Source organism: Trichosurus vulpecula, chromosome 5 (assembly GCF_011100635.1).
Source record: "Trichosurus vulpecula isolate mTriVul1 chromosome 5, mTriVul1.pri, whole genome shotgun sequence".
Taxonomy (NCBI): Eukaryota; Metazoa; Chordata; class Mammalia; order Diprotodontia; family Phalangeridae; genus Trichosurus; species Trichosurus vulpecula.
Genome location: NC_050577.1, coordinates 295,645,347 through 295,789,109, shown reverse-complemented (window position 1 = coordinate 295,789,109; position 143,763 = coordinate 295,645,347). Strand labels below are relative to the sequence as shown.

Sequence of the window (143,763 nt, the reverse complement as noted above, 5' to 3'; positions counted from 1 at the left end):
GGCCAGGTAGGAAGAAAGCTGCTATAGCTCTTGTCCTTTGGTGCTCACAGTGACCCAAGCTGGGACCTAGCACCTAGAGGGAATTATTATTCCCAGGAGCTCCTGAGGATGAGCATTCCCATCCTTTCTCCAATACATATGGACTCCTGGAAGAGTGGGAATCTCTCTCCAAGGACAGGATCAGGAGAGAAAGGTTCCTTTTGCCTTATAAAAAGATAATGAAAGTTGCTAAACACATCATGGTCCATGAGTGTAATGCAATATCATTATGTTATTAAGGAAGGATGAATACAAGGAAACCAAAGAAGCATAGAAAACCTCTATGGACTGATGCACAAATAGGCAAACAACATACACAATGACCATGACCATGTCAATGGAAAAAAAAAACAAGAAAAAATACTCAGAAACTGAAGAGAATCTAATCATAATGACCAAGCTTGGCCTCAAGAAGAACTCTCATCTTGCAGAAATCTCCAAGAAAATTTCCTTTGAGAAAATATTCTTGTCCTTGGAACAGGACAGTAACATAAACTTCATTCCATGAAGACCTACTAGGCACAAGAATGCAAAATAACTACTAAGAGTTACAGTAATATTAAATTTTGACTATACCATGAGCTGAGAAAAGGCATCTCCCTCCCTTCTCTGAAGAAGTGGGGGACTGTGGGTAGGAAATGTTGCATATATAGTCAGACTAGGTTGATTGTTTTATTGAACTGCTTTTATTTAAAATAGGGGTAGCTCTATGGGGTATGCATAGATGTTCTGGACACAGTTCCAGTCTCTCAAGGAGCTTCCAATCCAGTTGAGGAAGCAAGACATTCATAATTATCTCTGATATAAGGCAGGATGTGATCAGGGCTATAAAAAGTGTCTCAAAATGATTAGTAGCTATGTAGACTATTAAAACACGTACCCTGTGTATGGATATTCATATATACATATATATATATACACATATTATATACTGCTTAAAGCTGCACTAAGACTTTTGCAACACTCTGCATAGACACATGCATACATACAAATATACGTACACACATACATACATGTACATGCATCTCAATGCATTAGAGAATTCCAGCATATTCTACTTACAGGGTTTAGGGGTACATGTGCTTCCCAGGGGTAGTAGCCCCTGAACTAACCTCTGAAGGATGAGGAGGACTTTCCTAGACATAGAGGAAAGGGAGGGGAGAGGGAATATTCCAGGTGGGGAGCATGTTGTGAGCCAAGGGGTGGAAGGAGGAAAACACCAGTCATGTTTCAGGATTGGGGCATTTTCTGAACATAGGATTTATGAAGGGAGATCATGAGACCTAGCAGTAGAGAGGTAAGTCGGGGCCAGAATGGAAGCCAGACTGAAAATCCTGTTCAGTAGAAAGTGGGAATCACTGAGGGTGTTTGAACACGGATCAGAGTTGAGATAACGCCTCTCAAGCACATGACACATTATACTTTTCCAAATGCTCTCATAGACACTTTCTCACCATATGTTCTCACACCACATCTTGGAGGTAGGCAAGGTGATCACTTGGCTCCAATCCAACAGACAGGGAAATGATGGTAACTCCCGTGTCTCGAGCATTTTAAAGTTTTCAGAACATTTTTCTCACAAAAACCCCATGAGGTAGGTAAGGCATATTTTATTAACCCCATTTCATGTTTGAGAAAACTGAGTCTGAGAAGTTAAGCGACTCTAGTAGTTACACAGCTAGAAAGTGCTGGAGCTGGGACTCCATCCAGTTGTCCTGATTCCAAATCCAGAGCTCTTTTCACAAAACCATGATTTCCTTATCCCTTTGAAGCTGGTAATGCAATAATCGGTGTCTCCATTTTGACAGATAAGGAAACTGAGGAACAGGGAGTGGATGAGTTGCCTTAAGTCCCACACTGATCAGCGGGGCTCAAACCTAACTCTATAGTATCCTGATCTGATACCTTTCTCGCTAGACTTAGCATAAATGGAGGAACCAAGCACCCGAAGTTAGTCAGAGCTGGCCATGGGGAGGTATGCCTACACCCAGGCTCCCTTGGGTGGAAGGCTGCAGCTGCTGCAGCAGTAGCAGTACCCTGGAGAATCTGGGATGCTTGGGCAGTCAGGGGAGAATAGATCTCATCTAATACTCCCCTGCAGGGCTGTTGCACTAATGGACATTAAAAGTGTCAGCTTCAAGATGGATGGGTATGGTATAACTCTGTGGTGCCAAGTGATGCTGGAGTTCCCAGTCCTGAGGACTGAGCCATCCTCTCTGCCTACCTCCTTCAGCTTCCCACTCTGCTTTAGTTCCTCAAATGAAGTGGACAGGAATCATCTTCCTCTTATCTACCCATAGATCAGAGAGGAGGTGATGGGTGGCACAGGGAGCTAGAAATACAGGTGGAAGCTGAAAGTCCCTTCTGCATGCCCATCCCCACTGGAGTGGAGCAATATACTGAAGGAATGTCAGGGAGAGAGAATGAAGCAGACTTTGCCTGAAAAGAGCTCATAATTCAAAGGGAAGAGCAAGAGGAACAAGTAAGAATTACCTAAAGACTAAGAAATGTTATAGAATCCAGTGCTTGGCTCTCCTGACTTGAGGGAGTGCAAAGGAGGGTAGGGAGATAGAAAGATCATTGAGCCTGGAATCAAGGGACCTGGACACTAGTCCTGACATTGCTATAAGCTTACACATGTGACTTTTAGCAATTCAGTTAAGGTCACTTCAATTCAACTTAATGACACTTACTAGCTTCGTGACCTTGAGTAAATCTATTACTGCCACAAAAAGAAGCCATTGGGTTACATAATCTCTAACCTCCCTCCAAACTCTAAAAATCTTGGGTTCATAACATAAATGTGAGCTATTCTTTAAATTCCATTCAATATTTATTAAGAAGCTTTAGAAATTTCCTCCATGCCAATAACTTTCAAATTTTTAGAACTAGCCCTGACCTCTCTCTTGAGTTCTAGATGGCTCTAACTGCTCACAGGACTTCCTTTTCTGGATCATAATAACATAGTTTTAGATCTGAGATTTCACATCATCGAACTCCTTCATTTTACAGATGACAGCCTGAGGTCTAATGAGAGTAAGTGACTTGTCCAAGGTCTTTCAGGATTTAAGTAGAAGAGTTAAGCTTCAAACTCACGTCTTTTGACATTGAATCCAGTATTGTTTCCACTCTGCCATGCTGAGCCTCCTAGCACCTTCATCTCAATATATCTCAACCAGGCGAGGGTGAGGTATTGAGGAAAGAACAAGGACAGGGAGGCTGGAGACCTGAGGAGCCAGCCTTGCCACTCCCCAGCTCTGTGACATTGAGCAAGCAATTGAATCTTTCTGCACCTCAGTCTCCTCAACTGTAAAGTGAAGAGGTTGCACCATTGGCTTCCAAGATCTTTCCTGCTCTGGATCCCATCAGCTCATAAGCATCTGATGTGGGTGTGATGTTGTGCTTAGCACAGGGGATGCAAAGACAGATGCAACATGTACCCTCCTCTTCAGGGACTTAGAGAAGAGTAGAGGGCAAAGTCAAGTACACTGATAATGAGACAGGGGGAGACAGGGAGAAAGAGAGCAAGAGAGATAAAGATAGAGCAAGAGTGAGAAAGAAAGAGAAAAAGAGAAGATAGAAAGGGAGGGGAGAGATGGGGAGAGAGAGAGAGAGAGAGAGAGAGAGAGAGAGAGAGAGAGAGAGAGAGAGAGGGAGAGGGAGAGAGAGAGAATTCTATAATTCTGCAAGCTCCAGACAGGTGGTGCAGTAGATAGAGTAGATAGAGCTCTAGTCTTGGAGTCAGAAAGATCTGAGTTCAGCTCCTGCCTCAGATATTTAGTAGCTGCATGATCCTGGGAAAGTCCCTTAGCCTGTCAGTCTCAGTATCTTCATTTGTAAATTAGAGATAATAATAACACATCCCTCACAGTGAAATCAACAAGCGCTTATTAAGCCAGGCAGGCTCTGGGGATACAGAGAAAAGCAAAAACAGTCCCTGCCCTCGAGGAACTTACTCTTCCAGGGTTGTTGTGAGGATCAGATGATGGGAAATGCAAAGCTTTGAGAACAGCTGTTGTTATTGTTCTTATTAATAATCAGAAGCCACAGCAATCTGGGAAGGCTTCATGGAGTAAGTGATACCTGAGCTGGGCTCTGAAGGATGGAGAAGACTTGGCACCTCTTCAAGAAAAGTCTCTTTTGACTTGGTTGCCAAGGGCCCCTGTCTCCCTCCTCTCCCTCCTCTCCAGCCTTTCCTCATTGTCACGCCTGGAAATTGCTTTGTTCCTGTTCCCCCAGACCCTCCTTGGAGGTAAGGGTTGCCCATAGCTGATCATCCACAGATATTGGGAGTCAGAGGTTCTCTCCTAAGGCTCTTTGTCCCCCATGGGTGGAAATAAGACTTAGTGGAGAGGGTAGATTTCCTTTCTGCGCTTGGCAAGATCTTGGCCATGAATATCCTATAAACATGTTGGCCAGCTGAGTTAAGTTCTAGAAAATTAGTATCTGTTCTTCTGGGGAGGGGCTGCTCTGTTGAGTGTTGGTCTTTTCAACATTTTCTAAGCAGCCCAGTATGGGTAGAGGCTGAATATTGAGTAAAGAGAAGTTTGAGCTTATTGGCTCTATTCTTTACGTAAGGAGACAGAAATCCCAGAGGCCTCAGTTTCAGGGAATCCCCTTAATTCCATACTCAGAACTAACTCCCTCTCTTCTTCTTCTTCTTCTTCTTCTTCTTCTTCTTCTTCTTCTTCTTCTTCTTGTTCTTCTTCTTCTTCTTCTTCTTGTTCTTCTTCCTCTTGTTCTTGTTCTTCTTTTTCTTCTCTCTCTCTCTCTCTCTCCCCCTCCTTCCTCCCTCTCCCCCCCTCTCTTTCTCTTTTTCTCTTCTCTCTTCCTCCCTCTCTAGCTCTCTCTTTCTCTCCCTCCTTCCCTCTCTTCCTCCTTCTCTCTCTCTCTTTCTCCTCCCTCCCCCCCTCTCTCTCCCTCCCTCCCCCCTCTCTTCCTCCTCCCCCCTCCCTCTACCTCTCTCCCTCCATCTCTCTCTGATCTCTCTCTGTCATCATGGAATGTCAGAGTCAGAAGGGACCTTAGGGACCACTTGTTTAACCCTCTGGTTTTAGAGATGGTGAAACTGAGAAGACCCAGAGAGGGGAAGTTAGTCTAGATTATTCTGTCCTTCTGCCAAACTGGACTACTGAATATTCCTGAGACTCAAGATGACATCTCCTGCCTAGTGCATTCATACAAAGCTGCACTCTATCAGTCAATCGTCAATCAATCAGCAAGCATTTATTAAGTGCCATTACGTGCTAAGTGCTAGGATACAAATAGAAGAAATAGTCCTGGTCCTCAAAGAGCTTACATTTTAACAGGAAGACAAAATAAACATATGTAAAAGTATATTCAGAGTATGTATGGAATGAATAAAAGATAGTATGGGGAGGGAGGACACCAATAGCTGGGGGTGGAAAGAGCAGTCATTGGGAAAGACTTCATATCCAAGGTGTCCTTGGTCTGACTCTTTCAGAAGACCAGGGATTCCAAGAGGCACAAGTAAGGAAGAAGGATGTTTCAGTCATGTGGGATGGGATATCATCCATGTGGAACAGTGAATAGGCCAGTGTGTCTGGATCCTAGAGTCTAGGGAAGGACATAATTTGTAAGAAGACTGCAAAGGTTGGAAAGGGCCAGGTTGTGAATAGATTCTAGTGTGAGAAGAGCTTACATTTGATCCTAGGGGCTAGCCTAAGGCAGCTAGGTGGCTCAGTGGACAGAGGGCTGGGCTTGGATAAGAAAGACCTGAGTTGAAATTTAGCCTCAGATACTTAGGAGCTGTGTGACCCTGGGCAAGTCACTTAACCTCTGTTTGCCTTAATCCACTGGAGAAGGAAATAGAAAACCACTCCAGTGTCTTTGCCAAGAAAACCCTGTGTACAGAGCTGACATCCTATGGCCCACAGGGTAACCAAGACTCAGACATGACTGACCAACAACGAGACAATCATCAACTCTGCCTTTCGAAATTTTCTTCCTTCAAGTTTCAGTTCAGTTAGTCAATCAACAAACATTAATTAAGTGTTTACTCTGGGCCAGACACTGGGCTAAGGCTGGAGGTACAAAGTAAAGACCCTTAAGGGGGTTAAATTTTAGTAAGGAAGAAGACATACACACATATACATGCACATGTGCATACACACATACATATGTGTGAATATATACTATACACATATGTGAATATTCGTGTAAATATACATATATGTGTACATATATTGATATGACATCTGAGACACTCCCTTTCAACTTGGAGATCCTAGGTTCTATGATTATAATTGAGATCTTGGGCTCAGAATTGTCAGCCAGTGGAACCAGGTGAGTTAGCTAAAGCTGAGGTCTTCCCTTCCTACGAGGGGATGGAAGGAGTGGGGGCCAATGTGTTGCTCATGGGCCCAGAACTCGAACAGACTTGATGCCTGGAAGGAACTCTATGGCCAAAGCTGAGATCAGATCAGACCAGACAAACAAAAGATGTGGCGAAACCTAGTAGTTCAAAAAGACAGTTGATAAAAGTGCTAGTTGTATATTGAGCTTGTGGGCAAAGAAGTCCAAAGGCATTGGGGCTACCCAAATCAAGGATCTGGAACATTTGATCTTTGAGGCACAAAGGTAATAGCTGCTGCCATAAGCCCTAAAGAGGGTATTCCAGTCTCTTCTCTTGAGGCTTCTTACAGGCAGCAGAGAAAAGTAAGGCTAGATCAGGTCTCAGGACTGATGTTGCCCTATTGTACTGTATGGGAAGGAGGGAAAGCACAAGAGCCTTGTGATGTCAGAGCAACAAAGTCCTGGGAAGTTTAGTTTATCTAGGCGGCTCTGCCTTTGTGTTTGTGACCCCAGGGATATCCTTATGTATTGGGCTGGGCTGTAAGCTACTTGAGGTTTTAAGTAGAGAAGATACCAAAGGATTGGGGAATGATAGCTTGCTATCACAGCCAATGCTGTGATTGGGTCCTTGATATCTTCTGAGAGTTTCCCTATTCTCTCTGCATCTGAGGTCAAGGAACCCTGATGGTGGAGTAGGGATCTAGTTACAGGGGGAAGAATATTTCTGTGCCAAGGAAATTTCCCAGAAATGGGACTTAGGAAGTAATCAGCGATGCACAGTTTGCCTGATCCAAGGAATCTGTGTTGTGGTAGCAGCTGGCTACTTCTGACTCCATCTTACTCAGCTATAGTCTGGCAGCTGGAAGTCTAGCTTTCACTACTAAGAAATTATTTGTGATTTTAAAACAACAACAAACTGGACATTGAACCATAAATATGACTTTGTAAATAATCCTAACGGTAGCTTATCTCAATAAAAGTAATTTACAAAGTAATATAGGTACTTTGGTCTGGGTTGAGGTGGTGGAGGTGGGAGGGTGATGGCCCAGAGTCTAGCCAACATGACTGCTCAATAATATACAGGCTCAATCCCCAGCACCTCCCCAGAAAAGGCAGATGGGAGTCAGTTTTTTTTTTTGTTTTTCTTTTTAATCTTTTTCTTTTTAATCTATTTTTAAATTTTTATTAAAATTTTTTCTATCAATTAATTTATTTTTAGTTTTCAACATTCACTTCCACAAGATTTTGAGTTCCAAATTTTCTCCCCATCTCTCCCCTCTCCCTACTCCGATGGCATGCATTCTGATTACCCCTTTCCCCAATCTGCCCTCCCTTCTATCACCCCTCCTTTTCTTATCCCCTTCCCCTTTGTTTTCTTGTAGGCAAGATAGATTTCTATACCCCATTGACTGTAGAGCTTATTTAGATGGGAGTCAGTTTGTTATAGGAGAAAGGCCATGGGCCCTGATGTCACGAAAGACCTGAGTTTAAATCCCACCTCCAACTAGCTTATACGACAATGATCAAGTAAGTTAACCTCTCTGAGCCTCAATTTCCTCATCTTTGGCATGGGTAAATATCATAAATAATACCTGTGTCCCAGGGTTGTTGCGAAGTAAAGCACTTTTGTAAACTTTGAATGTCAGATGGGATTGGTATTAAAATATTTAACTTTGGCTAATGGAGACCCTGCTGCGGGATTCCTAGGGAGTACTGATCAATAGAATAGATCTAGCTGAGAGAGGTTTGGGCCAGAGTGGGGTGGGGGAGACACTAGGCACTGGACCGTCCCTATGGAGTCCTGTTCTTCTCCCACGGAGCAGCTCTTGGGTTTCTGCCAAGAACTGGATGGTCGCTGATTGGAGGGCTGGTTACTATGGCAACCAACGGGATTGTGGAGCTGGAGGGACCAAAGGGAAGTCAGCAGTGTGAAACTCTGGGGGCACAAGTGAGAAAACAGAGGTGGGTGAAAGTTCATTACCACGCTCTTGAATCTTTAAGGCAAGCCTGAGTGACACCTGTCCCAAGGCTTTCTTCCCCTCTGTAGGTTTTATCTGTTTTCAGTCCCTAAGCTCCTTCCTTCAGCAGAATCCCATGGAAGGGTGAAACTTCAAATAAACTTAAGTCTTTAACAAGCTTTCTGTGCTCAATGGGGATAAGAGCCTTTGCTCTGACATTCACTAGATGTGTGTAACTCTGGGAGAGTCCATTCTCTCCTCTGAGCCTCAGCTTTCCCAACCTGGGAAATAGGTGTCCTAATAATGGTATTGCCCACTTCATAGGACTTATCTTTAGACAAAATGCTTTGTAAACCTTAAAAGTACTTACAGAAACACTGGGAATTGTGTTGGGAGGGGTTGCATGGCCTTTACCTCCAAAGGCAGCCCATTGCACTTTTGCCTTGCTTTAATTGTTAAGAAAATGTGTCCTTACCTTGAACCTAAACCTTCTTCTTTGAAACTTCCTCCCTCTGTTCCTAGTGGTATCCTTGGAGGCCAAGGAGAACAAAATCTCACCTCTAACACTTACTCCTTGTGTGACTTTGGGCAAGGGCCTCCATGTTCTCATCTGTAAGTGAGGGGCTGGTTAAGGACCAAACTAAATGGCATTTGAAATCTATTTGAGTCACATTCTGATAAATGCTCCTTTAGGTCAAATCAAATCCTTCTTATCCTTGAAATACTCAAAATTACTTAAATATTTAATTACTTGCAATACTTAAAATATTCACATCTCCTTAAGTCTTCTTTTCCCCAGGCTAAACATTTCCAGTTCCTTCAACTGACCCCTCATATAGCATGGTGCCCAGTCTCTGCCATCTGGGCCATTTTCTTCTTGACAGTCTCCAGCTTGTCAGCATCCTTACTAAAATATGGCACCCAACTGAACAAAATGCTTCTGATATGATCTGGCTAGGGCAGAGGACAGTAGAGCTATCACCTCCTTGGTTCTGGAAAGTCTGACACTCCTAATGCAGTCCAAGTTCATGTTTGTTATTTTGGAGGCCATACCTCCAAAATGGACTTATTTTGAGTTTCTAGTTTACTAAAACTTCTAGACTTTTAGACTGAAAAAAACCCTAGCCATTGTCTATCCTTACTTCTCCCATCTTGTATCTCTGAAATTGATTTTTTGAACCCAACTGTAGGACTTTATATTTATTTCTATCAAACTCCATCCTTAGATTTGGCCCAATGTTCTAGACCATTGAGATCTTTTTGGTCCTGACTGTGTTACCTAGCATGTTTATTTTTGCTTCTAGTTCATGTCATCTGCAAATCTGATAAGTTTATCTTCACCTAAGTCATGAGTAATAATGATACTGAATGGCAAAGGACCAAGAAGAGATCCCTGCTGCATTCCACTAGAGACCTTCCTCCAAGTTAACAATGACATTTCCACCCTTTATATTCAAGACACTCCACAGGGAAAGAAAGCTTTGGGATAGGAGTCACCCAGGCTTGTCTTAAAGATTCAAGGGTTTGAAACCCAACCCACCTCAAAAAACCCCACCAGTTAATTTCACTATCAGAGAAAGTAGAGTATAAGTTCATTGAGTTTGGAGACTGTCTTATTTTTGCCTTTTATTCCCAGTGCCTGGCACATGGTAGGTGCTTCACAAATCCTTGTTCAATTGAAGTAAGTCACCAGTAAGTACCCTGTGGATTCCACATACTAAGTAAGGCACAGTGCTTTTTCATCATTAAAATATGGCTGGGCATGTATGGGTTGTGCTGAAATCTTCCTTCTAGGAGGAGGCAGCCTAGTTTAGCAAGATTTGCACTGGACTGGGACACAGAGAACCTGGGCTTTTATCCTTGTTCAGACACTTGCCATCTGAGGAGCAGTGTGTGGGTAGTGGAGAGAATACTGCATTTGGAATCAGAGGACTTGGGTTCAAATCCTGGTTGTCACTTTGCATCCTGGAGCAAGTTCCTTCCCCTCTCTGGGCTTTGGTTACTCCCCTGTAAAATAAGTGGGTTAGACTGAATGACCTCTAGGAACACTTTGAGCACTAGAACTATAGTGCTGTGGACCTAAGAATGTGCTTAGGCAAGATCCTACGTTGACCATAGATAAGAGAGAGGCTACCATTGGCTTCCATAGCAGGAACAAGCATGTGGGTGAAAACAGGGAACCTGGAAGTGTCAAGTGTTATCATTACTCCCAGACTGATTTTTTTTAAAAGGCCACCATCCAAAAGTCATGACCTTGGAAAGAGAGCTCTGAGTCACCTTTGTCATCTGGCCACAGAGTCCTTGATCAGGGGTGCCCTCGGCCTATGGGATCATCTGCCTAGAACCGTGATTTCCCCTCCTGAAGTAGACAGCTTCTGTTTTTCCCTAAGTGATTCACCTTTCAATGTTAAGTCATAGCTGTTTAGCAAAGATCATGGGGGGAGTCATCATGATCACACGAAAATCGCACGCCTGGGACACCTGGGATTGGGCATGGGGGAGGGGTCAGTGTTCATAACATCTTCTCTGCCAAGCCTCCTCCTCCTCCTTTTCTTGGCCCCAGGAGAGGATGAGGCAATGAGGGCTGAGAGCAGACGAGGGGGAGGGGGAGAGGGAAGGCACGCTGGCCTAATCAGAATAAATATTCACTTGTCTGATTAGACTTAATTACAGCTGAGCTCTCCTTCTCAACTGAAGTCGGTGGGGGGAGGAAGGTTTGGAGGGGAACACAGAGGTAAGAGAGGCCAGGAGAATCATGGGCTTACAGATCTTGAAGGAATCCCAGAAGCCATTTAGTCCAATTCCCTCCCTTTACAAAGGAGGAAACAGTCCCAAGTAGGTACAGTGACCTGTCCAAGGTCATATAGGTAGCAAATCGTAGGAACATAGATCTAGAGATGAAAGGAACCTCAGAAGACATCAAGTCCTATCTCCCTACTTTAAAGATGAGGAAACTGAGATCTGGGGAGGACCTGCCAGGGTCATTTATAGATAGGAAATGTGGGATTTGAACCCAGGTTCTCTGATTTGGAACGGCAGTCCGTCCACTGTGACTTGCTACCTCCCCATGTGAGAAGAGAATGAGGGCATCCTTGTTCTCCAATATCCTTTCAAAGTCCTCCTGAGCCCCTCCCTGAATCCTAGTTCATAGTGAGATATCTCTATTTCAGAAGGTTTTGGGGGGTGGGTGGGAGGTGGTTTGGATTGGATCGCTAACAGGGCTGCCCTCATGGAGAGCTGTCCCTGCTCCTGTCCAATGTTCCCTCTCTTCTTTAGCTCTGGACATGTCCTCCATCATCAGATGCCCTCCTGATGCCATCCTCCCCTCATCTAGCCCCCTCACAGCATCCAGAAATTTCCTTGTCTCCATAGTCCTTTCTCACAGGGTCAAGTTCTCCATATATTCTAAGGTGACAGCTGTGGGACCAGGTCAACAGGTGGCATAAAACATCTTAGAGGAGTGGTGGGTTTGGAATCAGAAGCCCTTGGGTTCAAATCCCAGATCTGCTACTGACTATCTACGTGACCTTGGGCAAACTATTTCAAACCTCTCAGGATGCTGGCCAAGATGATCTCTGAGGTTGATTTAAGCTCTAGGTCTATGATGCTATGTCAGCCTCCTGGAGACAATGCCTCTGTTTTTGTTGACTAGAGGAGTAGTCTTCAGGTGGAGGTTTCAGGTCAGAAAGGAGGACAGAAGAAGTACAGTGTGTTTGTGTGTGTGTGTGTGTGTGTGTGTGTGTGTGTGTGTGTCCTGGATCTTGGCACTGTGTTCAAGGAAGGAGCTGTCCAGGGAGCTGTTATGGATAGCTTCCCAGCTCCCCCTGGTGGCCTTTGGGCCAACTCTTGCCCTTCCTAAAACTGTCAAATCTTGAATCAAATGCAGTACTCAGGATGTGGTCTGAAGACGGCAGAGTATAGTGGGACTATTGCCTTCTTTTTCCTGGGCACTGTGCCTCTCTTAAGACAGTCCAAGATTCCATTAATTTTTTTTGATTACCACATTAGCATGCTGACTCATACTGAACTTGCAGTTTACTAAAACTCCCAAATCTTTGTCAGTCAGCAAGGCAAAAGCCATTTATTAGGCACTTACTGTATTCCAGACACTGTCCTAATTTTCTGGAAGTACAAGGAAAGGGAAAAAAAAACATGTTCCCTATCCTTCAAGAGCTCACAATATAGTGGTCAGAAAAATGGCTCCCTCATTTCAGACTTATGAATTTGATTTTTTGAACCCCTGGTTAACCTTTACATTTATCCTGGTTGAATTTCATCTCATTAGATCTGTCTCATGGCTTAAAGCTCCCTGGGTATTTTTGAATCCTGACAGCGATGCACTATGTCAATTTTCCCTTCCAGAATTTTGTTATCTGCAAATTTGACAAGCATTCCATTTATGCCTTTATCAAAGTTATTGATAAAAAATGTTAAACAGCATAGAGCCAACCATAGATCCCTGAGGCACTTCACTGGAGACCTGCCAAGTTGATATGGAATTCTTAATGACTACTCTTGGGATCCAGCTATTTAGATAATGCTGAATCCATCAATGTGCTGTTTATCTGGTTTATATATTTCCATATTTTTAGAATAATAACATTAAATACTTTATAAAACTCTTTGCTAAAATAAGGCAAACTGTATCTATAGAAGTCTCCTGGTTTAACAGTTTAGAAACTGGAAAAAGGAGATAAAGTTAACCTGGAATGATTTTATCTTGCTGTAGCCATGTTGGTTCCTTATAATCACCTCTTTCTTTTCACTCACCACCTATTTAATGATTAGGCCTAGAATTTCCCCAGGAATCCAGGTCAAGCTCACTAACCTGTAGTTTCAATTCTAATTTTTGGCCCCCTCTTCCATCTAAACCTGTCCCTATCCCTGACACTACAAGCTCCCATTCTCCATGATCTTCCAGACATTGACATTGACAGTGATTTAGCCATCCCAACGAGCACATCTTTTCCTAATCCTCATCCTTCTTGATCTATTGGCAGTATCTAGCACTGTTGGACATTCTCTCCTTCTGGTCACTCTTTCCTCATTGGGTTTTTATGATGTTAGTCTTTCCAGGTTCTCCTCCCACTTGTCCAACCACCCCTCAGTCCTCTTTGCTGGTTCATCTTCTATATTGTGCCCCCTAACTGGGTGTTCTCCATGGTCCTGTCCTAGGCCTGCTTCTCTTCTCTCTCTACTCTTTCTCTTAGTAACCTCATCAGTCTGTGAGTTTAATTATCATATCCATGCAGATGACTGATATATCTGTATATCCAGCCCTAGTAAGTCTCTCTTCTGAGCTTTAGTCTTGTATCACCACTTGCTTATTGGACTTTTCAAACTGGATTTCTGAGAGTCATCAAAAACTTATTAGATCCCAAACTGAACTTTATTATTTCCCACCCCACCCCAGCCTTCTCTTCCAAGCTTCCCTATTTCTGTCAAAGAAATTTCCATCAAATCTGTCTTTCCAGTTTCCTAGCTTTGCAACCTAGGCATTTTCTCCTCTCCTCACCCTCTCTCACTCCATTATCTAAGTGATTGCCAAATCTTACCAATTGTACCTCCACAACATCTTTCCCACTGAACTCCTCTTCACTCACACAGCCACCACCTTAGTTCATGTCCTCATTGCCTGTGCCCTAAATTATTGCAATAGCCTCCCATTTTGGTGCCCTGCTTCAATTTTCTTCCCATTCCATCCCATCCTGTAGGCTATGGTCAAAGAGAATTTCCTTTAAGTGTAGATCTGACCATGTCACTCCCCTCCTCAGTCAACAGCAGTGGGTTCCTATTACTTCTAATACAAAACATAAACTCCTCTGTTTAGCTTTTAAAATCCTTCACAACTTGGCCCCAATCTATGTGTCCAGTCTTGTTGGAAATGATTTTCCCACCCCCACTCTTCAATCCAGCCAAATTGACTTTCTGTCTGTTCCTCACTCATGATACTCTGTCTCCCATCTATGTGTTTTTTCCTAGCTATCCCTAGCACTCCCTCCCTCTCTCCACCTTATTGAATGTTTTTCTTCCTTTGAAATATAGCTCAAGCATCACCTTCTATCTACCTGAAGCATTCACTGATCTGCCTCAAACTAGCTTGTATCTTGTATACTTTGTGTTTATGTTTATATCCATAAATTTGTGTATACCTAATAAACTCATGTATACATCCATAAATTTATGAATATGTCCATAACTTTATGTATACATCCACACATACAAAGTAGGTAAATACAAGATAGTTTGGGGGAAAGGTACTAGCAATCACAGGGATCAGGAAAGATTTCAGGTAGATAGGTAATGTTTGAGCTGTGTATGCATTTATGTATGTATTGCATTTATTTTCTTTATATCTGTTCTAAATCTGCTTAATATAACTTGTCTCCCCTTTAGAATGTGAGCTCCTTGTGAATACGAATTATTTCATTCTTTGTATTTGTAGTCTCAGAACTTAGTACGAAACCGAGAATACACTAGGCACTTCATAAATGCTTGCTGGTGGATTAATTGCTTGGTTTCACTACTCAAGGTTGTACTTAATTTGGGCCAGGTGTCTTGAATCCATCCACTGTAACTAAATGGATTATTGCCTTTATCACAGTATCCAATCTCTGTTAGTACCTCTTGTTCTGGGCAGTTAGGTGGATGTAGTACATGGAGTGCTGATCCTGGAAGTCAGGAATACTCATCTTCCTGAGTTCAAATCTGGCCTCAGAAAACTGCTTAGCTATATGACCCTGAGCAAGTCACTTAACCCTATTTGCTTCAGTTGCCTCATCTGTAAAATGAGCTGGAGAAGGCAACAGCATACTGCTCCAGTATCTTTGTCAAGAAAACCCCAAATGGAGTCATGAAGAGTCAGACATGATTCAACAACAATTTTTACTCAGGTCTTCCCAGTACTAGTCATTCTCCTCAGAAGAGGATAAAATATGAAAAATAAAAACTAAATGTATATTTCCTCTCTATTGATAGTTACAGCCCCATCCCCTCCTAGAAGCAAGTCTCCCCCAATAAAACTAAAACAAACAAACAGACAAACCCAAACCCAAACCTCCCGCAATGCCTTTAACTTTCTTTCCTTGCCAACCTCAGGGCTCTATCATGTTTTTATATTCATCTTCTGTTACCTGCCCTTGCTTCTATATTCTGTACTGAGACTTAAAAATAAAATCTCAGGTGGTGAGCACACTGTGTATCCACATCAGTCTCTTCAGATGACACCCAATTTTCCTTATCAAAATTGTTTCTCCTTGGGTCTTCAAAAGATTTTCATTCTTCAAAGTTTTCCTAGTGAGGTAACAAACTCAAGGTGTAGATTGAGACATATATTAGGACATGGCCAATGGTGGTGACTTGCTTTCCTTGCTTATGCATATTTGATATAAAGGTTTTGGTTTTTTTCTTTCTGTTTGGTGGTGAAGGGAGAATTAAGGGAGAAAAGGTGATAGCGTTGGCAAAAAGAAAAAGAGAAAGAAAAAAGTGAGGAGAGAGGGTCACTAAAGCACTAGAAAAATGTACAGAAGGGAACCAGAGGAAGGTCGGTAGGAAACAAACAGAACCACTTTGAAATGATATTAAATTTCTTGTATTTTTTGGAAACAGAAACAAGCTGCACGAGGCACAGATTTGCAGCTGTGTATTCAATCCGCTCTGCTTTGTACACGGAAATGTTTTTCTTATTTGATGTTTGCTAAATTCAGAATAAAAAAATTAAAAAGAAAGTTTCTCATCACTCCTGGACTGACTCACCCTGTATAATTTTAGACCAAGATATCCTATGTAGCCTTTCTCTTAATGCTTTGAAATCTGCTCTCTTCACATCTAGGGGCATACCATACTATACCCAGCTTTCCTCTCCTCTGTCATAGTCTCTAAGGGGGGTGGTCACTTTCCTTTGAAGTTAGCATCATTTATACTCCAGTGTCTAGTTGTTCCCAATAGAGTCAGATCCAGAATAGAATTTTCCATTAATCCTTCCACCTTTCGCAGGCTCAAATGATCACTCAGGCAGATCACAAAACAATCTGATGTTCTGCTTTGGGACAGAAGTGCATTCCAGAAGAAATATGGATAATCTAAATCCCTCATCACTGTAATATGATGCTTCTGTCCCAGGCTATTTCCCAAACTCCTCTTCTATTTTCTCTTCATGTCCTGGTGATCTGTAGTGTACTCGGATAACAAAACTGCTTCTGTTTCTCTCTCTATTGATTTCCCTCCACATGTTCTATGCCAGGTTTCTCTCCCTTGGTTCCTGGATGTACTTACATGAGTTGGCATGTTTTCCAAATGTGCAGATAAAGCAAAGCTGAGAGGAAGAATGAACACATTGCAAGGCAGAGTTGAGATCCAAAAAGATCTTTACAGGATAGAACATTGGGTTGAATTTGGTGATGAAATGAAACTCAATAGGGAAAATGTAAAGTCTTACTCTTGGGTCCAAAAAATGACCATCACAAGTTCAAGATGGGAGACGTATGGTTAAACAGATGCATTTAACCAGAGTAATTTTTAAAGAGCTTTAGTAGTATTTTCTCATACCCATTATAAAATAAACATCTACTTCTCCTACATCTTCTGAAGATAGCCTGCCTATAGTAAGACTACCATTTCATTACATAGATAAGTGCTTTATAAACCTTAAAGTACTACATAAAAGGGTTATTGTGAATTGACAATGGTGTATTGCTGAAGAAATTGATCAGCTAACGAGGGTTTCCTCTTATTCATTTCCCCTGTTTCTCATTCTCCCCTAAAATAATAGATTATTAGAGCTGAAAGGGCCCTGAGTGATCATAGTTGACCCCTCTCATTTGACAAAAAGGATAAAAAGTTCCAGAGAAGGGAAATTAATTTCTCAGGGTTCAGTGAAGTGGATCTGGGCCTTTTCCTCAGGTCTCTTGACTCCTGATCTAGTGCTTTTATCATGGAATTACCAGCAACCACCTGATGGTTACTTCCCCTCCCCCCCAACCACTCTCCCACCCCACTGATATCCTTTTAAGAGAACAGAGAAAGAAGGTGCAAACGAGAGAGTCAGTGGAGGGACTGCCACAGCTTCCCTCCCTCATCACTGATGCACAGATAAGTTTCCATTCATTGTCTGCAGAGGGAAAGGCATGAATTGAAAGTTGCAGGATCAGATCAGGTTGCAGCATATTTCTGTCAGACCACATGATGGCCCTGTCGAGTGGCTGCCCATTGATGACTCACACAGGAAGGGATGGTCCTAGAACACTATGGAATGGGCAGTCCACCACAGGAGTCTATGGCTCCCAACCAGAAAATGGACTAATGCTGTAGACCCCTCTTGGAGACATGATGAGATCTGTTTCCTGAGGTGCTGTCCCCTTGAAGGGCTACTCAGCCTCATTCAATCAGGCTACTCAATGTGTAATGATCCTGCCTCTCCATTTCTCTGCCTCTCTCTCTGTCTCTCTCCCTCCCTCCCTCTCTCTCCCTTCTCCCCTTTTTCTGTTTTTTGTTTTCTTTTTCAATCTTTGAGTGTCCCTCTGTCTGAGCCCATCTTTCACTGCCTTGGTATCTGTCTCTGTTTCAAGCCCTCAAACCTTCTCTTAGTCTCTTGGGTTCAGGGCAGCATAGTTGAAAGAGACCTAGAGTTGGGACCTGGGTTTCAGTCCTGTCCTTAATTAGCCCCCTGTTCACTCCTCCTTCCTGGATCTCAGTTTTATCATCTGTAATATGGATATAATAATCTTTGCACTCCCTACTCCATAGGACTGTTGCAAAGAGTGTGTTTAGCAAACCTTAAAGGCTATATACTAAAAAAATGAACTATTTAGCCTTCCTCTTTTCTCTCCTCCCTATGAACTGTGACTGTCTCTTGCTCTTTTCCACTGTCTGTTGCCTTTTTTTTTCCTCTGACTCCCTCTCTGTTTCCCAGTCTGTATCACTATTATGATCTAGCCCTTTGCTTCCTTGGCTACTCCTCCTTCCCAAAATGAATATGGGTCCTGGCCCCTCTCTCAGCTCCATCTTCTTCCATCACAATGTATTTCTCAAAAGCCTTTCAAAATGGTTTATGTTCTCAAAGAGCAGCCTCTGGTAGGGCAGGGGAGGTTTGGGTAGAGAGTGGGAGGGAGTTTGGGAGGGAGGAAGGAGACAAAGGGAGGGGACAAGGGAAGGAAGGATGAGAAGGGAAGGGGAAAAGGATGGTGAAAAGGGAGGATAAGGAGGAAAGGGTGGGGATAAGGCGAGGGGAAAGGAGAGGAGGGAGAGAAGGGAGAAAGGGAGAAAGGAGAGGAGACGGCATGGAAGTAGGGAAAAGGAGAAAGGGAGGATATCAAAGAAGCGAGGATGGGAAGGACGGGCGAGAAATAGGGCTTGGGCTTGAGGAGGGGCAGGAAGAAGGGGAGAGGGAGGAAGGACGGGAGGGGGATTTGGAGAGGAGAGAGAAGAGAGGAGGGGAAGGCGGGCTGCGGCAGGGAGTGAGCGCTGCAGGTTTCCCGGGACGGGCAGGCAGCAGCGGCTGCTCCCCCTACCCTTTTTATGAAGATATATGGCTGTTTATTATGGAGATCAGTCCCCAGCGGTGCGCAGGAGTCCTTGATTGGGGGAGGGGTGGAGGGATGAAGTAAATACACTCGTGAGCCTCCTTGGGTCGCTGGCCTAACTGCATGTGGGGCCCATGCTGCTGCTGCTGCGTGCGTGCGTGCGTGTGTCTGTGTGTCTGTGTGTCTGTGCGCGCGCTGGAGTGTGTGTCGAGGAGGGCGCAGTGTTTGGGTGCAGGGGCGCACTGGCGCTCCGCCCGCCGACGGCTCATCAGTCACGCCCGCGTTCTGAGACTGGGTGAGTCTGCACTGCCGCGGAGCCCAGAGCTGGGAGGTAGCAGCTGGAGGAGTCAAAACGTCACCTTCTCCCTCCCCACCCCTCCTTCTTGGCCAAGAGCTTGGAGCCCCGGGGAGAGGAGGGAGCTGGGTGGGGGTAGGCAGAGCAGGAGCCCAAGGGATGGAGAACAGCTGTTCCAGGCAGGGACCTTGGGGTGGGGAGCTGCAGCCGGAAGGATAGGAGACTCAGGAGCAAGAGGGTGGTGAGATGCTGGGATGGAATTCTTTAGGGGTGGAAGTAAAGGGTCATTCTCCACCACAAAGGAATTTCCACATAAAGGGGGCGGGGCATTGGAGATTGCCAAGTGGGGGGAAGAGATCTGCCTGACCTGGGAGCTAGGAGACTGGATTTGATTCATCATATGGCCTTGGGCAAATGACTTCCACTCTCTAGATCTCAGCTTATTCACCTGCATATTGGGAATGATAATCATGGAATCCTTGATTTTGTGCTTAAAGGGACCTTGGAAGCTGCTACTCCCACCATCTCATTTACAAAGGCTTCGACCCAGGACACACAGGTAGTTCCAGGGGCAAGACTGAATCCCAAGCTTCTAGAGCTGAAAGGGACATTAGTGATGACCTCACCAGAGAATTTTACAGAAAAAAACCCTAAAACCGGAGGCCCAGGGAGTAGCAGAGCTGACTGCAATTTATAAGCCAGGTCCCCAGAGTCTAAATCCAACACTCTCTCTCCCACTTACCTCACTAGGCTCTTGTGAGGCTCCAGTGAGATAACGGATGTGAAAGCCTCGTGCTACACACATGTCAACAGTGCTTATTATCTTTTCCTGGTGAAGTGGAAAGAAGGCTCTCGTTGGAGTCAGGGGACCTGAGTTCAAAATCTGACTCAGCCCCCGTGCTAGCTGGGGAATCATGGCCTCCAGGCCCCAGGACCTTCCTCAGTAACAAAAACAAGCTGTCATTTGTATGGCACTTTATGGTTTACAAAGAGCCTAACACATTTTATCCCACTTGGTTCTCATAGAAGTTTAAATTATTTACAGATATTGTTCTGGAGGCAGCTAGGTGGCGCTGCAGTGGATAGAGCTTGGAGTCAGGAAGACTCTTCTTCCTGAGTTCAAATCTGCCCTCTGACACTTATTAGCTGTGTGACCCTGGGCAAGTCACTTCAGGCTGCTTGCCTCAGTTTCCTCATCTGTAAAATGAACTGGAGAAGGAAATGGCAAACTCCTCCAGGATCTTTGCCAAGAAAACCCCAAATGGGATCATGGAGAGTTGGACACAATTGAACAACAATTACAGGTATTGTTTATCTCCATTTTACAGATAAGGAATCGGAGCCTTAGGGAAGTATCATGACATGCTCCAAATCAGACATCAAGTAAATGATGGTGCCCAGCATCAAACTTAGATCTTATTACTCTCAATTCATTGCATTTCCCACAGCACTACAGCTACCTGGTAAGATAGAACTCTGTTCTCTCAGGAGAGAGGACCAAGCTTGAAATGAAGGCCATTTGGAAATTCAAGATGGTAGGTCCTAAACTCTAGCCTGGTTCAAGGCCTAGTTTTAGTCCATGTCTAGAGCTCAAAGGGGCCTTAGAGATCACATTTTCTTAGGATCATAAGATCACAGATTAGAGAGAGAAGGAACCTCAGAGAGTTCATTTTAGAGAGAAGGAAACTAAGGCCTAGGGATGTTAAATGGCTAAGAATAATAGATTGAGAGCTGGGAGGGCCCTCAGTGACCATCCATGCCACCCCATAACTGAAAAGGAAACTTCACTAGGACATCCCAGAGAAGTAGTCACTCAGTTCTGCTCTCTGAGGCCAAGCAAAAGTAGACAGATGTCTCTCCATGTGAAAGTTCTCCAAATATTCAAGATAACCAAGTCTTCTGTGCTGCAAGGTAAAAATGGCCAGTTCTTCATCCTCCAAAAGCATGGACTCAAAGTCCTTCACATTATCCTGGTTGCCCCCCTTCCAGGCACTCTCTAGTTAATCAATGACTTTTAAAAATTGTGGTGCCCAGAACTGAACACAGTGCTCTGGATATGGTATGTTTAGGGCAGAGTACTGTCAGACCACAGCCTTACTATTGCTGGAAGTTATGCCCCTCAAAGACAACCCAAAGCCCAATTAGCATGCTCTCTCTCTGTGTGTCTGTCTCTGTGTCTGTGTCTGTCTCTGTGTCTCTGTGTCTGTCTCTCTGTCTCTCTCTCTCTCTGCCACACCAGACTGTTGAAATATTGAGCCAACAGTCCACTAAAACCCCAAGATATTTTTTTCAGTCAAACTACTGTCTAGACAGGTCTCCTCCCTTGTCTTTACCTCCGTCTACTTTTCTAGTGAGGTTGATTTTTTGAATCCAAACTGAAGACTTTGCATTTATCCCTATTGAGTTTTACTTTATTAGCTTTGTCCCAATGTTTCTGACATGTTGCGATCTTTAAAAATCCTGACTCTGTCATTCATACTGTGATAATCTCTTCCAGGTTTGTATCATCTTCATGTTTGATAAGTATGCTGTCTAGCCCTTTGTCCAAGCCAAAGATAAAAATATTGACAGTCCAGGGCTAAGCCCAGGTCCCTGGGGTGCTCTATTGGAAATCTCCTTTGAAGCTGACATCAAACCGTTGACAAGTACCTTTTGGGTCTAGCCAATTAACCAAGTCTGAATTCACTTGCGTGTACATTCTTTTAGACCAAATCTTTTTACTTTTTACAAAAAATAGCACAAAGATGAAGGAATGGAAGCTAAGAAAGGGGAAGGAACATGCCAGCGGGCACATTTTGAATTAGTGGCTGATCTCCTGACTCTTGAGTTCTGTGTTCTGGGCCAAAGCTGGGGCTAGGAATTTTTAATCAAATCAACCAATAAGCATTTATTAGGTGCCTCCTATGTGGCAGACACTGTGCTAGGTGCTAGGGATATGGAGAAAAAGAGGAAACAGTCTCTGCCCTCAATTGAGAAGCTTACATTCTATGGGGGAGACAATAGGCACACACACATAAGTACTTGCATCTAGACAAGCTAATTTGGAGGGTAGGCACTAGCTGCTGCTGGTAAGGGTTGGGGTGGGGAGGCCCAGGAAAGGTGGTACTTGACCTGAGCTTTTAAAAAAGCTAGGGATTCCAAGAGGTAAAGGTGAAGAGGGAGTGTACCTTCCAGGAATGGGGAGCAAAAGCACGGAGACCGGAGATAGAGTTCTGTGTTGGAGGAACAGCAAGGCCAGGTTTGCTGGATTGTAGAGTGTGAAGAGGGGAATAATATATAATAGTAGTGGAAAGATTGGTTGGGGTCAAGTTGTGAAGGGCTTTAAATGCCAAACAGAAGATCACTTTGCATCTGCTGCCCTGCCTAATTTCAGCTCCTCAGAACAAAATGCCTTCCCCAGAAGAAGCTCATTACCTCTAAATTCACCACCATGTTTCTGCTAACTCAAATCTTGATGGACCCCACCTCCCTCAGCATCCTCTCCTGTCTGATTGGAGGGCTGCAGGGCCAAGGACCAAACTCCTTCCAATGCCTTCCTTCATAGAGGGTAGCAATTGGCCTCCTCATTTCACTGTGCTTCTGTTGCCCTGCCTGGTTTCAACTCCACAGAACTGGTCTCCGATTCCCTGCCACAGCCTTTTTTGCCTTCTTTTGTATGTGTTCTCCCCCTTTAGGTACTAAACTTGTTGAGAGCAAGGACTGTCTTTCTTGTTATTTTTTGTATCTCCAATCCTTAGCGCAGTGCCTGGCACATAGTAGGCACTTAATAAACATTTATTAGATTAGATTAGATTGCAAACAGAAAAGTTTGCATTTGATCCTAGAGGCAATAGAGAGTGTCTGGAGTTTATGGCGGATGGGGTGAGACAGGACATTGTCAGAGGTGTGCTTCAGGAAAATGTAGAAAGTCTGATAGTAGAACAAATTCAGTTAAGTTGGGGTGGTGGTGCAGAGTAGGGTGATCTAAGATGTGACTATTCCTGTACATGGCTGAGGTAGAATGGTAGCAGAGGTCTTGGGAACTGGGGAGGCTGAAAAACTGGGAAGCCAGAAGGTTTGAAAAGGGTATGTGTTTAGGTGATGCAAAAGATTATGAGTCAGGTACTGAAGTGATGAGAGCGAGACAGAGATAGATACACACAGAGAGACAGACAGACACACTGAGAGACACCCCCCCTCACCCCACAGAAACACAGACAGACACACAGAAACACAGAGACAGAAACAGAGAGATAGGCAGAGAGGTACACAAAGACACAGACACACACAGACAGAGACAGGCAGAGAAAGGCAGACACAGACTTGGAAGTATGTAGCAAAAAGATTTGAATGAGATGTCCAAAATTCTACATATCACTTTCAAAACTGTCCAACTTGTCTGGGATTCTTCCAAAAATTTCTTCTATTCTCTATGCATTAAAAAAGGTTACAGTTGGCTGATCCTTTCTGGAGAAGCAGCTTATCACTGAGGTGGGGGTAGGGAGATACATAGACTTGCTCTATTCATATTAAACTAAACTAAAGAACTAATGTTCTTTAGTAAAGGGTTGAAACACCTTTCCCATCCATCACAGGATCAAAACACCTCCTCTAATGGATCAACTTGATTGCATCTACTTCAAAACTCCAAAGGTCTGCAATTTCATTGGCATGGAGGCTTTTTCCATTGCCACAGACTTCAGTGCATTCTCCATCCCTCTGCTCCTGTCCTTATGAGGAAGTCTGGATGAGTCATTGGGTTCCAAAAAATTTCAAAAATGAGCTTCTGGACACTTAGCTGGTTTCAAGAAGAGCAAACCTTCATCCAAGGTCTTCAACACATAGAGCAGAATTGAGCAGTGATCCTGAGATGGGTCATTCCAGCCTAGGAGGCACCTCATGCATTCAAGAGGTCCTGGATCCTTCAGCTGGTGCCAATGACACTTAAAGTGCTTCTCCCTGCCACCATTACAAGGCTTCTTGGAGGAGATGACCACTGCCAAGCATCATTCCCTGACTTTCCAGAAGAGAGTGACCTTGGAGGAGCCACTTAGACAGACTGGAGACAAGGTGAAGGTCAAACTAGCTGTTCAGCAGCCCAAGGAAATGTTTCCTCTTTTGATGTTTTAGTTATCAACTTCTTGGAAGAGAATCATTGGTGTTATGGATTACTGCTTCACATTTAAATCTGTGGATGAATCTTTTGTGTTTTAGTCATTTCTTTTGTGAGGAGGAAAAAAATAACTGCCCTATTACCTGATCTACTTCAGGAAAAACAGCAATGAATTTGGGGACAGAAGATCTGGCTTTCAATCCCAACTCTGCCACACCTTTGTGACTGAGGTCAAGGCACTTTACTTTTCTAATCTTCAATTTCCTCAACTGTACCAATAGGGAGTGTGGACCTCCAAGGTCTCTTCCAGCTCAAAATCTACAGTTTTATAATACTTTGGGGGATACCCTAGACATGAGTCAAACCGAAACTTTACTTAAGTGATTTTCTTCATGCTTGGAAAGTGAAGAGCCAGGGAAAATGAGAAAGAATTTGGTTAGTCTCTGACAGGGCTAAACTTAATACCTGAATGAGTCCAAAGATAAGGGACCTCGTAGTGGGAGAAGGCAGCCACAGCTTCATGGGCTAGCAAGTCTTTTCTACAAATGATCTGGCAGCCTGTGCAGGATGAGTTGGAGCTGGAGAGAATGGAAACTTTTAATAATCCTGGGGAGGGGGCCAGGAGGGTTCCTCTCTAAATTGACTTTCCCAGCTTATTTGAACTGATGCTGAGTGAAATGAGCAGAACCAGTACATTGTACACAGTAACAGCCACATTGTGCAATGAATTGATAGACTTAGCTCTTCTCAGCAATGCAAGGATCTAAGACAAGACCAAAAGACTGATGACAGAAAATGCCATCCATATCCAGAGAAATAACTTTGGAGTCTGAATGTAGATCAAAACAGACTCTTTGCTCTCCTTTTCTTTTGTTGTTTTGTTTAGTTTCTTCTTTCTCCTGCTTCCTCCCATTAGTTTTAATTCTTCTTTATATCATGACTAATGTGAAAATCTGTTTAATATGAATATATAAATAGAACCTATATCAGACCACACACTGTCTTGGAGAGGGCAGAGCAGAGGGAGGGGGAGAAAATCTAAAACTTGAAATCTTATGGAAGTGAATGCTGAAAACTAAAAATAAATTAATTATATAAAAAATTAAATTTCGGGGGCAGCTAGGTGGTGCATTGAGTAGACCATTGGACCTGGAGTCAGGAGGACCTGAGTTCAAATCCAGCCTCAGACACTTGACACGTGTACTAGCTGTGTGACCTTGGGCAAATCACTTAACCCCAATTGCCCTGCCAAAAAAACCCCAAAATTGACTTTCCCAATGGCCAGGGTGGTATTTGTGGTGGAATGGTGGCATGGATAGAGTCACGGATTCAGAGTCAATATGTGGGTTTGAATCCTGACTCTGAGATTTATAAGCTGTATGACTCTAAGTGAGACACTTTGCCTCTGTGGGCCTGCCTCAGTTTCTTGATTTGTAAAGTGAAGGGGTCAAAGTCAATGATCTCTATGGTTCCTTCCTGCTCTGTAAGCATTTTTATAGGGTAATTCTTGGTCTTCAAGTAGAAGAAGGGAACCTTTGCCTCTCTATTCTCACCTAGGTGGGAAACCTATTCTATGTTCAATTTCTTAGAAATGAATGGAAAGCTGAGGGGGTCCCCAGCCATGGGCCTTTCTTCCATTTCTTTCTCTTTTTTTAAAATTTATTTATTTAACATATTTAGTTTTCAGCATTGATTTTCACAAGAGTTTGAATGACAGATTTTCTCCCCATTTCTACCCTCCCTGCCCACTCCAAGATGGCGTATATTCTGGTTGCCCTGTTCCCCAGTCAGCCCTCCCTTCTGTCACCCCACTCCCCTCCCATCCCCTTTTCCCTTCCTTTCCTTTAGGGCAAGATAAATTTCTACGCCCCATTGCCTGTGTATCTTATTTTCTAGTTGCATGCAAAAACTTTTTTTTTGTTTTTGAACATCTGTTTTTAAAGCTTTGAGTTCCAAATTCTCTCCCCTCTTCCCTTTCCACCCACCCTCCCTAAGAAGTCAAGCAATTCAACATAGGCCACATGTGTATCATTATTACTCTTGCACAATACTCATGTTGTGAAAGACTAACTATATCTTGCTTCTTCCCAACTCATCCCTCTTTATTGAATTTTCTCCCTTGACCCTGTCCCCTTTCAAAAATGTTTGTTTTTTATTACCTCCACCGCCATCTGTCCTCCCCTCCATCATCCCCCCCTTTTTTTATCTTCTTCCCTTTTCTTTCCTGTGTGGTAAGATACCCAATTGAGTATGTATGGTATTCCCTCCTCAGGTCAAATCTGATGAGAGCAAGATTCACTCATTCCCCCCTCACATGCCCTCTCCCCTCCTCCCACGAAACTGCTTCCTCTTGCCACCTTTATGCGAGATAATCCACCCCATTCTATCTCTCCCTATCTCCCTCTCAATATATTCCTCTCTCATCCCTTAATTTGATTTTATTTCTTTTAGATATCTTCCCTTCATCTTCAACTCACCCTGTGCCTGCTCTCTCTCTCTCTCTCTCTCTCTCTCTCTCTCTCTCTCTCTCTCTCTCTGTATATATATATATATATATATATATACACACACATACATATATACATACATACACATTCACTTATATATATACATAAACATATATATATACACACACACACACACACACACACATATATATATATATATATACATATATACACACACATACACACACACACACACACACACGCATATTCCCTTCAGCTACCCTAATACTGAGGTCTCATGAATCATACACGTCATCTTTCCATGCAGGAATGTAAACAAAACAGTTCAACTTTAGTAAGTCCCTTGCAATTTCTTTTTCTTGTTCTTTTTCTTGATTACCTTTTCATGCTTCTCTTGATTCTTATGTTTGAAAGTCAAATTTTCTATTCAGCTCTGGTCTTTCCACTGAGAAAGCTTGAAAGTCCTCTATTTTATTGAAAGCCCATATTTTGCCTTGGAGCATGATACTCAGTTTTGCTGGGCAGGTGATTCTAGGTTTTAATCCTAGCTCCATTGACCTCTGGAATATCGTATTCCAAGCCCTTCAATGTCTTAATGTAGAAGCTGCCAGATCTTGGATTATTCTGATTATGTTTCCACAATACTCAAATTGTTTCTTTCTGGCTGCTTGCAGTATTTTCTCCTTGATCTGGGAGCTCTGGAACTTGGCGACAATATTCCTAGGAGATTTCTTTTTGGGATCTATTTGAGGAGGTGATCAGTGGATTCCTTCAATTTCTATTTTGCCCTGTGGCTCTAGAATATCAGGGCAATTCTCCTTGATAATTTCTTGAAAGATGATATCTAGGCTCTTTTTTTGATCATGGCTTTCAGGTAGTCTAATAATTTTTAAATTATCTCTCCTGGATCTATTTTCCAGGTCAGTGGTTTATCCAATGAGATATTTCACATTGTCTTCCATTTTTTCATTCCTTTGGTTCTGCTTTATAATATCTTGATTTCTCATAAAGTCACTAGCTTCCACTTGCTCCAATCTAATTTTTATGGTAGTATTTTCTTCAGTGGTCTGTTGGACCTCCTTTTCCATTTGGCTAATTCTGCCTTTCAAGGCATTCTTCTCTTCATTGGCTTTTTGGAGCTCTTTTGCCATTTGAGTTAGTCTATTTTTTAAGGTGTTGTTTTCTTCAGTGTATTTTTCAGTATTTTTTTGGGTCTCCTTTAGCAAGTCATTGACTTGTTTTTCATGGTTTTCTTGCATCCTTCTCATTTCTCTTCCCAATTTTTCCTCTACTTCTCTAACTTGCTTTTCCAAATCCTTTTTGAGTTCTTCTATGGCCTGGGACCAGTTCATGTTTTTCTTGGAGGCTTTTGTTGTAGGCTCTTTGACTTTGTTAACTTCTTCGGTCTGTATGTTTTGGTCTTCTTTGTCACCAAAGAAAGAATCCAAAGTCTGAGACTGAATCTGGGTGCATTTTTGTTGCCTGACCATGTTCCCAACCAACTAACTTGGCCCTTGAGTTTTTCAGCGGGGTATGACTGCTTGTACACTAAAGAGTTCTATGTTCCACGTTTGGGGGGGATGCGCCAGCTCTGCCGCACCAGCACTCCTCCTTCCCCAAGAACCCCCAACCCGGACTGGGCTTAGATCTTCAGCAGGCTGTGCACTCCTGCTCTGGTCCACCACTTAATTCCTCCCACCAGGTGGGCCTGGGGCTGGAAGCAACTGCAGCTGTAGCTGCCCCACCTCCACTGCCCCAGGGGTGGTGGACAAACCTCGAACTCCTTCCACTCCCACAGCTTTTCCCACTAACCTCTGCTGTCTTTGGTGTTTGTGGGTTGAGAAGTCTGGTAACTGCCGCAGCTCACTGATTCAGGGCACTAGGGCACGCTTTGCCCGGCTCCTGGTCTGGTTGGTCTGCGCCACTCATGCTGGGCTCTGCTCCGCTCTGCTCCACTCCCAGCTCCCAGCTCCCAGCTCCGTGTGGGATAGACCTCACCCAGAGACCATCCAGGCTGTCCTGGGCTGGAGCCCTGCTTCTCTCTGCTGTTTTGTGGGTTCTGCAGTTCTAGAACTGGTTCAGAGCCATTTTTATAGGTTTCTGGAGGGACTCAGTGGGGAGCTCACGCTAGTCCCTGCTTTCCAGCCGCCATCTTGGCTCTGCCCCCTAACCTTTCTCTTCCATTTCTAAGAGAGAAAATTTCAGGCTCAACTTGGGAAGCTGAGAGCAAGATGGTCCATCCATTTTCCCTATGTAGAGTTCCTCAGTCACCCCCGGGCCAAATCACATGTGTTAGCTCCTTTACTTTACTTTACTTTACTGTAACAAATCATTTTCTCCAAGCCCTTCCTCATTCCTTTGATTTTTCCCTACAGAGAGGGTAAGAGGTCCAGCTCCTTCCCTTCCAATCCTCTTGGCTGAGGTCTCTTAACTTCACCCCACTCCACCTCTCTCTATCCCCACCCCTAAAGAACCATACTTCAAAATATTCATAGCTGGTCTTCAGAGCCATATCCTTCCTTTCTTGGTGGAAAGAGCACCAAACTGGACGTCAGAACATCTGAGTTCAAATCCTAGTTTCTGACAACTTCTCCAGCTGGGCAAATTGCTTAACTTGTCTGGGCCACAGTTCCTTCATCTGTAAAATGAATATACATCCATACACACACAGACATACACACACACGTGTGTGTGTGTGTATATATATGTATGTATGTATGTATGTATGTATGTATGTATAGGAAAGGGGTTAAACCTATAACTTCACTATTTAGAGAACCCCATGGGAAGAAGCTCCTACCAACATAGGTATAACTTATCATCTTGGAGTAACATAGGGTTCAGAGGGGTTTGTTACTTATGCAGGGTCACACAACCAACAGTATTAGGACTGAGAATTGGACCAAAGTTTTCTAAGGTGAGTTGCCAAGCTGCCTCTCTTAATATAGTACTTTGAGGTTTCCAAAGCCCTTCAATACATTATCTCATTTGATCCTCATAATGACCTTGTGAGGTAGGTGTGTGCTGCTCCCAGGCTGTCAGGGAAGAATGCATCTTCTGCTTCCAGTCACATTTAGTGCCAAGCACATCCCTTTTCCTTCCCATGTCCTGTCTTCCAGTGATCTTGGAAAGGGTGATGCCTACTCAAAAGAATGAATCTCTAATGGTGGATTTTCAGATCACAGTACTATTAGTGGGCTTTTCCATCCCTATTGACATGATATGAAATCCATCAATGATGGAGGAGGTCCACTAAGCATTTATTAAGTGCCACTCGCATATAGGAGAGCACCACTCATTATCGTTAATCCATTCCCTCAAAAGGTAGCCATACATGAAAAAGTGTTACATTAGCAGTTACCAAGACAGGAACAAAGTTTATGCTCACTCATTAAGAGATAGAGCGGTTAAACAGGATTCCCCTGCATTTGAAATCATAGGACCCCATCGGCCCTGCGGAGAGCCAGTCATCTGGAGTCTAACCTTTATCATCCATACCTGAAGCAGAAATTACCTCTATAATGTCCCTTAGAAGGGGTTGTCCAGCCTTCACTGTAAGACCTACATTGGGGGGAAGCCATCACCCGCAGAGACAGCTTTGGTATAGCCCTCATTCCCAGGAATTTTTTCTTGATATTGATTTAAACTAGAACTCCCTGCAATTTCTCCTCCCCACCCCCTTCTAATGCTTTCCTCCAGGCAGGCAGAATGAGTCTAATCCCTTTTCCACATGACAGATTGTAGTGGACCGTCTGATTTGCTTCTCTGGGAATTGGATGAATTATTTTATAGCTAGATTGGTGCTGGATTTGGTTATAATGTATTAATGACCAGATTGCAAAACAATGATGACCAGGGTCCTTAGAGATATGTAGCCCAGTCCTAGAAAGCCAGAGAGTCAAAAGAAATAGAACATGGCGGCCCATCCTGGAGCAGCAAACATACTGGAAATGGGGATGGGACACGGAGTATCTATGGCTTTAACACAAGAATTGTAGTACTCTAGAGCCAGAAGGGCTCTTAGAATAGAGTGTCAGATTACAGAATGAAAGATGTGGGGAAAGTGGGGACATTAGAGGTCATCTAGTCCAACCCCTTCATTTTACCGAGGAGGAAACTATGTCTCAGAGATGGAGAGTAACATGCCATTGGTCACACAGCTAAGAAGTGTCAGGTGAAATTCGAACCCATGTCTCCGGGAAGCCATGTCCAGCACTATCTGCTATACCAAACTCCCTGTCAGAGTTGGAAAGGATTTTAGAACATAGACTGTTGGAGCTGGATAGGACCAGAGAGTGAACAGAGAATTTCAGAGTTGGGAGAGATCTTAGAAATGCAATGTTAGAGCTTATAGAAGACTTTAAAAATAATCTAGATTGGCACGTTCATTTACAGATGGGAAAATTCAGCCTGAACAGGTTAAGGGATTTTCCTGAAAAGCTAGTAAGTGTTGGAATTGTGACTCTCAGGTCTCTGCTCTCCAGGACCAGCACTCCTTCCATTATGCCAAACTGGCTTCCAAAACATGGCTTACAAGGTATTGTAGCCCTGGGCAGATAACAAGAGTCCAGCCAGCAGCTGTCAATAAGTGAGCTCATCTCTGGTCCCATAAATATTGTTCCACCTTTGGATACTGATAGAACTTGATGGGACTGCTGAATTTCTATTAGTAATCTTTGATAAATCCTAGAGAGGAAAAGAAGGTGGGTGACGTCAACAAAAGGCCAGTGAGCTTAATTTCTAGCACTGGCAAATTTCTTCAATCGACTAGGAAACCAATAAATAGGCTGCATTTTGAAAAAGCAAATGGTAATCACCAGGTGTCAGCATGAAGTCATTATGATGCACCTTTAATCAAAAAGCATTTATTAAATGCCTTTCAGGGCAGCGAGGTGGCACAGTGGATAGAATGCTCGGCCTGGAGTCAGGAAGACTCATCTTCCTGAGTTCAAATCCAGCCTCAGACACTTACTAGCTGTATGACCCCGGGCGAGTCACTGAACCTTGCTTGCCTCAGTTTCCTCATCTGTCAAATGAGCTGAAGAAGGAAATGGCAAAGCACTCCAGAACCTTGGCCAAGAAAACCCCAAATGGGGTCAAAAAGAGCCAGACAAAAGGGAAATAACTTAACAACAACAAATGCCTATTATGTGTTCGGACCTGGGTGTATAAAGACAGAAAAATAAAAGGAGAAAACCGAAAACCTCACCGGCGGCTCAGTTATGTCACAGAGTCTCTTATTCACAGCTGAGAGGGGCCTTAGAGGCGATTTAGGCAAATTCTCCGGTCACAAAGAGCTCATATTCTATCAGTGGAGACAGTATGTATGCATATGAGTATATTAAAAATCCATATAGGATAAACAAATAATAAATACAAGGTGGTTTGGGAAGGAGAGAACTAGCACGGGGGGGGGGGGATTATCAAAGGCTTCATGTAGGAGGCAATGTTCAGGCTGAGTCTGGGAGTAACATGGAGGAGGAGGGGGGAGGGGGAGGGATAGAAAGGAAGAGGGAGAGGGGGAGGGGGAGAGAAGAAGAAGAAGAAGAGGAGGAGGAGGAGGAGGGGGAGGGATAGATAGGAAGAGGGAGAGGGGGAGGGGGAGGAGGAGGAGGAGGGGGGAGGGATAGATAGGAAGAGGGAGAGGGGGAGGGGGAGGGATAGATAGGAAGAGGGAGAGGGGGAGGGGGAGAGAAGAAGAAGAGGAGGAGGAGGAGGAGGGGGAGGGGGAGGGATAGATAGGAAGAGGAGAGGGGGAGGGGGGAGGGGGAGGGATAGAAAGGAAGAGGAGAGGGGGAGGGGGAGAGGAGGAGGAGGGGGAGGGGGAGGGATAGATAGGAAGAGGAGAGGGGGAGGGGGAGAGAAGAAGAAGAAGAAGAAGAAGAAGAAGAAGAAGAAGAAGAAGAAGAAGAAGAAGAAGAAGAAGAAGAAGAAGAAGAAGAAGAAGAAGAAGGAGGAGGAGGAGGAGGAGGAGGAGGAGGAGGAGGAGGAGGAGGAGGAGGAGGAGGAGGAGGAGGAGGAGGAGGAGGAGGAGGAGGAGGAGAGAGAGAGATGGAGAGAGAGAGAGTAGTGGCTGGTGCAAAGACCCAGCCAGACCAACCATATCACACTTGGGTTTTGTTAAGACATTTGACACAGTCTTCCATACTGTCCTTATGGACAAAATGGAAAGATGGGCATGTGATGACACTTATGTCATAGCTAGAAGGTACCTCACAAGCCATCTAGTCAAACCTTTTCACCATTCCAATGAGGACACTGATGCCTGGAGAGATTAAGCTGAAAGTTGTTCTCTTAAAGATCGTCTAATCCCACCCCTTCATTTTTACAGATGAGAGAATTAAAGCCTGAAGAGCCTAAGTGACTTGCCCAGGGTCACACAGATGGTAACCAAAATTTGAACCAAATCTCTCTGGTTTTAAATCCAGCACTCTTCCATATCACCACTGCATCCACAGGAGGTGGAGTGGTATGGTAAAAAGAACACTAGATTTACTACAGCTACCATTTCTATATAGTACCCCTACTATATGCCAGAGGCTATGCTAAGCACTTTACCATTATTATCTCATTTGGGATTCACAATAACTCTGAGAAGGAGGTGTTATCACCCTCATTTTACACATGAGGAAACTGAGGTTAAGCCACTTGCCCAGGGTCACACAGCTAGTAACTATCTGAGGTTGGATTTGAACTCAGGTCTTCCTGAATCCAGGCCCAGGGCTCTTTTCATTGCACCACCTAAGCCTGCCTATTTTTGGATCAGAATTGATGGTGAATCCTGCTGCTGGCACTTATGAGTTGTAGGACCTTGGGCAAGTCACTTAACCTCCCTGTACTTCAGTTTCCCCATTTGTAAAATGAAGGTGTAAGCTTGGATGTCCTCCAAATCCTCTTCTAGCTCCAGAGCTATAATTCTATGATCCTAAGTCATCTCACTTCTTAGGGATTTAGTTGCCTCATTTGTAAAATGGGGGAGTTGGACCAGATGACCTCTGGGTTCCTTTCCAGCTCTGACCACATGATTCTATGATCGTAAATCACTCAATATCTCTGGGCAGCATTTTCCTAAATTATCAAACGAGCAGGTTGGGCCATGACCTCAGAGTCCCCTTCTGGCTCAATTTCTATGATCCTAATAATAATAAATTAAAAATGCATGTATTCCTTTAATGTTTGCAAAATGCTTTGCATATATTGTCTCATGTGATCTTCAGAATAGCTCTATTAAGTAGGTTGGTGTTGGTGTTGTTGTTGTCATTATACCGACTCACAGATTAAGAAACTGAGGCTGAAAGGTGTCAAATGATTTTTTCCAGAGATACACAACTAGTAAGTGTCTGAGGCAATATTTGAGCCCAGATGTTCTTGATTTCATGTCTAGTGCCCTATTTGTTAGTTGTCATATGGGGGGAGACTAATAAATATTTGAAATGGCATTTGAACCTAGGTCTTTTTGACTTCAAGTCAACTTTATCTTATCATCTTTCTTATGCCAAGCTTCCTTCCACTATATGTCTCAGGGCCCCAGTTTTCTTATCTATAAGACAAACAACTGGGTTATATGATTTCTAGGAGAATCTCTCCCAGCTCTAAATTTTATGAAACTGTAATCTGAAGTGGAGATCTCTAGCATGCAGTCCCCTCCCTAGACCTGTCCACGGTCCTGATCTGTTTAATGTCTTCATCAGAGAGTTGGATGCAGACCTAGTTATCAAATTTGCATTGACACAAAGCAGAGAGAGATGAGCTGACACATTGGATGATAGGATCAGGATTCGAAAAGGTCTGTACAAGCTGTAAAGATGGGCCAAGTCTAACAAGATCTAATTCAATAGGGAGAAACATAAAGTTCTGCACTTTTGTGACTAAAAAAACCACGATGGAGCTGGGAAGAGGGAGTGGAAGTGGGCCGGGCATCCCTTTGTGTGCCAAAGATCTGAGGGGTTTTATGGACTTCAGGCTCATTGCTAATGTGGTTTTGGTCTAAATGAAGAGATTAGAGAGGTCGTATGCCTGCCATCTTCTGCCCAGGTCAGAGCATGTCTAGATGCCTGTGGTACACTTTGGGAGCGGCACTGTAGCTAGAACTTTGACAGAGTGGAGAGAGTTCAGAGGAGGGCAATGAAGATGGTGCAGGCAAGGGAGACCAAGCCCTTTGGGGACCATTTGAAGGAACAGGGGGTGTTTATGATCAAAAAGAGAGGACAGAGAGCTATTTTCAAGGAGCACAAAGGCTGATATATAGAAGCATTTATATAGCACATACTATATGCCAGGAACTTTCCAAATATTACCTCATTTGGTCCTCACAACAACCCCACAAGGTAGATGCTGTTAATAACCCAATTTTTTAGTTGAGGAAAGTGAGGCAATCTAGAGGTTAAGTGATTTGCTCAGTCACACAGCCAAGAAGCGTCAGAGGCTGGATTTGAACTCAGGTCTTCCTGACTCCAGGCCCAGTGCTCCATCCACTGTGCCACTTAGCTGCCTCATGGAGAGGGATTAGGATGATTCAGCTGGGCCTTAGGAAAATGGGCAGGGGTTAGAATGGGAAGATTTGGGCTTGATGAGGATTGTGAAACCCTGCATTTGGGTTTCAAATTAGTCTGGATTCAAAGTGCCTCTGACACTTCCTCTGTGACCTTGGGAGGGCTAAGGAAAAGAATTCCCCCTAATCCTAGCACTATCCTAGCAATGTGCAAGATAGTGAGCTCCCTGGCACTAGGAGTATTCAAGTGGAGTCTGGATCCCTGTCCCCATACCTCCATCAGCTATGTTATGGAGTCTACCCCTCTAGGTGGGTAGCGGGGGTAGATGACCCTCGAAGAGTCATTCCACTTCCAGGATTTTTAGCATTCTGAGTCTGGAGGTGGTGGAGACATTCACAGGCCGTCTGGTCCAACTCCTTCATTTTATAATGAAGGAACTGAGGGCCAGAGAGGAAGACACTTGCCCAAAGTCACACAGATACCAAGTAGAAGGATTTAAACTTGGGTCTTCTCATCGCATATCTAGCTCTTTCCACTACACTACCCTGCCTTTCTGACATCCGTGCTGTTTATTTTTCCTTAGGTATTTTCTTGACTATTCTCCATGTGAGCAAGTTCTATTTCCCCATTATACCTGGACTTTCCAAGGCAGTGGCTTCATTAGGGAGAGTCCCCCTCTGGTGCCTAGGATGCACCAAACAATTCTCAGTGCTTGGGTTACTCAGAACCTTATATTTGCTTGTGGTTGGAGCCCCCTGCAGGCCAGAGAAAGGAATGTAGAGAAACAGGCAAGGGTGGGAGAGAAGGCTGCCTGAGAGAGAGGGAAGGTGATGGAGGGAGGTCAGAGGGAGCCAGGAAAGGCCTGAGAGCAGGGACGGATGTGGAGGGGGGAGCTGAGGGAATCTCCTTAGCCCTCTGGCTCTTGCTCCCTCCTAGTCTCAGCTTATCTCACCTGTAGGATTTTCCCTGGAGCAGCCGGGGCATTGGGACTAAATTTCCCCTTTCCAGGATCCTGGGGAGAGAGGTCAGGGATGATGTTTCCAGATGGGAGTGACTCTTGAGCTAAATCCTGTAAACAAAGTCAACTGTGAGTCTTCAGAGGACCACCCCATCTGGGCTCCCCTTTCTTCTCTGGGCACCAGCTTCTTTGTGGATAAAATATGACAAACAGGGTGTCTGCTGGCTCAGAGCCTATGGTGAGCACAGGGAGACAGACGGCAAACCCAGAAAGACAGTGGGACATGGCAAAGGCAGGGCATCAGGCCAAGGGCAAGTAGTAACTGTCTGTTACTGGTTCAGGGCACAGACCACTCCTGAAACTCTCTGTAGGGCTGCTGCCCAGTACCAGAGATACCAGAGAGATCACAGACACAGGAGCAGAACCCTGCAGTGACCACATTAACAGGTTGGAGATAGGCTTAGTCCCCAATGGGGAAGGGAAGAAGTACACAATAATAATGGCAGACTTGGGAGTCAGGAAGTTCTGGGTTCAAATCTAGTCCCTGACACATAAAGGCTCAGTGACTGGGCAAGTCACTTAAACTTCCTAGTGTCCCAGGCAATTTGAGTAGGCATCTGGGGGAAGGAGTTTCCTCACCTGGAGATCCTTCTATAGATGAACTCATGGATCTAGTTCATCTGCTCTCACCCCTGCCCTGCCCCCAATTCATAAAAGACTTAGATGAAGACATTTCCAACTTGGGAAGCCCATGGAAGGCCTCCTAGAGGAGGTAATGTTCAGGTTGGGTTTTAGGAATTAAATAAAGCTGTAACAAAGACATGGTGACTGGGGCTTTATCCTGGGGCTTCAAATTTAGAGGGTGCTGATGACACTTGTTGGAGTGTGTTTCTTCTATGACCCATTCGATCCTCACAATTTTCTCTATCCCATGAAATCTTCACCAACAGCCCAGTGTCTCTGCTTCCTCTCCATGGTGTAGTGTGCTGGCTTTGCTCCACAGCCAGCCTATGGTACCTTTTCTGCTGCTTTCTGCTGGAGCAAAAATTCCAAATGACTGCTCTGGAATTCAAAAGGAAAGAGTGGAAGAGAGGGCACCCCATGACTAGAGGACAGCCTGAGCAAAGGCACGGCGGCAGGAAATAAATTGTAGTAGGCCTAGTAAGGTTCCCCCCCCCACACTGATGGTGTGACCTTACTTGAGTCACTGTACCAAATGGATGTCAGTTTCATCATCTGTAAGATGGAAGAGATGATACTTGTCCTGCCTGCTTCACAGTGGAGCAAAGGAAGTAATGTATTAAAACAACTGATGAATATATAAATATATTCTTCCTTATAATTTCTGTTACGTGTAAGTGGCCATGATAATGATTCCTTTCCCTGCGGCTTCCAGCTTCCAGAGAGTCCCCTGTCATCTTTCTCCTGCCGCCCCCGCCTCACCCAGCTCAGCTGGCCTCCTGAGGGAGGCCCCTAACCGAAGGAGGGCCCTGGAGGAGTCTCCCTGGAGCTGACTCCACTAGACCCCTGGGAGGGGAGGGAACGTTCTTTTGATTAGCTTTTGGGGATCTTGATTCTCTCAAACACCGCTTTCTCGCACTTAAAAAGACCTCCCTAGTCCCTGTTCATCCGTGGGATTCCTAGTCATCCTTTTCGCCACCTCCTCCATGGAACCTTCACTGTCACCTTCCCATCTCCACCCCTCCCCCCATCCATAAAGGCCTTTCCCATCTTGGACCTCACAGAACACCTTTTGAAGACACTTATAGGATCATATACTTAAAACTGAAAGGAACCAGAGACTACTTAGTCCAACTCCCTCCTTTTACCTCAGGGAAACAGAGGCTCAAAGTGGTTACATGATTTGTCAAAGGTCACACGGGTAGTAAGGCAGCAGCTTTATATGCACCCATATAGGTGTTTGGTCCATGTGCATATTATCTCTCCCGTTAGAACGTGAATTGCTAGAGGGGAGGAAAAGTTGCTGATCTTGTCTTTGTCTCCTCCAGTACCTGGCTCGAAGCAGGAGTTGCTGAATACTTAATCATATTTATGCAGCCTTCCCCAACAGTATGAAGACACCTTGGAGGGAAGAAGAGTTCCATTCCTGTATTTGCGTGCAGTGCCTGGCACATAGTAGGTGCTTACTAAATGGTTGTTGTTTGATTTGAACCTGGGGACTTTGACTAAGTCCGTTGCTTCTCCCACTGTACAATGCTGCCTTTTAAAATTATTAACTTATTGACATTACATCTCATGGGATGTAATTATGTGTATTATGGATCTCCCTACATGAATTCCCCACCCCCACCTCAGACTAGACTCCAGACATCATGAGGGTAGGGCCATGTCTTATCTAAGCTCCACGTCTTCCCCCAACAACTAGACCACAGCTCTACATAAGTTAGCCCTTTAATCAGTGTTAGTTGAACTGAATTGTTAGTTGAGTTGCCATTTCTGCATTGATTTACAGTTTCCAAAGTGTTTTCTTCATCTACCTCTGTGAGGCAGAGGGTGGAGTGTGATCGGTCCTTTAAAAAAATCACTGTTCTGCAAACATTCAGAGGTGGTACATTTTGTCTTCTGTTGTTGGTTGTGCCTTGTTGGAGACTGGCTGCCCAATTCTATTGTCAGTTTTGAGGCGGGGTGGGGGGCATCTCAGACATGTAGGATGGGACACAAGAGTGTCCATGCCTCCTTCTTGACCTTGATTGGAAGGCCCCCTCAAATGCAGGGGAGCCAGCTAACTTACATCCTTAGTCTTTCTGTGGCCCCTTCAGCTGGGGATAGGAAATTAGTGTGGAGGTGCCGATAATGATGGGGCTTTGAGGTTGAGTCTTGACTATATGCAGAAGGTGGTCAAGGGCACGCATAGGATTGGGGACCTCAGGGGTTGCTTGGTGCATCTCCTGAGTACATTTATACTCAAAGAGATCAATTAACTCGTCCAACGTCACCTGGATAGTAAACATCAGTATTGGAGAAGGAGCTCTTCCAAGTGGGCTCCCCACCAAATGGCATGCATGTCCCTGCTTGCTCCGCCCCACTTGCTATAGCCCTATGGCCAGTCCTGAGTGCCCCCAAGAACCCTGTCTGGGGTTTCTCAGTCTCCCAATCCTACTCTCCTTGTTGCAGTAGACACCCAAAGAGAGGATGACTACAAAATGAAGATTAGGGTACAGAGACTTTCCAACATCTTCAGGCCAATATGGATGAGTGGTACTATCATGCCCCCTTGGCCAATCTCGAAGGAGATTCAAGGCCAAGGAAGGGGAGACTGGCTCCCCCCACACTGTGGCTTCTTTCCTTGATTTCACACTCATCTCTCCATTTCTGCTTCTACTCCCTTCATCTCTAGTGGAGCCTTTGGGAAGGTGGGAAGGAGGAGGTTGAGGTAGGAGAGGGCCCTGCAAAGGATGAGTATGAGGCAGATGGTTGTTTCCAGGGACTGCTAGAATCACAGGTCACCTCAGTCCTCAAAGGACAAACTGGCAACCCAATGGTTGCTCACTGTTTGTTGGCGATCTTCTTTTTTCTAGCAGAGAGCAGGTCATAGAATGGAACGCGGGTGATGCTGGCCCTGGGAAGTGGAAAGAAGAGAAGCACAGAGCTGTCAGGGCTGGGGGTGGAGGGAGCTGCTTTATCAGAGACACTCAAGATCAGCAAAGTCAGAGCATCCCAGGTCTAAAGCTGCAAGAGCCCTCAGGCACCATCTACCCAATACTCTCCTTTCACACAGGAATAAAATAAGACGCGGAGAGTCTAAGTGATTTGCCTAGGTCTTCTAATTTCAAATTCAGTACTCCTTCCATTGTACTATGTTGCTGTTGTTCAGTTGTTTCAGTCATATATCATTCTTTGTGACCCCATTTGGAGTTTTCTTGGCAAAGATACTGGAGGAGTTTGCCATTGCCTTCTCCAGCTCATTTTCCAGATGAGGAAACTGAGGCAAACAGGGTGAAGTGACTTGCCCAGGGTCACATAGCTAGTAAATGAGGCCATATATGAACTCAGGAAGATGAGTCTTCCTGACTCCAGACTTGGCACTCTATCCACTGAGCCACCTACCTGCCCATTATACCATGCTGCCTCCCTAAATTGAGATTTTAAGAAAGGGGAGAAGTTGCTATTAAGATGCTGTCATGCTTGATTGTAGGAGGATGGCTAGAATGGCCCTGTCTGGTCTTCTACCTTTGAGGAGGCTCTGTGAAGATTGGGCAAATGGAGAGAGGGCAGGCTGTAAAGAACCAAGTAGGGAGAAACCTACTCCAGAATCACTCCTTCCACAACCTCAAGCCTTCTATTCCCATACCTTATGGCCTTGATCCATTCATCCCTTTCTTCTGGGCTTGTGGCAGAGATCTTGTAGGACTGGTGCTTCCCTTCTACGACCTTCCCATCCCCATCTGTCTTGCACGCTTTGATCTTTTGGCCTCTGCAGTTGGGGTTATAGAGCTCCAGGCAATACTGAATGGAGGAGAAGGGAAAGAGTGAGGCCAAGAGGAACCAGGTGGGGAGCTCCCCATCACTGGAGATCTACAAGGGAAAGTGGAATGGCCAATTGATATGGACGGGGCTATCTGCTGAGGGATTCAATTCAACAAGCATCGATTAGCATCACAGCTCCAGACCCAGAAGGACCCACAGAGGCCACCTTGTACAATTCCCTCATTTTACAAAGAAGGAAATGGAAGTTCAGGAACCTGAACTGGTTGCCCAAGGTCACACAAATAATTAAACATCAGAAGCAAGATTTGAACCCTGGTCCTGTGATTACGGAATCAGTGATTTTTTTCCCCCATTTTCCCATGGTGCCTCCCTGTACCTACTATTTACCAGACCCTAAGGGTACAAAGACAGAAGCGAAATAATTCCTACCCTCAACTTACATTTACTGGGAGGGGGACAATATGTACATAAATAAGTGAATAAATAAATATATGCACATGTATGGTAAATATATACAAATATATGTACATATAGTGAATATATTATATAATATATAGTGAATATATAGAATATATGATATATTTAATATTCATATATTGTGCATATGTTATATATGATATACAGTGGTTATATTGTATATTATGCATATATAGTGAATACATTATATACTATATGTATAGTGAATATATAGCATATATAATATGTATATATTATGAATATAAATTATATATTCACTTATCTATGTACAAATTGTCCTCTGAACCAGTGTGTGTGTGTGTGTGTGTGTGTGTGTGTGTGTGTGTGTGTGTGTGTGTGAAGGTACAAAAGTATCCAAGGTAGTTACAAAGTAATTGCCTGTAGGGAGAGACAGCAGCGATGATTAGGGGGTGAGATCAGGATAGGCATCACATAAGGGGTGTCCACCTGAGCTGTCCATGAAGTGAACCAGGGATCCTTAGCCTTCCAAGCACTAAGGGAAGGGTATAGAAAGGCATGGGAAAGTTGAGGTGGAAAGCAATAATCTAGTTTGACTAGAACTGCTCTGGCTGTCCCCCTGGCACTGGGGGCCAGCGTCCCAACCACAACACTGTCAAATCAGGCTGCAGAGACTGATGTGGGAATGGCTTTGAATGCCAGGCTGATGCCATTTTATCTGAGGTTGAGAGGTTCTTCAGTGTCATAGACCCTGCGGGCAGTCAGTCTGGTGAAGCTACAGACCCTTCTTAGAATCATGTTTTTTAAATGCATAAAATAAAATACAGATGACTATAAAAGAAACCAATTCTATTGAAACATAGTTTTCTTTCTTTTTTTTTTTAAAGTTCATAGAGCCCAGGTTAAGATCCTCTGGCCTAGATGACCTTTAAGTTCAAGATATTCCAGCAAGATTCTAAGAGGAAGTGGAAATGTTAGGTTTAAACAACTTTTTCAAGATGTGTGTCAGTAAAGCTGGTTGGGGGGGGGTGGTATAGGAAGGACAGGAAGGCTTTGCTTTTAGTGGGCTATTCCAGTGTTTGTAGGCATATGGGAAAGAATCATTGGGAAGGTACAAGGTAGAAACATGAGTAAGAAGGAGAGAGACGGAGACAGAGACAGAGAGAGAGAGAGAGAGAGAGAGAGAGAGAGAGAGAGAGAGAGAGAGAGAGAGAGAGAGAGAGGGAGGGAGGGAGAGAGAGGGAGAGACAGAGACACAGAGATACAGAGAAAGACACACAACACACACACAGAGGGGCAGAGACATAGAGAGACAGAAGAGAGAGATCAGAGATAAATGAGAAAAAGAAGGCAGCAAGATCCTGGAAGAAGCTGGAGGCAAGGTTTTGGAAATTTAAAACAAACAGCAAAGAATAAAAATCAAATGAGAAAGTGAGTTTGGAAAAGTTTCGAGAAAGCTAGAAAGGGATTTATTAAATTGTTCTCCTAAATAAGTTCTGAGGTTCTTTTTTCAGCACCTCCAAACCTACCGGCTTCTTGGGGTCATCCACCTTTTGGACACAGAGATTCTCCAGCGGGATGATGCCTCGGGGTTCCTTATCCTGGAAAAGAAAACAAGAATATTCTTGCTCAGGCTGCTAGTACCAATAATACCAGGGAGGGAAGGTATGGGAGAATAGACAGGGACCTTGATCTTGTCGTAGGTCATACTGGAACCTTTTGCAAGGATAGAGGAGGAAACCTGTTCAGGGAGTTTGTGGGCTGAAAAGATAGGAGGTGCTGTCTTCCCTCTGCTTTCCCCCCTTTCTCCTATATAGTGGCTACTGCTAGGCAGTTGGTAGATCATAAAGCGAGAGATGGAAGGCCTACCCCCTCATTTTACAGATGAAGAAACTGAGGCAGACAGCAGGGAAGTGACTTCCCCAAGGTCACACAGCTAGTAAGTATGAGAGGTAGGATTTGAATCCAGATTTTCCTGACTCCAAGTCCAATGCTTTATTTATGCTGCCACTTGAATGAGCAGTAATTAAATCAATAGTGCCATGGCTGTTGGAAAAGTATGGTGTTCACCTGCTTTATGGTTCCTAACCCTGGAAATCCCCAGACAAAAATTCCCCTTCCTCAGTCACCACTGCCTCATATGTATCGTCTTCCTGAATTAGAACGTAAACTCTTTGAGGGAAGAGAATGTCTAACCTTTGTTTTGGTGTCTCTAGCACCTGGCACAGAGTAGGCACCTAAAAATGCTTTTGTTGATTTACACGAAGAGATATCCTCCCATGATAGTATGCAGACTCTTGGAGGGAAGGGACTATGTAACCTTTGTATTTCTATATTCAGAACCTGGAACGGTGCCTAGAATATAGTAGGTGCTTAGTAAGTACTTTTTAATTAATTCACTAAGGTTGTACAGGAGAAGAACATGAAAGGGACCTTAGACAAACTTCTTAACACCGTTGGGTCTCAGTTGAGAGGCATAGTGGAGGAGTGGAGAGAATGCTGACCCTGAAATTGATGAGACTTAGGGTCAATCCCACCTCTGACATTTTCTAGCTGTGTGACCTTGGAGTCACTTAAGCAAGTCACTTGTCCTCTGCTCCTCAGTTTACTTATCTATAAAGTGGGGATAATAATAGCTAGCACCTACCTAGCAGGACTGCTGTGAGGATTAAAAGCAATAATGTAGTTAAGATGCTTTGGAAACCTAAAATTTCAGTTAATTTGCATCCTCCCCAGCCACCCAACTGGGGTGCTTCCTGGATTCAATAGTGGATCCAACTAGATTCAACCCCACCCCTTTGCTTATCTCTTCCATCTTCTTGTGTCTCCTCCCATTTGTCCTTTCCTCCATTTCCTTTGTTAGATTCTCATCTTTGTCATGCCCACCCTCTGTGGGTGCCCTTCAAGGCTCTGCTCCAACCCCCCCCCTTTCTTTTCACTTTCAACTTTGTTAGTCATTGTTTCCATCAGCTCCCTTGGGTTCAATTATTATCTTATACAGATGTCTGTATCCAGCCCTATCTGACTCTCTTCTGAACCCCTAACTCCTTCTCTCCCCATTTCAATCCTGCCAAGGTGAGTTTTAAAGATTCAAGTCTGACCTGATTTCCACCCTCTCCTCCTTCCCCAGTGAACCTCTCCAAGATCAAGACCTCGATTTGGCATTTAAAGCCTTTCACACTCTGACCCCTTCCTGTCTTTATGTCCCTCTATGGACTCTGTATTCCAACTATTTAGGCTTCTTGCAGTTTTTGGACTCCAAAATTCCATGTCCCATCTTTAGCAGTTCTCCATGGCTGGAATGATGTGCCTCCTCGCCTCTGCCTCTAACTGGCACCAGGATGAAATTACCAGGTGCCACCATGGTCTGGGGGGAGGAGTCGGGGTATAGGCTTGGACTTTACCATTAGGTGAAGGGCTTACCGTGGTGAACTCAAAGTAGTAGAGACAGTTATCTGTCAGGATGAACCAACGGCGTTTCCAAGTCTTCACTCTTCCTCCTGGAGAGGAAACAAAAGGCAGATGAGATGATTGGGCAGTCCTGGAACCTCCTGCTAGACCTGAGGAGGGGACCAAGGAGCTCTCTTTTGAGAACCCTCTCCTCTGCCAAAAGGCCAAGACCTGCGTATCTGGAATTTGTCTCTGGATGCCAGCCCCTGATCAGCTGAAAGTGGCAGCTTTTCACACCCTGTCAGCCCTTCCTAAGAGCCCTTATCCACCCAACAGTAAGGAAGGGAGGCCTCTGACCAATTCTTAGTGCACACAGCTCTTCCTCAGGCTGATGGAAAGTGACAGAGCCTGGAGAGACAGGAGAGAGCTTCAGAGCAGGGGGAGAGACTGGAGCCCCATGGGAAGGGAAGGGCAGATCCCAGTAGAACACCAGGTGTCAGTCTTAGTCTGTAGCAGCAGCAGCAGCTAGAAGGAGCCTCTGCCCATCTCCAGCCCGAGATGGGAGCCTTCTGAAATCTTAGATCTGCTATTTCTCCATCTTCTTCCTTTCTCTTCCTTCTTCCTTATCCCCTTTCTCTTTTTCTCAAAGAGCTCTTCCCTTCCTCTTTCTTTCTTTCCTTTCCCTTCTTCCTCTCGTTCTCCCTTCATCTCTTCTTTTTATCACTTCCTCCTTTCTTTCCTATCTGCCTACTCCCACTCTCTCTTCCTCCTCTTCCTTGATTTCTCCTCTTCCTAGGTTTCTTCTCCTCAACCTCCTTTCTCTACCTCTCTTGCTCCCTCTTCCCCTCACTGTTTTTATTCTCCCCCTTGGCTCCTGCTTTAACCTCTCTCTGTCTCTCTATCTGTCTCTCTCTCTGTCTCTGTCTCTCTCTGTCTCTGTCTCTCTCTGTGTGTCTTTCTGTCTGTCTGTCTTTCTCTGTGTCTCTCTGTCTGCCTGTCTCTCTTTGTCTCTTTGTCTCTGTCTATCTCTATCTGTCTCTCTGTCTCTGTCTCTCTCCTTTTTTCACTTCTCTCTCCCTCTCCTTCACTTCCTACTCCCCTCTTTTTCTTCTACTTACTCCTCTCCCTCTTGCATCTTTATCTTTTTCCTTATTTCTCCTTCCTTTTTCTCTTTCCCTCATTTTTCTCTATTTCTATATTCTCTACATCAGGTGTAGCCCTTAATATATCCTGAACCTGCAGCTAGGGCTGAGAAGTAAGCGACTTATCCAGGGTCACACAGAGAGCAACAGGCAGGATGGGAACCCAGGTCCTCTGATACGGAATAAGCATTCCTTCTGCTTTTATGTCATCTCCTCTAAGGGCTATGTCATGTTTCTACCTTGTACCTTCCCCAGGATAGAACACACATCTGTACACAGCACATTTGAATTGAGAGAGGTTAGAAAATTTCCTCTGCTGCTCTCTAGACTAGAGAAAAATCTAGCCTCCCAGCTCTAGAGCACTAAGGGACTGCAGAGGCCATTTGGGTCAATGCTCTCATTTTACAGGGGAGGAAACTGAGGCCCAGAGAAGGGTGAAAGGTAACACAGGGGGTAAGTGTCAGAGGCAGGATTTGAACCCAGGTTCTCGGACACCAAAGCCTCTTTCTGTCATACCACACTACCTTTGAGCTGGGCTGGGAGTGCCTGCTTGCAGGGGTTTTTAGGGTAAAGGTGTAAGGGGCACTGGAGGGAAGCACCAGGGAGAGCCCAAGCAGGGGGTGGAGGTGGGGGAGAGGAGGACATTGCTCTCACCCAGTTTGAGGAGCCAGCCTTCCCGGTCTGGATTGAAGAAGGTGTGAGTGAGGTCATTCCCATCATCCTCTGGGATGGAGAAGGGCTCACTCTTAATGCTGTCAAAGAGATTCTGCTCCAAGGAGAGAAGAGAGAGGTGAGAGCTTGACAAACTGGAGAAGGCCCTGCAAGGGAGACTCAGGCTGCACCCAGGTGTTCAGGGGCTCCAGAGGGAACTTTTGGTTTGCCTACACTTTCAGACATAGAGAAGTGAAGTGAATCATGAAATGTTAGAACTGGAAGGGGCCTTAGAACAGGGGATGTCAGAGCTGGGAGGGGCCTTAGAACAGGGAATGTCAGAGCTGGGAAGGGCCTTAGAACAGGGGATGTCAGAGCTTGGAGGGAGTTTAGAACAGGGGATGTCAGAGCTGGGAGGGGCCTTAGAACAGGGGATGTCAGAGCTGAGAGGGAGCTTAGAACAGGGGATGTCAGATTTGGGAAGGACCTTAGACCAGAAGATGTCAGAGCTGAGAGGGAGCTTAGAACAGAGGATGTCAGATTTGGGAAGGACCTTAGACCAGAGGATGTCAGAGCTGGGAGGGGCCTTAGAATAGGGGATGTCAGAGCTGAGAGGGAGTTTAGAACAGGGGATGTCAGGAATGGCAGGGGCCTTAGAACAGGCAATCTCAGAGCTGGGAGGGACTTAGAACAGGGGATGTCAGAGCTAGGAGGGAGCCTAGAACAGGAGATGTCAGAGCTGGGAGGGTCCTGAGAGATCATACAGCCAATACCCCCATATTTTACACATGAAGAAACTTGGGCCCAGAGACATGAATGTCAAGCAACTGTTTGGTGCCTGAGATGGCCCTGGAACTCTAGTTCTAGATCCTATCCCCCCTCTCTACCCCTCTGCTTCTAAGCCCTCACCTGCCAGGGTTTGTGTGAAGTGTCCTTTGTACAGAGCAGAGCAATAAATGATCAGTGTTATTATGCTGATCCCCTGGAGAGATGGTTTAATGGCTTAGGTGTGTTTCAGGGTCAGATAGGGCTCAGTGGAGGCTTAGGAGGGATGGGGCTCTCAAAGACTGCCAGATCCCTCAACTCAGCCCTAAGGGGAGGCACAGAAAGTGAAATCCGGCTTCTGTTTACCGGACTTCAGCCCTTCTGTCACCCACGCAGGCCAGCAGGCCAGAGCAGCTGAGAGCTTCTCTCCCAGAAACGAGCCTGACATGCCCACGTGGCCAGCTGCCTGTTTGTCCAGGGCTCTGCCTCTGGAAGGCAATCTCAGCACCTCTAATGCTAGGCAAATATTTGGAAGGTACTTGGGGCACGCAGGCTTTGAGGGTTTTTCCCAGAAAGCCATGGGAACACACAGATGCTTCTGTGGTCAGTTTATCATGCTTTCCCTCCTACCCTGGGGAGCAAAAAATCATCTAGCTGAGCCTGCACCCTACCAGCATGCCCCCACAAGAAGACCTGCCTGCCTCACCACTCTCCTGTCCCAGCTGCCCACCCACCAGCATTCTGTTCTGTGAGCTTGTCATTCAGAACATAGCTGGATCTGTGCTGGAGGAGCTGGGCTGGGGCTTGGCAGTAAGAAGGAGTGGAATAGGCCCTGGCTTAGGAGGACAAGACCTGGGCAGCCCTGCAAATTTGCTGCATGATCGTGGGCTAGTTGGTCCGCTCTTTGACATTTGATTCCTATGCTATACAATGAAGGAGCTGGTCCCTCCCAGCTCTGACCTTCCCTGTCCTAAAGCCCTTCCCAGCTCTGATATTCCCTGTTCTAAGCTTCTTCCCAGCTCTGACTTTCTGTTTTCTAAGGTTCTTCCTATACTAGGTTTAAAATTTAGTGATTCTATGATGAGAACAGATCAGGGCCTGTATGGAGATAGGCATTTATGTTTCAAAAAAATTTTCTGGTTCCTCCCCCCTCCTCTCTTCTCTGCTCTCCCCTGCCCCCTTTCTATCTAAGACAGGAAACAACAGCCTGAAATATGTTCTTTATTAAGAACTAGATGCAAATTCTGCTGGTGCCTTGCCTGAAAGTGGCAGAAGGGCCATGAGGAGGAGAAGGGGAGGGTGAAGAGTCATAACTAGTTTCTTGACACCAACTTGCTTTCGGTTCCCCATGGAGATGGAAGTGGGTGGGGTGTCAGCAAAAGTAGGAGGGGAAATCATCTACAGAATGGAAATTCACCAGTGAAGAAGGCAAGAAGGGTGGGAAAGAACTATGTGGCCAGGGCTACTTCTGGGGGCCCTAGAGACTCGAGAGCTGGGTTCTAGGTTTGGTGCTGCCACTATCTAGCCCTATAACCTTGGGAAAGTCCCTTCCCCCCGAAGGAGCCGCCATTGCTCCATCTATAAAATTAAGGGAAATAATCTAGATGGTTTCCAGAGGCCCTCCCAGCCCTGACATCCCCTGCTCTAAGGCTCCTCCCAGCCCTGACATCTTCTGTTCTAAGACCCATTCTAGCCCTGACATTCCCTGTTCTAAGGCCCCTCCCAGCTCTGACCCTCCCTGTTCTAAAGCCTCTCCCACCCCTGACATTCCCTGCTGTAAGGCCCCAACTAGCCCTAACATCCCCTGTTCTAAGGCCCCTTTCAGCCCTGACATCCCCTGTTCTAAGCTCCCTTCTAACTCAAAACCCAGGATCCTCTGAGCCAGCTCCCTGTTGGGGGTTCTTTCCTAGCACAAAGGGAGGGAGACAGTCACAATCATAATCACAACAGAGACACTATCCATTTCCCTTTGCCTGTACCAACAATTTCCTATGCACTGTCTTATTGGATCCTCATAGTCATCCTGTGACTCCGACAAGGTAGAGAAACCATGTCCCAGAGAGGGCCAAGAACACACAGCTAACATGAGTGGGGCCAGAGGCCGATCCAGAGTCCAGACTTCCCGATTCAAGGCTTGGAACCACCAACTGCTCTCCCCGGAGGGATCATGAAAATCAGAACGTGGTCTAATCCTTCACCGGCATGGTGTGCCAGGGAGGGCGGGGACAAGAGCAGCGATGCTTACAGCAAGTACTGGAGATAATTAAGTCTATTGGAAGCACAATGCAGGAGCGCCCTGCTTCTCAGCTCTCTTGTGTAGGCATCATCCCCGGCTCTTACGGCTGCCGAGGAGTTATAGGATCTATGACTTGGAGGGACTGCGGAAGCCATCTGGTCTCACCCTGCTCTGAAACATCAGTCCTCTTCCCACACAAGGAGAAATCCAGCCTCCGCTGGAGACTGCTAGGGACAGAGAGCTCACTACCTCCCAAGGCAGCGCATTCCACTTTGGGATACTTCTGGACGTAAAGAAGTTTTCTTTCTGGATGAGCCCAATTCCTTGTCTCTGCGATGTCCCCTGCCCCGCTCCATTGCTCTCATTTCTGGGACTGCACAGAAAAGGGCCAATCCTTCTCCTGTGGGAGGGGGCAGCCTTTTGGATAAGTGGAGACACTTATCATGTCTCTTCCTAAATCTTCTGTTCTCCAGGCTAAACACCCCCAGGCACTCTAACTGAATTTCAGAGTCTCTTCTCCACTCCCTTCATCCTGGACGTCATTCCACACACCTTTTTTGAGGTGAGGTCCTCTTTGACGGTCTGGTGAATCATTTGCAACTCTTCTCAGAAACAAGTTTTTAAAGGCATAAAATGAAATACACAGGATTACGAGGGAATCCACTTATCAACATATTTTTTAAAAAGAAGTTCAAAGATCCCCTGACTCATTTCCAGTGACTGAAGCTGGACTTCCCTGGCACTTAATGGTGGCAAGGGGTTGGGGGGAGGATAAGGTAGAAGGATGTTGGAACTAGTAGTTTATGGCCCTGAGCATGGGGCAGTGGGAAAGGGTGGTGCTCTATTCGGAGTCACAGGACCTGGGTTCCAATACTGCTCCTGCCACTTAATGCCTGTGGGATCCTAGGCAAGTGATTTGATTTCCCCTGGTCTTAGTTTCCACATCTGTAAAAGGAGGGGGATAGACTGACTGTCCTCTCTCCCAGCTCTAAGATGATAAGTTTTATTTTCTTTGAATATATTTCATTTTTCCCTGATTACATGTTAAAACACTTTTTTTAAAGTTTTGAGTTCCAAACTCTATTCCTCCCTCCATCCCCTCTTCCCCCCACTAAGATGGCAGTGCGTGCGCACGCACATATGTGTGTGTGTGTATGTGTGTGTGTGTGTGTGTGTAGTGATGAGCTTTATATTGGGTTACTTGAAAGTGACATTACCCATAGAGCAGGACCCTTTTTGGGGACCCTGGGAAAATTACCTTAAGCCAGGCTAAATGCTATCTGGATCCTGCCAGTCACTGAGACCATAAAGCCCATCGAGTACAACTATATCTGAACAAGAATCCTGTGTCTAGTGTTCCTGAAAAATGGCCATCCAGCCTTTGCTCAGAGACCTCCAGTGAAGGAGATCTTTCTGCTTTCCCAGGCAGCACGTTCTACTGCTGCATTTCTCTGAGCTAAGATGCTTTTTCATTCACTAGGTTGAACTCTGCCTCCTGGAAACCTCGGTCCATTTTTCTTCTAGTTCAGCCCTTTGGCACGAAGCTGAAGTGGGTGGGAAGTGAGGAGGGGTCTAAGGAACGTGGGCCTGACCCAGGCTTAAAGAATCCATAGAGATATTGTAGCCTTTCGCAGATCTGTCCTCTACTGTCCCTCAGTCCTCCTTTATCCCCAAATACATAGGCTTTCCCCCCCTCAAAATTGAATCAAGCAAAAACTCTACATTCCCCATATACATTTTCCCCCAGGACACAGGAGATACAGACCAAGATTTAATCAAGCAAGGTCGAACAGGAGTAAATGGCAGAGGAAGCAATCAAGCTTAGGCCTGCTGACTTCAAACCCCAAAGCTACCAGCTGCCTCTCATAGAATGTTAGATCCAAACCCTCCCTGTTCTAAGGCCCCTCCCAGCTCTGACCTTCTCTGTTCTAGGGCCCCAGCTCTGACCTTCTCTGTTCTAGGGCCCCAGCTCTGACATCCCCTGTTCTAAGGCCCTCCCAGCTCTGACATTACCTGTTCTAAGGCCCTCCCAGCTCTGACATTACCTGTTCTAAGGGCTCTCCCAGCTCTGACATCCCTGTTCTAAGGCCCCTCCCAGCTCTGACATCCCTGTTCTAAGGCCCTCCCAGTTCTGACCTTCCCTGTTCTAAGACTCTTCTAAGCTCTGATATTTCACATTCTAAGTTTCTTCCTAGCTCCAACAATATATGTCAGAAAGTAATTAGCAAACTTTAAAGCATTATACAAATCTGAATTATTATTACTGAATTGAATAGTAGGAGGGGTGCATTCTGGTTTACTTTTGGAACACAGATCAGTAATTTCAGTGACCACTCCTTCTCCCTGAAGCCAAGGTTCAAGGTTACACAGGTTGTTAATATTAGAGTAGGGACTTTAAACCCTGGCTTCTCACTCCCATTCTTCTAGGGCAGAGGTGGGCTACAAAACTCCCCACAGCACGAACCAGATGAGAAAGTAATCAGGAAATGTTAAACAAAATGAATAAGAGTGCAATGCGACATAGCTAATGTTAACTTGTGTTTTTCTAAGTCAACGAGCGTTTGAATTTGGCAGCATTGACCTAGGGGACTGGATGTGGACAGATGCCTCAGTGAGCCCAGAAATGACAAGGCTGGGGGGCAGCCGGTACCTTCAAGAGCTCTTCAGGCAGGTCTCCGCCATTGTTGATCCCTCGGTTCATGGACACAAATCGTTCGAAGTGGGGTTTGTCCCGGACGTTGGGGTTGTGCAAGCTGGTGTTGAGCATGATGACAGAGAAGGACAGGACATAGCATGTGTCTGAACACATGGGATGAGAGAGGAGAAGGGTCACGATCCCTAAGTGCGTAGGGGTCTACCTGTTAGGGTATCAGGCGTCACTCTCTTTGAGGAAGCCTTTCTTAGGGCCACTCGAGGTATGTCTTGGGGGCTGGGGCTAGAAAGGCTAATTACTCCTTTTTCTATCCCACTATGTGATTTACAAACAACCTGGTGAGGTAGCTGTGTCATCCTGGGTTTCCCCTTTCTGAGCTTCAGATTCCTCCTCTGAAAAAACAGAATAATCCTATCTGCCCTGCCTGTATTGAGGACCTTTTTGGGAGGAAAAGCTTTGAGAAATTAGAGTGTTGTAAAAATGATGGCTGGCATCGGTTAGGTTGGCGAGGCATTTCACACGAATGATTGCCTTTGAGTCTCCCAATAAATGGAGGGAGTTTCCACACTGGGAAACCCACGTGCCAAAGAACAATCACAGCTAGCATTTATAAAGTACTTTAAGGTTTGCAAAGCTCTTTATCAATAATAACTCATTTAATATAAACAACTAGCATTTATGAAGCACCTACTATGTGCCAGACACCATGATAAGAGGTTTACAATAATCATCTCTTTTGATCCTTATAGCAACCATGGTGTGATTACATCCATTTTACAGATGAGAAAACTGGGGCTAACAAAAGTTAAGTGGCTTGTCCAGGGTCACCAGCTGGTAAGTATCTGAGGCTGGATTTGCACTCAGGTCTTCCTGACTCTAGGTCCAGTGCTTTACCCCCTGCATCAATTCAGATTTACAGCTGGCTACATCTGTCCCTTCCCTGTGCCCGCCCCCCCCTCCCGATTTAGTAAAGGATAAAATCCTTTTACCTGTGGACTGAAAGACGTCTGGGTTGCAGAGACAGTACCGTGCCGCAAAGGCCTCCATCATCCGATCGATCTTCTGGGCCTCCCCGGGAAGCCTGAAGCTCCATAAAAACTGTCTGGTAGGAACAGAAGGCGTCAGCGGCTGGAGAGCTTCCGGGGGAGGATGAGTTTCTAACCCACAGGAGCTGAGCACTTGGGCTGCTGGAACCTCTTCCCCCTCCCCACTTCCTTTCACCTCCCACTTGGCCTTCAAGGCTAACCTCAAAATCCACCCCTTCCATAAGCTCAGTAGGGTCTCAGTTTCCTTTTCTGTGAAACTGAGAGCTTGGACTTGTGGGTTTCTGAAGTTTCTTCCACCTCGGGTGCTCTGACAGCCCTTGTTCTAAGGCTTCTCTCCCAGCTCTGACATTCTCTGTTCTAAAGGCCCTCCCATCTCTTACAATCTATGATTTCAATTCTTTCCTAACTAACCCTAACCCCGAACAATTCTCCCCTTCTCCAGAATTCTTCACATAGCTAAGTGGCGCCAGAGTGCACAGAGCGCTGGACCTGGAGTCAGGAAGACCTGAGTTCAAATCCAGCCTCAGATAGTTACTAGCTATGTGACCCTGGCCAAGTCACTTAACTTCTTTCTACCTCAGCTTCCTCATCTATAAAGCAGGGATATAAATATAAGCCGTGAACCATAGCACCTACATTCAAAAGTCATGAGGCTTAAATGGGATATTTGAAAAATATTTGGCCCAGTGCCTAGCACACAGTAGGTGCTTAATAAATTCTTGTTTCCTTCCTTCCTACTTCCTGGAGTTGTTGTGAGGATACAATGAGACAATGTTTGTAAAATCTTTTGTAAACATTAAAGCAATATGTATTATATGTAACATAACAATCATATATAAGCTGTTACTGTTATCGATAAATATACATTTTATTTCCTGAATAAAGAGTGTATGTATGGACGTATGTGCTATTATTGTTATTGTCAACAAGTAAATGAAGAGGATACTTTTTAGACATAGCTCTTGAACACACCAGCTGCCCCCCCGTCTTGTCATTTCCGGGACCACTGAGGCATCTGTCCTCACCCGGTCACCTAGGACAATGCTGACAAACTCAAATGCTCATTGATTTAGAAAACCACAAGTTAACATTAGCTATGTCACTTTGCATTTAGACACTTACTAGCTGTGGGACCCTGGGCAAGTCACTTAACTGCCTTTTGCCTCAGTTTCCCCATCTGTAAAGTAAGAGGTTTGAAATTGGTGGCCTCCCTTCTGGCTCCAAATCTATAATTCTATGGTCCATGTCCTATGGGCATATATTCTATTATATAAGTATAAATTATCTCTCCTGAATAAAGAGTATATCTGTGGAAATATATTATTATTATCAATAAGTAAGATTTTATTTCCTGAATAAAGAGTATATAAATGGACATATATTCTATTATTATTATTGATAATAAATCTAATTCCTGAATAAAGGCTAATTCAGAGCAGGGAAGCAGTGGAAAGAGTCTCTGGTTCAGAGGCTCTAGGTTCAAATCCTGTTTCTAACACTGCCTGTATAACCTTGTAAGTCACTTAGCCTCTCTTTGCCTCGGTTTCCTCATCTGTCAAATGAAGGCAGCTGACCTAAATGGCTTCTAAGGTCCCTTCCGGCTCTAGATTGATGAAACTTTATTCCTTCCTCCTTGACTCTTCCTCTCAGCAAGGCTTCTTTGCAGTGCAGAGCACTTCACGACCTTGCCCTCTTTACAAATGATGGTTGGAGCCATGATATTCCATCTTTGAAAGATCCTTTTGTGATCCCTCTGGATCACACTGGGAGCTCTGGGTTCCCTAAATTGTCCTGTAGCATTATAACCATTTCCTCCTACGTTCCTGTCCAGAACATGAAGCTCTGATCACCACTCCCCTCTATGTGTTGTCTTTCCCTATTAGAAGGCCACCCCCTTGAGGGTATTCATACTCCCAGTGCTTAATGTAGTTCTTAGTCTACTGTAAGCAAGTGGTCAGCATTCTTCATTTGCTCATTCTCACCATGATGGCACTCACCTCAGTGCCTGCACTAGGTGGAGGTTGGCAAACTCATGTAATTCCACAAAGGCCTGAAGGATCTTGAGGTTGAATGGATCCCTAGGGAAAGAGTAGAGGAAGAGGGAGGAGGGATCAGACTCTGCTCTCATTATTCACTCTTTCTATGTATCATGTGTCTTCAGCTTGGTATCTTTCCTGAATTTCTTGCGGATAGTGGGTCCATAATAAATAAATGTTTGGTCAATTAAATTGAATTCAACCTTGACCCAGAGGTGGAGTAGTGGCTAGGGCACTGACTTTGGAGTCAGGAAGACCTGAAATCAAATCCTGATTTAGACACTTACTAGCTGTGGGACCCTGGGCATGTCACTTAACCTCCCTTTGCCTCAGTTTCCCCATCTGTAAAGTAAGAGATTTGAAATTGGTGGCTTCCCTTCTGGCTCCAAATCTGATTCTATGATCTATATTCCAGTAGGATGTAACTTTCCCAAGGACAGGGACTGTTCCATTTTGTCTTTGCATCCTCAGCACCTAGTATAGTGCCTGACACATATTTAGTGCTTAATAAAGGCTTGTTGAATGGATGAACAAAGCACGTGGTCATTTCCTTTGCTGGAAGAATTCCAGTGATGGAGAGATCACTACTTCCAGAGGAAGCTCATTACACCCTGGGACAGCTCTGAGTATTTGGAAATTTCTTTCTCTTCCTACCTTGTAGCTTTGTCCCAGTGGTGGGATTCAAATGAATTAACAACCAGTTCTCCATGGAACCTGAACTGAGACCAGGCACTGCCCCTGCTGCTGAAGTGGTGGGCACAGGCCCCAACCCCACTAACAACCAGTTCACAGAACTCAACCTAAAATTAGGTACAGTCTCTTGCGAATTGGTGCGAACCAGCTGAATTCCACCACTGCTTTGTCCTTAGGAAGGTTCTAATTCTTTGGGCGCCAAGAAGCCCTGATGGAAAATTTAAAAAAAGAGCCTGATGTGTCCTTGACATCACTACATGTGATATCCATGCCATGTGATCTTGGCCAAGTTATGCCTCCCTGTTCTCAATCTCCCTATCTATGAAATGAATCCCTCCCCTGGGATCACACATGGAAAGTTCCCCAGTGGTTTAAATGTTGAATGCTCCACATAGGTTTGGCCGCTGCTTTTCCCACTGAGCCCAGGGATGACTTACCTCTCCCCCAGGTAGTCTCCGATGGCTGTTTTGTTCAGCCCCTCCCCCTTATAGAGAAACTGGGCGATTTCCTCTATATTGGAAGAGAGGAGCTTGCGTTCAATAAGGTACTGGATCCCCTGCAGGCAGCAAAGAGAAGATAGTGAGGAGGGGGTAGAGACCATCCATCTGTCCAATAGCGCTGACGCGGACCAGGAACCCTGCAAGATAGCCGCTGAGGAGGGGATATACACAGAAGGCATCATCCCCACTCTTTCCAAGCTCCCAATCTAAAGAGGAAGAGATCACTTTTTACTAGAGGGAGAGTATCCTGTAGGCAGTCTCTGCCATGTTTCATCTTTGTGATCCAGCATCACACACAGAATGTCCAACAGAGTTGGTTTAGTTTCGGAGAGAAGAGAGTGCCAGCCTGGAAGTTAGGAGGCCTGGGCTGAAGTCTCGGCTCTGGTACTTAGCTATTGAACAGCTGAACAAGTCAATTCACTTTTCTGAGACTAAGTTTTCTCCTCTGAAAAATGGGAATAATTGTACCATATACTTCACCTCTTACAATTGTTATGGGGGCAATATTTGGTAAGAAATGAGAGCTATTATTTATTAATGATTAGTGAAATTATAAGCAGCTACCTCACAATCATTCAACAATGATTTATCAAGTGCCCTTCTGATAAGGAGTTTCCATCCTAATGGGGGAGAAATGTGCATATAAAATTATAAACATTGTAAAGGTAATAAATTAAATTACAAAATAAAAAGTGTAAATATAAAGGTAACAAGTATCTATATAAACAACATAGTCAAATACAAGGTGGTCATAGGAGGGACAGCATTCCAGCATCGAGGATGAGAGATGGCATATCATGAGTGAGGAAGAGAGAGGAAGCCAGTTGGGCTGGATTGTTGAGTGCAGGAGGGTTGGTAATGTCCACTAAGGCTGGTAGGCTGGGGTCAGGTTGTATAGAACCTTAAAGGCTAATCAGAAGAGTGTTTGTTTTATCTGAGACTTATTAGGACACCACAGGAATGGTCCAGGACCTAAAACAATTCCAAAAGATTCATGATGGAAAATGCCATCCACATCCAGAAAAAGAAATATGGAGACTGAAGGCAGATCAAAACAGACTATTTTCTTTTTTTGTTTTGTTTTATTTCTTTCTTTCTCATGGTTTCTTCCATTCATTCTAATTCTTCTATACAACATGAGTAATGCAAAAATATGTTTAATAGGAATGTATATGTAGAGTCTGTATCAGATTGCATGCTGTCTTGGGGAGGGGGAGAAAATTAAAACTTATGGAAGTGAATGTTGAAAACTAAAAATAAATAAATTAACTTATTGAAAAAAAGAATTAGTGGTTGGGCCTTGAGATGGGCAGAGTACATTGGGGTTTTCCAAACCAAACATTTGACCAGCTCTCATATCCCCAGCTAATAAGTGTCCAAGGCAAGATTTGAACTGAGGTCTTCCTGACTCTAAGTCCAGTGCTCTATTCACTATTTACCCTGCTGCTTAAATATTGAATTCTAGTCTCCTAGTGCTCTCTTGGCTGCCAGGTTTCCAAGCTAGCTTAGAAGGGCTCATCTAGTACCCCCTTTCATTTTATGGATGAAGAACCAAGTCCAAAGAGGCGACATGATTTGATCAAAGTCAGACAGGAAGAGGCCAACCCTTGATCTCAAGCCATGCTTAGCCAGACCCAGCTGAGGCCCAAGGCCAATGGCAGGGCATCTCCTCACTAGGTAGGGGGAGGGTGAGCCATCTTCTGACCTCAGATCTCAACATCTTCTCAGAGACCTGTGGCCTGAGCTTTGTGGACTAGCTTCATCCTGAGGGTCTGCCCAGCTTTCGCAAGGTAGGCTGTCCCACCTCCCACTAATCTCATAGAATCTGCCTGGAATTTCCTTCTTCTCCTTCATTCCTCCTGGGGATTTTCCCACACTAGCTACCAGATGGTGAGGGCTGTGGTCACCAAAGCAGCCTTTCTGGAACACTGGACCTGGACCAGGCATGAGCTAGGAATGCAGCATCTGGGGCCCTTGGGACAGGGGGATGGAGATGGGCAACCACAAAGTGTAGATCAAGGCAGAAATTTCCAGGATTCTAGGACTGCTGCTCTGGCCACCTTCAGACTTCACAGAGGTGGTTGGTGGTTTCTTCTTCTTTCCTGGCTTGCCTGTTGGGGCTACAGGAAGAGGGGCCAGAGATAAGGTAGTGACTTGACCCAAAAAGAAAGGAGGTGTCTTTCCGTGTGTATGTGTGCACGCGAGTGCGCATGTGTGTATGCATGTGTGTGTGTGTGTGTGTGTGTGTGTGTGTGTGTGTGTGTGAACATCTGCACCACTGGTGCAGGTGATGTGAGTGAGGGGAGGGGAAAGGGGAAAGCAGATGTAACTGTGTAGGAGCAGCATGATACTGCTCTCTCTTCCAATGGCAGAGGACCTGAGTTGGATTACAGGTTCTGCCACTTGCTGCCCTTTGGGTTTTGGCCAAGTTACTTCACATCTCTGAGCCTCAGTTTGCCCATCTGTCAAATGGAGAGGTTAGGCTACTCTCTAGGGTCTCTTCCAGACTGGAATTCATGATTCATGATGTGAGATTCCCTACCTGTGTAACCTTAGGCAGGTCACCTGTCTGGGCCTCAGTTTGTCCATCCATCAAACGGGGAGGTTAGGCTAAATGACCTCTAAGGCCCCTTCCAGCTCTAAATCTGGGATTTTACGATCTGTCCAATGGAGAGAATGGCCCTTCTACTCCCTGCCTCACAGAAAAGTCTACTGTAGGCTTCGGAAAGTTCCAGAGGAACGGTTATTGTCTTTCTTGCACAGATTATTCGGGAGGGGATCTGTGATTTCATTAATGAGGCACAGATTGCAATTCTCCAGGGCCTCAGTGGATGGTTTGGGGGAGTCGTCCCCCTTGTCCCCACTGAAGGCCAACACTGAGGATGAGTCGAGCCAACATGGCGACCATCACCAGGCTCTTCGAAGTCTCTCCCACCCCTCAGGAGCCCAGGGGGCATTTTAATCCCATGATGAGGCCATGGATGGAGGGAGAGAAAAATCGTCACTGTTGTTTGAGGAACAGAGGTGCTGTAGATAGGAAGCTAGTGTTGGAGGCTCCAGGGAATATTCTATGATGGGAAATCACAGATGATTTATACAGGACTTACTACGTGCCAGGCACTGTGCCAGGCACTTTACAAGAAACCCATCCGATCCTCACGACCGCCCTGGGAGGTCGATGCTATCTGTATCACCATTTTACAGATGAGAAAACTGAGGCAAAAAGCAATTATGTGACTTACCCAGAGTCACACAACTACCAAGTGCCTGAGGATAGATTTGAACTCAGGTCTTCCTGACTCCCAACCCAGCAGGCACTCGATCTACTTCCACACCTAGACACTAGCAGATCTACATCAGTGAAGGGAGTTTTCCCACTTGTTCCACATATTGATGGAATCAAGGGCTTAAGTCCCGTTCCCCCAATCACACACTGCCAAAAACCCTTATTGCTCTTGGCCTTTCCTTCTGAGAATTTACCTAATCTATTGTGGGACTGTTTTCCCACTTTCTATACTTGCCCAATATGGAAACTGATCCACGGACCTCTGGATGGTGCAGCCTGAATTCTCCCAGGCTGTTAGGATTTTCTCCCTGCTGAGCTTGGCTTGATAGCACCCAAAGATAGAGCCAACCTTCTCGGTAGCCCCCATTCATCCTCTCTAATGCTTACCTTGCTGGGGTCCATGTTGAATTTCTTCCTGCCGATGCATAGTTCTTTCTCCTTCTGGGCCTGGCGACTGGAAGCAGAGCAGGGAATGGTCAGACTCTCAGCCCTGGCCAGACCCCCTCCTCCTCTGCTGCAGAATTCTCTCTCCAGGCCTTTGCCCTCAGGGATGCCCCTCTCTGGCTCAATATGACTTCTCCTCTGTGGATATTGGCTCCCTTGTCCCTTCTTTCCTTCCCTATTCCCTTCTGGAGAGACAGCGGAGCATTTTCCCCTTTCAGGGTGTGTTTCCTTCCTGGTTCTGGTGTTAAGGTTCTCTGCTGGCCTGCACTGGCCCCTGGGATCCAAGCTCTGGTATGTGCCAACCCTTGGCTTGTGGTCCCCCTCGACCCTCATGGGAAGGTGAGGCCACACCTTCTCCTCTTTGTCCTCTACACTGTCACCAGCCCCCTACTCCAAACTATTTCCCCCCAGGGGAAATAAAAACAAATCTAGTTTCTAATCTGTGTGTGAACTATCATTATAACAGCCAAACCTCAACATTCTGCAGAAGCCTACCCACTCCCCTTCCCCCCTCACCTCTCCTCCGCATTCTCAAAGCAGTCGATCTGGGCAAACACTTCTGCGATTTCCTCCTTTAGCTTCTGCAGGGGTAGGGACAGGCCACCCAGGAGAGGCCCGTGCAAAGAGGAAAGAATGCAGTTAGATAATGGCCAGGGAGGAAGCTGTGTCTCTAACTGGGGGGACTGAAGAGTCAGCCCCTCCCAGAGGCTCCGGTGGTCCCCAGTGCAGCTTTGCTTTTCTGCTTCTTCAGCCTGATTGTATATTCCTCCCCTCCACACATACTTAGACCCAACCATACTGGTCTACTTTGAACACTATGCCCAGTTTCTCAACTCCATGCCTTGGTGCCAGCTGTCCCTCATGCCTGGCATGCCCTGCCTTTTTACCTCTGCCTTCTGGAATGTTTCCTTTAATATTGTACTGAAGCAACGGTAAACCTATGATAAACTCCCCAGCTGTTCCCTGCCTTCTTCTATGCCATACTGTATTCATTTGTATATATTCTGCATATATTTCTATGTGTTCATATTCGCTACTTTCCCCTCCCCCTTAGAATATAAACTCCTATATAAAATGGCAAGGACCGTTTTACTATTGTCTTTGAATCCTCAACACCTAATACTATGCCTGGTATACAGTAGGTACTTAATAAATGTTTACTGATAGGCTTGATCCAACTTCATCCAAGACTAAGACTGAAGGGACTGAAGAGTCAGCCACTTCCAGAGGCTCCAGTGGTCCCCAGTGCAGCTTTGCTTTTCTGAAGGGGAGAGCTTGAGGGATGCCAATGTACCAGATAATAAGAACTTTCCAGTTTATTTTTGTTTCCATCTCCACAGCACCCCAAGTGCATTGCAGGCATGGGGAACAGCCTGGGCAAAGGTGTGGAGGTGGGAAAGTAGACCAGTACGACTGGACAGAGACTGTGTGATAATGTACAATCAAGGAAGACCCTTCTGTCATCAATTCATCAAAGGTTTGAGTCCTATACTTTCTGGAGAAACCCAATGGCAAAGGGGATTCTCTCCCATTGGGTAGAGACCTGAATTAGGGACCCAAGAGATGAAATCTGCCTCAAGTTACCCTCAGAGGCACTGGAAAGGAAGGCAAGCAGGCTTCCTCCCAGTGGGTTTCCAGAAGGGGATCAGGAATGTTCCTGGTTCATTCAGAAATACAGCTACCGCTTGGGGAACAGGTGTCAGCCACAAGGCGCTGATTCTATGCCATCTTGGATCTAAGAGTTGGGAAAGACCTCAGAGACCATATAGTCCAACCTATACCTGAATTGGAATGCCCACTTCAACTTTCCTGTCCAAGTATCATCAAACTTCTGCTTGAAAACCTCCAGGGATGGGGAGCTCACTACCAACCCAGGCAATCCGTTGCACTGGGACAGCCTGAATTAGTGGAGAATTTTTACTGACAACGAGCTGAAATTTTCCTCTGTGATGTGATGGGCTGCCGAGCAGTGAAGCAGGTAGGCTTGGCTAAAGCCTCTGCCTGAGGCAATGGGTCACATCTCGCTGGGCACCAGCCAGCAGCTGGCCCTTGGGTAGGGGTAGGGGCACATACCTGGATGTCTTCCAGAAGCTGTTTCCTATGCCACTGGATCGTCTGGAGCTCCTCAACTTCAATCTGACTCAACTCCAGTGGGTCTGAAAATGGAGAAATACTGGTAGGATATAGGCAGGGGGAGGCTAGAGAAGGTTCATGCCCTGGAGAGCTTATTGTTAAATTTCAGTTTGAGCATTCACCTCAGAAATTGGCAAATGTTACAGCTTTATTGTTTGGTTGATTATCTCTAGACTTAAAAAAGTGATGGAGAGAAAATGATAGTAATAATGATAAAAATGATAATGATGTCAGTTAAACCTAACTGTGCCATGCAAAGGAGAGCCGGTTGTTAAACATTTACTTGCCCAGCCCTGGGTATATGGATCATAAAATCATAGATCTATATCTAGAAAAGATTTCACGGGCCATCTCCTGTAATCCCTCACTTTGCAAATGAGGAAACAGAGGCCCAGGGAAGGGAGGGACCTGCAGACAGTAAAAATCAGAGGTTGGGTTTGAGCCAATGATCTGTTAATCCCAATAGACTCCTAAACTTGGAGTCAGGAGGACTTGGGTTAAAATCCTGCCTCAGGTTCTTACTGACTATGCAACCCTGGGCAAGTCACTATACTTCTCTCCATCTCAGTTTTCCCATCTGTATAATAAAAGCACCTACCTCACAGGGTTGTTGTGAAGACCAAATGAGCTGATGTCCATAAACCACTTTGCAAATTTAAAGAGCTAGAAAAATGCCTGATACCAGAGGTATCGATTGATCATTAGATCCCCCAAGGATCTTAAAGGGCACTTAGTCCAGATCCAGACACATAGAGTTGAATTTGCACCTTAAGTCTTTGCCTCCCAGACTAGGACTCTTTCTGCCATTCTTCTGTGTCTGAGAGAATTCCCTCCACCCCCAGCTTGGGCTTCAGTCTCCCTCCTTCCCTATCAGTAGTCCCATTGTTAGATCTGTGGGGTGGCACCCTTTGGGAAGAATGGACTATCTTCTTGGGCTCTAGATAGCATGATTACCACTAAAGTCTCTCTCAGATGTTTCATTGTGCCTGGGAGGTCCCTAAGATTCTAAAACTCTATTCTGTTCTCAAAGCCTATTCTGGCAGATCCTACCAACGGGGCAAGGCTCTGAGAGTGGGCCTTGAGTGTGGGTTCTACGGGTTGTGTTTTGGTCTCCCAAAGATCCACCTGGCTGAGTTCAATCAGCTCATCACAGGAAAGCTGGCCACTGGCAGAGAAATTCAGAACTAACGAACATAGCTAACTACTGGACTGTGGTCTACGGCAATTAGAGGTAGGAGCCACATTAATGAAATAGTGAAACCTTTGAAATATTGAAGAAAAGATCATGAATCTCTTGTCTGCTAAGAATGATGATTAATAATGCTAGAGAGACAGCAAAACGTAGTGAATGGGGAGCTAGCCTCAAAATTGGAAAGACCTGAGTTCAAGTCCCATCACTGACACAGGCTGTTTGTGTGACCCTGGGCAAGTCATTTAACCTCTTAGTATTACAGGTAACTCTCAAAGGCTATGAGTTTCAAAGCAGATGACAATATGTATTTGTAGAGGGAGTTTCTGTCCCCCATATGATTGAAATCACAGATGCAGTCCCTATACCTATCCTAATAATGATAATTATAATCCTAGTGGTGACAAATGCCCATACAGACCTCAGAACAACCTGGAGAACTGGTAAACTCAATCAAGCTTCACCTCAACCAAGAACTCAACCAAAACTAGACCATTATCACAGATCAAACTATTGCCCACAATAGCCAGAAAATGACATTGATCATTGAAATTTGAGAACAATGGTTTTCGTAGATATTACTTTGCCAAACACTCATCATCTCCAAGCAGCACGGATTGAAACATTTTCGAAATGGAGGGACCTGGGAGAGGAGAACAAGATTACAGGGGAATGAAATGAGCATTAACCCAGCTGCCTGGTCTGCTATGGGAGCTGTCCAGAGGATGCTTTTGGTGAGTCTGCTTACCCAGGATCAACCGACATCCTAATGCCTTAATTCAACTATGAAAAAATGCTTTTGTTCACTTGTGAATTAGTCTGTAGAACATTAAAAGTAAAGGAATAATGATGATAGCAGCTTGATCCATCATTATCTTTGAGTTGTAGCTAAAAAAAAGATCTTAAGATTATAGGATCATCGTTACAAGTCTGAAATGTCTTCAAAAGACATCTAGTCCAATCTCCTCACCTTATAAATGAATTATTATAATTTTTATTATTATAAATACATTTTATAAATGAAACTCTGGTAGTTAAGTGATGTGTTCAAGGTTTTTCAGGCACTAAATTTGAACCCAGGCCCTCTGATTCCAAAGTCAGTGACTTTTTCCATTAGGACAGGAAAAGAGTAATAACGGTACAAAAACCACAATAAGGTGACACTTTAAGGTTTGCAAATTGCTTCACATATTCTATTTTATTTAAGCCTCACAACACCCCTATGTGGCAGGAGTTCTTATTTTTCCCAAGTTAGAGATGAGACTCAGAGATAGTGGCTGACTTGTTCTGGATGGCACATTTGCTAGTAGATAGCTGAGGGCTTAATCTTTCCCATTGGCACGCAATGATCTAGGGCTGATATAAGGAGAGGGGGTCATGGCAAGGAGCTGGGGTGCTAACTACCAGTCCTTATCCAGAAGAGAGGAAGCTATTTGTCTTCTTGCTGGTGACAATGAATAGCCCCTGTGCACAAAATAAATTGGTTTCAAGTCCCATCTCTGACATAAACTGGCTGTGTGACCCTGAGCAAGTTATATAACCCTCCTGCCCTGTGCAATTCCTTAAGGCTGTAAGTTTCTGAGAGGGTGCCCACCTGTATGCGTAGAGGGAGTTTTCTCATAAGGGAATTACCTATGTCAAAGAAATCACAAAGCCAGGTTTTAAGTCTAATTATCACCAAGACTTAGTGGAACATGGCTCATGATAGCCAATAGAAAGTGGTCTCTTATTCAAAAGGGGGTAGATTGGATAAAAGGAGAAGTACATCAAGAACATGTAATCATACGGGGAAATTCATTAGTCAAAAGTGGAAGCAACAGAATCATTGGGCCTCAATTTGAGATTTGGAGTTGGACAATCTGGATTCAAATCCTGACTCTGCTACCTGTTACCTGAAAGACTTTGAAAAAAATCACTTCTCTGGACCTCAGTTTCCCCATATATGAAATGAGGTGGTTAGATTGTATAATCTCTAAGGTCCATCCCAGCTCTGGATCTAGGGCCTAATGATTGATCCCATCCTCCCTAGAGGGAGGACTATAACCCATATTGTGATAGGACACACCTAATCAAAGGAAGCAATGAATGATGAGTCTGAGAAGTATGTCAGCTTGGCATGGTAGGCATGATATAGGGTTGATGGGGACCTCAATTCTCTAGGCATTTGCTGGATCTCTCTTACTATGAACATTAAAGTTGCTTGGTTGGCCTTGATGGCAATTTCATTCTTCAGAAGGTAAAGGAAGTAACCAGTTGAATTACTTTTATGGGCATTATTCTGACCACAAATTAGGAACTGGTTGCCAGGGTAGAAATAACAGGAAGCTTGCAAGGGAGTGGCTTCTCCATTTTAGAGTCTGGGCAGGTGACAAAGAGGAATCTGGGTGTAGTGTGACACTCAGTTTTGGGAAAAGATTTCCAAGAGAATTCTATGGCCTAAAATTTGATGGTGGAAGTTGACTCGAGGCATGGGACACTCTCAAAGAACAAAATCATAATGACACAAACAGAAATGATCCCAAGGAAGGGAAGGGGGAGCTGTCCAATGAAATGGATTGAGCTGCAAAGGGCACTCATTGATCTACTAATATAAACACACACACACACACACACACACACACACACACACAATTAGAGTGGAGAGATGCTAGGTTAAATAATTGAGGAAGAATACGAAAGAGTGACATTATCCTGGAAAAATAGTGTCTGGAGTGCTGACACTAACACAGCCTGACACTACTAATGATACACCCTCAGTGGTACGTAAGCCTCTTGAAAGAAGGCACTGCCTCATTTTCTATCTCTAATGCCTTGCACAGTGGTTGGTGAATTGAATAGAATTAATGAATAGTAAGACAAGAGAAAGGCCATTTTCTAAATGTATGGAGCAGTAAACAGAAGATCAAAGAAGAAATAGGATTGCTGTTTGTGGGTGTGGTAGATAATGATAATGTACAATGATGGGGAGAAGATAGAACCACTCAACCTGCTTCTGTTTTCTCTACCAAGGGGAATAATCTTCAAACTGGTAAAGACAGAACAAAAATAGGTAATGAGGAACTGAAACTCAAGATAAATGTAGAGGGAGTAAGAGATCTCCTAGCTACACTTAGGAAGTTTAGACGAATAGACTTAGAAAACTATAAATTACCATTATCTATGTTGTATCTTTATAGAAAATCCCCATACGTGATTGCCAAGCTGCTCTTAGTGACTTTCAAAAGTAAGTGGTAAATAGTAGAGGTGGCCTAGGGCTGCAGACAGGCAAATGTTAGAGTCCTTATTTAATTTAGGATTAACTATAATAAAAGGCAAGTGAACTTGAGTCTAATTCCTGAAAAAAAATTTAGGCATATAATGAAAAGCCTGATGGTGGTGGTGATCACTGAAAGCCAGCATAGGTTCATGATGACAGGTCACAGCAGACTAACCTCATTTCCTTTTGTGACAGCATCACCTGACTAGCTAAGGCAGATGGTATACCTGGATTCCAACATGATGCTTGACTAAGCCTCTAATACTATCCTCATGGACAAGATAGAGACCTGTGGGTTTGCTGTGGAAGCAGCATGGTGCAGCTGGTCCTAGAGTCAGGGGACCCAGATTCAAATCCCAGTTCCAACATCTCCTAGCTGTGTAACCATGGACAAGTTTCAGAACCTCAGTTTTCTTATACATAATCCCATTGGATATTCTCAATGTGAGGTAGGTGCTATTATCATCCCCCATGTTTTTTGCTTTGACCAGATTTGTTGTTCCATCCATCTAGGGAGCTGGTTGTGAACTTTCCCTATCAACAATGAAGATTAGCCCCCTCTCCCTATCCCCCCTCAAAATTAGACTCTTAAAAGGTTGCTTGGGCTTGAGGAAGTTAAGAGGCTTGCCCAGGGTCATACAACTACCATAAACCATTGGTGATATTTGAACTCAGGCCTTCTGCAGAGATGTCAAATACCCTCTGAAGAAAGGCCTGAACTAGGTTGAAATGAAATTTAACAAAAGAAATAAAAATACAGTGCAAGATGGATAATGTTAATTTATGGTTTTCTAAGTCAATATGCCCCACAGAAATCTGCTTCTAGTTGAGTTTGACACCATTGTTTCTAGAGTCCAAGATCAGCTCTATATCCACTATGGTGTCCTTCCTCTACCTTGAATGAGGAAACTGGGGCTTACAGATTCAATGTCTTGTCCAGGGTCAATCCAGATTGAGATTTAAGTCCAGCTCTTCCTGATTCCAGATCCAGTGATCTCTCCACTGTGCCAACTGTCCTCTTGAACAATAAAGGATTGTACAAATTTAGATGCATTCCCCTGTCAGGCAGTTCGACATGCTGGACTTAAAGCTGCTCAGTGAGTTTGGTGTGGGACAGGATGTGGGTTTTAATCCTGCCTATGACACTTCATAAAGATGTAGCCCTGGACAGGTTCTCTAACCTCAGTTTTCTTCTCTATAAAATGGGGATAATAATTCTTGCTCAACATGCTTTGTCGGGTTCGAGTGAGGAATTAACACCTGGAAGTTTCTTTGTACACCCTGCAGGTCTCTATAGATGTCAGCTGTTGTTATTCCATGCAAGAAACCCACACTCAAAAAACCAAAAACACAATTCAAAATAAACCCTGGGCTTCACTTAGCATCAAGAAAGGGGAAGAGAGTCAAACCATCAGACAGAGGGCATTATCAGAATCACTAGAGTTTATATAGTGCTTTACCAAACACTTGTCCCCTGATAGCCTTGCGAGGTCATGGATTATTAACCCTACTTTACAGATAGGAATCTGAGACTCAGAGAAATGTACCCAGCTCCTAAATATCAGAGGGTCCCTTCAGTTTTACCAGGTGAATGTCAATATTAGATTGTGAGCTCCTTTGGCTATCCCTTGTGCTTGGCACAGTGCCAAGCACACAGTAGGAGCTTAAAGAAGTGCTTGTTGACTTGAACATGATAAAGTAGATAGAATGCTGGACTTGGTGTTAGTGAGACTAGGCTTCAAATCCAGCTTCTGATACTTATCATCTGAGCAATCGTGGTCAACTAATTTCCCCTCTCTGAGCCTCACTTTCCTTATCTGGAAAATGGGGGTGATTGGGGTCGTGCTTAGTCATTTGCATAGTTAATCATTCAGTCTCCCCAGCTATCAATGTCATCTTCAGTGTTAGCTCTACCCTAGCAATCCCAGCGTCCAGGAGTCCTGTCCCTGAAACTGCTTCCGTCTTTTTCCTTCCTCTTTCTCATCAGTATTTTTAGACGTATTTAGTGTGCAAAACCAGCTTTCAGGACAGCTGGAGTCACTTCTCCTTTCCCGGACATAGACGCTTACAACCCCCTGGGCGGGGTGATGCCCCTGAGAGGGGGCAGATGTTTCCAGGGCCGTTGGAGGAGCAGGACCCTCCCCAACAGAGACTGGAAAGTGAGGCAGTTTCTCAGCAAGCAGAAGGAGCTGCTCACTGAGCGAGCCTGCCTGGTTTGTGGGTGTATACCGCCCGCTCAAACCAACCGGTGGCTTCCTCCACTCCCCGGGGATCTGGGCTTACCGCCCAGTGACAGGCTCCTTTTAGGTCATTTTTAAACAGTTCTCTGTGGTGGGGTTGTTTATATCACCCAGCGGGTCCCCTTACCTTCCTGTTAGTGCCGGGGGGTGGGGGTGGGGGGCGGGGGGGGTGGAGAAGAGGCTGAGTTTGGGAAATTTTCGAGAGATGATAAGAAGGCAGTCAGCTGAAGAGGATGGAAACAATGATGGATTTGGAATCCAGACACCTAGATATGAATTCCTTGTCTGGGGCTCCCTAGCTGGGTGACCCTGGGAAAATCAAATAACCTCTCTAGACCCCGGTTTCCTTGCTATAAAATGAAGAAATCAATACCTACTGAACATAGGGGGATGAAGCAGGTCTTGAAGACACCCTTAGGCTTCTACTTTACCGATTATTATAGGATCATGGATTTAGAAGAGAAGCGAGTTTAGAAATCACATAGTCCAACCCTGACATTTGACAAATGAGGAAACAGATTCCCAGATCAACTTGTTCATTGGCCCCATGTCTAGCAAAAGGCAGAAGTTGGATTTGGAGTCAGAAGACCCAGGTTTGAATCTCCATTCTACTGCATACTAGTTATGCTCCTTTGGGGAGGTCACTGGCCTCCCTGAACCTGAATTTCCTCATGTAAGTAAGAATTACCATTTCCCCTTCAGCAGGGAGCTGCTGTCATGAAAACACCCCTGAAACCCTGAAATCCTGGGGGAAAAAATGGGAGCTCTTAATTACAATGTCGAAATTTGATTTTTTTTTTCCTGAAATCTTCTTCCTTTCAGTGTGTCTGTGGTGTGGATATGATCCTGGCCCCTCAGAGACTGCCTCAGTGGACCCGCATCTCTAGCAGGTCTCACCTAGCTATCAAGGGCCTACAGTTGGGTAAGTGTGCCAAGACCAACCTAGGGAAGCTCATTTCTAGCAGGCATTCTAAGTTTAAGGACGACAATGACATTACTTATCAGGAAGAAGATGGAGTAAGGGACTGTATGATGTAGGTCAATGGCCCATTTTTAAGTTCTTGGCCCTGAACTGACCCTGGGCTAGAGAGAGCTGGCCGTGAGCTGTCCCTGAGAGAGCCTCCAGACTGGACTTCCTATGTACTAGGGAGATTTCAGGGACAACCTACTCCCTCTCCAAGTTGAGATATTTGTTTATTATACGACATGCCTTTGGGATGGGCCAACTACTGTCATAAGATTTAGAGCTGAGAGGGCCCCTAGGAACAATCTGATCTAATCTCTTGTGAGGCCCATGAGGAAACTGAGGCCCAGAGGCATAAGGACCACCCTAAGGTTGTACAAATAGCCAAGCTGTAACTCAAACCCAGGTCAAAGGCTCATGGACCTGGAGGTGAAAGAGACCTCAGAAGCCATCAAATAATTTCTCAATCTACAAGCACCTATTAATTGCTTACTATGAGCCAGGCACTGAACTTGCTGCTGGGGATCCTAAGACAAAAAGGAAATAGTCCCTGCCCTCAAGCAGATTACATTCAAGTGGGGGAACAATATATTAATATATATATATATATATATAAATACAGGATCATTTGGGGGGAAGAAGATACTAGCAATCTAGGCCAATCCTTTCATTTTATAGAGTAGAATAAGTCTATAAAATGAGGCCCAAAGTACAAGTGAAATCCAGGATGGAGAAAGGAATAAGTGACAGGTTTAGCTTTTCTAACTCCTTAACCAATGCCCTTTACACTGAGCCAGATTTCCTCTTTTCATCCCCAGTGTAGTGTAAGGCTCATCCTACCAGAGAAAAGGAGCACAGTGATTTGTATTCTGCATTAATGAAGCAATATCATTTGTTCCAGCCCATTGCTTGAAGGTGGGGCCTGGGCCTTAAGCCCTGCCAAAGCATTATCTTGCTAAGATCAGAGCATCTTAGGGATGGGAGTCCAGGCAGCTACTGGATCACACAAACACAATTCATAACTTGCTTCCTGAAAGGGAAAAGATGATTTCCAGACTCCCCGCTGTCTCCCAATCCCCTACCACCTATCTCCATAGGACAAGGAAATTCTGGGAAATTCTCAAGAAGAAAAAGGGAGAACCTCTGTGACCTGTACCACTCACTGATTTTTTTTTTCTTCTGAGCCTGGATTAAATGATGCCTCCTGTCTCTGACATTCCCATTCTGAAGATCCTCCTAGCCCTGACATTCCCTATTCTAAGGGCCCTCCCAGCTCTAACATTCCCTGTTCTAAGGTCCCTCCTAGTTCTAACATTCCCTGTTCTAAGGCTCTTCCCAGCTCTGACATTCCATGTTCTAAGACCCTTCCCAGTTCTGACATTCTCTGTTCTAAGGTCCCTTCCCAGCTCTGACATTCCCTCTTCTAAGGCCCTTTCCAGCACTGACATTCCCTCTTCTAAGCCTCTTCCTACCTTTGATATTCCAGATTCTAAGGCCCCTCCCAGCTTTGGCAATCTCTGTTCTAATGCCCCTCCGACCTCTGATATTCCAGGTTCTAAGGCCCCTCTCAGATCTGACATCCCCTGTTCTAAGGCTCTTCCTATTTCTGATATTCCAGGTTCTGAGATCCCTACTAGTTCTGATGTTCCCTGTTCTGAGGGTCCTCCTAATTCTCAATTCTATACTATTTATTATACTCAAAGCAAATGGTGACAAGTATCTTGCACACATTAAGAGCTTAGTTTAAAGAACACATAAAGGAATGAATTCATAGTCCCTTTTTCCTCTTCCTCTTTTCCTCTTTCCTGCCCTCACAGTGATGACTCCTAATCACAGAAGCTCAGTGGTAGAAGGCACCTCTTTGGAGAGATCTGGAACAATCTGTACTTCACCAGGAATCCCATCTACAATATCCCTCACAAGTGGTACTTCTGTCTCCCCTTGAATTCCCCTCCAGTGATGGGGAGCTCACTCCATTCCCCTCTGGCCCAGCTCTGAATTTTAGGAAGTTTTTTCTTACATCAGGCTACAATCTGTCTCTCTTCTCATTGCTCCTGATTCTTCCTCCTGGGGCTGAGTTGGCCATGAAGTGCCCATAGGGAGAGGTGAGAAAAGTAAGATGGACCATTTCTCACAGTGAAATGCTCCTCCTGGCCACCCTCCTCCAGGTTGGAGTAGGACATTCTTCTGTCTTTTATAGGATCATGAGATTTAAATATTTTAGTGATGAGGAAACTGAGTCCCAGAGAAGGAAAGTGATTTGGCCAAGGCCACAGAGCTCAGCTGTCTCCTTCACTCTCTTCCCTCTCAATTTTTCTGTTCAGTTCTCCTTTCTAGGATGACAATACCCACACTTCAGAACCTGCCCCGCCCACCCTAGGAGACTTACCTGGATGACACAAAGTCATGCTGAGCCCCCAGAGAGCAGGGCAAATCCCACTCCTCCCTGCTCCTGCCTTCTTCAATGCCTCAGCTGGATCTGGCTGTCCCTGTTCCCTGATGGTAGCCTCTATGCTTCTCTGACACAGAGGATGTGTCACCCGGGGTGGAATATGTTAGTCTTCTCGGGGCTCCAGGCTCCTCCCTCTCACCATAGCCAGAGAGGAAGTCCTCAGACTCTGGGGTTTTGCAGTGTGGAGTTTCTAACTCTGATACTTCCTAAAAACTGCCCCCCAATAAGTCCCCAAGAGTCTCAGGGGCTTTGTATTTCTGGCCAATATACCATAGAGAGAAAAAAGCCAGGAAGGGAGTGAGACACACCCAGGAGGAGAAAAGTGGTGTTGGCCAAGTGACCTAGAGGTAAAGAGCAAAGAATCCTGAGAGTTTAAGAAATTCTCTAAGGCCCCTTTCAGCTCAGACATTCTGCATTCTAAGCTCTCTGATATTCCCTGTTCTGAGGCCCCACCCAGTTTCCACATTCCACACTCTAAGGCTCTTCCCAGCTCTGACTTTCTAAGCTCTAACATTCTATGACACACGTTCCCTACCAGTTATGATGTTTTATCATTTTATTCTTGTAATATAAAGTCCTCTGAGTTCTGATAATTTCTGGGACATTTCTTTGTAACAGAAAGGAAGAGAAAATTGGAAGACAATTGGGGAAGGTGGAGAAAGTGAAGGTGGGGTGGGGAGGTGAGCAGAAGGACAGGGAACCAAGGAACTACAGAGTGAAGGGGAAAACAGTATTAAAGGCTGCTTGGAGAGAAAAGAGGAGAGGAATGGAACCAATATAATGGAAGAATAGAGGTAGGGGCAGGGGGACCAGTGCTTACAATGAACATAAAGTGTATGTTCCATTGATGGGAGCTGCCAAAATAATCTTTTTAAAGCACAAGTCTAACCATGCTCCTGCAGTACTCTTTCTGGGTTTCTCCCCCAACATGGATTTGTATTTATTACCTGGGTCCCTGGTGAGTGGCTGCTAAATTCAGCATTCTAGAATTACCCTGAGTGGGTGGTTACTTCTAGCTGTATAACTCACAAGCCCCCACCCATGTATTTCCCATTAATAATCAGCCAGTAGATACAATTAGCTCTGAGAGCAAAGGCATTAAATAAGATGATGTAAAAATAGTAGCTGTAAAACCTTCTGTCCATAAACCTGGGATATATATTCTTCTATAAATACACACAGTGTCTATAGGAAGAGAGAGTTCAAACTTTGAGTACGATGATAGTGAGGCATGGCATATATTAGGATATGTGTACAGCAAATGCAACTCACAACCTTTGGTGTTGTAGGGTCTGGAAGTTCTTTCTCTCTTGTAGATGTCCTCATATAGTTCCACTTGGATACAGTATCTCTTCTAGGTTCCTTGCTCCTCTCCAAAGCTGGCTGTCTTCTCTGATGCCAAGCAAAGACAGTCATGATCTTGAAGTTGCTTCCTCCCTCTAGTGACTGCCTTTCTATACCTGTCTCTGTTTGGAGTGTGTGTTTCTCTGCTCCTTCAATTATGCCCTGAGAGTCAACAACTCTCCAACTGCTGGATGGGGTGTCTCCTGATATATTGTTAAACCCCATAGCTGATTGGGGGCGGGGGGGGATGTAGAATTTTCTTCCTCCTTCTTCCCTTCCTCTCCATCCAGAGGATGTCATAATATAAGGACTTGGAAGTCAGAAACATAGGAATTCAATCCAGCTTCAGATACTTACTAGCTATGTGACCTTGGGCAATCCATTCAACCTCTCTTAGACTCAGTTTTCTTGTCTGTAAAAGGAGGACAATAACAGCACCTACCTCCCAAGGTTGTTGTAAGGATCAAATGAGATTCTGTATGTATGCATGTATGTATGTATATACCTATATGTATGTGAGTGTGCATTGTGTGTGTATGTATAGTGCTTAATACAGTACTGAAATATAGTAGGTACTCAATAAATGCCTGTTCCCTCCACAGAAGTGTCCTCTGCAAGGCACTCTGTAGCCTCAACTGTCTTTAGATCTACTTCTGTCTCTAGAGCTTAACCATGTAAAAATTTTGCAAAGATATTTGCTAATCAAATCTTGTTCCTATTAATTCCATCAGGAAAAAGTGTTCATGCATCTGACAAGGATCAGGGCCTAGACATATATTTACAGTTAGTTTAATACTTTATCATTAAATTCTGGGCTTTCTGAGGTGGGGGGTGGGGGTGGCTACATCACTTCTCTAATTCAATGGCTCTCCATTGCCTCTAGGACAAAACACCAGCTCCTCACCTTGATGTTTAGGGCCATTTGTAATCTGTATCCAACCCAACTTTCCATCTTTTTTTCACAGTAGTCCTCTTTGTCCACTCTATGCTCTGGTCAAACCAGGTCACTGGCTGTTCTTGCATCTTGTCCTGCCCTCTTTCATATCTATGCTTGTGCACAAACCATTTTTCATTCCCAGAAGAGAAGTTTCTTCTTCTTTGTGGACATCCCTCTGCCTCACATGCTGTCTCAAGGGTGATGTTGGGCTTAGCAGTTGGGCAAGGGTGTAGCAGAAGGTCTTCCTAAGAGCCTGAAGTGCAAGGCAGGTACCCCATCCTCACTCCAATGGCCATTCCCTCCACTCCCAGGCCCTATCTCTGGTTGGCCGACCACCCATGGCATGCTGCATTCTGTCATGAAGGTCCCTCATCTTTTCCATGCTAAATGGAACCTTGGCTTCCAGACCCTTCCTGGGACCCAGGCTAATTGGGGAGGTGACCAGGTGGCTCTGAATTGCTTTGGAGTATAGGAGAGAGGAATACTAAGGGCTTTCTGTATGAAGTGTCTATGTGGAGTAGGATCAGGGTAGGGGAGGAGCTTCACTGGGGAAGAGTCATAGATTTCAAGGTGGAAGAGAGTCTAGTCTAACCCCATCATTGTTACAGATGAGTACCCTGAAGGTCAGAGAAGTCAAATAACTTACCTAAGATCATACAGCTAGTAAGTGACAGGGTCAGGATTTGAACCCAGGTCTTCTGATTCCAGATATGCACAAATACACAACCTGGCCTCAGCCTATTGACTCCTCCTCACTACCACCTGGTTCAACACTGACCAGTTCCCCTTTGTGTTTTGAATTTCCTCTTTCTGCTCCTAAATCTCAATATGCTTGTTCTCTGGTAGAAAGACAGTTGGCAGGGGTGGGGCACACAATGCCCTTATTCTATTGGGGGTCCAGAAGGAAAAAGAGCTCTTCAGTGAAATTACTGGGCCTTCAGTCAAAAAGGACAGAAACAGATTAACCTTTTAGCCTAGACAGAGGCAAGAGAGAAGAGGAAATGAGAGAGAGAAAGGGAAGAGAAGAGGGACTCAGCATCCATCAGAAATGGGGAAAATAGTGAATTGGATTCACACCAATCCAAGCAGTATGGTTGCACGCTTAACAGAAGGAAGATACTAAGGGAAGGTACTGAGGGTGCAAAGACCAAAGGAAAAAGGTCCCTGCCCTCCAGGAGCTTACATTCTTTACTGAACATTTTGTTGGAAATGTAGTAAGTGCCTATCATGTGCTGGTTTCTGGGCCTGTTGTTGAGAAATACCAAAATTATATAATTATTATATGGTCCTTGCCTATGTAGTATACAATTTGGTAATGGAGGATATGACATGGAGATGTATGATATGAGCCTACAGGAAGTGCTTCCATTCTTAATTTCTGGAAGCTTAAATAGATGGCCTTTTGGAGACGGATGATCCTCTATCTAAATCCTTGGGGGATCAGCCCATGTCCAGTGTGAGGTTTCATGCACACAAATAGCAGCATTTAGTCATATGGCTCTGTCAATCATGCCCTAGAAAGGAAGGGACTTCAGGTCTGCTCTCTTCTCAGCTGGAAGAGGAACAAAATCCTCTCTGCGACATCCAGGAGAAATAGAAACCTGCGTGAACACCTCCCATGATTAGGAGTTCCTCACCTCCTGAGGCGGCCACTTTGGAATGGTTTTGATTTGAAGGAAGATTGTCTTCCTTCTCCCCCAACCCCATATAGTGGTTATCAACCTTCAGTTGACCCTGGGATGTTTTGGCTTCTAATCCCTTTCCCAACCAGGTCAATAAAGACTCCATTTTTTATCTAAAGATAGGATAGGACAATTTTTGCCCAGGAGAGTTGCTTAAAAACCAGGATACTGGGCCAATGGGAAGTGATTCTAGGGTTGTGATCTCGGTGGATCAGTGGTCCCTGAAAGGGATGAGGATTCACCTCATCTTTTGTTTCTGGGTATAAGGGAAAGAGACCAGAACTAAGAGTTAGGAGACCTGTGCTTGAGTTTTGGTCTTACGGCTCCCTAACTGTGTGGCCATGAGCAAGTCACTTCCACCCTCTGTGTCTCAGTTTCCCCATTTACCAAATAAGGATTCTAATACTCATACCTCTACCCCACATTTATTGTGAAGAAGGCTCTTTAAGCTGTAAAGCTCTTTATTGAAGTGAACCCCAATTCATCCTCGAATTCAAAAGACTGATTCTTCAGAGAGCAGCACAGAGAGCAGGTTCTACGGGGTAATTCAGATGGTCTGTCTGTACTCCTACCACAATACCCCAAGACTTAACCTCTCTGGGGGGCAGCTAGGTGGCACAGTGGAGACAACTAGCCCTGGAGTCAGGAGGACCTGAGTTCAAATCTGGCCTAAAATACTTACTAGCTGTGTGACCCTGGGCAAGTCACTTATCCATGATTGCCTCCCAACCCCCCCCCCCGAAAAAAAAACTTAACCTCTCTGGGTCTCCGTTTCTTCATCTGTAAAATGAGGAGGTTGGACTTGATGACCTCCAAGGTTCTTTTCAGCTCTAAATCTATGATCTTATGATCACATGACTCCATAAATATTCCTATTAATCATTACTTAGCACACGATTAGTTCTTTGCAAAGGCAATTTACTAAGATGACATGGTGAAAACCACGGAAAAAAATCCTGTCTTGCCACATTTTGTTTAGCCATTCCAAATCAGCAGACATCTACTTTGGTTCTAGCCTTTTGCTACCAGAAAAAAAAAGTGTTGCTATAAATATTTTAGTGTGTATGGAGACTTTCTTTTTGTCAATGACCTCCTTGGGGGGATATGCTTTTGTAAGGCTGATCTGTAAGTAAAAGATCTTTCCCCACCCATTGAATAGGCCTCAGGTGGGGCCAATGAAGGGAGGCCTGATTAGAGGCAGGCCCACACCTTTGGGATGCCCATCAGAAATTAGATACTCTTCCCAGCCCCTTAATAGACTTCAAGTGGGGCCAACACAGGGAGGACTAATTAGAGGCTGACCCACACCCTTTCACTAACTAGATATGAGGCCCCAGACCCACACCTTTTTGCTAAATAGGCTCTGAGCCAGGGCACTGAACAGGATTGGCATTTTGCCTTTGGGTAAGCCATTGAAGCGGCCCCCTCTGCCCCCCTTTAAAAACCCAGATGTTGATGCTTCTCAGGTAACTATGTATGTGATGTCTTGATCAGACAAAGCCTGTCTGCTGATTCGTGTTTATTTGCTCTGTTTATATAATGTATGCTTGTAACTTCTGTTGCTATTTGTTCTGAGATTCAGGGTGCTGGCTCTTCCCCCTGAACTAAGTGAATGATATATGTATGTTTGATTAAACTGAGATTGTTAACGCCTTAAAGTTGCTTTCCTTAGAAAAGCAGACCAAAGAACCTGCGCTAGCAGCCCTCCTGTGTGCTGGTGTTGTTGGTCTTACATCCCCACAGCAGCTGCTAGCAACATTGTTGTTACAGCTTTGTGGTGGAATCTTGGAGTCAAAGTGTGTGGTTATTTTAATAACCTTACTTGCATCATTTCAAAATGTTTTCCAAAATGGCCTAACAACAATGCACCAGTGGGCTTATATTCCCATAACCCCTCCAACATTGACCAAACCCCATGTTTGGTCATCTTTACCAATTTTATGGACAGGAGGTATAATTTCAGCTTCTTTTGATTTGCCTTTTTCTCGCCATAAGTGGTTGCAGGCTTTCATATGGCTGCTAGTAGTTGGCAATTTGTCTTTTGAGAATTAATCGTTTAAGTCCTTTGATCATTTATCTCCTGGGGAATGGTTTTTATTTTTACATATTTCTGAGAGTTATATATCTTGGCTACCAAACCGTTATCCAAGAAATGTCATACATAGACTTTTCCCTCAATTGACCACTTCTCTTCTTAATCTAGGATAGATACATTAATTTTATTTGTGCAGAACCTTTTTGGTTTTATGTAATCAGAATTATCCATTTTATCTTTTGTGTTTGCCTCCACACCTTGTTTGGTTATGAATACATCCACCCAGTGATATAAGAGATACAAAATCTGTTTCTCTTCTAATATTGTTTTAATGCAAAGATCTTTCATATTCAGGTTATGTATCTGGTTTGAATTTATTGTGGAATATGGTGTAAGATGTTGGCCTAAGACTGATTTTTGCCAGGCTGCTTTTAATTTTCCCTAGAAGTATTTATCAAATGGGGAGTTTTTTCCTAAGTAATTCATGTTTGGGGGTTTATCAAACACTGGGTTATTGAGTCTCATTATTTCTGATTCTCCTCTGTCTAGTCTTTTCTATTGATTTATTTCTCTAATTTTTCACCGGTACCAAGAGATTTTGATGACTGCTGCTTTATAATAAATTTTGAAGTCTGGAAATGCTCTTTCTCCTTCATTGCAACTCTTTTTCATTGCTTCCCTTGGCATCCTAGATTTGGGGGAGGTTTCTCCAAATGAATTTTGTTTTTATTTTATTGAGTTCTATAAAAGATTCCTCTGATAACTTGATTGGTATAACATTACATCTGAAAATTAACTTTGGTAATATTGTCATTTTGTTGTATTGACAAGGGTAAGTCATGCTAGCTCTGACATTTTATCATTAAGTACAATAAACTTCCATTTAACTTGGGAATTCAAATATAGGAAGAATTTTTCCTTCATTCTTCTTCAGTAACTAATGCCCATAACCTGAGGCACTATGAGCTCCTAAATGTGTGTATATATATACATATATAATGTATGTATGTATGTACATCTATCCATCCATCCATTCATCTCTCTATCTCTCTTTTTTCTTTTTTTTTTGGAGGGGGGAAGGCAAGGCAATTGGGGTTAAATGACTTGCCCAAGGTCACACAGCTAGTAAGTGTGTCAAGTATCTGAGGCTAGATTTGAACTCAGGTCCTCCTGACTCCAGGGCTGGTACTCTACTCACTGCACCACCTAGCTGCCCCTCTATCTCTCTATCTATCTCTCCATCCATCCATCCATCCATCCATCCATCCATCCATCTATCTGAAAATGTATTTTTCCTTCTCCTCTGGCCCTCCCCCACATTTTTTGTCTATTTCTCCTCTTAGAAGTAGGATTTCTGTATAAATATCAGCCTTCAGTTGAGCTCTACCCTTGCCTTTCCTTGAGAATGGAGGTGAGAGGAGAGCAGTTATCTCTTAGCTCATCCATAGGGTGACCCCATCCCCTTACAACAATACGATCCTTGGCACCTTCCTCCCCCACCAAAGGATGTAAAAACCCATCAGCTCTAACCAGTGGGCACAGTCCTTATTGAAACCATTTATACACCATGTCATGGCTATTTGGCAGAGCAGAAAAACAGATTATTTTGCTCTTTTTTTGTATTCCTAACAGAGGCCTCTCCATTCCCTAGTGGGGTAGAAAACAGGCCTTAGAGCACTATTCAATGACTAGAGAAAGGAAAGGGCTTTTGAGAATGTGTCCGAAGACCAGGTAGTTGTGTATGAGGGAGAAAAGGGGAGAGCCTCTATCTCCACATAAAAATCACAGCATAGTAGATAATGTGCTGGGCTTAGAACAAGGGAGACTTTGGCTTGAATTTCACTTTGGAGACTTGTTTAGGCCGTATGACTCTGGACAAACCTTTAAGCTCTCTGAAGCTGTTTCCTTACCCATAAAATAAGAGGGATGAAGACTGGTTGAGTTTTATGGTCCTTTATGACTCTAAAGCTATTATATTTTAATATTGTTAGTCTGCATCATATTCAGGAACACAGCAACATCCTCATGCTATATGTGGGGGACAGCCCTCACTACAATTGGGAGAGGGGGATGTTCACTGGGAGTTCCTTACACCACTCATCTCACTGGTCCAGTACAAAGAAAAACCAGGAGACCAAATGGAATCACTGTGTGAAGGAGACACAAATACCTGGATCTTCTTTAGGCAAGACACATCGACCACATTATTTTCAAGGAAAAATTAGAGGCTATTTATGTTAAGAAGAGTACTAGCATCCTGAAGTTGAAGCTCAATGAGAAGAACCAGTTCAGAGAAATAAACATCTTCGAAATGTCTTTCTCAAATTATGTCTTTGGAATATAAAAGTGGATGAAAAGGGATTTAGGAAGTATCTGAACAAAAACACATACAATATTAACAAAACACAGGGTCCACCATGCTAAGGTAGCTATAGGAAGATGAACACTTCCTTGTTGAAAGGAGAAAGAGAACCAATTAAAGGCTACGTGATAAACAAGTAAAAAAATTTACAAAAATATTTCCTGCCCAGATACCACCTCACAGAGCAGTAGTAAAGGCTGATAATAGATAGGTGCTATTTGCCTTTTCAAAAGTAATTAGTACAGTACTGGTTTACCATCACATAGAGCCTAGGAAATGGCCAAGATCCCAGAGGGAATCCAAGATGCCTTCCATTGTCAACATCCACACTAACTCAATGAAAAATTGAGCCCTAGCCCACAAATCTGGATCAAGCTCTTGGTCCATTTAAATATTGGTGCCAGATATAGGTACTGAAGGATGACCTGCCTAGGCTGTGGCCATCTTATCTTGGCATGTGATTCTAGCCACTACAACATAATACAATTATTTATGTGTACAGAGCATAGTACTCCACACTGAGGTTTAAATAGAGTGTACTTAAGATAGTTCATTCCCTAATATGAGAGAATATACATTTGCAATCCAGCAGGGGGAGATGACCCCAACAGAAAGAGCTGCTTCCCCCTTTCTAATTTTATACCTTGCCAGCCCACAAGTTCACAATTTCTAGGGTTTATTTGCAAGGGAAAAAAGAGAATATGCAAATTCAGAAATAAGAGTATGAAGTCATTAGAAATGAAACTAAAAGAAATTTGCCCCATCCCAGACTAGGAAGATTTCTTTGATCTCTTCTACCAAGCTCCCAGTTCCCAGGCTTACCCACAATGATTCCCAAAAAGAACAACAGCCCTTCACACACATGAAATCAGCAATCAAGTCCTCTCTATTTCTTTCCTCCAGGCTAAACACTTCCCTTCCGCTGACTCTCATATGGGCTCAAGGCTCTGCACCACACTGGTCACTCTCTCTGGGGTGTCTAGCTTATTAATGCCCATTTTGAAAGCTGGTTGCTGGAACCAATCACAGTACTCTAAATGAGGAGTTCTTAATGTAGAGTCTGCAAACATAAAAAATTATAACTATTTTGATGGAATTGTTTTCATTTGTAGGGAAGGAGCAAGGAATTAGCATTTATATTACTACATACCAGTGCTTTACAATCATTATCTCATGTGACTCTCACAACAACCCTAAGAGGTAGGTATTGTGATTAATATCATTTTACACTTGAAGAAACTGAGGCAAACAGAGGTTAAATGAGTTGCCCAAAGTCACAGAGCTAGGAAGCATCTGAGGTCAGACTTTGTAATCCTAAGTACTTTATTTTTTGCTTTGAAAAAGATGATTCAGAGAAGGGGTTAGCAGGCTTCACCACATTGGCTGCTAAAGGGGTCCTTGCCACGTAAAAGATTACAACCCCTACTCTAGATGGAGTCTGACCCAGGCAGAAGACAATAGCCTGTCACCTCCTTAGTTATAGACACTCTGTCTTTCTGAGAGGATATCCTTTGAATGATGGGTTTGAGGGGACTGGTGTTTTGTTTACATTCCCACTTAATCATCAGGCATTTAATAATCACTCACTAGGTGTCAGACACCATGCTGAGCAATGGGAATATAAAGAAAGAAATATTCTTGTCCTCAAGGAGTTAATAGTCTAACAAAGAAGAAAAGAGATATATGTAAATGTAGACAGAAGGTAACCTTAGAGCAGACAGCATTAGCAGCTGGAGGGACCAGGCCTCTTGCAGAAGGTGGTGTCTCAGTCTTAAGAGGTGTAAGTGAGGAGGGAGGACACTCCAGGTGTGAGATGGGAGATAGCATTGTAAAGGGTGTGGAGGGGAGTGATGTGTAAGAAGACTGGAAAGACAGCAAAGGGCCAGGCTGAGAAGGTTTTTTTTTTTTTGAGGGAGGAGGGCAGGGCAATTGGGATTAAGGGACGTGCCCAAGGTCACATAGCTAGTAAGTGTGTCGTGTTTGAGGCTGGATTTGAACTCAGGTCCTCCTGACTCCAGGATTTGTGTTCTAATCACTGCACCACCTAGCTGAGAAGGGTTTTCAATGCTAAACAGGAGTTGATGTTCAGGGTAATAGGGAACCAATGGAGTTTATTGAGTAGGGGTAGTGGTGACATGATCAGATCTGTGCTTAAGAAAAATCACTTTGATGAGTAAAGGATGGCTTAGAGAGAGGAGACCTGAGGCAGGGAGCTCAATGAGAAGACCATGGTGATGGTGCAGGCAAGGGGTGAAGAGGGGCCTTGAAGGCTAGTAGCACTCCTCTTCTCTCCATGTTCTCTCTTCTAACTGCACTGAACTGGATGATGCTCTACACCTTCCCCTACCCATGCCTCTTCCTCGCTCTCTTTGTTGATTGATTTGATGGTGGTTATGTAGGTGGCGATGATGAGAGAGATTGTGTGAAGATAGAAATGACAATCTGTGACAATAGTTTGGAGATGTGGGTGGGTTTGAGTAATGAGCTGAGGATGGCCCCTAGGTGGTGAGCCTGGGTAACTGGGAGATGGTGGTGCCTTTGACAGGAAGAGGGGGATTTGGAAGACTAGTGAGTTTGGGGGAAATAGAAGTTCTGTTTTAGGTATGTTGAGAATGAGATGCCTAGGGGAGATCCAGTTCAAAATGTCTAATAGGTCATTGGTCACTGGGGCTGGGGCTCAGGGGAAATATGGGCTGAACCTACAAATATGAGAGTCATTGGCACAGAGATGATGATTGTAACCATGGCAGTTGATGAGATCAGCGAATGAGGGGGGATAGAAAGGAAAGGGAAAAGGACCTAGGACAGAGTGCTGGGGGACATGGAATGATATGGAATAAAAGCCAACAAGAGAGGGAAAGAGGAGAGAGAGGGAGAGAGAGAGAGGGAGAGAGAGAGAGAGAGAGAGAGAGAGAGAGAGAGAGAGAGAGAGAGAGGGAGGGAGGGAGGGAGGGAGAGAGAGAGAGGGAGAGGGAGAGGGAGGGAGATGGGGGAGAGGAGGAGGGAAGGAGAGAGAGAGGGAGAGGGAGGAGAGAAGGAGAGATGGGGAGGGAGGGAAAGAGAGAGAGAGGGAGAGGAGGAGAGAGAAAGAGAGAGAGAGAAAGAGAGAGAGAGAGAGAGAGAGAGAGAGAGAGAGAGAGAGAGAGAGAGAGAGCAGTGTCATGAACAGTCAGAGAGGAGAGACCATCCAGGACAATAAGGTGATCAACATGTCAAAGCTGCAGAAAGATCCAGAAGGATGAAGATTGAAAAAAGAAAAAAAATGTTTCTCATTGTGGTGGAGTAAAAAGACATTGGATGTGAAAGCCTGGGTTCAAACCCCAACCGTGCTACTTACTACCTGTATTTGCCGTTTAGTCATTCAATCATGTCTGACTCTTTGTGACAAGTCTATAGGGTTTTGGGGGGGGGGCAAAAATACTAGAGTAGTTTACCATTTCCTTCTCCAGTGTATCCTTGTCTTACAGTTGAAGAACTGAGGCAAATGGGGTTAAGTGACTTGCCCAGGGTCACACAGCCAGTAAGTGTCTGAGGTTGGATTTGTGGATTCCAAGCCCAGTGCTCTATCCTCTGAGCCACCTGGCTGTCCCAAGACCCTGGCCAAGTGACTTCTTTCTTAGCCTTATCTGTAAATGAGGGGTTGGGGGTGATAGCCTCAAATGTCCCTTCCAGCTCTAATCTAGGATCCCCTACTTCTTAACCAGGGGTCTTATTAGACAAAGGCCATATCTACATCATCTCCCCAAATCACGATGTTGTTGTAGCTCCGTCATTTTTGTCATGTCTGACTCTTTATGGCCCCATTTGAGGTTTTCTTAGCAAAGATACTGGGGTGGCTTGCCATTTCCTTCTCCAGCTCATTTAACAGATGAGGAAACTGAGGCAAATTGAAGTGACTTGCGAAAAGTAAGTGTTTGAGAGTAGATTTGAACTCCCGACTCCAGGGCCAGTTTCTGTCCACTGTACTACTTAGCTGCCCCGAAAAAAAAATCATAATGATCCATCCAGAAACCACACTTCAGGCTCTCAAAAGACAATTTCCTTGGAGGCTCAGCTGAGATGCCACCTCCCTCCCTGACTTCCTTCAATCAGCCTCCAATTGCTTTGTATTTTCTTATCAGCATCCATGTTGTATCTAGTCATGCCTTTCTCTGTTGTATCTCCCCGTGCCTAGTACTGCACCTAGCCCTGAGTAAATATTTATTGAGTGGAATTAAATGTGTTCCCATTTGGGGCTGTCTGGGACAACCCAGCAGGCCTGGGGAGGAGGAGGGATGGGCACAAAGGAATGTGAAATAATAAGCAAATAGAGGAAGTGGGGACTGGACTGGCCTCTCTGGGGTGGGGTTTGCAAGTGGCCATGGGAGAAAGAGCAGCAGAAACTCAACAGGAACAGTAGGAACCCAGCTAGGGCAAGGGGAAGCAGGAACCAAGCAGGCACCCAGTTAGGGCAGGGGAGAAGCAGGAATCCCCCCAGAGCAGAGGCAGAGGCAAAAGAGAGTTCTAAGTCACTGCAAAACAGAAGTCTACAGGCTCTAGATATCTCCACCATCTGTCTCGGTTTTATCCTGCATCCACAAGCAGGCCTTGGGGATTATTTAGAGCTAAGGAGAACTTGGATATTGCCTAATGACTAGACTCTAGTCCAATCACTTCATTTTGCAGATGGGGAAACTGAGGAGGTATTTTAATGCTTCCAATTATGTCCTGGGCCTCAGTTTCTTTAGCAGTAAAATGAGGAGGTTAGATTGGATGACCTCTATGGTCCTTTCCAGCACTCGAGCTGTGATCCTGCGGGTGAGTGGGATTTGGGACCCCATCTATTAGGGTCTTACAGCCAATAATATATGTCAATTAATTAACCAAGCAACTGTAAGCATTTATTAAGTGCCTACTGTGAGCCAGATACAGTGCTAGGTTCTGGAGATAGATCAAAAATGAAACAGCCCTCCCCTCAAGGAGTTTATGGTGTTGGTAACACGTGTATACACACACAGACATATATACATGATAGGTGTATACCAATCCACATATATACATATGATATCATACATGGTTTACGCATATATTTATAAGCACACATGCATGTAATATTGTATATTATATGTATTTATATATTATATTAATATTTTATATATATGTACACATGTATATATTTGAAACACATGCCCTGGGTCTACTATCCCAAACCCCCAGTCCCATGGCAGGTGGGCTTTTCTCCTTAGGGTTCTAGGAGATCCTGAGAAGCTTGGGGAGGGGGAAGGGGAGGCAGTGCCTAATGCTATTACTTATAAGCACCCAAAACAGTATGCTTTCCCCAATGATAATTAGTTTAAAGCAATTAGTCAGCCAGAACGAGTTATCTTTTGGAAATAGGCATGTTAAGATGGTCCAGAAAGAACAGTTAGCATAAATATTCCCTCCCCAACCCTTAGTCCCCCTGCTCCAATCAGGGGCACACTCTCCTCCAAGTGCACCAAGAGACCAGGAGAAGTTGACTCAGGATAAAAAGGAGTCCCTTTCTCCCTCTGTGGGGTCCCCCACAGTGTGTCTATTCTGATCTCAGCTCTGGATGCAGATTTCTTCAGGTGTCAGACAGTGGTGTTCTGGAGATACTGCTAGGACACCACCCAAGGGAAGTCTGAGATCTTCCAGCCTTTAGAAGGTCACAAGGTTTTCCTTTAGCTAGGGGGGTGAAGGGTGGGGAGGAGAGAGAGGCACTTCTCTTCCCTCCCTCCATTCCTCCCCAAAGTGATTTCCTGGGGTGGGGGGGTAGGGGGTGGGGAGGGGGGAGTGTTATACCGTTCTCTCCTCTAAGCTGGGTCTGCTATTTTGTACAAAACTCAGGCCACGACAGAGTCCCTTCAACCAGTCCCCAAACCCTTCTCATATTGTGATCTCATTTCAGCCAGTAGCTTTCATTCCCTCCACATTGAGTAAGAACTTTTTGCACTTAGTTTAATGCCTGATTGGTTGATCGATCAATCGATTGACCATGTTCTTACCTGATTAAGAAACTAACTTTAAATAAGTGGGGTGAGGAGATTGATTGATCCAAAAGCCTCCCATCCTTACAGAAACCTACACGAAAGATACCAGATGATTTGGGGGGTAGAGGAAAGGCTTCCCATGAGCTGAGCATGCAGGAAACTTTGAAGATCCCAACCACCCAGTTCCTGCCCATCAGCCCTGAGTCTTGTCCTCACCTTTCCTTAAGTATTGTTTATAGACTGTCTAAAAACCTTGTAGTGCTCAGCCCTCACTGCCCCCTTCTCAGACTCTCTGCCAAGTTCCCCCAGAGGCAGAAAGAGGCCAGACAAGATGGAAGACCAATGGGTCTTTTTCTTCTCTGCTGGGTTCCTACAGCTATGGATTCATCACCAAGTGGGCGCCTCCCCATGCTTAGCCTGGCTGGGCTTTGGAAAGCAGAAAATGTCCATTGCAGGGATTTGGCTCTAATCCTTTTTGGCTTGGTAGGACCTTCTAGAGAGCAGGCTTTGTTGGTACAGTCCTGGAGAACATAGAGCCACCTCTTTGTTACAGTGAGGCATCAGAGGAAGATGTGTGGAGAAAGTTTACCGATAGGAATCATCCGGTCCTCTTCTGTTCTCCCATTCCAGGCCCTCATCACCTCTCACCTGGATATTGTAATAGCCTCTTAATTGACTTCCTTCCTTCCAGTCTCTCCCCTCTCCAATCCATCCTTCCCAAACTGCCTGTGTTATTTTCCAAACCACAAACCCTATCTCTCCCCTGGTCAATAACCTTCAGTGGTTCCCTATTACCCCTAGGACCAAAGCCACATCCCTTCACTTAGGATTTCAAGTCCAACAGAATCAGGTCCCATCCTGTCTTTCTAACTTACTACATTCTTCATGTTACCCTGCTCAGTGATCAACCTAAACTGGCTTCATCTCTGAGTCTCTCCCAGGCTTCACTTAGCTCTAAATTCCAATTCTGCTCCTCGCTACCTGTGTTACCTTGGACAAGTCATTTAACCTCTGTAGGAAATGCTTCAAATCACTTAGAAATGGGAAGACTTTTTCTGTTCCCCTGATTTTTAGAAGGAGAAAAGTGAGGTCAGAGAGAGGGTAGTGCCCAAAGTAGCACAGCTAAGTAGCCTTGTAGGGCTTGGTGATGGGTGGGAAGCTGCTTTGCTTGGGGACTCCGAGGAGGGGCAGAAGCAAGACACAAAGGCTCCTTTGTTCCAGCTGATTCCCTTCCTGGGAATGACATCATATCTCCTCTCTAGCCCAGAGATCCTTGACTGTTATTCAGTAGAAAAAAGTGCAGCCTTGCCCGCAGAATTCCCTAGGAACCTAAGGAGAGAAGCAATAGATTTAGAGCTGGAGTGGACCTCAGAGGTCACCTAGTCCAACCTCCTCATTTTCCAGACTTTAAGAAATATGGTCACCTCCTCTAGGAAGTCTACCCTGATTCCCTTGGGCCATAATGGCCTTGGCCCTCAGACCTCACAAAGCTTGTTTCTGCCCATCTCAAATAAGCTTATATGATGACACCTACATGTGTTAGTGAATTGCTTGGGGAACACCAACAATGAGATGAGAGAAATAGCTTCTGCCTCTTTCATTTCCCAACTCTGTACCTTTGCTTCCGCTGGTACCTTTACCTGGAATGCCATCCTACCTTCTCTATCCAAACCTACTTTTCATTCTCATGTCCTTGAAGAAATGGAATATGTCTTGTCTAAACTTGATATTTCTGTTAAAACCCCATCTACACATATAATGTAATGAGTAGGAATGGTTTTGCTAAACTGTGTTGGGTTGAATTATCTGTCACAAGCTACCTTATATCTCTGGACCTCCGTTTCCTCATCTGAAAATTGGGTGAGCATTTGGATCTTAAGATTCTATGAAAACCAGGCAGTAGGGGGAGGGGCTCGCATCTGGTGCTGCTCCTTCTCTTTCTCCCCTGTCTCTGTCACTTATGACTCGTATGACCATGAGCAACTGATTTCACCACGGTGGCCTGAATTTTCTCATTTGTAGAGTGAGGGATCTCTGGGGAACCCTCCAGCTCCAGATCTGTGAGCCTATGGCTTGAGTTTGAATCTTGGATCTGTGACTTTGGGTGACTCACCCCACCTTCCTGGGCCTCAATTTCCACAGATAGAACATAAGCGGGCTGAACCAGATGACTTCTGAGGCCTTGAGGTCTGTGGTCCCATGATCCATTCTGGCCTCAATGTTCTCACCTATAAAATGGAAGACAGGATGAGATGTTTGCTGAGATTGCTTTCGGCTCTGGTTTATGATCCTAGGCACATAGTAAATGCTGATTAAACTAATCAGCCAGTCTGGTGGCCCAGGTTCAGAATTGTCACCAGAAATTTTTTACCTGGGAGCAAACATGACAACTAGGAAGGGGCACATGGGTGCAGGGCAAGAGACAAGCCAGCCACAGGTGCAGCTGCATGGGGTGGGATAGACTCACATGAAGCTCTTGGTGGACCTGGGAGAGTGGCTATCACAGATTGGTTCCTGGGGGTGGCCCTGGGAGCCACGCACCAGCCAGAATGCTCCAAGGTGAAGGGTGAGCACAGCAGTTGCCAGCGCATCCCACTGGATGTCAGCACCCTGGGGCACAGCTCCATCTGTCATGTACTGGTTATGACTTTGCTGGGCCTCCCATTGCTTTGCTCCATCTGCTTTGTGGAGGTTGCCCTGGTGTACTGGAAGGAAGCCTGGATTTGGAGTTCAGGGCTCTGTGACTGTTGACTCACCCCTTGCTCTATCTGAGCTTCGGTTCCATCTTCTACAAAATGACAGAGTTGGATGAGCTCTTAACTCTATGACCCTGCGATCCCTCTTTGCCTCGTGGTGGAAGGTTGAGGCGCCGTTGGGAAGGGAAGCTATGGACTCGCTAGGAAACATTGGTCACGGCACCATAGTGGCAGGGACCTTGGAGTCATTTGGTTCCCCACCCCCCACCCCCACTTTTACAGATGAGGAAACCAAAGTCCAAGAATGAGGAAAGAGAATTTTGATATTTCATAAAACCTCAGAATCTCCAAATTGGAAGGACCCTTAGAGGTCATCTAGTCCAAACTGTAACTGAACAGGAATTCCCTCGATCTATCAATCTACAAATGTTTACAAAATACAAAGTCCCATGCTTGATGCTAGGAGCATCTCTCCCTGTGAGGGAGACAAAAATATATAAATATAGCCATTATTACCAGGGTATGTGGGAGTAAATGTTTAACAATCGCCTCTCTGGGATGGGGGGTGGGGTATATAGGCCACACTTTTACTTTTAATCTGCCATATTAACGTTTTCTCTATTACTTTCTCAAGTCTAGTCAAGTCAGCAAAACAACAAATCAAGACTGGATTTGTAGCATTTGGGGATTTCCCAGGTATAAACGCTCACACTGAAAATTTAACAATCGACTTGCTATTTGAGCCTGCTCCAGTACATCTCAGAAGAGAATGAATACAGGGTAATTGGATCAAGGTCGTTTGGTAACTTTGTAATTTGGGGAGATCAGGAGAGGCTGACTGCAGAAGACGGTGCTGAAGCCGTGTCTTAAAGAAGAGGGATTCTGTACTCGGAGGTATGCATGGCAGGTGCTAAATTAAAGCCAAGAGACAGGAGTCACAGTAGGGGGCCTGCCCTCCAGGCTCAGCAGCTCCACCATTCGCCATGCCAGGGTGACCTTCTTTTAAGGTGCTCTAGAGCGCTGGGGCTCCCAGTCACCCAAAGGGGCCCAAACTTCTCTTTCAAACCACATGCCCCGCCTCCTGAGAACGGTGGTGCTGGGGGGAGGGGGAGGCAGCAGATTGAGTAAGTCAGTTCCCCTTCCGCTTCTCCACACTGCTTTCCAACGACCTGCCAATCTATCAGCCTGTTAATTATTATTTTCGCTCCTTTTCTGTCTTTCTCCTTGGGAGGCCGGCTTCTCTTGTTCCTCAGCTGCCGGGAGGAGTCAGCCTTCTCTTTTCCCTGCCTCAGCGCCTCCAGGAACCCAGAGAACATGCAGGCTATCAAATGTGTGGTGGTGGGAGATGGGTAGGTAACTTGGTTTACTTCTGGACCAGGTGGTGGGGGCATCTTTCCGAGAGGAGGGGGGGCAGGTTACCCTCGTTTAATTTTTTCTCTAGTCTGAGTTTTTCCTACTTCTCTTGCCAATTCCATCCCCCAACCCTTTCTCTTCACCCCAAGAGCATTCTCAGCCTTCTAGAGCTTGGGATCTGATGGGGAGCAGCTGTAGAATCGTCTTTTTTTCTCAGTGGCAGTTACAAGTCTTCAGCCTGGGTGGGATAGGGTGACTTGAGCTGTTTATTGTGTCTCCCCTTCCCCATCCTGCCCCTACCCTAAGTCTGCAGAACGAATGGGGCTGGGGTGAGGTGGGGGCTAGAGTGGGGTGGGGTGAGGTCGGGGCTAAGATTCTGTACCTAGACTGAGCTCAGCATCATGGGCGTTGGTACACCCTTGAAGCCCCATGGTGGGGCTGGGAGGTGGCTTCCCTTCTTCTGTCTCTGGGAAAATCTGGCCAGGGCTGTGATGAGACCTCTCCTTGCTCTCACCACCAGATTGGGATCTTGATGGTCTTCAGAAGGAATGTGAAGTTTGGTGGTAGTGGGAAAGGCTTGATTGGTATGAGCATTAATGTGAGAAGAGGTTGGCAGTCCCATAGACTGAGTCACTAAATCTAAATTTGGCTCAAATCTCACAGAGTACTGGACCTGGAGTCAGAAAGATCTGAGTTCAAATTCTGCCCCTGACTCTCTTGCTAGCTGTGTGACCTTGGACAAGTCACTCTGACCCTCTTCTGCCAAATGAAGGGGGTGGACTCTCTGACCTTTGGGGTCCCTTCCAGCTCTAAATCCATGGTACTATAGTATTTCTAGGCCTCAGTTTTCTCATCTGTAAAATAAGGGTTAGGTCAGATGATCTTTTTGGCCCCTGGCAGTTCTAAATCTATAAGCTGTTTCCTTCTGATCTCCGCTTGGATAAGTTATTGAAATTCTCTGAGGTTGTTTCTTCCTCTCTGAGATAAAGAGGGGGCGGAGGGAGAACTAGAGGATTTTAGTGTCTCCTTCGGATATTAAATCCTCTGACCTTCCATCGTCCTCCACCAGGATTCAGGCTCCAACAACTCTCACTGGCATGACCTTGAATAAGTCACTTCCCCTAGGCCTCCATTTTCTTTTCTACAAAGTAAGGACTCTATCTCCAGGGTCTCTGCTGCATCTAAGTTGTGTCCAAGAGGACCAGGGTGTGATGTGTTGTATAGGGAAGAGACAGGGAGAGCCAGGGCCCAGAAAGACTCCGTGTAGGACAGAGAATGTAGTGCTGGGAGAAGGCCTTAGAATGTGGAATGGCTGAGCTGGGAAGGCCCACAGCACAGAAGGTCAGAGCTGGGAGTGGGGACGGGGATCCCTAGAGCATCGAATGTTAGAGTTGGGAGAGAACCTAGAAAATGGAATGTTAGGGCAGAGAATATTGAAATTTAGAACTTAAAATGTCAGAGCTGGGAAGGAACCTTCTAAGTATTACATGTGAGGAATGTGATGCCCAGAGTAACTTGTTCAAGGTCACACACACACACACACACACACACACACACACCACAGTGGCTGAGCCTAGACCTTGAAGCAGGTCTGCTGACCCAAACACCAGGGCACTTTCCTGAACTGGCCGGAGAGGGTTGTGTACAGGTGAGGAATACCCAGCTGGGTCCCTGGTTGGCACTAGGAGAATTAATGGGTATTATCTACACTGATCCCTTCCCCCTCCTCCTCCCACTCATTACTTCTCTCAACTGCTTGTTATTGAGCGGAAGTTGGTAAGCCAAGCCTTCTTCTTATTCAAAATGGGGGGAGAGGGGGCCCTAGGGGAGGAGAAACTGAACCAGACAGGGACAGGAAGAAAAGGAAACTTAGAAGCAAATTGGTCCCTAGACAGGAAGTCAAAGACCCAAATGTGGAGGCTGGTCTTTATGCCCCACACTTGACCCAGGGAAACCCTCTCCCAATCACCCTGCTCTCCTTCCAGCTCAGGCTTTGCATTCCAGAGCCCTCTTTCCCCTTACACCCTTCACAACTTTGATTCCAAAGTGAATTGTCCCTGAGCAGATCACAGAAGTAGGAAGCTTAGACCAAAGGAGGAGAAATGGGAGAGACAGAAAGGGGCTGGGAGAGATGGGCAAAGGAAGGCCTTGGGGGTCAGATACTTACATAATCTTTGAATTGTAGAATTTTAGAATGTCAGAAGTAGGAGGGACCTTGGAACACGGAACATCAGCAGTGGGAGGGGTCTAAGACCAGGGAATGTCAGAGCTAGGGGTGAGAGGCTGAAAACAGGGAACATCAGAGCTAGGAGGGACCTCAGAACAGGGAATATTAGAGCTGAATAACTCTTTGAACATGGATGGAATGTCAGCGCTGAGAGACACCACCAGTTCCAGATCTCTCATTTTACGTATGGGGACACTGAAGCCCAGAGAAGGGAGGTCTCACAGTGAGCTTGTGGCAGAACTTAGACCAGACCCAGGACTCCTGGCTTTCAATGTTTTTCTGTTCTATTACTGGGAGGAGGAGGACTACTGGGACCCCACAGAAAGTATGGTGAGCTTAGAGTTTGTTCCCTGCGGCCAGACTGGTGTGATTGTCTTAAGCGGGGTTAAGGAGTGACTAGCCAACAGGCCCTAAAAAAGACAGTTACTTCTTCACTGGGGATGGAAAGTACAAAGGGGGCAGAAACTAAACTTCTCCCTTGTCTCTTTTTCATTTCAGAGCTGTGGGTAAAACCTGCCTTCTCATCAGCTACACCACCAATGCCTTTCCTGGAGAATATATTCCCACGGTGTGAGTACCCAGAAAGAAAGGGGTGGTCTGGAAAGGGGCAAGGGGGCAAACTCAAGAGCTCTATGTGAGGGAGGAGAATTTAATCCCATCCAGTCTGGGTGGTGCAGTGTATAAAACCAGCTATGGAGTTGGGACCTGGGTTCAGATCCCATGTTGTCCACTTACTAGCTGTGTAACCATGGGCTAATCACTTAGCCTCTCTGACTCAGTTTCCCTACCTATAAAATGAAAATGGTAGGCTAGAAAATCCTTAAGTTCCATCATCACTCTGAATTACGGAATCTGAGGGAGAAGGAATACATGAGCTGGAATCCCCTTTAGAACAGTATTCTTGGCAAGTAGCCAGTCTTCATTTGAGTGTCTCCAGTGATGGAGACTTCATTGCTTGTGCTGTTTAATTATTTGTCAGCTATGTCCAGCTCTTCATGACCCATTTGGGGTTTCCTTGGCAAAGACACTGAAGTGGTTTGCCAGTTCCTTCTCAAGCTCATTTTACAGATGAGGAAACTGAGGCAAATAAGGTTAAATGAATTGTCCAGGGTTGCACAGCCAGTAAGTCTCTGAAGCCAATTTGTATTTAGAAAGATGAGTCTCCCTGACTCCAGGCCTGACACTCTACCCAGTGCAGCTCCAACTAGCTGTCCATCAGTTTGTAGAGCTAGGTTATTCTACTTTGGGGTAGATATAATCATATATGTATCTGAAATCTGCCTCTTGGCAGATTCTGCTTTTGCGCTCTGGGTCCAGCAGAACAAAGTTAATTCCTATTCTACATAATAATTTTATGGACCCTTGAAGCCATGTCGCTAAGCCTTATCTTCCCCAGGCTAAACACCCAGTTCTTTCTACTAATCCTTGTATGGCACAGTTGTCAGTCCCTTTGTCAACATGGTGGTCCTACTTTAGACTGCCTCCTGCTTGTTCATGTCCTGTCTAAAATGTGGCTCTTGGTGTGATCTGACCAGAGTAGAACTGGAGGTCCATTCCTTCCCCTGCCCTGGCCATTATGCCCCCTTTGATGCAGGCTAAGATGGTGTTAGCTTCTTGGAGACACTACAACGCTGCTGACTCCTATGGTGCTTTAGTAGCCTCGTCTTACAGATGGAAGGCACTGAGGCTCAGAGTGTCACACAGCCAACACAGTATGTTTGCAGCACAATTCTAACCCAAGTCTTCCTGAAGTAGGGTCTAGGGTTCAGTTGTATGCAGTGTCCTTTTCTGGCCTGGGATTATTTCTTTACAGGGACTGTCTTAACCCTGAACATTCTTTCCAGATATTGTAGGCACTCACACAGGAGATCCTTCTGTGTTTCCATTCTGGAAGCTTAAAGAAGTACCCTCTAGGAGAACCATGATCCTTTGTACAAACCCTAGTGGCAACTTCTGTTCAGAGGGGCTTCATGCATATGAATGCAGCAAAGGGATCATAGAATTTTAGTGTTGGAAGAGACTTCAGACATGAAAAAGATTTTCCTCTTCAGTATCCATGAGAAGTGGTTGTCCAACCTCTTCTTGGATACCATCACAGACAGGGAGCTTGCTACCTCAAAAGGCAGTCCCTTTGACACAACTCTGATTGGAAGAAAGTTCTCTCTTCACTTCCCCACACCCCAGTATGGCTAAATATTATTCTATTCCTTCATTTGGACCTTTGTATGTCATGGCTTCTAGTCCTTCCTTATCCAGGTCCAGAGAGACCACTATCATTAGGCAGATACATTGTATGGTAGCTAGCACATTAGATGTAGAATCAAGGAGACTTGAGTTCAGATCTTGCCTAAGTCACTTACTAGCAGTGAGACCTTGGGCAAGTCACCTTCTCTGGGCCTCAGTTTCTCTATCTGCCAAATGAGGTGGTTGGACTAGATGATCTCAAAGGACCCTTCTAGCTCTAGATCTAGGATGCTTTGGTCTTATTAACCTCATCACTATTTTCTTTGCTTTATGAATAAAAAGTGTACCATATTAATTGATGCAGCTTATCTTTCGAGATATTTTTTCTTTGTGACCCTTCTGCTCCAGTCCTAGCTCTGACCCTTGCTGAGAGATTATCTGATGTCCCATCAGCAGTTGGAGGCTGATCCACATTTCCAAGACATTGACTGTTGCCTCTCATGGGATTATGGGCTCACGGGTTTAGAGCTGTAAGGGATCTCAGAGGCCATCTTGTACAACCCCTTTGTTTTACTGATGAGGAAACCGAGGCCCAGATAGGTTAAATGATTTGCCCAAGGTCACACAGATAGTAAGCATCAGAGGCAGATTTTTACCGCAAGTCCTCTGTCCCTGGAGGCAGGGATCTTTCTACTATGCCAGGCTCTGTCCTCCCTACTCCAACCTCCCCCAAAGTGTCTCTTGGATCTTGGGAATTCCCCTGCAATTATCTTGGATGAGAACCATGGAAGTTACAGAGAGGCAGATTTAGGATTAATAGAAGGAAGAACTTCCTGGCAGTTAGAGTTGCCCAATGGAATGTGTTGCTTTGGTAGGTACTGAGTTCCCCATCTCTGCAGGTATTAAAGAGGAGACTTTCTACTGTGCCACACCACCTCCAGTCTGACACATCCCCTGTCAGGGATGCTATAGAGTGGATTCTTGCTTGGAAGGGAGGTTGGACTAGCTGACTCCCAAGGACCAGATATTAAGAGCCTTCGGTGTGAAATTTCTTACCTCATTCAATGAGGTCAAATATGTTTGCAGAATTGCTCCCCCCTCATCCTTTTAGCAGGTATTTGAGGGATAAGAGAAAATGGAAGAGTGGATGAATGTGCTCCATTACCTATATGACACAGGGCTGCCCTAGCCGCATACAGCCCTCCCACCTCTGACCCCCTCCTTGGTTAGAGCAGCTCAAAGGATCTTGTCATGTGTACTACCCACCAGTCATGTGGCTCTTTCTATTTCAGCTGCTCTGATCCAGATTTCAGAGGAACAATTAGCCACCAAAGAAGAGAATGTTTAGAGGGGAAAATCACCCCACTTACTGGTTTGGGAGAGAGCACTGACCCAAAGACCAAGAGATTTGGGGTCTGGAGACAACTTTAACTGGCTTTATGACTTTGGGGAAAATCTTCTCTCTTCCCCTTTTCCCAGTTGGAAAATGAAAGAGGAGAAATGCATCATCTATAAGGGACCATCAGGTTCTAATATTCTATGACATCTGCTTAGTGATGGTGGGTAGCACCAATGAATCCATAAGCATTTATGAAGTGTCTACTATGTAGCAGGTGCATAGTAGGGATACAAAAACAAAAGTGAAACAGTTCTTGTCCTCAGGGAGCTTATATTCTAACATGGCAGGGATAGCACATACACTTACATATATACAGAGTACAGATAGGGTAAGTGGGGGAAGGACTGGGAGACTCAGGAAAAGCTTCCTGTCAAAGGTGACATTTGAGCAGATCTTTGAAGGAAATTAAAGATTCTAAGAAGCAGCCATGAGGAGGAAGCACATTCCAGTCATGAAGGACAGTCTGTGCGAACACTTGGGAGTGGGAGATGGAATGTATGTGTGAGGAAAAGCAAGAAAGCCAGTGTGTGAAAAGGATTGATGTCTAACAAGGATGGAGTGATGAGCTCTCCCCCTCTGGCTGTTCCAGAATGAGGCCCCTCATGGTACTGTGTCTGGAGGCCATAGAGGCAATAAGGAAGTCCATTTAGGGAGCTTAGGGTTTGCACATTGATGGTGCAAAGAGCAGATTAAAACATGAAGAGAAACAAAGCCCATCTGTGGAGTCTGGGTCTGTTGGCCCCAGGGCCCCAGCACCCCCTAACTGGCTGCATTACCCTGAGCCAGTCACTGAACTTGTCTGGACTGCAGTCTCCTCTGTAAAATGGTGAGGCTGGGTCTCATGTCAGTGGCTTCTCTCAGCTCTAACATAGACTCTAAGATTAAAAAAATGTATGATGAACATTGGGAGATTTTAGATAAGGAATGAAATGATAGTTTAGCAATTCTGGGAGTTTCCTTCTATGTTATGTGGGTGTGGGTCCAATCCAAATCCATTGTTTACAAGGTTTATAAAGGAGTGTAAAAGTGCCTTGGCACATTTATTTCCAGCCAGTCATGTGGCTATTTCTATTTCAACTGCTCTGTTCAAGCCACCAAAGGGGAAGAGGTTTAGAGGAGGGAAAAATCCCACCTCTTACTGTCTTGGGGAAGAGCACTGACCAAGGAGGAGGTCAGAGATGGGAGGGACGTATATGGCTGTGACTGCCCTGTGTCATATGGGAAAATCATGGAGCAAAGAGCCTGAATCAGAAAACTGGCTGACTCTGAACAGCTGTGGGACCCTGAAGAAGCCTTGTGACTTCTCTGGGTTTACATCTCCTAATCTAGTCCCAGGCCAGTCCAAATCAACGTAGTCTAGTCCTCTCCAGTTCAATCCAGCCCAGTCTGATCTAGCCCAGCTCAATTCAATCTAGTCTAGTCCACTCCCATCCAGTCCAAGTCAACTTGGTCTAGTCCACTCCAATCCAGTCCAGGTCAACGTAGTCTAGTCCACTCCAGTTCAATCCAGCCCAGTCCAATCTAGCCCAACTCAATTCAATCTAGTCTAGTCCAATCCAATCCAGTCTAATTCAGTTCAATCTAGGCCACCTCAGTCTAGCCCAGTCCAATCCAGTCAAATCCAATTTAAACTAGTCTAGTCCAATCTAGTCTGGTCCGATTCGGTTCAGTCCAGTCCATCCCAATCCACAGCTTTGCCCAAGGTCACGCAGCTAATAATAATAATAAGACGAAGAAGAAGAAGACAAAATAGCAGATATAGCTCAAAATGGAATATAATGAATGAATGGATGAGAAAACATCTATGAAGCATTCACTACATGCAAAGCATCGTCAATACAAAAGTAGCTCCTGAGGTCTCTGCAGCGCCTGAAGCCCCACACATTCATGACAGCTGTGAGATAGGCGCTACAATGACTCCCATTTTACAGACCCAGATCCTAGAAGTGACTTCCCCAAGGTCACGAGGTAGCTCGTGGCTGATACAGGATAAGTACTATGACTGCAAATCTAGGATCTTTTGCACTTTACCACTCTGTCTCTCTGAGCCTCACTTTCCTCGTCTGTAAAATGGGAATGATAGTATCAGTGCTGTCTGACAAAGAAAGCTCTGAGAAACTTAAAAATGAGACTTATCAGTGCTATTGAGGCTGACCCTGAGGGGGAAAAGAAGTCACAAACGGATGACTGCTGCCTGAAGGGGGGGGGGGCAGGGTGGACAAGGAAGTGCCATCAGGTCTCTCGGTGACAGCTTGAGGGAGTTTCCCATGTTTGTCATGCATGAGTCCTCAGTCTTTTTTTTGTGAGAAGCCACCTCCCTCTTCCTCACTGGCTGCCTCTGCTCAGATCCCAGCAGCCTGGGGGACCCCAGTGCCTGGGGATCAGGAGCATCCAGCCCATGTAGTTGGTTGGGGTCGATGGGAAGAGACTCCAAACTCCAGGAGAAGACAGGCTTTGGATAGAGTAAGAGACTCAGAAAGGGGTTGGTCAGTCTTGTGGGTGCTCACTCCCTTTAATTCAAGAAGCTTTGCTTAAGGGTTAATTACGTGAAAGGCAATGAGGCTCCCGACTCTCGAGCTGCTTCTGGAGTAAGGGACAGAGAAGGGGCCAGACAGCACGGAGAGAGATGGGTGGAGAGTGACTGGGGACCTCAGGAGGAGCTGTCAGAGGAGGGAGGGCCCTGCTCACCCCTCCAGCCACTGAAACCTCTTTCTTCTCTGACTTTACAGTGACTCCAGGGTCCAAGGAGACCAAATGACTTGGCGCTGGAAGGAGCTGTAGAGGACATTAATCAAGCCCCCCTAATTTACAAATGAGGGAAACTGAGGCCCAGAGAAGGGAGTGACTTGCTCAAGGTCACATGGCTAGTTGGGGGCATGTTCTGTGCTAGAACCTCAGTGCCCTACATCTGATGTCATAGCATCACAGAATTACAGATTGTTAGTTAGAAGTTAGAACCCCCAGTCCAGGGGTTCTTACCCTGAGCTCTATTTATAGGTAACACGCATTGTATATAATTACATTTATATGCTATAGTTATACTTCTAGATAATATATGTGGCATATTTATATGATTTATATGAATATATTTACTTATGTAATATATATTTGTATATTATTATATATCTACATTTCATATACATTTTATAAATTATATATTTTGTTAACTGCATTTCATTAAAATTGATTTCTTTTGCAATCCTATGCATCTTATTTTAAACATTTAACAACGTGATCCTGAGAAGTGGGGTCCATCAAGGTTAGGAACTCCTCATCTAGTCCTAACCCTTCATTTTACGACTGACAAAACTGAGTCTCAGTGAGAACTCCCTTGTTCAAGGTTACCAAAGTGGCCTTGGAGTGGAGTGGCCTGAAGGCAGGTAGGTTTGGGAGGAAAATTGCTGCTAGAAAGAAGGCTGTGTTTGGAGTCCAAAGGCCTGGGTTTGAATCCTGCCTATCTCCTACTATTTGTAACCCTTGGAAAAGTCACTTGCCTTCCCTCAATTTCCTCACCTATAAAATGAAGGACACTGGATGTACTGACCTCAGAGGTTCCTTCCAGCTCAAAAGGGATCATCTTACAAGCTTATTCGTCAAACTACCCAGTCTCCTACAGGCCCCATGAGGACTATTGCCATATGTGAGAGGGAGATTCCTAATAAGTGGTAGTGACAAGGACTCCATCAAGGGCATGTGTGATGAGAAAAGGAGACCTGCCAGAAAGAATGATGGACCTAGAGTCTGAAGACCCACATTAGAAAAATAGGTCTGATAGTTACTTGTGTGCCCCTGGGTGAGGACAAGAAACAAGGCATGGTGGAGAGATCCTTGGATTGGGAACCACATAGTTTGGGTTTGAATTCATGCTTACTTCCCCAATCTGGGCCTCAGTTTCCTCACTTGTAAAATGGGAGCATTGGTGATTTCTATGGTCCCTTCCTGCTCTAAATTATATTGTAAGTCATTTGTCTTTCATGAGCCTTGGGTAACTTATTCATAAAATGAGTCTGATCATACTTGTATTTCCTACTTTGCAGAGTCATTTTGGAAAAAGGACTTTGTGAGCTGTAGCATATTGTAAGCTTCTTGAGGGAAAGGGCTGTTTTTTGCCTCTTTTTGTATCCCCAAGACTTTGCACAGTGCTTGACACATAGTAGGTGCTTAGTAAATGCTTATTGATTGATATGAGCTATGTCATCATTCTTTAGTGAGAATGCTAGACAACAGGAACCAAGGTACCAAGTGCTGCCTTAGTTTCCCTAAGATATTAGACAAAGGAATGGAAGGTTTCTAGATACCTTCCTCAGCTCAGACCCCATCTGTAGGCCTATCTGCTGAGAGGAATGGAGGACAGTCATTTGTTAGCTCGAGTCAGATCCTATATCTTGATTATTATGGCTACTTCCTGAAAATGTCTTCCTTTTGTCAGTTGGTGGGAGGGTGAAGGGAGGGGCAGTAGGATAACAAGTGATAGGGAGCCCACGTGATACAGTTGGAAAACCTCCCTGGAAGTGGGGTCAGAGGACATGAGTTCAAATTCTAACTGCCATTGGCTGTGTGACCTTGGCAGCTCAGTATACCCTCTCTGAATCATTCAGCTTCCTCACCTATTCAATGAGGTGGGGGTAGAGGCAAGGGAATCCTAGAGAGGCAGCAGCATGGTATAGTGTTGAGAATTCTGACTCTGAAGTCTGAGGACCTGGGTTCAAATCTTGCCTTTGCCACCCACTACTTGTGTGATCTTGGACAAGTTGCTTAACTCATTTTTCTCATCTGTAAAATGAGGGAGTTAGACAAGATGATTCCTAAGGTCTTTCAAGTTCTGAATCTTCTAAGTAATTTTACCTCTCTGGGACTCAGTTTCCTCATCTGTAAAATGAGGGAGTAGGACTAGATGACTCTTAAGATCTCTTCTAGCTCTGAAGGTATGATTAAGTAGTGACAGAACACTAGGGAGGTGACAGTCCCTAGCTGTCCTCTGCTTGGTAGGCCATATCTGGTGTATTGTGTTCATTTCTTAGAAGGACATTAATAAGCCATGGCATCTACAGAAGTTTGCCCCCAGAATGACAGAATTTCAGGCCTTGAGATCATACCACAGGAACTGACTCTGTTAAAGAAACTGGGGATGTTTTCTCCAGAGAAAATAAGACTTAGGGAGATGTGACCACAGTCTTTCAAGCATTTACAGGGATCTCACATGTAAGAGACATTAGCTTTGGTTAGCTTGGTCCCAGCAGGCAGCCCAGCTATAGAGAGACAGACTTAGAAAGTTCCCGTTTATTGGAATGGGCTCCTTGGGAGACGGTAGGGTCCTTCCCATTGGACATCTCCAAGCAGGGGACATTTTGTGGCAGGTTTCTTGTACTGATAAGGGTCACCCTCACTCTCCTCCAAGGTCCCTTCCAGCTCTGAGCTTTCCTTGTTAATTCCCAGCCCACTGTCTATGCTGCGCAGTCCTTAATGAATGTCTTGAACCAAAGGGAGCTGAGGGGAATCACTCAAGCAAACAATTACAACTGGCCTCCGATTCCTAACCAAGACAGTCGAGAACTGTGGAGTCACCATAAATAACCCACTTATTTCAGAAATGAGAATCGTTGGATCATAGGTCTGGAGCTGAAGGGGGCCTTAGAAGTCACAGAGTCTAGCCCTCTTCATTCTGCGTATGGGGAGTTAGTAGAGACAAAGTCCTCAGAGCCAAGGAGGAGCCAGTGCTCCTGTGGCTTGCTTGCCTTGCCAGACCCCTCCCCGCTGAGGAACGTGTTCAGTCTCCGGTGCCCACAATACCCATTTTAGGTCTCTTGATGGCAGAGCGGATATATCAACAGATTGATGTCTTGAGTTCAAATCTTGCTTGTATGATGCTGGGCAATCCACTTAACTCCTTTTGGTCTCAGTTTCCTTATCTGTAAAATGAAGAAAATAGTAGCACCTATTTGTTGTTGTGAGCATCAGAAATTTGTAACGTGATTTGCAAATTTTAAAGTGTTATGTAGATGCTAGATACGATGATGACGATGGTAAATTTTAGGTGTTTGCAGGGTTATCTCTGGAAGAGGGATTAGCCTTCTGCTCAGTCCTAGAGGGCAGAACCAGGAGCCACAGAGAGAGGATGAGAGGGAGGAGAGTTTGGCTCGTTGTCAGGAAATAATGTTCTAACAAGTATGACCCTGAAAAAATGAACTGGGCTGCCTGGGCACTAGAGGGCTTCACTCAAAGGCTCTTCGAGGATGGACAAAAGAGATTCTTGTTCAGCTGTGTGTTGGATTGGAGGACTTGCTAAACCTTTGGATTCTAAGACTGAGAGGACCTGGGTTCAAATTCTGCCTGTGAAATTCCCTGTATGACCTTGGGCAGGTCACTTCATGTCCTTGGGACTCAGTTTCCCCATCTGTAAAATGAGGAGTTTTAGATGGCTTCTGAGACCTCTTTCTATCATAGATATAAGATCTTATGATCTCCTCAGATCTGGGCCTCAGTTTCTCCATCTGTAAAATGAGGGGTTGGTCTAGATGGCCTTCAAGGACCCTTCCTGCTCTAGATCTAGGATCTTATGAATCCATGATTCTATGAAGTGAGTATAGGAGGAGGATTTTGTCTTGCCAAGGTCTCCTAGAGCTGGGACCAGAGGCCTGGGCTTCTCCCCTGTTATCTAGCTGGAGAGAGTAAAGATGGAAAATACCTTTGAATGTCATTCACGCTCAGCTAGAATGCCAGGTGATTTCCTTTGCTATGACCCCTATCTCAGTTGACATCAATTAAAGGTCTTGGCAGGGGGCAGTGGGAGTGCTCCAGATGAACTGGACTTGCCCAAGGCCTCTGGATGATCCTCATAAATCATTATGTTGGTTTTTTGGATGGGCCTTGAAGGAGTGAGGGAGTAGAGAAGGTGGAATTTAAGTCACATGGCAAAACAAATTCTGACAAACATTCTGGGTACCACTTCTGTAATGACACCAGCAGGTGGCCTGGGCCTCTGGACACTTGGATCTCTCCCCTTCATGTTTTTATCACCTTGGGAAGATGGATAGAAAGGTGCTGATTTCAGAAGAGTGTCTACTTTCCACGGACTGTTTGAGATAGGGCAAGATCACAGTGCCACCTTTTCTGTTCTGTCCCTGTAGAGAGAGGGATGGAGAGAGATACAGAGACAGAGAGAGATAGAAAGACACAGAGAGACAGAGACACACACAAAGGAGAGACAGGAAGATAGACTGAGACAGAAACAGAGACAGAGTGAGACAAAGAGAAATAGAGGGAATGTGAGAAAAACAGAGAAACAGTATGAGATAGAAGACATTGTGAAACAGTAACAGAGAGACCAAGTGGGAGGGTCAAGAAGAACGGAAGGTACTGAGACAGAAAGATAGAGAGACAGGGGCAGAGAGCAAGGCTCCATGAACTAGGGGAAGTGGGAGGCTAAGAATGAGACAGATAGCCTGCCAGTCAGAGAGAGAGAACACGAGACAGGAGGAGGGAGTCAGTGAGTTTTGGACTCACTTCTGTGTCAGCTCAAAAAAAGAGAGGAAGGGCGGAGGAGAGGAGTTAGAATCTCGGCCTCCCTCAGCATCCTTCGGCCTTTCTCAGCCTCGCTCAGCCTTTCTTAGCTTCCCTCACCTTCCTCATCTCCCTCAGCCTTTCTCAGTCTCCTTCAGCCTCTCTCACCTCCAGCTGGTTGAGGGTGGGTCAGAGAAGCTCCCTGGAATAGGACTGAGTCTGTCAGCACCCCTGGGCTCCCTCAGCCAGTGTTGTCCAGACCCTCTCATGGTGCCTGCCCATTTCCTCCTGGCTCCTCTCCTTCCTACTTTTACCTGGTCACTTCCCCAGGCCCCTTATCTCTGAAGACCCAGGAAAATGATTCTCCTCAACCTATGAAACAAGGAAACCTGGAGCCTGGACATGCCCAGGCCCCCATCTCTCCAGTCCCCAGGGAACCCAAACAAATCTAATAATAATCACTTAACAGAGGAAGAGGGATAGAGTAGCAAGAGCAACTGATTTGGAGTCCAGGGATTTGGGGCTTAAATCCCTCTTCTGCTACCAACCACCTGTATGACCTTGGACAAGTCATTTCCCCTTCTCTGGGCCTCAGTTTCCCCATCTGTAAAATGCAGGGTTTGTACTAAGTGGCTTCTGAAGTCCCTCTCAGCTCCAGATCTATGGTCCTATGATCTTGTGAGCTGATCCATTTTGATGTGAACCTCTGTAAGGTTCACAAAACACCTTCTTTCCACAAATCTGGTGTGATAGGGAGTACCAGTGTTATTATCCAAATCCAAGCCAGTCCAAGCCAATCTAACAAGCATTTTTCAATCCCATCCTACATGCTAGGCACTAGGGAGACAAATAAAAAAACAGATGGTCTCTGCCCTCAAGGAGCTTCCTTCTACTGGGGAAAACTCAACATGTGAACATAAATATTGGCACGATAATATGAGGAGGAAGAGAAACTCTTATTCAATTCCTGCGAGCATTTGCCACATTTTGGATTTGAGCCATGGAGAGGTGTTTACATGGTTTCTGTCACTAACCACATGCACACACAGCCCTGCCATCCTGTGAATGTACGTGTCACTCTCTCCAGGAATCTACTGCAATTTTAAGTTTTCACTTTGGTTTTTTATTGGAAATAGTACTGGAGGGAAAGTTGGAATCCTGGGCTTAAAATCCTCTTTCTGCCAGTTACAGACCTTTGACAAGGCACTTTACTAAACTAGTCCTCAGCTTCCTCTGCTGAGAAATGAATGGATTGAATTCAATGACTTTTGAGGTTCTTTCCAGACTAGGCCAGGATCTTATGGTTTCTCTGGGCCTCAGTTTCTTTATTTGTAAAATGAGAGGGTTGGATTTGATGAACTCTGAGGTCTCTTTTAGCTCTAGATCTAGGACCCTAGGATTCTATGGAGACAGACTTTTAAAGGCTTCCTACACAGAGACTAGAGACTTCCAGGGCTGACCTCTTCATTTTGTAGGTTAGGAGGGAAGGAGGGAGGGAGAGAGAAAGAGAGAGAGAGAGAAATAGAGAAGGGGGGGGAGAGAGAGAGAGAGAGAGAGAGAGAGAGAGAGAGAGAGAGAGAGAGAGAGAGAGAGAGAAGGAGGAGGAGGAGGAGGAGAGGGGGAGAGGGGAAGAGGGAGAGGGAGATGAGGGAGGGAGATAGAGAGAAGGGGAGGGAGAGAGAGAGGGGGAGGGGAAGAAGGGGGAGAAAGGAGAGGAGAGGAGAAGACTAGATAGAGTAATATCAAAGAGATAGAGAGAAACAAAGATAAATAAAGGCAGAGAGACCAATAGATAGAGACAGAGAGAGACATAGACCACTTTGACTGGGCATGGAAGAGAGTGCTTTGAATTAAAACTTGAAGATAAGGTAGCCCCAGACCGTATAAGGCCTTGAATGTTAAGTTCTATGCTACGTATTGCGGAGGACACAGAGCCTTTGCCCACAAGAAGCTTATACTCTAGTTGGGAAGATAAGCTATACACAGGAAAGGATCGCCAACTCTAGCAGGCCATCTGTGCTAGCAGCTGACAGGGCCCTCCAAAGGCCATCTGGTCTCAGTGCTTCATTTCACAGGTGAGAAAACTTAGGCCCAGAGAGATGAAGTGACTTTGCCCAAGGTCCCTCAGATGGCTGAGCAGAGCTCAGAGTTGAACCCAGGTCTTCTAACTCCAAAATTAGAGTCTTTTCCAGTACACCATGGTGGGTCTCAGGTTCTTCATCTAGTAAATGAGGGAGTTGGAACAGATGCTTCCTAAGGTCTCTGTCAGCTTACAGAATACAAGGAAGGCACCATAGAAATCCAGCTGCTGTTCTCCATCTATCTATGATATGCATACAATAGGGGCTTAATAAATGTGAATTAAAAAGAAATGAATTGCCTCGCCTTGCACCACTTTGCAGTCAGGTGCCTCCCGATGTCCCTAATCACACAACTTCCCATGAGTGGTGGAATGGAAAGAATGCTGAGTCTGGAGTCAGAGTGGAAATCCCAGCTCTGCCATTTACTAGCTAGGTGACCTTGGGCAAGTCACTTCACTCCCTGGGCTTCGTTTTCCTCATTTGTAAAATAAAAGGATTGCATGCGATGCTCTAGAGGGCCTCTTCCACCCCTAAGGTTATGGTGCCAAGTAGACTGTAGAAAGGAGGGGGCAGGGCTTAGCAAAGGCTGCCCAGACATTCCTTTCTCATCCCCAGGCCTGTGCTAAGGGACTCAGGTTGTTGTGGGGAAGCACTTTGCAATCTTGAAAGCATTATAGCAAAGCGAATCATTAATATTATTAATATTTCTTTAACACTGAAATCCCCCTTGGGAAGGGGTATGGGCAATCTCTTAGCGCTACAGCTAAGTGGCTAGCTTTAAGACCTAAATGCTTGAGAATTCAGAACAAAGGGGATCTCAAATCACACATCCTCTGCCTTAGTCTGACCGCATCTGCAAGATTGTATTCATTTCTGGGTGAACAGTTGAGGAAAGCCGTTGATAGGAGAGTGCCCAAAGGAGGCAGCATGGTGGAGGGGATTGGTTGAAGGAGCTGGAGAAGAGAAAACTTAGGGGAAGAGTTTGAAGGGGTATTGTGGGGTGAGAGTGTAGAATGGTATTAGTCAGTCAGTCCATAAACACTTATTAGGCACCTACTATGTGTCAGGCACCGTGCTAGTACTGGGAAAGACCACTTTTAATGGAAAGATCACTAAGCTTGGAAAAGCTAAGGCCTGAATTGAAATCTTGCTTCTGCTACCAACTACTTATATGAACTTGGATGAATCGCTCAACCTCTCCGTACCTCAGTTTCCTGATCTGTAAAATGAGTAAGGTTGTACTTAATGGTCTCTACTTCCAAATGCATGGCCTATCAACAAAGATCATATTTGTCCCTAGAGAGCGTAACTATGGACAGTGGGGAAAAATTAGAGAGAAAAATTTTGGTTCAATGCAGGGAAACATTTCCTAATAACTAGAATTAGGGGTGTGCTTGGTAAATGTTTAACAACCAGCTAGCTGGGACATATGCATGACACACTTAAAAATCTAATCTGCATGATTAACATTTCCTCCATTATTTTCTTGTCTAGATAATTAGTAAAACATTAAATCAAGGGATGCTAGGTGGTGCAGTAGATAGAGCACAGGCTCTAAAGTCAGGAGGACTTGCGTTCAAATCCAGCCTCTGACATGTATTAGCTGTGTGACCCTGGGCAAGTCACTTTATCTTAAAAAAAGATACATTAAGCCCTAATTTATAGAATTTGCTGATTCCTGAGATGTGAACACTCACACTGAAAATTTAATAGTTGGCTTCTAGAACCAGTACAAGCACACTCCAGCATACCCGGAACCTCCCCAAAGTGGAAATAGTAGCCTTGAGAGGTCAGTCTTTGGGTAGGGCTGGATGAACACTTGACAAGAATGTTGGGAAGATGATTCTTGGTCCTAAGGTTTCCTTTAACTGAGATTCTTCAGTTCTATGCTGTGTACTCTGGAGAAGAGAAAACTCAAGTTCAAATCTGGCCTCAAACACTTGACACACTTAATAGCTGTGTGACCTTGGGCAAGTCACTTAACCCCAGTTGCCCTGCCTTCCCCCCCCAAAAAAAGAATTCCCTCTACAACATCCCTAATAAATGGTCATCCAGTCTCTATTTAAAAAAAAAAAGAGAAAACTCATGATGGGAAGGTTTCCTGGCAGAGGAACATTTAGTTGGGCTTAACAGGATGGGTGCAGTTGAGAAGATCAGCCTGGAACATATCCTGGTTGTGCACTCTGAGCAAGTCACTTCATCTCATAATTTCCCAGCACTCTCTATGACTATAAAGAGCAGAGAAGGTGACAATCTAGGTAGGTAGAGCCTCCTCTAAGGGGGCTCCTTATGCCAGTGGAATCATAAGTCTAGTCCCAAGGAATCTGATACTAAGGAGGGAGCTTGGGGGCATCAGTACAACTTGTGTCTGAACAAGAGTCTCCAACCAAAGTTCATTTAGGGAATATTGGAAGATGTCCAGTGACATGGAGTCTACTACCTCCTGGGGCGGTTCCTTCCGTTTTGGACAGCTCAAAGTCTTTCATTACACAGAGTTGAAATTTGGCTTCCTGTAACTTCTTGCCCTCTGAGGCCAAACTAAACACATCTAATCTATCTTCCCTGTGACTGCCCTTTAAATATTTAAAGACATCGATTCCTCTCCAGGTTAAACATCAAAGAATGTGAGTATAATAAGGTAGTCTGAGGTCAGCCCCCAAATGAACAGGCATTTCTTCTACAATACCTCTGACAAGTGGCCAGTTGACCTTTTCTTAAAGACTTACAGGAAAGGGGAGCTCACTATCTCCCAAAGCAATCAATTCTTCTTTGGGTTGACTCTAATTGTAAGGCAAGTTTTCCCTCCAGGCAACAGGAATTGGCCACTCTGCCACATCCATCCATGGATACTCTATCGATCCTACATCTGCCTGCCTTCCTTCTGCCCACCTCATGGGATACTCTTTCACCATGCTGATGAGCCATGTCCTTGTTTGCTCCAGCTTGTCAGCGAAGCTCCCCCAGTGCGGCACCCCCATACTGGAAACAATGTTCTTGATAGGGTCTGACCACAACTGATTGCCACTGAGAATCTGGCTTTCCTGCCTCTGGCCTCTATAATTCTCTGAATGAAGCCTAATGGGAAGTTAACTTTGGGGGCCTTGTCCAACATATGCTTTTGCAGGGAGAGGGAAAACTCTGCCCAGTGACTTTGTCTCTTGGGAGTACAGGTGAGGTTCCAGGAGCTATGTGAAGTCTAATGAATAAGATCCATACTGGCCACGGAGATCAAGGAAAGCTTGCTGGAGGAGGTGGCATTTTAGGTGGGCTTCAGAAGATGGGCAGAATTGAAAGACTTGGATCCTGATAGGGCTGCCTTCAATAGGAGTCCCTCAGTCTCTCTTCCCCCACCTCCCAAATTAGGCTTAACAGGATCATTAACTTAGAAGTAGAAAGGATCTTCGAGGTCATCAAGTCCAACCTCCTCATTTTACAGAAAAGGAAACTCAGATAAAGGTAGATTCAGTGATTTGCCCAGGGCCATATAGCTAGTAAGTGTCAATAGTGGGATTTGAATGCAGGTCTACCTGACTCCACATCCAAAGCCATAGATACTGTCCCATACTGTCCCTTGAATGTTGATGGAAGACATTCCATGCTGTTTAAACCTCAGCCCTCAGGCTTGGCACCTTCATCGTTCTTGCTCAGTGATAACATGAAGTCTTCATAGCTTCCTTGTGCCTCAATATTCTCATCTGTCTGATGGGTATAGCTATGGACCCTATCTGCCTGGATCTAGGATGAATAGGAGAAGGAGAACACATCTCTCCATTTTGACCAAGCCAGGAAACAACATGGGGTAGCATTAATACATTGGATTTGGAGTAGAGGAACATAGCTTTAAATCTCAGCTCTGCTACTTAGGTCCATAGTTGTAGAGCTCAAAAGGCCCTTCAGGGTCATTGAGTCCAACCTCCTCAGTTTACAGAGGAGGAAACTGAGTCACAAAAATGATCATAGATTTAGAGTTGGAAGGGATAGATAACTCAGAGGTTATCTAGTCCAACTCCTTCATTTGACAGATGGGGAAACTGAGGCCCAGGGAAGTTAGGTGACAGTATCCATATGAATAGAGACGGAAGGGTCCTTGGAAGCCACCTCGTCCAATACTCTAATTCTACAAATGTGGAAACTGAGTTCCAGGGGGAAGTCATTTGCCCATAGTCGTGCAGAGCCAAATTTTGAACCCAAGTTTCTTGACTCTAGAGCTATTGTCCTTTCCATTGTACCACATTAACTTCCCTTTGTTGTATGCTCTAAACTAAGTCATTTCCCCTCTCTGGCTTGATTTCCTCACTTGTAAAATGAAGAAGTTAATCTACTTCCATTCTTGATCCTTCTACATGCTCTTCCCTGGCACTCAACTTTTCCCTTCAACATTGACATTTTCAATGCTCCACAGCCAGTGACTACATATTTCTTCATTTCTTCTTCTGCTTAAATTGCAGGTTTGATAACTATTCAGCCAATGTGATGGTTGACAGCAAACCAGTGAACCTGGGGCTGTGGGATACAGCTGGACAGGAGGACTATGACCGTCTTCGGCCTCTTTCCTATCCCCAAACAGTAAGTTCTACCCTCCCTCCCCCTCTCTAGATCCTTCTTCCTGTCTTGTCTCTCTCACTCTTGCTCAGCATTGGAATGGAGAAGGTGAATCAACAGCAAGCAGTCTCTTCATTCTTCCCTTCTTCTCTCATGGGTGGCTGACAGGCTGTCTTCAACATGAATCCTTTCATGTCTTCAACATGAATCCTTCAACATGAAGCCTTTTCCCAAAGGGCTGCATAGCTCATGGGTGCTGATGAGAAATTTGAGGAACTTGGTTGTAGATGTAGAGTCTATTGACTCTACTCCTCCCACAGAAGGTCCTTTGGTACATGACTTGGAAGTTTTCTTCTGGGCTGAGGAGGAAGGAAATTTAACAGTGTCAGCCTGGCTTCCTACCTCAGAATTCCTCAGACTAGCAGGCCTTTATGTTTGCTAGGAGTCCATGACTGATAATATATAAAATACTGTAGTCTCAGGAAACTAAATCACCTTTTAATCTTCAGGGTCCCTCTCTCCCTCCAAGATAAAAATGGCATACATAAGAGATGGTGGTGAATAAAACACAGTGGATGAGTAGTGAATGTTGGGTAAAGAGTGGATGATTGTTGAGAGGTAAAGGATGGTGAGCGAAAGATGAACAGTGAATGGTGACTGATAGGTGAAAGATGGATGAATGCTGGCTGATGGGTTGATAGTGGGTGATAGATGAGGGAAAGTTGGTGGTTGGATGGTAAATGATTGCTGATAGGTGAAGGAATGGTAGCTTATGGGTAATTGGTGAGTGGTAGGTGAGACAAAATTTGTGAGTGGATGGTGGATGGTGGATGGATGGTAAATGGTGGCTGATAGGTGAAGAGTGGATGGTAGGATAATAGCAGATGATGGGTAAATGGTGGTTAATAGGCGAGAAGAGATTGATGAGTTGATGGTGGCTGATGGGTGAAGAGTAGATGCTAAATGAATGGTGGCTAATGGGTGAAGGAAGATTTGTGTGTGGTTGACGGGTAATAAGTGAATGGAAGATGGTGAATGAGTGGTGGGTGGAAGCGAAGAATGGTTGATGGGTAAAGGGTGGATTATGGGTGAATGGCAACTGATAGGTAAAGAGTGAACCATGAGGGAAAGGTAGATAGGTGAAAGATAGAAAGTGGAGGAATGGCAAATGGTGGCTGATGAATGAATTATGGGTGAAGGCAGAATTGTGCATGATGGGTGAATGGAGGATGATGGGTGAGTGGTGAATGGCAGTCATAGGTGAAGTATAGATGGGGGCTGTTCTCTATACATGACATTCATTTCCTTCCTCTGGGCCCTTGAACAGGCCATCTGTCCCCCCATGCCTGGAGTATCCTTTCCCTTCTGACTTCCATCAGTTGGAATCCAGATTCCCCAGCTGTCAGTGCTTTTTTCTCCTGCCCCCTCCCAGTACTTCACATGTATTTTGTCTATCTACTTCTCTATGAACAAAGCACATTCCTCTAGTAGTATGTAAGCTCCTTAAAGGCAGGAATTCTTTCTCTTTGTATCTCCTGTAACCATCATAGAGTCTGACACCTAGTAGGTGCCACGGTTCCTTTAAGGTGGGTGAATAGTAGATGGTTTATAATGGATGATGGGTGAGCGGTGAGTAAATGAAAGAGTAAAATGTGGGGCCAGAGCATTAGCCAGCCAACATCACGCCTTTCTTCCTTGATACAGATTCAGATGCCCTCAACCTTCCCCTGAGCTGTTCAGTCCAACCATGAGAGTCATAGAGTATATGGCTTGAGAGAATGAGGATGGTGGACTGTTCCTAGCTTGACCTCCCCCTTTGCTACCTTTCCCTTCCCCTCTTCTCTTCTCTTCTCAGGATGTCTTCTTGATCTGCTTCTCCCTTGTGAGCCCAGCCTCATATGAGAATGTTCGTGCAAAGGTGAGTGAGTCCGGCAAAATGGAAATGGCAGATTTGGGGCAGGGGCACAGGGTGGCTCCATTAGCCTTCCCCCGTAAAGGCAGTCTTGAATGGTGGTGGTTGTGATGGGTGACCAGTTGTGTGTGTGTGGAAGAGGACCCCAGGAGGGATATTTCGGTTTCCTCCCCTTCTCCCTCCCAACTTTGTGGCTCTTCTTCTCCCTCTCTGCTGGCCCTTTCCTGGCTCAGTGGTACCCTGAGGTTCGGCATCATTGCCCCAGCACCCCCATCATCCTGGTGGGCACCAAACTGGATCTTCGCGATGACAAGGACACCATCGAGAAGTTGAAGGAGAAGAAGCTAACACCCATCACATATCCACAGGGCCTTGCCCTTGCCAAGGAAATAGGTAAGAGTTCTATGACCTGGTACTGGAGCTCTAAGGGCAGAGACCATCATTTTTGTCTCTGTATCTCTAGTACCTAGCACTCTTTACCTCCCTAGAGGCAGCTGGTGGTACAATGGATAGAGCATTGGGCCTGCAGTTAGGAAGACCTGAGTTCAAATGTGACTTCAATCACTTAGTAGCTGTATGATCCTGGGGAAGTCACTTAACTTATGTTTGCCTTAGTTTCTTTAACTGTAAAATAGAGATACTAGTAGCACCTATATAGCAGGCTTGTTATGGGGATCAAATAGATAGCATTTGTAAAAACCACCTAGCATAATTCTGGGAACATAGTAGGTATTATAAAAACACTTATTCTTTCCCTTTACACAGGAGGGCAGGAAAGGCAGGAGGGAAGGGAAGGGATCTTCCCATCCTGGGGAAACTCTCCTTTTTGATTTCAGACAGTGACTGGCAGGTGGGCAAAGATGAAGGCTTGGGCATGTCCTATGGACTCTGTACCCAAATGAAGGTCCCCTAATATCCTGCCTCACGCAATTATGTTAGACAATCATAGATTCAGAAATGGTTCTACTGAAAAGAAAAGCAGGTCTTCCTAATAATCAGGGATAGCCACGTTGGGTTCTCTCTCACTAAGTATCGTCAGTCAGTCAATAAACATTTATAAAGTACTTTTTGTGTGCCAGGCACCATGCTAAGTGCTAGGGTTACAAAGAAAGGAAAACCACAGTCCTTGCCCTCCAACAGCTTACAGTCTAATGGGATAGATAATATCCAAATAGCTATGTTCATAGAAGATAAAATCAGCATAAATGGGCAGTCATCTCAGAGGAAAAGTACTAGTTGGGATAGAAAGGTTAACCTCCTGTTGGGAATGTTGGAGAATGAGGGGTTTTGTTCAGAGGGTTTGATTGCACAGCTTGTGAGGTCACTTCCTGATTTGGATTCTATGATTCTAGGGTTCTGTCTTTCCTTCTCTTTTTGCTTGTGTCCCTGTCCTGTATGAATGAAGTATTGAATAATCACTGTGCCCAGCACTGTGTTAGATGTAAACACTCCCTGTCCTCAAAAAGCTCACTCTCTAATTGGAGAGATAGCACATAAAAAGAAACTTCAGCAACTGTGAATCTGGAAGGGTAGATGGGAAGGCCCTCAGAATACAGTGACTGGTAGTCTGCCATCTCATCAGAGAAATGGAGGTGGTGACTCTCATCTCATCCAGGTCTTTGGAGCAGTGAAGTAGCTCAGATGGGTTCTGGGTTGTCTGAGGCCGGGGGAGGGGCTACAGGGAAGGTATCCATTTGTGAAGGGTCATCCTGCTGCTCATTCTTCCTGCTTGGAGTCTGGGCAGCTTAGGCAGAGAAAGAGCATTGGGGGTAAGAAAATGTGGAGGGTGCCTCCATGCTGATGGAGTGGGATGGGATCACTCACCTCTTCTCTGTCTGACTCTGATTTACCTTTAGATCCCCCCAATTCTTCTTCCTTCTCCAAGCTCTGGAATGGGCCCTCTTAACTGTTCTTCTTTTTCAGAAGCTCAACATGGTAGAAAGAACCTTAGATTTAGAGTCGGAGGACAGGGGTTCAAATTTTGGCTTAGACACTTATTAATCGTGTGACCTTGGACAAGTATTTCCCTATCTGAGCCTCAGAATCCCCCACTGTAAAATGTGGTGGTTAGAATTGAATACTCCTAAGTCACCTTCTTCCCCTAAGTTCTATGAGCTCTGAGGATGGGAGACTCCCCAAACTTGGGCCATTTGTTTAGTGGCCTGGGGGGAGCACCCTTCAAAGTTTACATCTTTAGACCTAGAGGTGCTGAGGTGGGTGAGAGCAGGCAAGTCTTGAGCTTCTGCCAAGTTTGCCCCATGACCTTAGAGTTTTATCCAAGTTGTGGATTTCTATCAATTTCTCAGATAAAGACATAGATGACCCAAAGCTTGGAGAGATAACTAACTTGTTGGAAAGCAGACTTGGGAGCCTGAAAGGGCTCAGATAGAACTCTGGCACAAATCAAATAAGACTTATTTTTCAGTTGGATCTGGGATTTCACATCCTTATATTGCTGTGAAGAATTTTCTCTGCCAATGCGGATCACCGCATGCTCTGCAACTAATAGGCTTACTTCCTTGATTATGATGAAATTTGATGGAGATCAATGAAAAGTCTGACAACAAGAGCAAGATGGTAGAGGCGTGACTAGATAGCATAATCTTGAAAAAGAGCTTTAGGTGTTCCTGAGCTGCAACTTTAATCAATGAATCAACAAACATCTGTTAAGCACCTACTGTATGCCAAGTATCATGCTTAGGATACAGAGATCAAAAACACACAACAAAACTCCAGACCAGTCCCTGAATGCTGAGTTTGTAATCCATAAGGGGAAATGGGCCGTATTAGGAAGTCAGTATAGTATCATAAAATATGGTATCATATCATATAATTCAGAAGCTAGCCTGACATATATATTATATAACATTATATCATGGGACAAAATACATAAGTTTACATGCATAATATATGATATTTATATGCTATGATACAATGCAATAGAATTCCATAGAATTTAAGATGATCTAAAGTAACGCAATAAAATGTAATAATATAACACAAGATGAAACCCAGTGAAATATGAGAGGATGTGATACAATCCAATAGAGGATACAATAGGATGTAATACGATGTAATATAATGTGACACAATGTAGCACAATACAGCATAACATAATACAATATAACATAATAAAATACAATACAACATAACATGGAACGTGACATAATGTAACATACCGTACCGTACCATACCATGGCATAACATAACGTAGCATAACATACCGTGACATAACATGCCATGCCATGCCATGACATAACATAACATAACATGACATTACATTAGCGTAACATACCACGACATGACACGACATAGCCATTTTCAGTAGTCAGTGGCATAGCAGCCTCCTAAGCTAATGCCGGCTCATGTTGCCTTAGCAGAGGCAGAGCACCCAGGACTGGGGTAATGGGAATCATGCCTTGTTGTAATATCTAAAATACTGAGCTCATTGTGGGTGTCACATTTTAGGAAGGATATGGACAAGCTGGGAGGGGCAGGATGGCCAAGGAGAGGCAAAGGGCCCAGAGAGCCTGCCGTCTGAGTGTCAGATGAAGGAGCTGGGGATGTTTATCTTGGAGAATAGAAGATTCAGGGGTGACATAATGCTATAGATTCGAACGTCCGTAGGTCTATCACGTACAGCAGTGAGCTGGCAGCTGTAGAGGGGAGCATTTCAGCTGGAGACAGGAAAATTTTCCTAATAAAAACTCTCCTGATGTTGAATGGGGTCCATGGGAGGAAGGATGCCAGCCTTATGGGCTCCCTTTCAGGGGAGGCTTGCAAGTAAAGGTTGGATGATGACTTGTTGGGAAGGTGGAAGAGGGAATGCTTGTTTCACACTAGTCAAGAGTTATATGATTCTGGAGATCTCTTCAGTTCAAAGATTCTGTGATTCTTCCTGGGCACAGTGGGTAACTGTCTGACCTGCTTACACCACTACCACCACCACCACCACCACCACCACCACCACCACCACCACCACTGCTATTACTACCACTAGCACTACTACCACCACTATCATTACTATGATTACCACTACTACCACCAGTACTACTACTACTACTACTACCACCACTATTACTACCAATACCAATACCACCACCACCACTCTTACTACTAGCTGAGGCAGGTCTTAGAGCCAGGAAGACCTGGGTTCAAGTGCTGCCCCTGAAACACAAAAGCTGTGTGACCATGGCATGCCATCTTCAGTGCCCCATGTAATTCTCTAAGACTATGTGTATGATGGAGTATCTTCTAGACCCAATGGTGAAGGCACTTTCCTTACTGGAATCTCCTTGCCCAGTTCTAATCAAAATCCCTTAAAGATGACATTTCTTGATTGGTGTAAGAGCTTCACAGCCCTTACAAAACTGGAGCCTCTCAGCTAACCTGTCAGGTACGCATGATAGATATCATCTGTTAGCCTCATTTTTCTAGATCAAGAAACTGAGGCTCAGAATGGCTTAGTCCAAGATCACAAAGTAAGTGGCAGAGTATGGCTTGGGCCCAGGGTTTTGCCCCAAGCCCAGCAGGCCCCTTGCACTTTCAAAGGCCACTTCAGGAGGAAGTCTGGCCCTACCCTCAAGTGCCCTGGCTCTCTGTTCCTCTTGGGTTCTGACACCCTGCCTGTTGACATTTTACACCCTTGTGGCCACACAGAAGTCCTGACCTCCCTACCCCCACTCTTTCAGTCTCTCTCTGACTTCACCATTTCCTTCTTCCGGCCGGAACTGGGAGGGGCCTCAGAGGAGGAGGCCTCCACATCTCTTTTATCGTTAACAGGAAAAGAGACCGCAGCTTCCTGTTCTGTTCCCTTCATGACTAGCTTAATCTTGGGGTCTCAGCTCTGGCCCATCTCCCCCTGGGCCTTGCTTCTTCCAGCAATACCTTTCCTCCTCTCCCTCCTGGCATGCTACAGCACTCACCGTAGCCCTGCCATGCCCAGGACTTGCCCTGGTCACTACCAATCCTCTTCCCTTGGTTCCACCAGCCCACCTGACTGACAGCTGTCTCAGGAAAATGGCAGAGGCAGGAAGCATGGAAGAGAGAGTCAGGGGGCTTAAGGATTGAGGATAATGGACACAAATAGAAACCAGGAGGGATTTCCAGATGATTTGAGAGGGAGACGCTGAGCACTCTCCTACTTACTGTGGCCTTGTGGAATGAGTCAAGGACATTCTCCCTGGCCTCGGGGAGCTGACAGTCTCCTTGGCCAACCTAGGTTGACTGACTGACATGATCCCTCATTGTGCAGATGGGGAAACTGAGACTCAGAAAGAAGAATGTCATTTGCCTGAGGTCCCACAGGGAGCAAAGAGGAGACCCTGTACTGGAAACTGAGTTTTCTAGAAAGATGTTCAGGGATCATCTAAACAAAAACTTCTTATATCTACTGAGTGTTTTCACATCTCTTCTAGGATCATCAAATGTCAGAACTAGGTAGAACCTTAGACGATAGAATGTCAGAGCTGGGAGGGGCCTTAGAACAGGGAATGTCAGAGATGGGAGGGAGCTTAGAACAGGGAATGAGAGAGCTGGGAAGGAGCTTAGAACAGGGAATGTCAGAGCTGGGAGGGGACTTAGAACAGGGAATGTCAGAGCTGGGAGGGGCCTTAGAACAGGGAATGTCAAAGCTTGGAGGGAGCTTAGAACAGGGAATGTCACAGCTGGAAGGGGGCTTAGAGCAAGGAATGTCAGAGCTGGATGGTGGGACTTAGAACAGATGGCAGAGCTGGAGGACCCTTAGAATAGGGAATATCAACTCCCTGATCTTACAAATAAACAAACATGCCTAGGAAAGAGAAATGACATCCCAAAGTTCAAATCATGGAAGAATTGGCCAGCTGAACTTCAAACGTTGCTTCTCTCACTCCATCCTGGGGAATGGGCCCCATCCATAGAGCTGAAGCTTCTTCCTCTCTTGGTCTCCCCCAAAGACTTTGCTGCCCTCATCTCGGCCGAGCTCCCCAAGTCTCATTCCCATTCAAAGGCACATTTGGATTCCCGAAACACGTCCTCCCCCTAACCCCCAAAACCCTGTGAGATGGGCTGTAAAATCTCAGTGTCTTTACTTCACAAATGGGAAAGCTCACTTTAGAGCAATAAAGTGGCTTGCCCAGGGACCCAGGGTTGGTAAATGAAATGTCTGAGATCCACAATATGTGTTCAAGCTCAGATGTCCTGATGCCAAGCCCAGAGTGGCATAGTGGCATAGGGGTGTGATGATGAATGTTTAACAACTGGCTTTCTAGGAAAAAGAATTACATATAACACTTGCAGGTTTAATCTTAATTATTAACATTTTTGTTATCACGTTCTTAAGTCTAGACCAGCAACAAAACAGGAAATCAGGCCTTGATTTGTACTATTTGCCGATTTCTGAAGTGTAAAAACTCACACTGAAAATGTATTCATTGGCACTGAAAAGCTGCTTAGAGCTGGCTCCAACACATTTCTGTGAGAGCTGAACTGGTAATCAAGAAGACTTGAGTTCAAATCCAGCCTAAGACATTTACTATCTGTGTGACCTTGGGCAAGTCATTCCACCTTTAAGAGCATCGGCTTCCCCATCTGTCAAATGGGAATGATTGTAACACTACCTACCTAATGGTGATACTTGGCCTTCTGGGCTAGGCAGAGGTGTGTGATTCTTCAGTTAATTTGGTGCTCAGTGGGACTCTAGAGGCCAACTAGTTCAACCCCTTCATTTTACTGATGAGGCCCAGGAAAGTGAGTTTCAAACACAGCTCCTCTGACTTCAAAGCCCTCTTTGGGGAGGGGGTTAGAGCCTTTTTCTGGCTTTCCATTGTCTAGAGCAGTGGTGTTAGAATAAAATAAAAATGAAGGTAATTAAGTCATACATAGGCATCCCTGTGGTCCACATAGAGACCAAGAAAAACCACTCAAGTTTACATATTCCTTTTTTTAAAAAGAATACATCAACACATTCAAATCAAATGGGAATTGTATTTGAATCTTAGTTTGGGCCAAGCCAGATCAGCTGCCTGAATTCTACGCCTCTGGTCTTAACAAGGCAAAGAGGATAGATTCTCACAGTGCTTTTCAAACCTTAGCGCTCTCTGCAAATGGCAGCTCTTATACGCATTGTTTAATTACACTATTCCTTTCCCATTGAGGAGATCAGGACAGGCATCATCCCCATTGTCCAGATGGGGAAACTTGGGCAGAGAGAAGGTGTCCAGGGAAACATAATAGAGCTGATTCAAGAAGTCAGAGTGCTGGGAGGCCCTCGATACACTGAAGGGTCCAGGAAAGGAGGGAGTCCCCAGGAGCCATTGAAAGTATGTCTCCAGGGCTCTGTGTTCTGACTGAAGGGTGAAAGGAACAGGGATGGTTCTTGAAGCATTTAATCTGGAAGCAGGAGTATGCTGGAGCCAGCTTCAGCCTTTCTAGAGAATTTATACCTCAGAAGATGGTAGACAATCCAAGTCAAGGTTTGATTTCTTGTTTTATTGATTGTCTAGACTTATGAGGGTGATGTAGAAAATTTAAGAAATAAAGATTAAACTTAAAAGTGTGTTCTGTGCACATCTCCCCCCTGGCCAGGTGGTTGTTAAACATTTACAAGCAGACCCCTGCTTAGGAGACTAAAATACAAGTTTGGTCTAAATGTGGTAAATATTATATTCAATTTGAGCAGAAAGTTTCATGACAGGGGAGAGTTCTGGAGTTGAGGAGAGAAATGAATTTTTTAGAGGAAAAAAGTATGGATTTTTTCTAGGAAAGGTAAAAAGATGAAGAAGTCCGAAAGTCCAGCCCTCCAAACAGGGGAGGTAAGTATAGTTAAGCCAAGTTTGAGAAATCAATCTTGTTTAAGGATGGTGAGGACATTCAAAACTGGGCTTCATGAAGGTTGGTTGAAGGACTTGGGTGTTTAATACGGAGAGGACAGAACAGACTCACCGGATTTGCAGATAGGAGGAGAAGAGATGGGGAAAACGCTTGATAATTGGAAAACATAAGAAAGACCACAGAAAGGACCAAAAAAATCCCAGTCCAGTGATATGCAACTTATTGAATTTATTACATCCTTTTTATTAAAAAAGCAAATGGTTCATAATAGAGTTTCAAAGTTTCTTCCTCTATTTTGTTATGTATAAGGAAATGCCCATTTTCTTTGGTGTTTATTAGGTTTAGAATAAATATTTTTTGAAGCAGTGAAAATGAAAAAAAAAGTTGGTCATGTGGAAGTGTTAGACTTCTTCTGGTCTCAAAAGAGCAGAAATAAGAACAATAAATTGCAGAGGGACCAATTTCAGCCCAAAATAAGGAAAGATTTCCTGACAATCAGAGCATTTAAATAATAGAATGGAATGCCTTGTGAGGTAGTGAGTTTTCCATCATTGGAGGTATTCAAGTAGATTTCATATGACCACTTCCTAGGGATGCTGTAGGGGGCGATTTCTTCTCAGATGCAGCTTATGCTTCATAACCACTGACATTTCTTCAATCTCTGAAGTTCTATGTTTCTAAATCAATTCAATTGACATTTTAATATGATGTTTCTATGCACAAGACACTATGCTCAGATTTTGACTTCATGAAAGGAAGCATTTCCTAATAATTAAAGCTGTCCAAAAGTTGGATGAGCTATTTTGATGTAGTGAGTTCCCCATCGTTGGGAGTATTTTAGTGGAGGATGGATGGCCTCTTGCCAGAAATGTTGACTTGGAAGTTCATGCATCAGATACAAGTTTGGTTATATTACGTGCCCACTTTTTTGATTTTGTATCCTGCAGCTCTGTGACATCTCTTTCTGGATTTTTGACTACCATCAGTACCAATTATCATTATGTTGGACCTTTAAAATCTATCGACCTAATTTCTTCCGATCCTGGGGGGTGGGGGTGGGGGTGGGCAGCGTAGTGCATCAGGAGGAGCATAGGTCTTGAGATCGAATACTCCTTACCCCTGTATGATCTTGAACAAGTCACACAGACGTCTAGGTGTCCCGTTGGCAAAGGCACTGGACCTAGAGTCAGGAAAATCGGAGTTCAAATCCAGCCTCAGAAACGTCCAAGCTGTGTGACCCTAGATAAGTCACTTAACCTCTGTGCCTTAGTTTCCTGATATATAAAATAGGTGCTAATAATAGTACTTATCATCCAAGGTTGTGAGGATAAAAGAGATAGTATTTGTAAAGTGCTTTGTAAACCTTAACCCATCATATGGATGATAGTTATAATTAGCACTTTCTGTAATAAAAACTTATTGATATCTTTCCATCACCTAAATTTCTCCCTGTATCCTTCTCCCTCCCTCTTTCCAGAGGCCCATCCCATATAACAAAGAACATTTTTAAAGATAAAAAAGAGGAAAAGGGAGAAATAGTAAAATCGATCAATTCTTTGAAAAAATCTAAAAATATATGCGATACTGCACATCCATGGACCTCCCACTTTTCCAAAGGAGTAGGGAATGGTGCCTTCTTATAGCTCTTCTTGTGACCAGGCTAAGTCTTTGGGCCTCGGTTTCTTTATCTGTAAAGTAAGGGGGTTGGTCTAGATGGCCTCTGAGGTTCCTTTCAGCTCACAATCTAGGATCCTGTGATTTGCTTTTCCTTCATCCATCTCTTGCCCAATCTGATGGTTATGGGATGCTGATACCCTGTCTGACAGTCTCTCTCCCTCCCTCTCTCCTTCCCTCCCTCCCTCTTTCTCTTTCTCTATCCTCCTCCTCCTTCTCCTTCTCCCTCTCCTCCTTCTCTTTCTCCTTCTCCTCTCTGTCTCTCTCCTTCTCCCTCCTCCTCTCCCTCTCCCTCTCTTTCCCACAAGACTCTGTGAAGTATCTGGAGTGTTCTGCCCTCACTCAACGTGGATTGAAAACTGTCTTTGATGAAGCCATCCGGGCTGTCCTTTGCCCCCAGCCTACCCGACAGCAGAAACGCCCCTGCAGCCTACTCTAGGGGTAAGTACTCAGGATAGCTCCCTGAGCCCAACTCTGGGTTGTGCAGCTCACTACGCTCTCCCACAAGGCTGAGTTACCTGTGCTCATCTAGGCAGGATCCTTTTGGACAAGGACTCAATCAGTAAGCCTTTATTAGTCACCTAATGGGTGCCTGGCACTGTGCTTATAAGGGCAGTCCTGCATGGAGCTTCTCAGAAGGTAAGGGTGGGTTACTGGTATGCGTGCTGTTCTGGTTGATGCCACTTACCTGTGGAGTTAAGGACATGGAAGAGTGGGAGATTCCCAGCGGTAGAGTATCATCAGTCATAGAGGCCTAGAGCTAGAGCTAGAGCGGCCCACAGAGGTCATCTAGTTCAACCTTCTCCTTTTATAGATGAGGACACTGAGACCCAATGCAGTTAAGTGGATTGTCCAAGGTTGTATAGATAACAAATGAGAGAGATGAGGTTTAAACCCAGGGGCATAGTGGAAAGAGTCCCTAGTGTCCAAAGACCTGGGTTCTACTCCCACCTCTAGCCACAATGCCATAGGCCTGAATTGCCCTAAGACCCTTTTTAGGATAGAAACCCTAAACCAAAGCTTCAAACCACTAGCCCCAGAGAACAACGGATTCTTTAGTCCCAACCATGTATACAGTTGGAGATGGATAAAGTGCACTGACCTACTCAACTGTCTCTTGCTCAGTCTTAACCAATCAGATCACCTCCTGGTACATGTTGGGTTTGAGGTTCATAAATGAGGATTTTAGTCAAAGAATTCCCTGGGCATACACAATAGTCTCTCCTTTTTCTCCTCATCAGAATTATTTCTTCTTACATCTTCAGAAAAAGTAAATGCTTGTTAATTGAAAAATAATTACTCAAAAAATTAAGTCATTATAAGGTGAGGTTTAGGTTTGGAGATATGATTAGGTACACTGTGAGAAGGACTTGCCCAGCTGGGGCCTGCTGGAGAGTCATGGGAGACAGTGGAAAGTATGCTAGAGTATAATGACTTGAGGCCAAATCTGACCTTTTCCACTTTCTATATGAGTGACCTTGGGCAAGTCACTTTAACCTCTCTTCATCTGTAAAATGGAGGGGGGGAGGTTAATATGGACTAGTTGACCTCTAAGTTGACCACTAAGGTCAACTCTATCTATGACCTTATGGGACAAGTGGTGGTGTAGATGGACACAGCCAAGGGATCCCCTAATTCTCATCCTTTGTCCCTTTCCTATCCAGGTATGCCAACGGTGCACTTGGTCCTCAGTGTTGTGTCACTCTCCTCCCCAGTTCTCTGATTTCAAGGCCTAGAAGCTTTTCAGCTGATCAGCCAGCCTTCTCCCCTTGGTGTTCCTTAACATATGGATGGAGTTCTTTGTCCTGCCTGCCAAAGACATTTCCAGGACAAGATTGTGTGAGCACATGCAAAGCTGTTCCCCACTCTCTGCTTGGGTCCCCTACCAGAGCCAGGGGCTTCTGGGGGAAATGACCAATAAAACAGACCTCTTTTGCTACAGTGGAAACTCTTGTGTGGGGCCTCCAAGGATCTCAACAGTGGGCACTCTATTGGGCACCGAGAACCCCTCAGGCAGTTCTGCCACACCCTCTAGAAGTCATTCCTTCCCAAGTCTCTCCTCTTCTGGAACCCAGTTGTCCCCATCACGGTCATCACACCATCCTTTCTGACATGGAGTGTTGCTTAATAGTAATAATTGTTTGCATTGGGGTAAGGGGTCTGTGACACACCCTCTAGAAGTCATTCCTTCCCAGTCTTTCTTCTTCTGAAGCCCAGTTGTCCCCATCAAGGTCATCACACTGCCCTTTCTGACACCGAGTGTCGCTTAGTAGTAATGATTGTTTGCATTGGGGTAGGGGTCTGTGACACACCCTCTTAGAAGTCATTCCTTCCCAGTCTTTCTTCTTCTGAAGCCCAGTTGTCCCCATCAAGTTCATCACACTGCCCTTTCTGACACCGAGTGTCGCTTAGTAGTAATGATTGTTTACATTGGGGTAGGGGTCTGTGCTATACCCTCTAAAAGTCATTCCTTCCCAGTCTTTCTTCTTCTGGAGCCCAGTTGTCCCCATCACGGTCACCACACCGTCCTTTCTGACATGGAGTGTTGCTCAATAGTAATGATTGTTTGCATTGGGGTAGGGGTCTGTGACACACCCTCTAGAAGTCATTCCTTCCCAGTCTTTCTTCTTCTGGAGCCCAGTTGTCCCCATCGAGGTCATCACACTGTCCTTCCTGACACCGAGTGTCGCTTAGTAGTAATGATTGTTTACACTGGGGTAGGGGTCTGTGCTACATCCTCCAGCTTTTTCCATGCTCACAATAAACCTAGGAAGGTAGGTGAAGGCATTCCCATTTGACTGAAGTCCAGAGAGGTCAGTTGCCTTGTCTGTAGTAACTCAGTGTGGTTTCCCAGATCTCTGGCTTCTAGGATCCCACACAGAGAATAGGCAAAGGGTTTAGAAGACATGGTCAAGAATGGTCCTGGCAATGACTTTGTAAACAAAGGCTTCGGAGGATACAGACTGAGGGCTGGAAGGAACTTCAGAAGTCGTCTGATCAAACAGTGACTTAATCATAGTTTTGGAGTGGGGGGGGGGATTCAGAGGTTATCCACTTCCATCCTTCATTTCATAGATAAACAAATGGGGGCTCAGAGACATGAATGACTTTTCCAACATCATGCAGATGGTTGAACCCGGGTCCTCCAGCACTCCTTCCGCAGCCCCATGAAATCCTTAGATTACCTCAGTGCCCATTGGCCTTCTAGCACAGGGAAACACAGAGACACTCAGGGAAAGCCATAGGAACAACAGAGTCCTTCCCCAGCCCACCCATGGGGGTGCTCTGCCATGAAGATCCTTACCTCTCCTCTCCCAATGAACAACCCAGTGACAGCAGTACAAGAGACCCACCTAAGAAACACTAGCTCACAAGTGAGGCTCCCCTTCTTGTTATTTGGGAATCTTGCAGCCTCCCAAGCAGTAGAGAGATTGGTGTCCCTTGTCATGATTCTGTCTGCCTGGCTGTCCCCACAGCTCACTTGCCTTGGCTTCCTTACTGGGATAGTACTGCAAGCTAAGGGCAAATCTAGATCCCCTGGCTGCTAGATCAAAAACACCTTAATGGAAAGCAGAACTCTCATTTCTATGGTATTTTTAATGTCATGAACAACCTATAGCAGATAAGGAGCGCTCCTCTGGAATCTCAGGGACTAGGGTCTGTGTTTCCCCTTAAGATGGCCCAGAGAGATGCACTGGATGACCACTAGGGGGAGTCCCATCCTGCCCCAGCGTCACTCATTGGAAAAGGGTGTTCACAGATAACTTGGAAGAAACAGTACCTGGGATCCTAGTTAGGGGACGTCTAGGTCTGCTGCTTATGACTATGGACGTGTCCCTTTCCCTTCCTGAGGCCTCATTTTTTCATCAGTAAAAATGGGGATATGAATCCTTGCCTTCATTTGCTTACGAAGTTGTTGGAAGAAAAATGGCCTGTGCACCCATGAAACCCTCTAGAAATGTGAAACATCAGCATTGTTAAGAATAGCTCAAGTCCCATGAGAAGTGCTGGCTTCGTGCGGAGGCAAAGTAGGTATCTACCTGCATGTGACTTGAGGGCCCCACTTTCCCCCACCCACACAGACAGGACTTGACTCTCATGTCCGGCTGTCTACAGAATGCTTTCACATTTACTAGCTTGTTTGCTGTTCCCATCAGACCCTATGAGGTAGGGAGTAGAGATATTTTCATATCATTTACAAGTGAAAAAATTGAGGCCCAGAGAGGGATTGTTCCAGTTCACATAGCTTGTAAGTGACAGCCAGGGCTCACACCCAGATCTTCTGACTCAATGTCCAGAGACTGTTCCATTTCATAGCAGAAAGCTCCTAAAATTCTACCCTGTGTCTAAGGAGGTGGAGGAGAGTAGAGGAAGGGGAGGTAGTTCAACCTTGAACTAAGGCTTTGCCACCTTCAAGAATTGTCTGTCTATAGATGTAGAAACTGAGTCTCAGGAGGGCAAAGTGACCAGCCCCAGGTCATCCCACTCCCATGTGAAGCCATCTTTTCTCAATCTCAATCCCATACTCATTCCACTGTGCCCCTCCCCTTCTCCCATGTCCAGAGGAAGGGCAGGTCTTGAGACAGTGCCCTTTGGGGAGCTGGAGGTCTGAATATGGGCTCAGGTGCTCCTGTGTGGACCAGAATCTGGACTGTGCCTGCCTCTTTCCTCCAGAGAAATGAGGAAAGTGAGATGGGCTGAGGGGCAGGGTGTGTGTGTGTGTGTGTGTGTGCACGCGCATGTGCGTGTACTCTCAGGCTAAGGCTCAGAGAGGCACCCGAGCATGAGTCACCCAGCTAGACACACATCCTGCAGTCTCTTGTACGCTCTGCAGTTGTCTGACAAGGAAAAAGGAGACAGACAACTGGGTCCAGGGATGAATGCAGGCCCTACTGAGATGGGAGGGGATGAAGGCTGAGATATAGGCTGGGAGGCCCCTGTTGGGATGCGGCCCATGACATCCTAGCAACACACACAGCAGCCTGCCCAGCTCTGGGTCCCCAGGGATGGCTATTTTTATATAGCCATGCACCTCCCACCACACACACACACACACACACACATACACACACACACACACACACACACACACACACACGCACACACAGACACACACACACACGCACGCACGCACACTTTTTTTCGCTCTCCATTCTCTGTCTCTGTCTCTCAAATTTTGAATAGGACAATTTCCCTCCCTGCCCCCCAAAAAAACCAGTAACTGAGAGCCCCCTTTGGGCAAAGCACCCTATCCTAAGCCCTGTGGGAAAAATGAGCAAAAAGGCAGACATTCAGTCCTTGCCTGCAGGGAGCTTCTAGTCTATCAAGGAGATGGTTATCGACCAGGGCGAAATCATAATCTGCTGGAAGACACATAGTTCCCCATTCTTAGGGAGCCCTTGGTATGAAGTGGTAGACAAGGCTTCTGCCCTTAAGAAACCACTAGGCATAGTGGCTCTAAGGCCACAAGGGACCTCAGAGACCATCAAGTCCAACCCTTTCATTTTACAGGTGAAGAAACTGAGGCCCAGAGAAGGATAGTGACTTGTTCAAGACCATACAGCATTAGAGGGGGTTTTAAACCTAGGCCCTCTGACTCTAGTGGAGATAGAACCCCTGCCTTCAGGCAACTCCCAGTCCCAGGCAAATTATTTTCCTTGAGGAGCCCCTATTCATATGGGGGGACACATTCCCCAACTCCAGCCTGCCCCAGTCCATTGAAGGAGACCCATCTCCTGCTTTGGGGGGAGACCCTGTGCTAAAGAAGCAGATACAGACCCATCCTGGGAGGAGGGGGGTGGGAAGAGGACAGTCCAAGTTGAATAGGCGTTACAGTCCCCAACTCTGGAGAACTTCACATACTTCAAGAGACACAAGTCTTGGGTGGTTGCTGATCTGAAGGAGAAGATTTAGCCCTGCCCTCAGGGAGATTCTGGTCTGATATGGATCATATCAGATAGAGATCAGGTCAGATTCCATTGCAACTATCACGAGAAGATGGATGAAGAGATTGGGATATGCAAACTGACCCAGCTGTGACGAGAAGTGGTCATGGTAATGGGGAGAGCAGGGAACCTGGAATCCCTTTCCTTCTTATGCCTTCCCTGAGCCACTCCACAGAATCCAGAAGAGGATTTGGGCATCATCTAGTCCAACCACCACATTTCACAAAGGAGAAAAATGAGTCCCCCAAAGAGGAAGTGATTGTCCATGACCACACAAGAAGATGGAGAATCAGAGGACCAGAGATTGGTGGAAGGCACTTGCCCAAGGTCATACTGCAAATTAGTTGAAGTCAGGGATAAAATCCAATCCTCACAACTCTCAGTTAGGCTCATTTTCCTCTAGGCCATTCTAGAAATGGACCTGTCTGTGGATTATCTGGTCCCAGCTTTGGTCTGGCCTTCTGCAGAGTGATAAATAAAGGCAATCCACAGCCAGACTTCAGAGTCTCGGAGCAAATGGTTCAAATCGTGGACCCTAGGACGGTACTATTAGTGAGGTGAGTTTTGGGATGACAGGAAAAAGGAACCTGTTTCATGAATGATGGTACTGTGGAGTAGCGAGCTGGCTTAATGAAGCTGCTGAAGAACAGGGGTCCTTAGCCTTTCTCTCTCTGGGTGTAATGAACCACTTTGGCAGTCCTTCTCAGAATCGTGTTTTTAAATGCATAAAATAAAATACCTAGTAATACAAAGGAAAGCAATTCTCAATCAATTAGTCAATAATCAACATTTATTAAGTGCCTACTATGTACCAAGCATTCTGCTAGGCTCTGGAAATACAAAAAGAGGCAGAAGACAGTCCCTGCCCTCAAAGAGCTTCCAATTTAATTTGATTGTGTTGAGATAGTAATCAAATATTTTTTTCCTTAGGGAGCTCATTTATGACCTGTCCAATTTCTTTTTCTAAGATAGGACTGTTTAAACATTCTATTTCCTCTTCTGTTATTCTGGGTGGTTTATATTTTTGTAAATATTCATCCATCAAACATATCTTTTAAAAATTTCATAGAACCACTGAAATATCTCCACTGACTCCTTTGGGGTTTGTGGACCCCTGGTTAAGAACTCCTCTGAAATGAATAGAAACCACTCAAGATCAAAGAATCATAAATCTAGAGGCAGATGGGGCCTCAGAGATCCTTTATCAGACTCCCTCATTTTGTAGATGAAGAAGCTATGGCCCAGAGGGGTCAAGGGAACTGTCCATGGTCAAGGAACTAGGAACTATCACAGGTCAATTGGCCTGGTATTCACAGGATCATGTCTTTAGAGCTGGAAGGGACTACAGAGGCCATCCAGTCCAACCCTTCATTTTACAGGTGTGCAAACTGAGGCCCAGGCACCCAAGGTCAAATTCCTTTCTTACAAACCCTACAGCTTTGTCCTCCTTGCCCTGTGGGTCCTATACTAGAGCCCTTGTCTGATGACTCATGGGGCTGTTCAGTTGGTCCTGAGGCCTTGAAGGCTAGGCCAATGGTGTCAAGGCCCACAAGGCTAGGAGGGCTCAGAATGAGCCGAATGACTGATGATGTGCTCGTCATCCAAGGACTAGCCTGGCTTGGCTTAGAGAGGCTCATTACCAGAGGACTGATTGGTCACCAGGGAAGGAATTTGTCTTTTTATACATAAACTCATCAAAAAAAAGTCTAGCAATGCCTAGAAGGGGTTGCAATCTGTTTTGGTGAGGGAGTGGACTCCTGTCACAGATTTAGAGTTGGGGGGATCTTCAGGAGCTACACACTCCATTCCCTCCTCATTTTACAGATGAGGAATCTGAGCGGTTTAAGTTACCTCCCCAACATCATAGCCAAAAATTATATCTCTTTTGCCCCACTTCCTCCCAGATTTCCTGGCTTCCTTCAAGACTCAGCTCAAATCTCACCTTCTAGGAGGGGTCTTTGTAAGGCCTCATCCCCACTAGGGTCTTCCCTCTGAGGTTACCTTCCATTTGCACTGCATATATCTTGTATGTTTATAATTGTTTGCATGTTGTCTTTTCCATTAGACTATAAGCTCCTTGTGGGAAGGGACCCTGGTTTTGCCTTCCTATCTATCACCAGCACTTAACACAGGGCCTGGTATATAGTAGGTGCTTAATAAATACTTCTTGATAATGACAATGACTTGAAGCTAAGTCATCCAGAGTCTACAGTCTGTTCCCTTTGCTTAGTTATTGCTTGATCCTTTTCATCCTTTGGGGATGAGAACTGGGGTAGCTGTGGGAACTGAAAACTGCCTTTGGGCTTCCCCTGCCTGCTTTTGGGAGACCTCCTCTCTTTGAAATACGCTGCACCCCTTTCTCTCCCCTATGGTTAAAGCCATGGACTTGCCACAGGAGTTTACCAGATGAGACCATTGGAGGAAAAAACACTGGGGAGCAGAGGATATGAATCACAGGGAGAGAAGGGATATCTGAACGTCTACTTGGCTGGTGCCCGGAGATGCCCAGCCTGGTGGTGGCCCCTTTGTACTGTTAGTGGGTTATACCTACCCTGGAACAGAAGATCTAAGCCAATGGAGGTCCAGAGATTGGTACCCACACTCACACAGTGGGTCAGAAAGATGCTGCTGCCCATGGGGCCTTGGGAAGCAGGGAGGAGGAAGAAAGAGAGGGGGAGAGGGTCCAAGGCTATGACACATAAGGCTTGAACATGAGGGGACCTCAGAGATCATCTCATTCAATTTCCTCATTTTCCATGTGAGGAAGTAGAAACCTGGAGACATGAAGTGCTTTATTCATGGTCACACAATGATTAAGCCTCATAGGCAGGGTTGTGAGTTTGTAGCCCTGGGGATGGAAAATGCCTCAGAGGACATTTAGTCCAAACCTCTCCTTTGACAAATGAGGAAACTGAGGCCCAGTTAGGTCAAATGAAGAAACTGACAGGATCACATATTTAGAACTGAAAGGGCTTCAGAGACCAATCCTTTCTTTTTACAGATGAGGAAATAGAGTCCCAAGGAAGCAAAGTGACTTTATTACCAAGATAGTAGGAACCAGAGTTGAGATTTATATTCTGATTCTGTAACTCCAGACCCCATGGTCTTTTCACCATAGCACTATGGGTCCCTTGTAAAGGGGAGTCTTCCCCTCCCACTCACTCCACCCACCTGCTTTCTGAGGCTCATCAGCTCAGCCAGGACCTGCCCATTGTCCCCTTGTCCTTGGGAGAACAAGGTTTGGAGGGTTGAGGAGAGGAGGGAGTGACAGATGTTATCCTGGAAAATGTCAGGAGATGGATCTAGAGAGCAGCAGGCAAGGGGTGGCTGGAGTAGTGGGGGCCTGCTTTGGACTGGCACCCTACCTCCTTCTGCTGCTGGGCCCACTTCTCTAACTTGAAGTAGCTCCTAGCTCCAAGGCCCAGCGTGGGTGGCTGAAATCTCCCCGGTAACAAGGGTCTGCCCCCTCCCCCTTTCTCTCCCTCCTTCCCTCCTTCTCCTCCCTCCCCCTTCTCTCTAACCTTCTGTCCTTCCTCCCATCCTCTCACACTAGGCACCTGCTCTCTGCATTCCCCCTCTGCCCCTCCTCCTTCCCTCCCTCCTTTCCTCCCTCCCTCTCCCTCTCCCCCTCCTTCTCTCTCTCTCCCCTTCTCTCTCTCTCTCTCTCTCTCTCTCTCTCTCTCTCTCCCCTCCCACACCCCCTCATTCTTTTTCTCCCCTTCCCTGGCTTCCTGTCACCATCTGTGGCACAGTCATTCTCTGTCATTCTCCTTACCACCCCCTCATTCTTCCTTTCTCTGTTGTTACCTCTCTCCCTGCATCACTCCTTCTCTCTCCCCTTTTCTTTCTCTCCTTACTCCTTTCCTCCTGCTCCTCAGGCATCTCTCCCTCCCTTGCTAAGCACTCCCCCTCCATCTTGCTACCCACTCATTGTGTCTTTCTAACCCCCTCATCCCTCTATCTTCTAGACCTCTCCCCTCCCCGAGTTTCCTTTATTCTCATTGGCTTCTGAGGCTGCCCGATACCCTCAGAAGCTCTCCTTCCCTCGTGGAGGGCCTCTCCCTAAATTCTCCCCCCTCTGTCAACGCCCACCTCCTGACCTCTTTCTTGTACCCAGGCTCCTTCTAGGAGGCATGTGGGGAGAATCGCTCAGCATCGATGGGAAGGCAGGGATGCAGATCATATGGGAGACCCTCAGCAGACAGATGTGGCCATCTCGGGGCTAGTTGGGTGCCCCCTCATGGGGCACAGCTGGAAACTGGAGGCTGGGGCTCTGGGAGGGCAAGCTTCAACAGGAGACCTGACCCTAAGAGACCCCCCAATCCAGGCCCAGGGAAGGAGCTGTGGGAGCACCCTAACCCAGACAAGGGAAGAGGGGGGAACAGATGAACCAACGAGGGAGTCCCTCATCTGACAAGCAGGTAAGGAGGCCAAAGGTCCTATTATTACTATTGAGGCTTACACCCTACAAGCCCCCTCCCTGGTCCTCCTCCACCCAGAGCTTGAGTTGGAGTCAGCACGGGGCAAGAAGGGTGAGGGTGGCATCAGGTGGTGGCTGGAGATCTTGGACTTTAGTGGGGAAGTGGAGAGGATGGGGAGAACCTCCTAGGATTATTGGAGGGACCTTGGAAATGGAGCTGCCAGTCTTAGGATGTTGGTATTTGAAGGGAACATATAACATAGATTGCTCGGGTCTAGGAGGTTAAAACAAGAATGGACAATAGAACATTGAATGTTGAAACCAGAAGAGACTTTAAAATGTAGCATGTTGAGGCTGGACGTGACCTTTGGACTGGGCTCTAGAAAGTTAGGATTGGAGAGGGCAACAGATGAGAGAATGCTGGAACCAGCAAGGACCTTAGGATCACAGATACTAGAATGGGACCTTAGGGATCATCTATGTCACCCTCTTTATTTTATAGATGAGAAAATTGACTCCCAGGGAGGGGAATAACATGCTGAAAGTCATGCAGACCTGGTCTCAGAGGTGGCGTGTCCTTCCATACCTGACCCTTTGTGATCTGCCTTGTTGCTATCCGGAGTTGTCTCCTTTTCCTTAATGACCAAGGAGTCTCTGTCTCCTGTCCCACTGCTTAAGATGGGACATCCTCCCTGGAACTTCTCCATCTTAATTCCATGAATTGGAATTATGGGGATGGAGTGACCAGTGGGTCAGATCTGTGCTGCTCCCACCCTGTAGGGAAGGGGTCAAGAAGATGGAATCTGCATCCCTCCTTCAACTGGGGAGGGGGGAGCTGTTCTCTCCCCTAGCAACTCACTGCAAAACTAAGGCAACCCTGACTGCCCCTTCCCCTGGACCTTTGTCCAAAATTGGGGTGTCAGAGCAGGGAGGAAACTTTCCATAGGCCCTTACACATTCCAGGTCCTCCTCCTCTTCCTCTTCCTTTGGTCTGAGTTCAGAGGAAGAGACAGAAAATCAAAATCCCTAGGCTAGGCTAGGCTGGATTTGGGGTCTGGATAAAGAAGGGCCAGGAAATCTGGGGGCTGGACCAGAATGGGAAAATCCATGCTCATTCCATGGCAACGGGACATGGGTGGATGCAAAGCGAAACCTGTAAACAGTATGATGGAATGGGAACAGGACCACACGGGGAGTCCAGAGTCCTGGCTCTTACTCTAGGCTCTGACTCTAAACAGTTATGTGACCTTGGGCAAGTCACTGAATTTCCAAGTTCATTCATTCCATTCAAGAAATATTTAAGTGACTACCAGTTGCTCTGGGTGAGAAATAAAGTTACAAAGCACAGACTATTTCTCAAGGAGGTCACATTCTAGAAGGGAGATAAGACACTAATTCTGATAAGTGAAATACATGCGATAGTTCATATGTTGGTGTTGTTCAGTCATTTCAGTCGTGTCTGACTCTTTGTGACTCCATTTGGAGTTTTCTTGGCAAAGACACTGGAGTGGTTTGCCAGTTCCTTCTCCAACTCATTTTACACATGAGGAAACTGGGGCGAACATGGTGAAGTGACTTGCCCAGGATCACACAGCTAGCAAGTGTCTGAGGCTGAATTTGAACTCTGGTCTTCCTGACTCTAGGCTTGGTGCTCTACCCTCTGAACCATCCAGGTGATAAGTGAATAAAAGACAGGCAAACAATAGGATAGGTGGGGTCAGAAGAGGAAGGGCTTTACCAGTTGGAGGAGACAACTGAGAAGCTTAATGCAAAAGGAGGTGGTCTTTAAATTGAGCTTTAAAAGATGGTCATGAATTGACCAGGTCTAAAAAAGGGAGAACTGCCAGAAGAGAGAGCTGGATACAAGGAATTCTGAGATTCCTTCCAGCTCTGACATTCTCTAATTCTATGATATTTCAGGGAACTGCTGAGTGGGTGGAAAACTTGAACCAACTGAAAGGACTACGGACCAGGCAGAAACACGCAGCAGGAAGGGGAGCAGTCAGTGACTCACTGTGCCCCAAGGGGCAGAGCTCTCGGACAGAGATGGGGTAGAGGCGGGGCAGGGGTGGGGGAGTCAAGGGGGATGTGAGGCAGAGCATGGACCTAAGTGCCAGTCTGCAGAAGGCCCGTGTAGCTCCTGCACCATAGGGTCATGGGACCCCAGCTGGAAAGCTGGAAGGGATGATAAATCCTGGACTTGCTGTGTGACCTTGAACAAGATATTCTCTCTTTCTGGACTTCCATCCCTTCTGCATTTTGTGAAATGAGTCCTGAACTCCCATAACTCCTTAGACCACAAGGGGCTGGACATCAAGTCCATCCCCCGCAAAGATCCCAGACAGAAACAAATAACCCATCCTTCCTTCCCTCTCTCAGGCCTGGAGAATGAATAAAATTATCTCTGAGTCCCTTGGAAAGAAAAGACGTCACCTAGATTGCAGAGCTAATTTTGGCAGTTACGGAGAGCTGCAGTCTTGCTTCTCAGCTCTCCCAACAGGCTGATGGACTTTTTTGTTTCAGGAAAGGTGAAGTCCAGTGTTGGGAGGGCCAGAAGGGGAAGGGAGGAGGAAGATGTAAGCCAATCTATTTTTCGGGAGATAATATTGCTTTGCCTTCTTTTCCAATGCCTCCTCTCCCCCTCTGAAAGGAAACATGAGCTTTTGAATGTGGGATTTCTGCCCTCACTCTTTTTGTAGAGGGTGGAGGGAGGGGAGACAGCTAGGGAAGGGCCAGAAAAATTCGTTGGTCCTTGGAGAGAAGCAGGGCAGAGCTCATGGTCCCACTTCCTCTGTTGGACAGTTGGACTCTAAAGCACTGGAAAGTAGGCTAGGCCAACTTCAGGGGCTCTTTATTCTTCTCCTAGGGTATCAGAACATCTGTAAGGAGGGGAGAGAAGGGCTTGTGATAGATAATCTCTAAGGTTCCAACCAACATGAATGAATGAATGAATGAATGATGAATGAATGGAGAAAGAACTTATTAAGGACTTACTATGTAGCTCTGGGGGCACTAATATAAAAAGAGACACGCCCTGCATCAAAGAGCTTACATTTCAATAGACATATAATAAACACATGTAGGGGAGTGATGGCTGGAGAGGGTTGTTTTTGCCTCAAAGTTGTAGTGATGGTAAGTGAAGTCACAGAGCTAGAGATAGAGACTAGAGCAGTGATTTCATTAACATAAGGCACTCCAGATTGAGGAAATACCTCTACCAATGTAGGCTGGAGCCTCCTCTTCAACATATAGCCTTAGATTGCTGCTTAAGGTACTTGCCCAGGGTCACACAGCCAAAATATGTCAGCAGCTAGAGTGGAGCTCAGGTTTTCCTGAATCTTAAGATTGTATCCGGAGTATCACACTACTGTACAGGAGTGACTCAATAGACCCGTGGAAGAAATAATGGTAGAGTTGATTTGCTTCTTGCGACTGATGCGAGGAGTGGAAGTAGAGGAGGGGGATGAAGCATGATCCAGGGGTCTGGAGCTTGTTAGATTGAGCTGGTGTTTACTGCTCAGGACCACAACAGTCCAAGGAGGTTGTGTCCACAGCAGAAACACCAAGAGGCAGGGTGGCAGAGGAAGAAAATAGCCAGAGTGAGGCATGGTTAGGGTCAGATTCTAGGACTCCATCTCTTCCCAAGCCCTTGCCCAGCCTTGGGATGGGCCAATGGTAGAAGGTCAGGGGCAAGGGTGGAAAGGACCAGCTCTGTTCCTGTGCATTACAGAATAGTAGGAATATCATTACCATTGGGCTCTGGAGGCAGAATGGAAAAGTCCTTGCCCTTGGAGACTTCCTATTTTTCAACCTCTCACCATTTCCTCCCTCACAAGATATTTGCGACTTCCTGGGGTCCTAGAAACTCTAGCCATCCCAGGTACCTAAAATGCTAACTTCTTGATCATTTGACTTTAAAGAAGGTGGTAGAAATAAGAACTTACAGAGCTAGATCCCTAGAGGTGCAATTAGGATAGGGCAGAGGCCAACATATAGATATTGAGAAATATGCCTATAGGCAACCTCCTGTTCTCCTGATGCCTAGGGCTAGCCTTGCACCTGGGGAGAACCTTTCAACAGTTTCTCTCTCCTTACTAAGTGTCACTGGCTAAGGGCTGCCCTCAGGCAGAGGCTTTATGTAACCTGGGGAAAGGGGTAGGAAGGTTTGGGGAATCCTGGCATCCTCTGAGCACAAGCTTCATCTTCAGACTCATTGGCCACTGAAACCCTCAGGCAGGCAGGCAGGTAGGCAGTCAGTCGGTTGCGTGGTTGGTCAGTCACTAAGACAGTCAGTCGAACAGCTCTGCCACTTACTAGATATGTGTCCTTCTCTGGGTCATTGATTACTCATTTTCAACTTGGGAATGATCATCCTCACATTGGCTGTTTAGTGGAATTATGTGAAAAGATCTTTATAAAATGCCATGGAAACTTAAACTGCTGTTACCGTTAGGATAATTCCTGGGTAAAATGAAGGGGCAGGACTAGGTGGTCTCTATAGAATATGGGAGAGGTGGTCTCTATAGAACATGATAGAACTTGGAAAGAATCTTAAAACACAGAATGTCAAAGCTGGGAGGGACAATAGGACACAGAGGGTTAGAGGTGGGAAGGACTCAGGCAGGGAGCCATAATGGCTGATACCAGAGATTTGGATAATGGAGAAAGGGGATCCAAGGAGTGTACTCTTAAATAGATCCAGTTTGGATGGAGAGGCTTAGAAAATTTCCCCCTCATAACTTGAAAGGCCAGGTAGAGCCACCCTTTTATCCCCATTAAATTATCTCCACTCCAATCAATTGATCTACAAGCATGTATCAACCACCTGTTTGTTATGTGACAGACCCTGTGTTTGGTCCTAGGGATACAAAGGCATTCAAAGGGATACAAAATTTGAAAACGGCCCTGCCCTCAGGGAGCTTCTATCAGACAGAAAACCTCTCTGAGTCGTTACTTTTCAAAGGTTACTTTCATTTCCCTCTTAGAACTCAGAAATCGGAGTAAAAGGAACCAAATGAGTAGGTGACCAGAAAGGGAAAGTAGTTTCTCTGAGGTTACTCTGAAGATCAGGAGAGATTTGGAGAGAGAAGAAAACTACCTCCAAGGATCTTCCAAGATCCTTCCTTCCAGCCCAAAAGTTAACCGTGGGGCTGACCCATGGCAGACAAGGTGGGGCCAAGATGGAAGAAAACATGAAAGGTTGAAATCCAGTCATCATGTTCTGCCTCATGTCAGAGAAACTGTCGCTTCCTGCTCTCACCCCCACCCAGATATTGACCAACCTTCTCAATAGCCCTGTGGTAGAGGGGAGTCAAAGAATGTGGGTTCAGATCCTACCTGACATTTATTACATAGGTGATCTTGGAAACGTCATTTATCTTTTTCTTAGTCTCATTTCCCTCATCTGTAACAATGAGAGGGCTAGACAGATTGGCTTCTGAGGTCTCTTAAAGCTCTAGAAGTTACAGAGGAAGAATCCCTGGAGGTCTTCAAGCAGAAGGCTGGATGACCACTTGTCAATGACGCCACATAGAGGATTATGGGTTGGGTTTGTTGATCTCTGGGTGCCTTCCAACTCTGAGATTATGTAATTGGCTGATTGTGTGTGTGTGTGTGTGTGTGTATGTGTGCATGCTCGTGTGTGTTGGGGTGGTAGAGATGGGCAGAAGGCAGAAGGGGGATGGTACTGAGGGAAACCGGATCCTAGCTCCATAACTGGTGTTGCTGGAGCCCTAGGTAAGCAATTCACTATTCCTCACACTGAGATGTGAGGAGATGACACCCCATGATGGGAACTCTGAGGGCAAAGGCACAAGAGTCTCAGATCCCAAGTCCCAACAAGAAGAAGTAGCATCATATAATAGAAAGGGAGTGCCCTGGTAGTCAGGAGACCTGGGTTCCCATTGTAGCTCTGATGATAACTTGCTAGGTGACTTTAGGCAGGTTGATTCTCTCTGATCCTCAGTCTCCCTATATTTCTCCCCCTTTCTTTAAATTGAGCAATTGTACTATATGATAGCTAAGATCTCTTCTAGTTCTAACTTTTTGTGTACCAACATTCTATGCTCTAAGGTCTCTCCCAGCTCTGACATCTCATGTTCTAAGTTCTCTCTCATTTCCAATATTCCATGTTCTAAGATCCCTCCAGGCTCTAACATTCTTGGTTCTAATGTTCTTGATGTTCTAGCAATCTACATTCTAAGGGTTCTCCCAGCTCTGACATCTTATGTTCTAAGGTCTCTCCAAACTCTGACATTCTCAGTTTTATTATCTCTGATGTTCTGACAATATGGATTTTAAGATCTTTCCTAGTTCAGATATAACACATTCAAGACCCTTCTAAGCTCTGATGTTCCCAAGTTCTAGGTCTCTCACAGCTGTGACATCCCATGTTCTAAGATCCCTCCAGACTCTGACATTTTAAGTTCTAAGGTCTGTCTCAGCTATGACATCTCATATTCTAAGATCCCTCCAAGCTTTTATGTCTTTGGTTCTAATGTTCCCAGTGTTCTTAGGTTCCTTCCAGATCTGACACTGGGAAGCCTGACATATATTGCTTCCCTCCCTCTATCCATCTCTTGGATGTAAAGGATCTCTCTTCTTGTCATACTTCCACTCTTTTCTGCTTTCTCCAAGGAGCGGGATGGCTTTGAGGGAATGACAGAGACAATGCTATTAGTTATCAGAGGAGATCATTGGTCACATGTGTATTAGATTACTCTGTGTCTTTTCTCCCCAGGATTGGAGCTGATTGTAGTCCTTGGAGGTGATCTCTGCTGACCACTATCTTTGCTCCTCTCCCACTTGGCTGGCCTCGTCACCCATTATGGACATCACCAGCTTTCCCTCTCCAGTGTCTGCATCCTCAGAACCAGAGAATGCCTCCCTCACCTGGCCAGAAGACTCTTTCATGGGTAACCTGTCCACATCCCCAGCCAGCACAGGACTAGATGTGAGTGGTGTTTTGATCCCTCTGGTTTACCTGGCTGTGTGTGTGGTGGGCCTGCTGGGCAATTCACTGGTGATCTACGTGGTACTTCGACATACTGTGAGTCCATCGGTGACCAATGTCTACATTCTCAACCTGGCCCTGGCTGATGAACTCTTCATGCTGGGCCTGCCCTTTCTGGCTGCCCAGAATGCCCTCTCTTACTGGCCCTTTGGCTCCCTGATGTGTCGCTTGGTCATGGCTGTTGACAGTATCAACCAATTTACCAGCATCTTCTGCCTGACTGTCATGAGCGTGGACCGCTATCTGGCTGTGGTGCATCCAACCAGGTCATCCCGCTGGCGCACAGCCCCTGTGGCCCGGGCGGTGAGTGCTGCTGTATGGGTGGCCTCAGCAGTCGTGGTGCTGCCTGTGGTGGTTTTCTCAGGAGTCCCACGTGGCATGAATACTTGCCATATCCAGTGGCCTGAGCCAGCTGCAGCATGGCAGACAGGCTTTATTGTCTACACGGCGGCTCTGGGGTTCTTTGGGCCATTGCTGGTGATTTGCCTCTGCTACTTGCTCATTGTGGTCAAGGTCCGCTCAGCCAGTCGGCGGGTCCAGGTGACATCATCCAAGCGGCGGCGGTCTGAAAGGCGGGTCACCCGCATGGTGGTGGTTGTGGTGGCACTTTTTGTGCTGTGCTGGTTGCCTTTCTATGTGCTGAACATCGTCAATGTTGTCTGTCCCCTGCCTGAGGAACCCTCCCTCTTTGGCGTCTATTTCCTGGTGGTCGTGCTCCCTTATGCCAACAGCTGTGCCAACCCCATCATCTACGGTTTCCTCTCCTACCGTTTCAAGCAGGGCTTCCGAAGGGTCTTGTTCCGGCCCTCCAGGAAGGTCCGAAATCAGGAGCCACCCACTGGGCCCCCTGAGAAGACAGAGGAGGAAGAAGAAGAAGATGAGGATGAGGAAAGAGAAGTTAGAAAGGAGATGAATGGGCGGGTCAGTCAGATCAGCCAACCAGGCAATGGTGGGCAGGAGCATCCACCCTGCAGACCCTGTGGCAGTGAACAGAAGCCTCTCCCAGAGGAGCTGATTGGTGGGGAGAAATCCAATACTTCAAAGACAAGCTATTTATAATCAATGGAACATGATTGGGCAGGGGAAAGGGAAAGGAACTGGAGAGGGGGTGAGAGGGAAGGATTTCAGGGTGCCACTGAGTGGGTAGTGGAGGCCCTAGGCATCCCTAAGATCCATCTCCACCATTGAGGAGGGGGCTGGGTGATTGGGGGTTGGTGGAAGGAAGGAGAGAGAATCCTGTGTGCCCATGGCCAAGTCACTTCCCTTCTGGGGCCCTCAGTTTCCTCATCTGAAAAATGAGAAGTTTGGACAAAGTGATATCTAAGAGCCTTTCCAGGTCCAGACCAATTTTCCTATGGCCCGATGTTGGAGCAGGAAGGGCTCATTCTAACTGAGATACGCGACCATAGGCTCTTTCCCAAGGAGCTGCTCCTAAATGCCTTGGGGAGAGGGGAGTTTTGGGACTTGGGAGGTAACAGTTCTTGGATGATGATCCTTTTCTTCCCCAGATGTGAGTAGGCCATGTCTGGAATATTGTGTCCAGTCCTGGGTCCCTCATTTTTAGAGAAACGTTGACCAATGGTGTTTTGTCCAAAAGATGGTGGTCAAAATGGTAAGTGGACTGGACACCGTGTTCTATGAGAGTTGGCTGAAGGAAGCAGATCTGAATCTCAGCTTTGCCACTTTTTAGCTTTGTGACCTTAATCAAGTCACTAAATTCCTCTGGGACTCAGTTTCCTCATCTACAAAATGAATAGGATGGATTAAATGACCTCTGAGGTCTTTGCCAGTCCTTAAACTATGGTTCTATGATGCTGTTACTTTACCTCTGAGACTCAGTTTCTTTATCTGTAAAACAAAGAGGTTGAATTAAATGATCTTGGGGTCATTCGGCTCTAAACCCAATGAAAATTTTCCTCAAATACCTGAAGAGCTGTTGTGTGGGAGAAGTGGCAGATCTGTCCTGCCCGGCTCAGAGAGCAGAACTGGAAGCATGGGCTGAGGGTCGGTGAGAGGCAGATCTCAGCTGTACAGAAGAAGCTTCTTAACAATGAGAGCTGCCCATGGGATGGATAGGCTGCCTCAAGAAGACCCCTTCCTCCTCATTGGAGGTCTTCCAGCAGAGGCCAGGTGACCCCTTATTGGCGATGTTGTGTAAGGGATTTCTGCTCGGGTATGAGTTGGACCAGATAGCCACTGAGGTCCCTGCCAAATCTGACATTTTTTTGACCCTTGAACCAACATCTCTACCACTCTCCAGCTGAAAGTGAATTCTTCCCCATATCTCTTTGTTGGGGAAAGGGAAGTCGTCATGCTATTTATTTGCTAGCTTAATGATCTTGGGCAAGTCACTTCATCTCTCTGGTCATCCGTTTACTTATCTGGCATCCCTTCCAAATCTAAAGTCAATGATCCAATGAACCCTCTCCATATTTCCTTGCTGTGTCTCTTCCCCCACCCCAATCCCCCTAGTTGCCTGGCTTCTAAATTCACCCAGTGTTTAACCAGTAGAAACACACCTGGGTTGGAGGTAAGAAGTAATGTTAGTCTTATTGGTTGATCCATCTGACATTTTTAGTGGCTTCTATTGGTCTGGGTAGTGGGAAGGATGCGTTCTCATCTCCTCACATTTCATCCTTATCTTAGTATTAGGGTGACTCCACTGGGGAGCCTCCTTTGTAGTCTTGGGCAGCTTGGCTGATGGAGTGAAGCTGGGGAGAGGAGCTAGGGGAAAAAGGAATTTGGAGGAAAGAAGCGGCTGTCAGAGCATGAGAGCTAGCCTGGGATGAGAGGACAGCATGGAGGGAGGCCATGGAGCTGACCAGGCAGATCCTCAAAAGGCCAGCCTGTGGGGCCAAAGGGTCCAGGGGTCTGGTCACACGTATACATGGGTTTATAGGTATCTAGAAGGGAATTGTAGAGCAGAATAGTGAAAGGAGCTCTGGACTCAGTCAGAAGCCCTGGGTTCTAATCCTGACCCTGCCACTCAGTAGCTGTGGGACCCTAACCAAATAAAATCAACCTTCCCGGCCTTCAGATTCTTCCTCTGTAAAATGGGAGTCACTTATCCCTTCCCTACCTCCTTCACAGGGCTGTTGTGAGGGCCCAGTGAGACTGTAGATGAGAAATCACTCTGTAAAGTCTCAAGTGTGACACAATGCTTCAGACTGGGAGGGCATTTAATAAATGTTTGCTGGATGAAACCTGAGGGATAATTAGGATCCCATACAGACCTCCCTTCTTGTTCTCTATCACCCTCCCAGTTGGCTGGACGAGTATCACAATTCCCTCGTCACCCCACTCTGTCAGGGAGGGAGTGATGGTGAAGCTAGAAGGCTCCACCCAGAATCGCCATGCTTCTCTGGCTTCTCGTGAAAGGGGAAATAATACATGATTTGGGGTGGGTTGGGGTGAGGAAAGGGCAAAGGTCTGAACTATGGGGGTGGCAAGAAAGCAAGGATCAGGGGAGGGGCCATTTTGGGAGGAAGTACAAAGGTGGTTTTCTGCCACTTACTAGCTCTGAGACCTATGATGAGTTATGTCCTCCCTCTGTACCTCAGTTTCACCCGTTTGTAAAATGAGGGAGTTAGATTTAGTGACCTCGAGGGTCCCTTCAAGTTTTAAAGTCTTATGATCCTCAGACTTGGATGGATCTGTGGGGAAGTGAAGAATGGGGAATGCAAGGGTATGGGTGCCTTTTGAACTGGGGTGGGGCACAGGAAAAGACCTGTTTGGTATATGTGTCCTGCAGTCCGGGAGACCAGGACTGGGACTGGGCAGGGGACAGTGAGGGGAGGGGCTTGAGAAGACCATAGAGTCCTTCCTCCCTGTCTCCTCCATCTTCTTGGCTCTCTCCCACTCCACTCCTGCAGTAGGCTCACCTTGAACTTTCTCTGAAAAGGCTGTTGCTAGGCAACAGTAGTCCAGAGCATTAACTCTCCATCCTGAGTCCTGAGCCAGAGGACAAAGATGGCCAGCTGCAGGGAGAGGGTGGGAAGGGAGGCTTCAGTGCTTATGGAAAGAGGAAGGCTGCTTCCAGGATCCCGTGTGTGTGTGTGTGTGTGTGTGTGTGTGTGTGTGTGTGTGTGGGTATCTGTCGGGTATGGGGGAGCAGGGGCAGACATTAGGACAGAACACCCAGGGCTATGAGCCTATGATTCTCAGGAGCCACTGAGAGAAGGCTAATGTAATTAGTAGGCATAGAATGGTGGGGAAGCATAAAGAATTTGGAGTATAAAGAGCTGGGTGTGAATCCTGGCTATTCCATACTTTTCTGAGCCTCAGTCTTGTTATCTGTAAAATGAGGGGGTGTAACCAAGTGACTTCTAGATACCATAACCAGTAATTAGCAGTGGATGACGTTGAGAAAACCCTAAAGGTGATGGGAGCCTAATTTCTCATAGGAAATGATAGCTAAGAGAAAGGATATAACTGAGGCAGGATTCAAACACAGATCTTTCAGGTCTCAGTAGTCTGTTCACCGAGCAACCTAGCTGTGTGGAAGGAATGAAAACAAACACTGATTAAGTGTGTAAGGTGTGGCAAATACTGTGCTAAGT

The 143,763-nt window shown here is 45.4% G+C and overlaps 3 protein-coding genes across 3 annotated transcripts; 2 read left to right on the top strand and 1 right to left on the bottom strand.

The window, feature by feature from the left end:
• Positions 1–38,533: 38,533 nt before the first annotated feature.
• CYTH4 (cytohesin 4) lies at positions 38,534–72,253 on the bottom strand. The gene is made up of 13 exons (XM_036759660.1): positions 72,035–72,253; positions 61,937–62,019; positions 60,380–60,444; positions 59,807–59,873; positions 56,071–56,189; positions 54,902–54,982; positions 52,848–52,960; positions 51,856–52,004; positions 46,208–46,319; positions 44,445–44,521; positions 42,551–42,622; positions 40,450–40,604; positions 38,534–39,717 (listed from the first exon to the last, which is right to left on the bottom strand). The coding sequence occupies exons 1-13, from the start codon at positions 72,051–72,053 to the stop codon at positions 39,645–39,647; spliced, it is 1,185 nt and encodes a 394-aa protein (XP_036615555.1). The 5' UTR covers positions 72,054–72,253; the 3' UTR covers positions 38,534–39,644.
• An 18,012-nt stretch (positions 72,254–90,265) lies between these two features.
• RAC2 (Rac family small GTPase 2) lies at positions 90,266–123,775 on the top strand. Its single transcript, XM_036759662.1, has 7 exons — positions 90,266–90,492; positions 93,222–93,293; positions 110,336–110,453; positions 112,285–112,347; positions 112,575–112,734; positions 122,136–122,268; positions 123,492–123,775. The coding sequence occupies exons 1-6, from the start codon at positions 90,458–90,460 to the stop codon at positions 122,264–122,266; spliced, it is 579 nt and encodes a 192-aa protein (XP_036615557.1). The 5' UTR covers positions 90,266–90,457; the 3' UTR covers positions 122,267–122,268; positions 123,492–123,775.
• Positions 123,776–139,004: 15,229 nt separating this feature from the next.
• On the top strand, positions 139,005–140,263 carry SSTR3 (somatostatin receptor 3). The gene has a single exon (XM_036761845.1). The coding sequence runs from the start codon at positions 139,019–139,021 to the stop codon at positions 140,261–140,263; it is 1,245 nt and encodes a 414-aa protein (XP_036617740.1). The 5' UTR covers positions 139,005–139,018.
• Positions 140,264–143,763: the final 3,500 nt, after the last annotated feature.

Bases quoted from the DNA above. Each gene is read 5' to 3' on its own strand.
- SSTR3 (XM_036761845.1), top strand. From the start codon at position 139,019: ATGGACATCACCAGCTTTCCCTCTCCAGTGTCTGCATCCTCAGAACCA.
- CYTH4 (XM_036759660.1), bottom strand. The intron at 52,961-54,901 runs GTGAGTGCCATC...TGTTCCTACCAG, and splicing joins CACCTAGTGCAGGCACTGAG to ACAGTTTTTATGGAGCTTCA. The intron at 44,522-46,207 runs GTGAGAGCAATG...TTTCCTCTCCAG, and splicing joins AGGCTGGCTCCTCAAACTGG to GAGGAAGAGTGAAGACTTGG.
- RAC2 (XM_036759662.1), top strand. From the start codon at position 90,458: ATGCAGGCTATCAAATGTGTGGTGGTGGGAGATGG. The intron at 110,454-112,284 runs GTAAGTTCTACC...TTCTCTTCTCAG, and splicing joins CTCTTTCCTATCCCCAAACA to GATGTCTTCTTGATCTGCTT. The intron at 112,735-122,135 runs GTAAGAGTTCTA...CTTTCCCACAAG, and splicing joins TGCCCTTGCCAAGGAAATAG to ACTCTGTGAAGTATCTGGAG.